The sequence below is a fragment of the Brachyhypopomus gauderio genome, chromosome 12, assembly GCF_052324685.1.
Source record: "Brachyhypopomus gauderio isolate BG-103 chromosome 12, BGAUD_0.2, whole genome shotgun sequence".
Taxonomy (NCBI): Eukaryota; Metazoa; Chordata; class Actinopteri; order Gymnotiformes; family Hypopomidae; genus Brachyhypopomus; species Brachyhypopomus gauderio.
The window spans coordinates 12,217,839-12,321,248 of record NC_135222.1 but is presented as its reverse complement, the minus strand read 5'-3'; the positions used below and the strand labels follow the sequence as shown (position 1 = coordinate 12,321,248).

General features: G+C 42.1%; 2 protein-coding genes across 4 annotated transcripts; both read left to right on the top strand.

The window, feature by feature from the left end:
* The first annotated feature begins 13,501 nt into the window (after positions 1–13,501).
* Positions 13,502–28,194, top strand: LOC143527839 (interferon-induced protein 44-like). 2 transcript variants are annotated; one of them, XM_077023172.1, is made up of 7 exons: positions 13,508–13,702; positions 14,584–14,617; positions 14,977–15,175; positions 19,199–19,348; positions 22,259–22,427; positions 22,552–22,652; positions 27,125–28,194. In XM_077023172.1, exons 1-7 carry the CDS (start codon positions 13,681–13,683, stop codon positions 27,299–27,301), a joined length of 852 nt encoding a protein of 283 aa, XP_076879287.1. In that variant the 5' UTR covers positions 13,508–13,680; the 3' UTR covers positions 27,302–28,194. The 2 variants fall into 2 exon arrangements, with proteins under 2 accessions (XP_076879288.1, XP_076879287.1); XM_077023173.1 differs by lacking the exon at positions 19,199–19,348 and having other exon boundaries at positions 13,502–13,702.
* Positions 28,195–54,957: 26,763 nt separating this feature from the next.
* rcn1 (reticulocalbin 1, EF-hand calcium binding domain) lies at positions 54,958–83,759 on the top strand. 2 transcript variants are annotated; one of them, XM_077023170.1, is made up of 6 exons: positions 54,959–55,435; positions 56,200–56,393; positions 56,873–57,051; positions 64,420–64,480; positions 79,150–79,349; positions 80,210–83,759. In XM_077023170.1, exons 1-6 carry the CDS (start codon positions 55,215–55,217, stop codon positions 80,315–80,317), a joined length of 963 nt encoding a protein of 320 aa, XP_076879285.1. In that variant the 5' UTR covers positions 54,959–55,214; the 3' UTR covers positions 80,318–83,759. The 2 variants fall into 2 exon arrangements, with proteins under 2 accessions (XP_076879286.1, XP_076879285.1); XM_077023171.1 differs by lacking the exons at positions 79,150–79,349; positions 80,210–83,759 and adding an exon at positions 65,260–66,495 and having other exon boundaries at positions 54,958–55,435.
* The last annotated feature ends 19,651 nt before the right edge of the window (positions 83,760–103,410 follow it).

Genomic DNA, 103,410 nt, shown 5'->3' with positions numbered 1-103,410 from the left:
CAAAGCACGTGGACAACGTATACACACGCCCAAAAGGGAGGGGCCGGGGTCCTCAACGTGACAGCTTTGAGAATTTTGTATTAAACGTATCCATTCATCTGTTTTTGTTATAAAATACAAGAATCACACGTTTTCATTTAATTCAGTCAAAAGTAAGTCCAATACTTACTTGGTCCGAGCTTCAAATTGTAGTGCAGAGAATTGAGGTCGTCAGGTCAAAGGACAATCCAAGCAAGTTAAGCTGAATCTTGCAGAAGTCATATATTTTTACATATCTTGACTTCACAACTTGAGTTCAGATTCAGATTACACTGCTGAGAATTGAGGAAATCAAGTTAGAAATTCGAACACATGTTTACAAACTGAACATTACCATGTGGCCCAGTTGAGGGTGAGGTCTCCTTGTATGGTTCCTCTTTTCAGATGAAGGTTTCTTCATTATGGCATCTCATAGAACTGGTCCTTTCCACTCTTACTATTGACTTTCATACTAAACATGTAGACCCTGATTTATTAAAAAAAAAACTGCTTAAAAATCCACATGTGCTTGAATGCAATTGTCATTCTTAATCCTTTACAATATTTCATAATTTTGTTCATATTATATGAAGCATACATTATGTAAGAAAAAAAGGAACTTGATAAAAATTGATACATATAATAAACGAGTAGCGAAGTTCAAGAATGTGCCACTGGACTGAACCCCTGGTAATAAAGTAATAAAAAAAGAAAAAGATTTACTTTTTCATATGCCAGATGGTTTGGGGGAGACCCCTTGATCTGGATATTTTATGATAGTGTTTCCACTGAGAACAGATGAGTCAGCCAGTCACCCTATTGTTGCTTCATGTTGAAAAGTTCTTATATAAGGGTGTGAGCGCCTGTGAGTGATATGTGACTGCTGATTTATTTGCAGTGTGAGACCTCCCTCTGGTGGTGACAGTGGCAAATACAATAATTAATAATTCATCTTATCTTCTACAGTTCAATAAAAACTTTTTTTCCTATATCATTTTAGCAATATAAAGATGAGGATATTCATCTGTCATGCCTCTGGCAGTAAAATAAGAAGAAGAAGAAGAATACATATATTTACATTTTGTGACGCGGTGTTGGAGGCAGCAGGAGGCAGAGACTCGAAGGCTTTATTTTCCATAAGGAAACACAAGAACTCAGGCCACTTGGCAGTAGAAACACAACAGACTACTCAAAGTAAAAGAAGTCAAGTAAAACTATACTGAAGCGTAGAGCAGGGCCAGTGAAGCGACAGACGACTCCCACGTAGCGAGGCGAGGGGTGCAGGTAGTACGGGCAGCACTGGACGGCGCGACCTGTAAGAATATAAAGAGCCCGAGTCTGATTAGTAGCAGGTGTCAGTACTCGGGCGATTGGGAGTGAGGGAGTGAACGGGAGTGAGAGGTCGTGCGCAGCGCTAGTGTGGGCGTGTGTGTGGAGGAGGGAGCGTCTGAGTGCGCCCTCTGGCGGCTTCTGGGCTGACCCACCGCCAGAGGTGTCAATTCCAGGTTCAGAAAGTAAAAGTCCTCACCAGGATTTTGCTCAAGCTTGCTAGATTTTCTAATTAGTGCAATCCAGGTAAAATTAGTGGAGTCAACACAATCCAGGAACTAGATACACATATAGCTATCACAACCTAAAGTTTTGTTATTGTTGTTGTTTATGATGTAATGTATTATTATATCATGAAGTAGACAAAGTAATAGGGGTATGGTTCTAAAAACATCCACAAGCAATCCGCAATCCACATAGTTTGATATCTCAATGTTAGCCATAAGTGGTGTTTAGTAGTTTAGAGACTCACCTCTTTTGTGAAGCTTAGGCCACATGATGTGGCACCACAGAAATTCCGATTTAAAGCTTGACTTTCCTGCTCCAATTTGACCCCACAACAGAATTCTGAGAACCTCAGAGCTAGGCTTGAAATCATGCAATTCCATTACAAGCTTATCTGGATTGTCTAATATAAATAATATGCAACAGCAATATACAGGGAGCAGTTAACTCCATAGTCTGTTATGACTTTCCTCCAGTTTGGTTATCTGTAGTGACCTACTTTTTATCAAATTAAATACATATGCATAATAACATTAACTTTTAATTAAATGTTTGAATGTACTAAGAATGTATTAATCATTCATTAAAAACATAGTTTGGTATGCATGCTTGAATTTAATTTTAGATGAAGGTACATAAGCTGAAGAAGCAAACGTGAACATTTCCCTTTTGAATTCATTGACATCATGGGGCTTGAAAAATGCAGAGGGGGAAAACTCACTGATGACATTGTGCAAGTATTGGAGGGACACATTTTAGAAGGCTATGCTGTGAATACACAGACTCGTGTGACTTGTTACTTTATGTAGTGCTTTGTGTGTTTTTAGCATATGAAATTTGCTTACTGTCACGGTGAGGGGGCCGGGTCACCACAGGAGAGCGCGCATCCTGGCCAGCAGCCGATCCCAGCACACACCCCCGAGCACGCAACCAATCCCACAGTCACAATCACCAGAGTATTGAAACACCTGTTACTCATTACTTTGCTCTTTTTAAGCCCGCAGGTCGTCAGGTCCAGTACTGCACATTGCCGCTACTATGGAGCTATTATAGTGTCACCAGAACCTGAACCTGAAATCATTATTACTTGAAAAAACAGTCTGTAAAATCCTCGCAGGTATGCAAAAATTCGAGTTAAAATTCAGGTTCGGGTCGCAATTCAGGTTCGGGTCGCAATTCAGGTTCGGGTCGCAATTCAGGTTCGGGTCGAAATTCAGGTTCAGGTCGAAATTCAGGTTCAGGTTGAAATGCGGTTCATCCGGGATACGTAGGATGAGCAAACAAACTCGGAGCTAATCGAACTGCATCTGGCCAATCACAAAACATATCAGAGGTCATTGGGAGGCGCGTCTTTCTGCTAAATTTCCTGTAAGAGTGCGGTCCCTGTTTGGCGTGTAAGTAGCATGTAAGCAGCACGAAAGTGACCACTGTGCCACCCAGAAATGGCACCTTGTGGCATCTGCCACATAATCGTGGCACTTATTGTGGCCAGTGCTGCGTGACTGTGGTCTCCGTTGTCCAGAAACGCCGCCTGCCTCTGCTGACAGACATCTAAAGACTCTTGGGTGACTGCGTATCACCGACGAGCTCCGAATCGCCATTTGTTGAAATGAAGATGGTTCATAACTTTTGTTTAAAAATTATGTTGAGTGAAATACTAGCCGACATCCAGCGAGACAGCTCTATATTACTAGTTCAGAATACTGTTTAGCGATAACGTCGAATTAAGATTATAGGAGGGTACGTGAATCTACAGTGGTAGACTGTTAACGACAGCACTAAATTTAAAGGGTTTATTATTATAGATGTATGGTTATCAGTGAATGTTCCTACACGCCATCAGTGTCATTTAAACCTCTGCGAGCGAATGGCATCGCATTTAGTATTTGTGCAATTTGTAGTATATTTCGCTTTGTATTGGTTTCTATTGTTAGTCTGTTACGACCCCACGATGTCATGTGTCTAGGTTTGGGGTGTGGGGTAGTAGCATATGCAAAGTGGACAAGATGAAATTAAAGAAGAACGCGAAAACCAGACGGATACGTAAGAAAACTCTTTACTGCAGAGTGGTAATGGGTAGAAGAGCCTTTTCTACGCAGCAAAACACTGAACAGACACGTACGTACAAAAATACACGATTAACCATAAACCAACCAAGGAAAGGAGCAGTAGACGGCACCAAAGAAAAGAAACAAACAAAATGTACTACACTAAGTTAACAAAGCAAGACTCACACCTTACTAACATAAATAAAGAAAATATATCTACGACGATAATCTCAAACAAATATACATACACGGTGCTCGCCTCTATACTGGTGTTTCTTATAAAACATCCCTGCATGGGTGTCTATATAAGTGTGCACATGTTTCTACGTTCTTACTCCATGGTGGCGATTTTCACAACGCTATTCATGACAATTCATGACAAAAGCTATCGCACAAACCCTCACCTCTCACATGAGAATCATGAGATACAGTTTCTCAAAAGTCACACACACAACCGTAAAGGCAGTAAATGCTCGCGTCGCCTCCCGGCAACTTCCAGCAACTCCGTCATGCAGATTATGAAGCCGAATATCCTCCCCCTCATCCAAATCACGATCTTCGATTGGCCGACAGAATCCACCCGTACCGAGGCAATCCACCTGTTAAACCAAAATTAACTGAAAGAGAAAACAACCTCCCCAAAATCCACAGTTCACGTAACACCGCAGCATCAGCCATCAACCACCGAGTGGCTACTGCCACTCATTGTCTACCACTAATCTAAATTCGACATTATCGTTAAAGAGTATGTGTTCTGTATGAGAGTATGTGGTGTGTGCATGGGCAGTGGCGTGCACAGACATTTTGGGGGGCAAGTGCTGGGGGGAAGGGGGGGGGGTCACTTTTTTAGCGCACGTGGAACAATTCATTATAAAAAAAAACTACAAGCGCATGTTGAATGAAATTTGACTTTTATTAGTAACATTCTCTAAACGTGAGTTTTCAATGGAAAAAGTCACACCGCCGCCAACTGATAAAATCCATATGCAATATTAACTATAGTCATTGTCCTTCAGTTAACTTCTGTTTACCCTCCACTGTCTGCAGGCATTGTCGCATATATTTTGCAATTGGTAAATCAATATAGGCCTACAATTAAGACAGTAAAAAGACCAAAAAGTACGAGAAGGAGTTATAGGCTACTGACTGTTGTCATTACACGAATGCAGATGGACATTTTTCACAGGTAATAGGGAACTTCCCGTTTCTTCTTTCACAAACGAATGTGTTAATTTATGTTGCCTAACAAAACCTATACAGCAGAAAACGTTCAGCTTAACACATAGATTTGCAAACTCTACCTTAATTATTTGTATGTGGTCATCCTCACGTTATCTATCATTGATTTGGGCTAGTGCGACTAGTTTATCAGGTGACCATCGGCTAAAAATGCTTAGTAGTTTGGTGCTGTATGAGACATTTTACTGCACAACAAAATGATTTCACGTTGGGCTTAGAGGGCAAACGGTACGATTTGACTTGATGTGTATGTGACCTGGCTGGTGGGGCACGGGAGAAGAAGTCTATCTGTGACCGTGTGTGCTGTGCTGAAGACGCTTCCTTCCACTCGCTGAACTGAACTGCTGCTGCAGCGCATCTGGTGTTAAAGGAAGAGAGAGGTCGGGTGTGTGCGAGGTGGGGTCTCATTTCAGGGCATTGTTTTTAATCGCTGAGGTTTTCAAAAGATCATTTCAAACCGACCTCAGTAAAATGATAATAATAATAATAATAAATAAAAAACGAAGTTTCAAAAGGGCACTGTTACGACCACTGGTGGTCGTTGTGGTGTTCGTGTCTGACGTTACAGGTCCAGATGTGTGTCTCCTCCCACCGTGTATGTCGTTCGCTTCCTGGTTGTTGTGGATTGGCTGTCCACCGCCCAAGACCCACAGTCCCGCCTTTAAAAGACCATCAAATCAGCAAGACGAGGAGATTATTCTCCAGATTGGCGTGTGGTGTGTTATAGCGTTCGTTCGATTGTTTGGTTGATTTTCTGGTATTTGACTTTGAATTATTTCGTCCCTGTACTTGAGTCTGGATTTGCCCCTTTTGATCTTGGTAGCTGGTGTATATATTGTATGTGTTTATGTATATAATTTATGTGTATATATATATGTAAATAGTGTGTAAGTATAAATATCCTGTTTGTTAATTCGGCCCAGACGGGAAGAAAGGACACGACGCTCTTTTGGTTATACCGTTCTCTTTGTTTTGTCATAGGTAGTTAGGGTAGGTTATTGTTATTTACTTTCGTTTCTTTAAATCGCATCAGGTTAGGTAGTTGATATTATTTTGGTTAGAAACGTTTTTGTTTGTTATTTTGAGCATTGTGTCGTGTCCTGGAGTTACATCCCTTGGCCATACTTTGAATAAATTCGTCATTTCATTCATATCTATCTCACTCCCTCTTTTCCATATCATACTCATTCTCTGTTAGGGCTATAGCCTAGAGTAGTCGTAACAGAATTGGGGGCTCGTCTCTTTTTTTTGGTGGGGTGTATTCGTGTGTTGGTATTGTTGGTGCACTTCCTGGTAATAATGTCTGGGCGGTTTGACTTTGAGCACTTTACGCTCTTTCCTACACTGGAACAGTTCAATTTGTGTCGCAAAGATGACTTATTGTTAATCGCGGATTTCTTTGATATTTCTGTGCCTCGTTCTGCTGTTAAGGCAGTTCTTAAAGCTGAACTGTATGCAGAGCTGGTAAGGCAGCAGATACTACCTGAGGAGGACGAGACGACGGGTGTTGCCCAACCCACCGAGCTTTCAAATTTCACGGAGGCGGGAGTTGAAGCTCGGGAGGCGGGCATGGATCCTTGTCTAGGTTCGCCTCTGGTGGATCCTATGTTGGCCCTTCGGTTGAAGGAGTTAGATTTGGAGCTGTCTCGGCAAAGGACACGTGCGCTCGAGCTGGAGACGCATAGGGACATACGGGTACGCGAGTTGGAATTGGAGCTCGAGTTGAAGCGCAGTACCCCTGCTGTCCCTGTTTTCCATGGACTCTTCACCTGTTGTAGTCTCGCAACAACCCCGTTCCGCAGGTAACGTGTATGGCGGTTTTGATGTGAGCAAAAATCTGTCTGTTGTTCCGTCATTTAGAGAAGGTGAGGTAGACACGTACTTCTCTGTTTTCGAAAGGGTTGCCACCACTTTACAGTGGCCTAAGGATGTTTGGCCTTTGCTTCTGCAGTGCAAATTGGTAGGCAGAGCTCAAGAAGTGTGTTCTGCTCTGACTTTAGAGCAGAGTTTGGATTATGACGCTATGAAATCTGCTGTTTTACGGGCTTATGAATTAGTACCCGAAGCGTATCGCCAGAGATTTCGCGGACATGTGAAGTCTAGTAGTCAAACGTATGTGGAGTTTGCCTGAGAAAAGGCTGCGTTATTGGAGAAATGGTGCTCAGCTTGTAAAGTCACTACCCTTGAACAGTTCAAGGAGTTGATTTTATTAGAGGAGTTTAAATCCTGTGCTCCGGAAAGGTTGGTGGTTCACATAAATGAACAAAAAGTAGCGTCACTATTGGATGCGGCGGTTTTGTCCGATGAATTTGTGCTTACGCACAAAACTGTTTTCCCTACGCCCCGTAGGGACCGTCAGGATTCGCGGAAAGATATTTCCCCCCAGAACACCAGGAAAGCCCCGGTTTCTTCTGAGACCCGTGAGTGTTTCTACTGTCATGAGGTAGGGCATGTTATATCGGCTTGCCCTAAGCTGAGGTCTAAGACCCAGCGGAAGGTCGGTACGGTACCTAAACCAGTTGGATTGGTAGGTTCTCCTCCCCCAAGCCCTTCAAGTTTACTGTCTGTTTTGGACGCAACAGGACGCGTCGTTTGCCCCTTTTGTTCTGGACGGAACGGTAGCATTATCAATGACAGACACCGTTCAGCAGCCGATACGTATCCTGAGGGACACGGGTGCTGCCCAGTCATTTCTGATAGATTCTGTCCTCCCGTTAGACGAAATGAATAGCTGTGGGACCGATGTCTTAGTCCAAGGCCTCGACATGAGAGTTTTGAAAGTGCCATTGTACATGGTTTATTTGCGCTGTGATTTGGTGACGGGATTAGTGAAAGTGGCTGTCCGCTCGCAGCTGACTGTGCCCGGTGTTACGTTTATTCTGGGTAATGATCTCGCTGGCCCGTTAGGTTGGTCGCTGCCAGAGGTGACACCTATACCGAACGTTTGTACTCAGTCTGTTGCAGATGAATATCCCACGGTGTTCAGAGCCTGTGTCCTGACTCGCTCTCAGAGCAGGAAGTTTGCTGATGTGGAGGACCTCTCCGATTCATTTATGTGTGATACAGTTAAGCAGACGGAAGGTAAGAACGATGATTCTTCTACCTGTCCGAAAGACTCTAAGTCATCATCGGACAACGATGTTAACACAGTACACTCACTGCCTTTTAGTCGTCTGGAGTTAATTGCAGCTCAGCAACAGGACGGTACCCTTTCTCAGTGCGCTGAGTCAGCGGTGGATAAAGCCAACATCTCTACTCACTCTGTGGCTTATTTTTATGATGATAAGGTGTTGATGCGCAAGTGGACACCGCGTAACGCTGACTCTGACTCTGATTGTGGTACGGTATTCCAGGTGGTCGTTCCGAAACCGTATAGACCGCAGGTGCTGAGTATAGCTCATGATCAAGTCATGTCTGGACATTTGGGTGTGAGAAAAACCTACCAGCGACTATTGCAGTATTTCTTTTGGCTGGCAATGAAAACTGACGTAAGTCGGTATTGTCGTTCGTGTCATGTGTGTCACGTAGTTGGGAAACCTAACCAGGTTATTCCCCCTGCGCCATTACGGCCTATCCCTGTAATTAACGGCCCATTTGAATCCGTTGTTATTGATTGTGTGGGGCCACTACCCAAAACAAAATCCGGTTACAGTTATGTTTTAACGGTTATGTGTGCTGCCACCCGTTACCCGGAGGCCTTTCCTCTCCGTTCCCCTCCGACTAGAACCAAGATTTTGCTAATTTGCTGGTGTGTTTAGGGTCATTGTCTTGTTGAAACACCCATTTCAAGGGCACTTCCTCTTCAGCATAAGGCAACATGACCTGTTGAAGTATTCTAATATATATGCAAACTGGTCCATGATCCCTGGTATGCAGTAAATAGGCCCAGCACTCTGAAACATGCCAATATTGTAACAATGAGGGCTGAGCAGGTGGGACACAATTGCAGATTTTGAAGTGTTTTAATAAAATGACTAACACAAAAACGACAGAACTCATACAAAGAACAGAGGTGACATAAAAGTGAACATTAAAGACATAGAAGGAGCAAGGATTACAAACATCATAAACAAAACCAGTACTTACAATAACCAACAACACGAGACCAAACACAGGACTTAAATACACTAACCAAACAAGGAACCCAACAAGACACACCAGAAAGCAATAACGAGGGGTGGAGAACAAGGCAGGGGTGTGAAGACAGAGACAACTAGGTATTTCAAAATAAAAGATACTCAAACACACAGAGAACTAAACAAAAGACATGACTGACGAGGGGAGGGAGGAGGGAGGAGGGGGGGCGGACCACGTGACACATATCATGATGCTTGTACCACCATGCTTCACTGTCTTTAGAGTGTATTGGGGGTAGGGGTGCACGATATGGACTAGAATTGCGATGTGCGATAACGTTGTTGGATATCCCGATATCGATGTGAACCACGATAAATTAAGATTAAAATACAGAAATGTAGTGTCTCTCTGAACAGCAGCACGTTAATTTGTTTTGTTTTTTACTGTGTAATGAATCCAGAATAATTCCAAATATTTTGCAGGTTTATTCAACAATAGATTCAATCTAGGTTTATACTTTCACGAATGAGCGACTCCGCACACCTCGTTAACCTCCGCGAACGGCGGAAGCGTTTAATCTTGCCGTGTCACATTCTTTGCAGTGTTGTCCGAAACGATATGTAGGCCTAGTAGTATAAAAAAAACACCCCTCAAATACAGGGGAATGAACTTTTACCTGACCAATTTTAATGTTGCTTTGTGTTTCAGGTTTGAAAAGTGCTGGAATTTAGGCTAAAGTATTTGAAAAGGCTTGAAATTGTAACTACTTCGTTTCACAACAAATATCTGTCTGACTGAACAATTCTCTTGTATTACGTTAACAAATACGAGCCTCTTGTAATTCCAGGACGAAACATGAGAGAACGTGAAGACGTTAAGATTGGGCGTTTTGAAAATAAATATCCATTAAATAATGTGATAAAAAAGCGAATTATTTCGAATCATTTAGAGTATATGTATAAATATTTAATTCAATAACGTGCTGGGAATTATTGAAATGGACCTTGAAAGTGACGTACAAGTGCTTGAATTCCACCTTGTATAGGTGTATGAACCCTGCAAACATGACTGTTCTCATTGCGCCGAGAAGCGGCGCGCGCGAACTTTAAATAAATAATAACATTAAATAATGTGATAAAAAAGCGAATTATTTCGAATCATTTAGAGTATATGTATAAATATTTAATTCAATAACGTGCTGGGAATTATTGAAATGGACCTTGAAAGTGACATACAAGTGCTTGAATTCCACCTTGTATAGGTGTATGAACCCTGCAAACATGACTGTTCTCATTGCGCCGAGACGCGGCGCGCGCGAACTTTAAATAAATAATAACATTAAATAATGTGATAAAAAAGCGAATTATTTCGAATCATTTAGAGTATATGTATAAATATTTAATTCAATAACGTGCTGGGAATTATTGAAATGGACCTTGAAAGTGACGTACAAGTGCTTGAATTCCACCTTGTATAGGTGTATGAACCCTGCAAACATGACTGTTCTCATTGCGCCGAGACGCGGCGCGCGCGAACTTACAAAATTCGAGAGGTGCACGACCTCGTGAATCGACAGCGCGCGAGGCAATTGCACACGGGCGAAGCCACCGCGATTACGTTATTTTCGCCTCCCGGACCCTCGCGCCGCATCAAGTGTAAACCAGGCTTAAACCAAATCGCGTGTCTGATGAGCGTGTTCACCCCACTCCAGGGTTGCCAGGTCCTACAAAAGCTTTCCGCACAAAATCTGCGAGTGTAAGTTGTCGGCGGGGGGGGGGTGTTGCGAGTGTGAACTGGAGACAAATTAAGTATTATATCGCGATTGATTCTTAGTGTTGACTTGTAACTTCCGCAGTAGCCCAACTCAAAAGTAGCCCAAAAAACCGCACCCCGCGGCCCCAGAATTTTTACCCGCGGCTGGATTTTCAAACAAGCCCAATTTGGCGTGAAAACCGAGAACCTGGCAACTCTGCCTCACTCTGCCTCTTGCCTACTTACGTCACGTGATCATAGTCTGCAGCGCGAATAGCTCCCTCTATTGCTGGACGAGGATAACGCATTTTGAGTTTGCTGTTATTCAAGGAGTTATCGTGGCTCTTTCGATGTGTTTATCGTGAAACTTCACATCGCGATAACGATAAAAATACGATTAATCGTGCAGCCCTAATTGGGGGTCGTCTGACAAACTGTCTACGGATCTTGGACCCAAAAAGAACAATTTTACTTTCATCAGTCCACAATATGTTTCTCCATTTCTCTTTGGGCCAGTGTTGTTTAGCAAATTGTATCCGTTTCAGTACGTGCCTTTTTTTTTCTTTTTACAGTGAGACTTTGCAGGGACTTCTTGCTAGTTGATTAGCTTCACACAGGCATCTTCTTACTGTCACAGTATTCACAGGTAACTTGAGACTGTCTTTGATCATCTTGGAGCTGATCATTGGCTGAGCCTTTGCCATTCTGGCTATTCTTCGATCTATTCAAATGGTAGTGCTGCATTTTCTTCTACGTCTCTCTGGTTTTGCTCTCAGTTGCATTGGAGATCATTTTGACTGAAAAGCCTATTATTGTCTGCACTTCTTTATAAGTTTTACCCTGTCCAATCAACTTTTTAATCAAAGTCTGGAGCCGGGACCGCCGGGGCGACGTCCTCGGGAGCCGGGGCCGCCGGGGCGACGTCCTCGGGAGGCGGGACCACCGGGCTGACGTCCTCGGGAGGCGGGACCACCGGGCTGACATCCTTGGAGGGCGGGACCACCGGGCTGATGTCCTCGGGGGGCGGGACCACCGAGTTGACATCCTCGGGGGGCGGGACCACCGGGCTGATGTCCTCGGGAGGTGTGACCGCCACAACGACGTCTTCGGGGGGCGTGACCGCCACACCGACGTCATCGGGGGACGGGGCCTCCCGGCTGACGTGGCCATTACTCCCCCCCAAAAAATTCTTGGGGACCCTTCGGGGAGTGGGTTCCGGGAGTAGCGGAGGGAGGTCCTCTCCCACGGGGTCCTGGCCAAGCCTGGAAGAACACACAGACACACAAGCTCCTCTGTTGCTCTCTCTGCGACGGCTCCGCCTCCCTCGAGGCATCAGGAGCTCGCAGTGGTCATAGAGAGCCAACCGAGGGTTAAGCAAACGCTCGTCTGTGCACTCAATCCGTCTGCCCGTGACTTGCACTATAGGCTGCTCCTCCCTGTAGTGTTCACCAAGCCGGGCAGACACACAGCATTCGATAGGAGTCTCGTCGCAAAAGCCAGTCGAAACTGAAAGTGTCTGCGCTTTCTTTGGTCTGTGACGAGACTTCCTTGTTCCCACAGCGCCAGGGGTATTCCTGTCTCTGGTTTGTTCGTGCTGTAATACCGGAGAGTTGAACCGAATTAAACAAGCCAACATCTCATTACAGCGATCGAACTTACCAGAGTCTCGCTCTCTCGCTGTGCCCTTGCAAGGTCAGATATTCTGTAACGCAGCATGTGCTGCGGAGCGAGCGAGCGGACGGACACAAATGCTGAGAAGAGCGAGATTTATTAAAGGACATTCCATCATCGTCGTCGCTAAAGCAATCCGGGGTCATAACAGGAGGGCAGTCCGAATAACAAAGATAGACGGGCATAACGAACACAGGGAAACACTAACAAGGCAGGGATACACAGATAACAAGAATCAGCGGGTGATAAGCAAACAAAACTTGAACATACCACGAATATCCGACGAAGGACATGGGAGACTCAGAGACTATAAGTACACCAAACTTTAAACAAGGAACAGGTGATAACAATGACACAGGGGCGTGGAAGATAATAGGGAATAGAGAGATAAACGAGCGGGGCGGGACGAACGGGCAAGGAACACAGACACGAGGGAACCCGGAGTGACAGCTAGGAGAGGGGGGCGTAGCCCTACGTGACACAGGCATTGGGAAACACGCATGACATTAGAACTAACACAGAGTACAACAATGACGGGAAACAGAAGAACCGAAATATGACACGGACAATAACTAAAGTACATTTTAGATGCGGGAAACTAGGAAGATCCACCACATACCACAGCGTGACTTCTCACAGAGAACAATGACCGACAACGGGGTAAAGGAACTAAAGGGACAAAATACTCTGAATTAATAGGGAACTAACAAGACACAGGTGGGATCAATAACAATGGGGCAGGGATAAGAGGAAGGTGGGACAAACAGGCATGGAAAAACACTGACACACAGAACTGAACGACAGGCAGTGACAGCTAATAGAGGGGGTGGAGCCAGACATAACAGGGAGAATGAGGCTGATGATGTCTGCCCATCCATACTGCTTGTGATCTGCCTGTCAGGAGGTTGGAGATCCACTGACAACGAGATGAGTTTAGTAAAGAGCTCACACGACATGTAAAAAGTTAAAAAAAAATTTAAATTTAATAAAACTTGTTAAAGAGTGGGTCTTTAACATGAAATGTAATCAGGTTCTCACAATACTAACTGTAGAATATCTCGGTAGTATAAACCTGTTTGTATTAGTTTCATTTTCTATTTATGTGAATGTAGGTGTGCAAGAGGGCGTGAGAATGTAGACAAAAAAACAGGCAGAGCACTACCCATATAATCCTGGAAAACAAGCTGCTGAAACAGACTTACCTGACCACAAACTGTGTGTACATAAAGAATTTTGTCTTCTGACCAAATGGATTATTAATCAACAAACTTGACGCTGACAATCAAACCAATGCTCTCTCTATCATCTATAAAAGAGAGAAATGCAACCTCAACCATATAAAGGTGAGTTCTGAGGCACAAGTGATTGCAATGTTATTCTATCTATATTGTATTCTGATACAGTTTAACCACATGAATTTGAATTTTGTAATCAAAGTGTATGACATTAGGCAGGTTAAAATCTGATTCAATTTGGAGACTTGTTGCTTATTCATAGAGGTTTTATTTGGATTTGTACTGATTTCTCAGTGATAAGAACAGGCATATGTCAAAACACGAGCAGGGCTGACAACTGTAACTGCCTAAACTGGTTTGAACAATCTGATTTAAAGTTGTTTAAATTCACATTGGGTGCTTTACCAATATATCAGTTATGTTTTTACTATTTGAACAAATGACTAGGTGTGAACAAAGACTAAAGATATAAGGATTAGATACTAGTAAGATTGTAAAGATTTTAATTATTCATGTAATAATTATTTGTTTCCAGGAATTTAAGGTTACATTGTTAAAATAATTTATCATTATAACTTTAGATTAATTTAATGTTGAAAAAAATCTCAAGCCAATCTCAAGTTCTTTAAACAGTCATGTAAACAGTACAACAGATCAATAAAAAAGGCATACGAGTCTATACTGTAAACAGGACCCCCATCAAGGAAAACCACAAATTATCTACTCAGTCCACATTATAAATAGGGAAGATAATGGACAACATGGGATTGGGGAGGTTAGTGATCAGTAGGACTGTGAAGCAGAACAGTATAGCAGAGGCAGGAAGAGTGACGGAGGCAATTGTTCAGCTGAGACTATGAAATCCCCTGGACTCAAGCCAATGGAACATTTTGAATGCTTTTATTGATGTTGTGTGTAAACTGCACCAGAGTTGTATTTGTAGTGTCTGACCTGGATAGTGTAATTACTGGTGAATGGTTTTGTTTCAGAATTTGATAAACCATGGAGGAAAATACATTGGGGGTAAGTCAGTTTAGGTTTTCTACAGACAAATAACCAACTTAACACCTATTTCCAATTCTATTTCTTGGGTCATGTCACTCCTGTCTTGTCTCTGCTGATATGTGCTCTGTTCTCCATTTTCAGCTTTAATTACATAGTATAGCAATTACAGGACACAGTCATGAAAGAGTTATGAACTTTGCTTCTGGTCACATGTCCACGGCCTTAATGTCAAATCTACAGTTAGGGTTAGGGCTTCTTATGAGATGCCACCAAAGATTCTTTTAAATACTTTATGCTTTGCTTGTGCATTGCTATGGGGACATTTTGTTAATGTTTTAAACCACTTTAACCTTTTTTGTAATTTTTTTTCATGATAGAGAAAAAAAAAACTTAGAAATGAAACTGAGGAGATTCCGTGTCAGCAGTCAAAATGTCAGACACATCAGGATTCTGGTTGTTGGTGAGATTGCAGGAGGAAAGTCCAGCTTCATAAACTCAGTCAATAATGCTTTCCAAGGACGAATCACGTGTAATGCTCTTGTTGCTGCTGCATCTGGCACAAGTTTCACAAAAAAAGTAAGTACATATTTTGTAAGTATATTATACTTAAGGTTACCCTAGTCTTCATACAAGTGTTCAAACTTAATTACTTTCAAATAATACATTTTAAACCTAACATGGGAAGAAAATATATACATATATTAGGCATTAAAATTAATTGATTTAATGGATTAAATTTAGGATTCTTTAACTCCGGTCTTACAGCGCTCCCTGTTTGGCATGTAAGCAACACGAAGTGGCCACTGTGCCACCCAGAAATGGCAGAGTGTGGCAGGTGCCACATAATCGTGACACTTAGTGTGGCCAGTGCTACTTGACTGTGGCATCTGCTGTCCAGAAATGCTGCCTGCCTCTGATGATGGGCATCTAACGATTATTTTGGATGACTCTATGTATCGGGCACTTGCTTATACCATCCTGATGACCCCCAAATTGCCATTTGTTGAAATGAAGATAATTTACAAACAAAAGTTATGAACTATGTTGTGTGAAACATACTAGCTGACAACCAGCTAGCCAGCTCTAAATTACTAGTTCAGAATACTGTTTTGTGATAATGTCGAATTTAGATTATAGGAGGGTACGTGAATCTACAGTGGTAGACAGTTAAAGACAGCACTGTAAATTTAAAGGATTTATTATTATAGATTATATTTATCAGTGAATGCTCACATTCATGCCATCAGCACAATTTAAACAACTGAGAGTGAGTGGCATCCCATTTGTAGGATTTGTGCAAATGTAGATTATGTGGCACCTGCTACAAGGTGCCATTTCTGGGTGGCACAGAGGCCACTTAATGCTGCTGATACCTGACTGAATGTCACACGCTTTTCCCCCCCTAGAAAAATGGTTTCAGGTTAGATTCTGGTGACAATAAAAAACTCCATAAAAATCCCTCAGCATTGGTATTTTGGTCAAAAAGTTTACCAGGAAACTGTGCTCATAAATGTAGCAAACAAAGAGAGCAAAGCATGCAGTTTTTTTATTTATTTACTGTAATGTGTTCACCACTAACACTTTGTGCTCAGTTTTATCAAGAGCATTTGCGTGGATGTCCGAGCAGCACAGCCCAATGCTCATGCTCATTTTTTAGCTGATGTTCCCTCAGGCCATACCTTTACATCCTGATCCTGCTGACAATAGGTCTGTAAACTGGGAAAAGGGGAGTGATGGGATTGGTCCAGACATGGGAGGAGTGATATCTTTTAACCATTGACAAACATAGTCAGGTGTGTTTTTTGCTCTTTTGGAGCACTGAACATGTCTTTAGATTTGTCTGATTGAAGCTCCCTGTGAAAAGTCCATCAGAATGGGCACTCTGTTTGCTACAGGTAGCAATTGTTAAGTATTCCAAATCTGCACAGCAGTCAGTTACCTTTATATTTGAACAATAGTTATCTTGTGTGATTATATACTTCCTCATTTGCAATTATTGTAGTTGTAGAGGTGGGCTGAGTAGATTGCGCTTCTAATATCCTCAGCTGGAGTTGTTGGGTGGAGCCATGTTTCCGTAATAACAGTTGAACATGCATGTCTGCACCGCCTTTGTACTACGGAGCCCCTGGAGATCTCAAACACTGTCAGAATGTTTTGTTAGTGATCTTTGTTAGAAACCCAAACACTGTACATTGAACCAATGGTTAGTTCATGTCTTCACAATAAAACAAGAGAACAGAAGAAGAAAAAAGGACTTATGTAGGCCAGAAGGCTTTTCCTTAGGACCTTCCAGAAAAGACTCTGGACTAGTCATGACCTGCTCCAGCACTCCATGCTGATGAACAAAGTAACTTTAAGACACATGTATAGAAGCCACAATAAGAAACAGTTTTTTCATGTAGGACCACCCATGGCCTGCATGCCCACCCCCTGCGTCATACGACATTAATATGGCCCGCAACACTGTATGGTTTAAACAATCTGGTTATACCCCTCTGACCTCTGGTGTCAACACAGCTGGCAAAAAAAAATGGGTTGGCCCCAACTTAGTGAACTTATTGAATACTATAACCCTATAGTTTCCATAACAAGGTGCTGACTTGCTAACCAATTCCTGAATTAGAAAAATCACAGCAGGCTGTGGAGCATGCTCACACCATGTCCCCAATTTTGAAATAATATCCTGAAAGGTGTCAGTGCAGGTTTCAGACACAGTGTGAATCTTTTTTCTTTGAAAAAACATTTGGTTAATGTATTATTGTATTGTATTGCTCAAATTACCTGTTGATGGTTTATTTTTTATATCAAATTAAATCAAATATATTTGTATAGCGCTTTTCACAACACATATTGTCACAAAGCGCTTTACAGAATTTAAAAGGTTAACAATACTATGGGTCCAAATCCCTAATGAGCAAGCCATGGCAAGGAAAAACTCCTGGGGAATAGGAAGAAACCTTGGGAGGACCAAGACTCAAAAGGGAACCCATCCTCCATTGGGCGGCCTGTTAACACACAAATTACACAAAAACAAATTATATAGATGAATACACAAGTCACAAACAAATCACACAATCAGGCTAAGTATAAGGTAACTAGAATGAAAGTTCTGGGTGTTGATATTGTCAATGTAAATGTCTTGTGATGAACGCCAGGTTTTCATTCCGTGTCGGAGTGATGATACTGGTGTTGTAGGCTCCGACTGCAGTGTTACTCCCCAGGTGAACCTCGGAGAAGAAAGATATGTGATGTGGTAAATATGTAACAGATTATTCAAAGGCCAAACTAAACAGATAAGTCTTTAGTCGAGTTTTAAACATTGAGACTGTGTCTGAGTCCCAAATAAAGGCAGGAAGATTATTCCACATATTCGTCTACTCTAGCCCATGTCTCTGTTAAACAGAGTGCATTTAGTCTGTTATCTGAGATTATTTCGTTTACTATCACTTTGATGCAAGCGATCTAATGTTTAGAAGTCCTAGCCTTAGGGCGCACTCACACTAGGCACGGTTTGCTGGTTCCGTGCTGGGGCCCGGTTATCCCCCCTCCCCACTCCCCCTCTGGCCTGCACTCACACTGCCTTTATCAAGCCGGCCCGAGCACGCTTACGTCATCACAACGGCGCTTTATTTGGAAAAAAAGCGCGCTCGCACAAAACTATGGAGTTCACGATTCTCTTTTTATTGTATTTTTGGAGTCGTTTTGGGAGTGCAGAAACACGGTGCAAGCACAGATTTATCGATAATTTAACACAACGATTGTCTGCTAATCACTTTGCCACTATGACTGTTTAACGTGAGCGTCGCATCACTGATGTCATGTTTGAGTTCCAGCGAAATGAACCAATCACACGAGGCACCAAGCGGGCCCGGGCACGGATAGCGCTCACACTAGAAGCGAACCGTGCCCGAGTCCACATGAATCGTGCCCTGGCCCACCTCTTCAAGCGGGCCCGAGCACGGTTAACTGATCCAGGCCCGGGCACGGTTGGAGCGCTCACACTAGCCAAACGAACCGTGCTTCGGCAGGGAACCGTGCCCGGGCCCGGATCACAGAGCCTAGTGTGAGTACGTCCTTAGTTTAATATTGCTGCTCACTTCATGTTTATTATTTAATTTTAATTAGATTTGTAAAACATATCGCCCTGTTATTCCTATATCTGCCACGGTTAACAGACACAGTCTCAATGGTTTGGTAGGTAGGGAAGTAAGTTCTACTTAGCTGGGTAGGGAAGTAAGTTCTACTTAGTGAATGGCCGTTGGAAACCGTTTTTTCCATTTTTGGGTGATGTCCTTATCCGTCTGTCTGTCTGTTGTCAGTTGTATGTATCAGCACCGTTATTTTGTTGTTTTGTTGTGTTAGCGCTTGTTAACAACTGTCCGGTCGCTGCTACTTATATGCATTGCTAGGTTACCACACTGATTCTATGCTCATTTACTGCACTCATTCTAATGTTTACTCTCTTCTCATCAAATTCTTGGTTTCTTTTTCTTCTCTCAACTTTCTTGTTTAATTGTCTGTTACTCCTCCTAACTTTAGATATATCCAAATTTAGTTATAAATGACATATTCTAATTCTGTGTGCATGTGTTTTTTTAGTATAAAACCCACTACATTGATAGAGGTGATGGTTTTCCTCTACCTTTTGTCTTTAACGACATCATGGGACTTGAAGGAGCAAAGGATTGCGGTGCACGTGTGGAGGACATCACCAAAGCCCTAGAAGGGTTGGTCAAGGAAGGATATAAAGTGAGATCATTCTACATTGAGTGAGACAGAATACAAATATTTAACCTTTACTCAGAATGTAAAAAACTACAGAGCTTGTTTCAATATGCTAATTCCAGAAAATCTTTGAAGTGAAAAACATGAAATGATTAATAGTCTACATATGTTCTTCAGTTTTTAATAAACACTTAAGTAAAACATTAGAAATGTAGAAATGTCCTTTAATAAAATGCATATCAGTTGATAAAGAATATATCTGCTAAAATCCATAACCTAGAGTAGGGATGGGCAACTTCCATGATAAAGAGGGCCAAAGTTTTTTCAGCACTATTATTGGAGGGCCACATGACCACGCACTAATTGGATATGAAAGACACTACAAATTATTCTCAATAAGAACACATTTGAAATGAATTCAGATCTGTATGTTTATTGCACCAACATACATCTATTTTCTGCATATAAATGCATTAACATGTCCTTAATAAGCAACAAAGACAAAACATTTGCTTTATAAAAAAGTGCAAAAAGGAATTTGAACTCCTTCATATCAAAGAACTGTAACGCGTAGCGCGCTGCGGAGCGAGGAGGCGGACACAAATGCTGAGAAGAGCGAGATTTAATAAGGAGAATTCCATAGGCGAAGTCGTTTGTACAGGCACGGGTCAAAACGGGAGAGCTGTCCAAGTGGTCAACAGGACAGGCATGAGTCGTAACAGGAGAGCCATTCACAACGGAGAAACACAACGGAGACGGAAAATACCAGAACAGCGATGACAGATAACACTATGTAACAAGTTTTGTTCCCAGCTTTTTAATGTTATATTCCAATTGCTTATGTCTAAAACAAATTAAAAATTGCTTACATTTATCATAAACTTTGCTTTTGTGACCACGGCAACGAAAATTATGAATTTTTATTATAGAAACAGACAATTTTGCATCTTCTCATTTATACAGACAGACTAAGAACACTATAGGCATTGCAAATTTACACAGATTACCAAAAACTGTTCAGAAGTGTGTGGTTTTCCGAGATTTATGACTATACTGCAAATCAGTTTCAAGAATCAGTCCCCAAGTAGAGTCGCCCATCATGTTCTCGTTATATTGTCCTTGGTAACCGCGTTCGAAGTTCATTATGTCTTGGTGGAAGCGCTCGCCTTGCTCCTCTGAATAAACTCCCATGTTCTCTTTGAACTTATCAAGATGAGCATCAAGGATGTGGATTTTGAGTGACATCCTGCAGCCCATTGCAGCATAGTTCTTTATCAGAGTCTGAACCAGTACATAGTTTTCATCTTTATGATTGCCTAGGAAGCCGCGAACCACTGTGACAAAACTGTTCCAAGCTGCTCTCTCCTTCCTATTCAGCTTCTTGGGAAATTCACTGCACTCTATGATCTTCTTGATTTGTGGTCCAACGAAGACACCAGCTTTGATCTTTGCTTCAGACAGCTTAGGGAAAAGATCTTGGAGGTAATTGAAAGCTCTCGACTCCTTATCTAGAGCCCTGACAAATTGTTTTATGAGCCCCAACTTGATGTGTAGTCTTGGCATCAGCACCTTGTGTGGGTCCACCAGTGGCTCCCACTTTACATTGTTCTTCCTCACAGTGAACTCTGTCCACTGAGGCCAGTCCCGCCTGTGATAGTGCGCTTTAGTATCCCGGCTGTCCCAAAGGCAAATAAAGCAAAGATACTTAGTAAAACCACCTTAGAAGCCCATCAGGAATGACACCATTTGACACCAGCAGAGTACTTTTTCACTCTTGTCTTTATAAAATGGCCACATAGGCCTACATAGCAAAATGCGTCTGCTGGATGTATGCAACCTCTTGATGTCATCTAAATTGACTAAGTTGCTGTGTACTGTAAGGGAAAAGGATGTCCCTCCAAACTCGATAAAAATTGTCAATCTTTATTCCATGCAGTATCAAAGTACAAGAGTGTACTGAGGATTCAGCAGAGCACGATTGATCACCCAATGTAGCAGAGTAACACATAATATATACATTTGAAAGTAGTGGTCCTTCCTAAGCTCCTCCTGTAATGGGTTTGGGGTGAAGTGTGAATACTGTCGTTATCAGAATCTGAATAGATATTGAATTCACACCTGTCTATCTAGGTCAATTCCCCTTTGTCTGTGATGGCTGTTGCCCACTTACTATGCAATCCCAATCAATTAGATCATGTCTCTCCATCTCTCAGGAAGGGCTATAGTGGCCCTATATAACTGTAGTTATACAGCTACCTACAATTCTGTACAGTCCCAGAAAGTTCTAGATAATTCTGGAGAGTTCTAGAAACTTCTTGATAGTTCTCACAATTCCAGAAGCTTCTTAAGTATCTTGAAATATGGCGAATATCCTTAAAAATAGATTAATTTCAAAATATCATTGTGCTGACCACAAAAGCAAAGTTTACAGGAAATAATAATGTTTTTCTATTTATTTAGGGTACAAACAATCAGGAAAACACACTTAACAACTGGGAACAAAATATTTTTTGAAAATTGTTACATGGTGTAATCCACAAAACCGAACAAACCACAAATAACCGACAACGGGCGAAACACAGAAATACAAGTACACAGGACTAAACTAGACACAATTTAACACAATGACGACACGTGCGTGGCAGACAGAGGGAAACCAGGGCAACAGACACGCAGGGCGGGATAACCGGGCAAGGAACAACACCGACACGGGAGAGGGGGACATAGCCCTACGTAACAAGAACAAAAAAGTCCTGCTCTATCGTTTTTTTTTTCTTTTAATTATTAAATTATTATTGATCTATTTGTGGGCCGCACTGAGTGAGGACACGGCCCGCGGGCCGCCAGTTGCCCATCCCTGACCTAGAGCCACTCTTTGAATATTAATCCTACAATGTGACTAATATTTGGTGTTTCTTCCCCTCACATGTTCAGTTTAATCCTGCAAACCCCTCAACCTCAAAGGACCATGACAGACATGTCCCCAGTCTTGGTGATCAGACGTACTGCCTGGTAAACATCATAGGGGCAGACAAAATATCACGTATGGACAATAAGGTCATTGAAAAGATTAGATACATTCGTGAGAAGGCAACTGAATTGGGTAAGGAAGATATATTGATATTATTGATTAGAATCTTTCATGTGTTTAAGAAAAAGTTATTACTGGGAAAAAGTATTGAGTGGATTCAACATCATGTTCAGATGTTACTTATCATGTTGCTCAGAAATGCCTCAAGTAATCATCATGACGCGAGTGGATGAAGCTTGTCCACTAGTTAAAGAGGATTTACGGAAGGTCTACACCAGCAAGAAGATAAAAGAGAAGGTAATAATGTCTATTGCATTTCTACTAAGAGATTCCATCTTAAAACGGTATCATGAGCCCATTGCGAGGCTTAGTGTCTCACCAGATTTCGCTCCTTAGTAGTCATTATATGATGGGCAAGGGAGTGCAAAAGAAGAAGGAAGCAATCACAGCAGTCTCAGGGAAAATGGAGGACTTAATGGATAAAGTGCACAAACTCAAAACCCGTGAACTAATGCAAATTAAGGAAGCAATAACCAGCAGTCAACTGGTACAAAGACAAGACATATACTACCGTTCAAAAGTTTGGGGTCACTTAGAAATGTTCTTATTTTTGAAAGAAAAGCAGTTTTTTTTTCAATTTAGCTAACATTAAATGCATCAAAAATACACTCTATATCAGGGGTCACCAAATGGGGACCCAATCACATTCCTGATTAACTGGATACGGACCCAAATGCCAAAAATATTTTTTTATTTTTACGGGAGACTAAATTTTAAACCGGAGCATTTATTTCAGGGCTACTGAAAAAACACTCCGTGACGAGTGTTACGTTCTCCGCCCCCCCAAGCTCAACAACTTACGTTCGCCCCCACACCCAACCCCCCCCCCCCCCCCCCCCCCCCCCCCCCCACCGCCCCGGACCTCAGGTCAGAGCTATCTGCCAAAATTGGACCGCGGAAAAATATAAGTGCCCCTGCTCTATATATTATTAATGTGGTAAATGACTATTCTAGCTGTAAACGTCTGGTTTTTAATGCAATATCTACCAGAGGTGGGTAGAGTATTCAACAATTTTACTCAAGTAAAAGTACAGTTACTTGAACCAAATACTTTGATTAAAAGCTACTCAAGTAGTGAGTAAATGCATGAGTACTGTCTTGTGTCAGTAAATTACATCATGGGAAATTGAATTATGGGAAACAATGACTTTTAATGATAAAAATAATGTATTATAAATAAATATTATATATATAAATTTTTTATTATAAATATGTATTTTTGTTTGTTCCTAATTATTAGGCCTGTGTAACTTTAATGTGTTCCACAAAGGCACTAACTGATGAGACTGTCAGCCAATACGTGTAGCTACAACTTGACACCAACTGAATCAATTTGTAGCAGACTTAATCATCCTATATTGCTAGTGTGTACAATCAGTTTGAGAACTGGTTTTTAGTATTGCACTGCGTTACATTTAATAATTACATCATACAAACGTTATCGCATCGTGTTTCCTCATATTTGATGTTGAGTTCTTGTAGGCTGAAATGTCCACACGTTTGCAGACACAATTGGCAGCGCCAAGGTTGCAAACTCTCACGCATTGAGCGTGAGACACACGCATTTGTCTGTCTTCACACACTTACACGCCACACATCCGATTTCTCACGCCGAAAAAAATCTAGTTTATTTACCTCTGATCCACATCTATGATTCAATGAGTTACTAGTTCGCTCTGGCGCCAACCACCGGCGATCGATCGATCGCGATATAATACTTAATTTGTGTCCATTTTACACCCCCCCCCCCCCGTCAACAATTTACATTCACCACCCAAACCCCAACCCCCACCCGGTTTAAATCTCACTTAAGTGATCTTGAAAACTTGGCAACCCTGCAGCGCATAATATAGCTGTCCTCTTACACGTTTGTAATGTAAACATTGGCTGTATGAGGTCAGGGATGCTCGGTAAGTTTTTCTGTCACTTTCTTGCTACCGGTGGAGAAAGTTTGCGTATGTGATCACGTGATTGACCGGCTTCATTTGATTGGTCACTCATACTCGGGTGACGAGACGTTGGTCAGTCTTCTCACTGAAAACACGAATTATTTACAAAACGAAAGTAACGGTAGCGCGCGGTGCAAATCCGATTGTAACGGAGTAAAAGTCGCGTTTTTCTCACCACATATTTACTCAAGTAAAAGTAGAAGTCTTTCATATTAAAACTACTCCTACAAGTACATTTTTGTCCAAAAAGCTACTTGAGTAAATGTAACGGACTAAATGTAACGCGTTCCTACCCACCTCTGATATCTACATAGATGTATGGGGACCCATTTCCAACAACCATCACTCCAGGGTTCTAATGTGTTTGCTAACTGTGTAAGGAGGCTATTGGATATTTAGAAAACCCTTGAAAACCCTTGTGCAAGTAGGTTAGCACAGCTGAAAACAGTTTTACTGATTAGAGAAGCTATAAAACTGACCTTCCTTTAAGCTAGTTGAGAATCTGGAGCATTACAATTGTTGGTTCTATTAAACTCACAAAATAGCCAGAAAAAGACAACTTTCAATTGAAACTCGACAGTCTATTCTTGTTCTGAGAAATGAAGGCTATTCCATGCGAGACATTGCCAAGAAACTGAAGAAGATTTCCTACAATGGTGTGTACTACTCCCTTCAGAGGAGAGCACAGACAGGCTCTAACCAGAGTAGAAGGAGAAGTGGAAGGCCCCGCTGCACAACTGAGCAAGAAGGCAAGTACATTAGAGTCTCAGGTTTGAGAAATCGATGCCTCACAGGTCCTAAACTGGCAGCATCATTAAATAGTACCCGCAAAATGCCAGTGTCAACATCTACAGTGAAGAGGCGACTCCGGGATGCTGGCCTTCTGGGCAGAGTGGCAAAGAAAAAGCCATATCTGAGACTGGCTAATAAAAGAAAAAGATTAATATGGGCAAAATAACACAGACATTGGACAGAGGAAGATTGGAAAAAAGTGTTATGGACAGACAAATCAAAGTTTGAGGTGTTTGGATCACACAGATGGACATTTGTGAGACGCAGAACAACTGAAAAGATGCTGGATGAGTGCCTGACACCATCTGTCAAACATGGTGGAGGTAATGTGATGGACTGGGGTTGCTTTGGTGCTGGTAAAGTGGGAGATTTGTACAAGGTAAAAGGGATTTTGAATAAGGAAGGCTATCATTCCATTTTGCAACACCATGCCATACCCTGTGGACAGTGCTTGATTGGAGCCAATTTCATCCTGCAACAGGACAATGACCCAAAGCACACCTCCAAAGGTGTGCAGGCAAAGCAGGCAGCTGGTGTTTTATCGGTAATGGAGTGGCCAGCGCAGTCACCAGATCTCAACCCCATTGAGCTGTTGTGGGAGCATCTTGACCGTATGGTACGAAAAAAGTGCCCATCAACCCAACCAAACTTGTGGGAGCGGCTTCTGGAAGCATGGGGTGAAATTTCTCCAGATTACCTCAGCAAATTAACAGCTAGAATGCCAAAGGTCTGCAATGCTGTAATTGCTGCTAAGGGAGCATTCTTTGACGAAAGCAAAGTTTAAAGTAGAAAATTATTTCAAATAAAAAAAAACATTATTTCTACCTTGTCAATGTCTGGACTATATTTCTATTCATTTTGCAACTCATTTGATAAATAAAAGTATGAGATTTCAGGGCAAAACACAAAATTGTCTAGGTGACCCCAAACTTTTGAACGGTAGTGTATATAGACAGACAAAGACTCTCAGGCTGAACAACCTGTCCTCCAGTCTCTACCTGAACACTGGATTGGCAAAAGGAAGTGCCCTGAGACTCCTGCCTTTCTTCCTGTTTACCCTTAACTGTGTGCCACTCTTCAGATCCAACAGTATCAAGTTTGACACCACAGTATTCGGCCACATCAGGGATGAAGCAGTCTACAGGGAGGAGATTCAGGAACTAGCAGAATGGTGTTCTGACAACGACGACTACCTCAACACAAAAAACCAAAGGCGAACGTAATTTGTTGACGCGGGGGTGGTGAACGTAATTTTTGACGGGGGGCTGGTACAAATTCATTAAAGGGCCGAATCTAGCCCTGGTTCACACTGTTCCGCAGAAATTTTAAACATCCGGTGTTTATGCAAAATGAACAGGCATTAAAACGACAGGCTTAAAAAGGTTCATTTCTTCCAATTGCTTGCGCCCCACCTGCAATACCCATGCGCACCATTAGTGGGGCGAGCCCCACACTTTGAGAAACACTGGGCTAATCCAATGAAAAAATGCATGCAAAAACCAGGTCAAACCATCAAACAATGTGTCAAACAATGTGTTGGCAATACTTCACAACAACTGAGAGGTAGCATCTTGTTTATAAAGAATTGATAATGCTGGGGCAGGTGTGTTTCAATAATCGGGAGAGTTGGATCTGAGTAGGTGTTGCTGGGAATTCTGGGTATTGTGGTTCCTTGGGCTGTGCTGTGTGACTCACCTGGAATTAGTGATTGTCACTTATTGTTTATACCCTTGCTGTTTTTATGTTTAAGTGCAGCAAGAGTAGTGGTTAGCACTACTGCTTTATATCTCCAGTGATGCAGGGTTTTTTCCAGTCTGACTACTGTCTGTGTAAAAGTGCATGTTCTCCCTGCATAATTTCTTCTGAGCATTTTTCGTACATATTCATCCTGAATTAGATTAAGTGTGTTTAGGAAATTATTTATAATCAAAAGTGATTTTTCTGATGATGCATGATCTTTTATTCCAGATGCAAGAGTGTAGTAACTGCCTTGGTGTCCCTATGAACCATATTTTCCCTGTGAAGAACTACCATGAGGAGATTGACACAGATGATGACATGGACATCCTGATTCTCAAGGCACTTGACCAGATTGTGAACATAGCCAATGATGCACTGAGGAGAAGCACCTCTTCCTTTGATTAGTAATTGGTTGCTTCATCATCCTGGGTTTCTGTAACCTTTAAAATTGTATTTTAAACTTGTTCACATTATAGCAAAATGTAATAAAACCACTAAAAGACACCCTTAACATTTTTTTGGAGTAAACCTAAAAGCATATGTCTTCACTGACCATGTCATATACCCAACAATTTAGTGAAAATGAAATTCAGTTTCCTTGTATTGCCTTAAACTTATGCAAACCTAATGTGGTTGACTTATATGGTGTGCCACATTAATATACAATGTTCTGTAAAATACATAATACACTGTAAAACATATTTGACATTTCTACAATGCTTGTAATGGTTCTGCAGTGATTCTGTTGTAATGTGATAAACCTTTGCTAATAAAATTTGTACAAATGTATGTGCAAACATTATATAAGTAGTATTTCAGTTTAAAAAACTATACTATATCACAGTACTACCATCACAAACACAACCATCCCCCTTCCCAAAGCCCCACCTCTCCACCCCTCCAAGCATAAGTGTCCAGTTACACCACCTGTTGGAGGGGCAGTAATAGGGGTCTGGTACAATGTGGATCGACCATGTCATTCTAATCCTCAGTTACTATAACTGCCTCTTGAAACATGCAACGTGACCTCTCTGATTGTAAATGAGCCTGAGCTGGTGCCTAAGTCTGAGATATACCAACTAGATATAGTTGGGCTCACCTACAGTGCCTTGCAAAAGTATTCACCCCCCTTGGATTTTTCCCTATTTTACTACATTACAACCTGTATGTATTGTTTTTTTTTATCTGAATTGAATGTGATGCATCTGCACAAAATAGTCTACGTTTTAGAAGTGAAATGAGGAAAAAATATATGTATATAAAGAATATGAAAATAAAAAACTGAAAATTGGCAAGTGCATATGTATTCACCCCCTTTGTTATGAAGCCCCTAAAAAGTTCTGGTGCAACCAATTACCTTCAGAAGTCACATACTTAGTGAAATGAAGGCCACCTGTGTGCAATCTAAGTGTCACATGATCTGTCAGTATATACACACCTTTTCTGAAAGGCCCCAGAGGCTGCAACACCATTAAGCTAACCAAACAACACCATGAAGACCAAGGAGCTCTCCAAGCAAGTCAGGGATAAAGTTGTAGAGAAGTATAAGTCAGGGTTGGGTTATAAAAAAATATCCAAATCTCTGATGATCCCCCGGAGCACCATCAAATCCATCATCATCAAATGGAAAGAACATGGTACCACAACTCTCAGCCCGGTCAAGGAGGGCATTAATCAGAGAGGCAGCACAGAGACCAAAGGTAACCCTGAAGGAGCTGCAGAGTTCCCAAGCAGAGACTGGAGTATCTGTCCATATGACCACAATAAGCCGTACACTCCATAGAGCTGGGCTTTATGGAAGAGTGGCCAGAAAAAAACCTTTACTTACAGGCAAAAATAGGAAGGCTCGTTTCGAGTTTGCAAAAAGGCATGTGGGAGACTCCCAAACTGTATGGAGGAAGGTACTGTGGTCAGATGAAACCAAAACTGAACTTTTTGGCCACCAAGGAAAACGCTATGTCTGGCGCAAACCCAACACATCTCATCACCCCAAGAACACCATCCCCACAGTGAAACATGGTGGTGGAAGCATCATGCTGTGGGGATGTTTTTCAGCAGCAGGGACTGGAAAACTGGTCCGAGTCGAGGGGAAGATGGATGGTGCTAAATACAGGAATATTCTTGAGCAAAACCTGTTTACGTCTGTCAGTGATTTGAGACTAGGGCGGAGATTTACCTTCCAACAGGACAATGACCCAAAGCATACTGCTAAAGCAACACTTGAGTGGTTTAAGAGGAAACATGTAAACATATTGGAATGGCCTAGTCAAAGCCCAGACCTTAATCCAATTGAGAATCTGTGGTCAGACTTGAAGATTGCTGTTCACCAACGAAAACCATCTAACTTGAAGGAGCTGGAGCAGTTTTGCCATGAGGAATGGGCAAAAATTCCAGTGGCAAGATGTGGCAAACTCATAGAGACTTATTCAAAGCGACTTGCAGCTGTAATTGCTGTAAAAGGTGGCTCTACAAAGTACTGACTTACGGGGGTGAATAGTTATGCACACTGATGTTTTCAGTTATTTTGTCCTATTAGTTGTTTGCTTCACAATAAAAAAAAATGTTAAATGTTGAAAATTGTAGGCATGGTCTATAAATTAAATGATGCAGACCCTCAAATATTCCCTTTGAATTCCAGGTTGTGAGGTAACAAAATGTGAAAAATGTAAAGGGGGGTGAATACTTTCGCAAGGCACTGTAGACACATAGTGTGCTCTGAAACCCTCTCAAGACAGGCTGGACTTCATTCCATTCTGGAGTTGCCTGTGGTGAGTCATGCAGGAGTGGCCTTACATAAAACTCCCTGGTGTGGTGTCATTGAAATTTTGAACCTTAATGGTGAGCAAGAACACTCAAAAGCATTTGGGTAAGGTATCAAAGTAAATACAAAGTTTATTAAAAACAAAAGACAGAAAGATGAATTGATCCAGAGATCTCTGTTACATACACTCAAGAGCGTTTGCAAGAGAGAGCTACCCCCTTCACAGACTATGGTTCTTATACTATTTTGCTATGTGATTACACAATAATAATAATAATAATAATAATAATAATAATACATTTTATTTCATAGGCGCCTTTCTGACACTCAAGGACACCTTAGACAACACAGCAATAAAACAATTTAAAACAGTTTAAACTATAATACAACAGAAGCAAATTCACACTTACATTTGGCAATGTAAGGTAATGTAAGCTTTAAGTGAGGATTTGAACTGATTGAGAGAGCTTGTGTTCCGTAGATCAGAGAATTCCAAAGTCACGGAGCAGAGCGACTAAAAGCTCTGCTCCCTATGGTGGCAAGACGGGAACAGGGTATTGCAAGGTGTATAGATGAGGAAGATCTAAGAGAGCGAGAGGGAGTAGCAACAGTGAGAAGATTAGAAAGATAGATTGGAGCAAGATTATGGATGGCCTTGAAAGTGAGAAGAAGGATTTTGTAATCTATGCGAAACTTGACCGGGAGCCAGTGAAGCTGTGACAGAACAGGAGTGATATGGTGGAAAAAAGGACTTCTAGTGATGATACGGGCAGCAGAGTTTTGAACCAGTTGAAGCTTATTGAGAGATTTATGTGGAAGACCAAAAAGAAGAGAGTTACAATAATCTAAACGGGAAGTGACGAGACTATGAACAAGAATGGCAGTGGCGTGTGGAGTAAGAGATGAGCAGAGACAACTGATATTTCGTAGGTGAAAGTAGGCAGACCAAGTAATGTTATTGATATGGGATTGGAATGATAGGGTAGTGTCGAGGATGACACCCAAACTCTTTACCAGAGTTGAGGGGGCAACAGAAGAATTGTCAATATTAATAGACAGACTGTTGGTTTTGGATAATGCTGTTTTAGTGCCAACGAGCAGAACCTCGGTTTTATCACTGTTTAATTTTAGGAGATTCGCAGAAAACCAGGATTTTATGTCTGTTAAACAATCAGTAAGGGAGGTGAGTGAGATGTTGAGAGTGGGTTTGCAGGAGAAATAGAGCTGGGTGTCATCCGTCATCCGTGGAAACTAATGTGGTGTCTACGAAAGATTTGGCCAAGGGGAAGAAGGTAAATGATAAAAAGAAGGGGCCCCAAGACGGAGCCCTGAGGCACACCTGAAGCAACAGTAGAGGGCTGAGATGTAAATGATTTAAGTTGAATAAACTGTGTGCGACAGGAAAGATATGATTTGAACCAACTTAGGGGAGTCTGAGTGATACCAATGGAAGAAATTCTATTGAGGAGGGTGGTGTGACAGATGGTGTGAATGCTGCACTTAGGTCTAGTAGGATAAGGATGGAGAGTGAGCCGGAGTCAGCTGCTATAAGGAGGTCATTGGTGACTTTTATCATAACAGTTTCTGTGCTATGGAAAGGCCGGAAAGCAGATTGGAACTGTTCATACAGGTTGTTATTGTCACGTTGAGGACCCCGGCCCCTCCCTTTTGGGCGTGTGTATACGTTGTCCACGTGCTTTGTCTGCGTTAGTGGGACTTCGTGGTGAGGGTTATGTCGTGTGAATAATGTGTCTCACCTGTGAATTGTCTTGTAATTACGTGGGGCTAATGTGGTCTGTCTATTTAATGTGCGCTCGCGCAGTGTCCTGTGCTCGTCGTTGTCTAAGTCTACACGTACAGTCTGTGTTTATCGTTCTCTGTGCGCTGTTGCGCAATACCTGTTAAAATTAAAAGTGACTTTCGCTGCTATCGAGGGATTCTGTGTCTCGTCCTTCTCGCCGCACCCATCGTCACAGAACGACGAGCCAGCTACGAGACACTATGCCAGGCTACAGAATGAAGCCCAAGAAGGGGAAGAAGCCCGGTAAGCGGCTTCACCGCTCTTCGTCCTCTCTCCCACGCCGCGAAGTTCCGCCGGCTCAGGCGCAGCTCGAGGAGGATCCATGCAACACCACCATGCCGACTCCCGAGCAGCTGCAGCAAGAGCCGCTGTGCGTGTATATGCTGTGCGCGGCGCGGGAAACCGCGTATCCCGAGTTGGCGGAGGACTACCGCCAGGCTGCTGTGCGGATTTGGCGTGAGCGGCAGCAACGCCCCCCGCCAGCACGCGCCCTCTCGCCTCCGGAGGTGGGTCCCAGTGTGTTCTGCGTCACGGAGTCCACCCCGGAGAACGAGTTTGGGGAAGGGGACTCCGAGGAGGAGCAGGACGAGGAGGAGGGGGCATACCTTCCGTCACTGTGCAATGCCTCCACCGTTGACTACGGTGGGGAAGGGGTGGAAACCGACCCCCCGTCGCTGGACGACGCGTCCACAGTGGACTACGGGGAAGAAGAGGAGGAGGAGTCCGAAGAGGAGGAATACCTCCCTCCACCCGTAAACCCCTCTTCCGTCGTAGAGGAGGAGGAAGGGGACGAGGAGGAGGACTACCCGCCCTCTGAGTGCTCCGCCGACCCCGCTGACTACGGGGAGGAAGAAGGACCTGAGGAAGACGATCGTCCTCTGTCCGTGCGCTCGGGCGTTTCTGAGTGCACGGACAGTGAACTATACTCGAAGGAAGAGGGCAGTCCGCCCCCCTCTGAGTGTTCTGGTGGAACGGTGAAAGGGAGATGGACCCCGTCCTCCGATCGCTCCGGAGGAGAACGGATGGACTGCTCCCAGGGTGGCAGCCCGGAACAGCCCATGAGCTGGAGCCAGGGCAGTGAGGCGATGGAGACGGAGGAAGAAGACCACACTGCCGGCTCCAGGGGGCGATCGAGAGGAGAAGGGGGAATGCCCTACGGCCCACCGAGGGGGAGGACTGACTGCGCGGCACCAGGCATGTCCGCCAGCCGCGCTGCGCCAGCACCCCGGGACGGGTAGTGCCCTTGGAGGGGGCGTCTGTCACGTTGAGGACCCCGGCCCCTCCCTTTTGGGCGTGTGTATACGTTGTCCACGTGCTTTGTCTGCGTCAGTGGGACTTCGTGGTGAGGGTTATGTCGTGTGAATAATGTGTCTCACCTGTGAATCGTCTCGTAATTACGTGCGGCTAATGTGGTCTGTCTATTTAATGTGCGCTCGCGCAGTGTCCTGTGCTCGTCGTTGTCTACGTCAACACGTACTTTCGCGTACTTTTGTGACTTTCGCTGCTATCGAGGGATTCTGTGTCTCGTCCTTCTCGCCGCACCCATCGTCACAGTTATATGATAAGCAAGTATGTAGTTGAGATGCTACTATTTTTTCTAAAATTTTGGAAATGAAGGGTAGATTAGAAATCGTAGATTATTAAAATTAGTTGGATCTGCACCAGGTTTTTTTTAGAATTGGAGTGTTTTTAAAGAAGCAGGAACAGTTCCAGTGGAAAGAGGAGTGGATAATGGAAGAAATGATAGGAACCAGTGGGGGAAGACAGGTTTTTACTAGTACTGAGGGGATGGGGTCTAATTGACAGGTAGATGGCTTAAGCTTCAGGATGATGTCTGAGATTTCAGAGATGGAAGGAAGATGAAAGAGAGAGAAAGAAAGAGCAGGAGGAGAGAAATCTGAGGTAAACCTGGAAGTTGATTGTGAACTAAGATTATGGTGAATTTTACTGATTTTTTCATTGAAATATGACATTAGTGAGTTACAAAAATCAACTGATTGCAGATGAGATGGAAGAGAGTCCGGGGCTTGAGTAATTCTTTTGTACAGTGAGAATTGTGACTTAGAATTACCTTCATTTGAATGGATTATGTCAGTGTAATAACTAGATTTACTTTGTGAAATATAGTCCTTATAATGTAGCATATGATCTTTATACATGTCTTTATGAACAGAAAGTCCAGTTTTCTTTTGGAGCCGCTCAAGTTGCCGTCCTTTGGCCTTCATGAGCCGAAGTTCGGGTGTAAACCAGGGGGCTGAACGGGAAAATGAGATGGATTTAGTTTTGAGTGGAGCCAGGGAATCGAGTACAGAATGGAGCCCAGTATTGTAGTGTGATACCAGGTCATCAAGAGTGGTTAGATTATGATTGTCCATTATGGAGTGCCATTAATACTGGATGTCCCTAATATTGTGGAAAGAGATGAGACGAGGAGATCTATTAATAGGCAGAGTGAGACAAACATTAAATGAGAGGAGAAAATGGTCAGATATGGGGAGTTCATCAGCAGTACTGTCTAAGGGATTTAATCCTGAGCAGCAGATTAGATCCAGGATGTGACCCTTAGGGGAGACCGGGGTAAGTTGAGCCACGGGGTAAGTTGAGCCACCCACTGTTTCTAAGAAACAGTACACAAATGTGACCATGTGACCCCATTCAAAGGTGGGTGGGGCCATTTCCTTACACATGTGAAGAGAAGAACCACATGTCAAACAAGGAGAGGAAGATATTTATAAAAATGTGTTTTAAGCTCTTTTTGTAAATTCCATGTGTGCCCATAATGAAGATGATTTAGAGAAGAAAAAAATAGAATAACATGTAGACACATTAGGTTTCAATTCTTGGCTTTCTAAGCTATGATATGAATGCTAATCAAAATATTTTTTCTAAGCTATGATATGAATGCTAATCAATTTGATGCTAATCAAAATAATCAAAATATTATTATTATTACAAAATATTTTTGATTAGCATAATCCACTTTATTAGCACTTTTCTACACAATGGTGGCCACGGGGTAAGTTGAGCCACCTACGAGGTACCCCATATCTAATGGCCCATACCCCGTATGGAGGACACTGTACATTTTGAAAACGTTTCACATTTATGTATATTGTAAGTGAAAACAATAGCCTATTATTATTATTATTATTATTATTATTATTATTATTATTGTAGTAGTTGTTATTGTTATTAAGTTTAAATAAAGGTAAATACATGAATGTTTTTAATAAATGAAATTATGCCCTACTTTGTTATTAGCTATTGTTTCAGTAATTTCTGTAATATTGTAGGGTCTATATCTAGCTGTCTACCTATCCCCCTCTCTATCCATCTATCTATCCCATCCAACACCCCATGATATATTGAATGGTTAATGGATATAATAGGCCTACTGATTTTTAGCCAGGTAAATTAATGAATTGTAGTTCTTGTTGTAGGCCTACTGTTTTTAAGTCCCCTATCACATCTAACACCCCATGATATATTGAATAGTTAATGGATATGTAATAGGCCAACTGATTTTTAGCCAAGTAAATTAATGAATAAGTTGTTCTTGTTGTAGGCTTACTGTTTTTAAGTCCCCTATCCCATCCAAGACCCCATGACCATGATATTGGATGGCTAATGTATATAATAGGCCTACTGATTTTTAGCCAGGTAAATTAATGAATAAGTTGTTCTTGTTGTAGGCCTAGGCCTACTGTTGTTATATCTAACATGAAAATTTTTTTTTAAGAGGCAATATCTCTCTAACCATTAAAGCTTATCAATTGGTTTTTGCTCAGATAGTAGCAGTACACTTTGAACTTTGGTATGGTGTGTTAACTGGATGCAAAAATGGCTTCAACATGTAGCTATGATGAAAAATTGAATGAAAAAGTGGCTCAACTTACCCCGGTCAGTAGGAAAATTTATGTACTGCTGAAGTCCAAAACCCTCAATACAATTTGTAAAGTCTTTGGTAAGAGGGTTATTAATATTGTCCATATGAATATTAAAATCACCCAGCACAATGTTATTTGGTGAAAGAGCAGACAGATGTGTGAGCAGAGTGGCAAAGTCATTTAAAAATTCTCTGTTTGGATTTGGTAATGATGATGGGGATAGATCCAGACAGCATACACACGGTGGATTCAAAGGAGGAGAAGGTAGAGACAGACACCGGCGAGACTTTCCACTTCTCGTGGAGAATTATCGTGAGACTTCTTCCCCGGCTGGAGTTTTCGCCTTTAGCCGGGGTGTTTGCCGACTGGTCTAGGCAGGCTAGCACTCTGTGGTCAGCGACCCGACCAGTGTTGCGCTGAGGAGAAGTGGACCAGAATGATTTTTACATGCTCTTCTTTAACATTAGTAGCATCGAACCAATATGAGATTTTTCTGTGTAGCGAAGTGTTTTGGTTGTTTAAAACCTTCGAGACTTAACCACGCTATGCTAGCGGACTCCGCCATTGAAATCACTCACTAGACATAAATGTTTTTATTGCCAGAGAGAGGGTACGAAAGCCACATCTAAGTGATGTTACTACTGATTGTGTGCAGGTATGTTGTACAGTATCTGTATTTTGTTTCACCATTATTCTTTGAAATATTATCCATTCCGGGCTAGTCAATGGAGCTATGTAAAAATAATGGGACGTTGTCTAGGGTGATCATATTTTTGTTTGGGAAAACCAGGACACGGGGGGCGAACGTAAGTTGTCGAGCGGGGGGGTGGGGGGGGTGGCGAACGTAAGTTGTCAAGCGGGGGGGGGGGCGAACGCAAGTTGTTGGTTCTCCGCCAGTTGAGTATGATGAGGCTCAACTGATGAGGCTCAGGGATTCCGTGTCATACAGCGCCGTGCTCAGGGTCCTAGTGCCTGTAGAATTAATGGCCAGATTAACGTAATTTAAAAACCAGGACATTTCCACAGTTTTAAAAAATATCCCGGGACGCCCGGGACAGGACGTGAAATATGGACATGTCCCGGGAAATACGGACGTTTGGTCACCCTAACGTTCTCTTAAATCACTATACGATCACGTAGCATTGTATTTTCTTTTCATGTCTGAGTAATAATGTCTATCGTCGCTTAGGTGGCGTAGTGTTCATACACAGATTGGGGGCTCGTCTACTTTTTTTTCTCCTCTCTTTGGTTTGGTTTTTTGAGGCGTTTTTTAGGTATGGCTGGCTACTACCGTTGCTTTTGCAAGAATTTTTCTGATGTGGTTTTACCATTGACCAATTTGTTGCGTTCGTCCATAACCTTTAAATGGTCCCATGGGTCCCAAGAGGCATTCGATGCGGCCAAGTCACTCTTGTGTAGCTCACCGGTGTTGCGCGCCCCTGATTTTTCGAGGCCTTTTAAATTGGAAGTGGACGCTAGCGGTTCAGGAGCAGGTGCTGTGTTGTTACAGGCAGACGTTATGGGAATAGATCATCCAGTTAGTTACTTTTCTAAGAAATTTGTGAAACACCAGGTAAATTACAGTACTATAGAAAAAGAGACTCTTGCACTTCTTTTAGCCCTACAACACTTTGAGGTTTACCTAGACAGTTCAACTGAACCAATCACGGTTTATACTGATCACAATCCATTGGTGTTCTTAAACCAAATGTCCAATTCCAACCAACGCCTGATGCGCTGGTCATTGATTGTACAAGGATTTCACCTAAAGATTGTGCACAAAAAGGGATCTGACAATGTAATGGCTGATGCTTTGTCTCGGTGCTGATAACCAGTGGTGTGTAGTGGATGATTGTGTGTCCCCCAGGTCTCCGTTTTTAAGGGGGAGGGTGTTACATCCTGTGCTGCCGGATCCATCTCCTGATCCTCCGGGCCGGGACTTGGCTACCACCTCGCTCTGGCTCCGCCCCTCCACTTAGGCCTTGTGGATAAAGAGGACGAAGATCCCAAGATGGAGGGAGAGAGATTGAGAGGAGATAGAGAGGCTTTGTGTGTGATACTGCTGTTTGGATATTTTGTGATATTGTGTGCTAGCTCTTGTGTAGTTGTATAACTTTGTGTCTTGGTGTATGTTGTCCTTGATAAGTATTCTGTCTCGTGTGAGCCCTGTGGGAGAATATTTGTGCTTAGATACTGGTTGTAGGGAGTGGTGCTTTTTTTTTGTGGGTTTGTGATTGTTTGTTGTCAGTGTAGGTAAGCATTGTACTTTTGTTTTAGGGGTAGTTATATTATTTTTCAAAAGGGGGGGGGGATTGTTTGTTATTTTGGCCTTGCCACTCCTGACGATTGCCAGTGCCAGTAAAACTTCTTGTTTCTGACATCAGATAACTTTGTCCTGGATTTACATTTCTTCCATCACCCATATCAGTACAGATTAAACACATACATACCGTTGCGGCCTTTACCTAGACAAGGGACGTAACAGTGTGTATGTGGACATGAGTACATATCGAGGGTATGTATATTCTGGCAGACTTTTAGAACATCGCCAGAGAGAGAGGGTACGAAAGCCGCATCTAAGTGATGTCACTACTGATTGTGTGCAGGAATAAAGACCGACTGCCCGGGAAGAGAGTTGTCTCTGTGTCCTTCATCTAAGACGCACACTTCGTCACGCTGGTACCGCGCGTCCATTATGCTGGCATAATACGTCCGTCACACTTGGTCTTACATAGGTTCACTACATATTAATAAAGTGATTTCCATTCTACTCATTACTAAGTGTGCTAAATACATATATGTATACTAATGAATATGACTACAGGGAGACAAAATAAAAGTTTATTTGGAAGACAATGGTTGTAACGCTTGGCGCGTTGAGGAGCTAGGAGGCGGACACAAATGATGAGGAGAGCGAGATGTAATAAGGGGAATTCCATAATCAGAGTCATAGTCACGGGTCATAATGGGAGAGCCATCCAGGTTAAACAAGTAAACAGGCATAATCACAACACAAGGAGAACTCACAAACCAGGCAGGAACAAATGGAGATTGCACAGGGAACAAAGAACACCAAAATCACAGAATGAGCAAATGAACAAAGCACAAAACTGACTGATAGAACAAAACAACTGATACCAGACTACGGGAACACAGGGACTATAAATACACAGAACTAACAAGACACAGGTGAAGACAATGACGACACGGGCGTGGCAGACAGGGGAAACCATAGAAACAGACAACAAGGTGGGTTCAATGAGCAGGAAACAACACAGACACGAGGAACAGGGAAACCGGAGTGACAGCTAGGAGAGGGGGGCATAGCCCTACGTGACACTGGTATGCATGTTGTCCACATGCAGTGTAGCATGCACGGGCTCATACTTGATGCCCATGGAGTTAGCAAGACTTTGCGCAAGAGTAATCAGTTCTGCCTTAGTCTCTCCTGTGGGACACGTGCTCAGCTGCCACTCATATGCATAAAAGAGTGGGTCTAATGAAAGCTGTACAGCTTGTATCGAATTAGGTCTTTCAGACCGTGTGTTCTGCTTTTTATCTGAATACCCAAATCTCTTCCAAGCAGATTTATTGGACATACACTTGATATCAGAAACAAAAATGTAAATTTAGTCCCCGTGTCCTGCAAGGAGCAGGTGAGGGGTACAGAAAAGCACACTGCGACTTTTCTTCCTGAAGAACTGTAATGTATACAGAGGTTTAAGTACATGCACCAACAGACTGGAGATACCTGCAGCTCATACGTGGCGGTTCATTAAATTCAGATGCTCTAATAACAGTGGCCTGCGCCAGAATCCACTAAAAATGCCATCTCAACCTCCCCTACCATTACAGTAAGTATTGGTAAATCAACAGCATTGGTTTCGTACACATCATATGTACCTTCACATTGCAACTCATATTTAGTTTGTAAATATTCAATGGCATTTCCAATAACTTCAAAATTTTACAGAATTAATAGGTGTTGGCATAAGCATTTCTTCATTGGTAAGCATAGGAAATTGTTTTGACTCACCCAATACTTCCAGATCATCACCAGCTGACCCCTTCATCCTGGTCTCGCTGGATTCTTTGATTCACTCAGTGGTTGATGCCTGATGCTGCGGCTTTTAATTTAATGTTAACCACAGTGTGCTTTCAATGGCTTCCAGATATTTACAACCATCCTTACCTTTTAGCGGACATTACATCATGTTCCGGCATGCACTTAGGCCATTAGTTTGCTCGTTACACCTGTGGAGCTGTAGATTTCTCGACTTGGCGTCAAAGTAGTGTTATTGTTCTTCGGTTAAGAGAGAAGGTCTTTTTATTAATATTCATGTGTGAATTTCAGTTTGTACATCATTTTATGTATGAAGAATCCGCTGCTTCATATATGTGGGTATGTATACATAGAGGTGTATCTATTTATATGTATATGTGTGTGTGTATTTATGTATATGCTTAACTGTTTAATTCATTTTTTTTTTCTGGCTGTGTGTCTATGGTTATTTGTTTTTTTGGGGTTAAAACTGGGGAAAATTTAGAAGTCATTTGCTCTTTGTTGTTTAATTGTATTTTGTATTGTGACTGACTTCTCAATAAAAAAAAAAAAAGAGAGAAGGTAAGATTTCCTGTATCTTAAGTCATCATGCGATTCAAGCATATTTATATCTTTTGCCTTCACAGAGCATTTCTAAAGGGTACTGAATTGTAATATTTGATACGTTTTTAGCATAAACAGCAGTCATGAGAGTTAGGCAAAAAACGATTCACAGTTGACGACCAGCGACAGTGTTCTTTGCTGTCGTAATTTTTAAGTTCTCTACTGGTTTTAGTCAAATTCAACTGCTGTATTAAATGAGGTAATATTTATTGGAACTATCAAGTGCAGTGTTTTCTGACTGTTTTCTGTTTTTATGTAACAATTGTAATAACGATTGTTTTGGTATTGTCACGCTACAGCCCCGGACCCCTCCCTTCGGGCATGTGTTAATGTAGTCCATGTCTTTATATGCACGTCCGTGGGAGTGGCTGGATGTGTGTTTGTGTTCACTTGTCTCATTAGTCTGTGTTTCACGTGGTGCTTGTTAGGCTATGTGTATATAGTGTGTGTGTTTGTATTGTTTGGTGCTCGTCTTTAATGTGAAAACTGTTGAGTGTTAACTGTTGTTTCGACACACCGTGAGTGTGTCATGCGTAAAGCTCAATAAACGTAGCCTTGTGAATGCACCTCGTCTTCGCATCCTCGACTCCCTCTCACCCGTTACAGGGATGTTTACTAGTGATGGCAAAAGTGGGGCTTTTGGGAGATCAAATCAAATGAACCAATTGATTCGGAAAATGATTCGATCTCGTGAAACGTTTGAATCATCACACTCCACAGTGACATCTAGTGGGCAACCAGAGCCTAAATCCACAACTTTTTCTTAACAGAAAGTTAAGATTACATGAATTATTCCCCCATAGCATATTGTCCCTAAATACATTTTAGTCATGAAAACATATCATTTGCAGAGAACAGGGTTGTTTTAATGATAATGTATTTTTCATTATGATACACTGTTAGTCAGTGGATTGATATAGCTGACGTTATTAATTTTACATTGCAAGGTAGGGAAATGCTTGTGTAATCCTTTATTTTTTAAACATTACAAGTAATCAGTGAACATTCTGATCTCAGACCAGCTGCTTGAACTTAAGTTCGGGCTAAAACGCGCGAAAAGATTTTAAACATATCGAAACTGCGTGATGTAACAAACCCCATTTTTGGAACAGTCACATGGCTTTCCCCTTTTGATACAGACTTCGAAACAGTGTTCCTTGATTCAAAATAATTGATTCAGTTCGATTCCACGTTTTGAGTTTGACATCACTAATGTTTACTAAATTCATTTTGGTATTTGAGATACTGGCTATGTTATCTGAACGAATCAAAGTATTAATGGCCGAACTCGCATTAAAAGTTATTTATTAAATATATATACAGGGCCAGAGGTGGAAAGAGTACTGAAAAATTGTAATTGAGTAAAAGTATCTTTACTTTGCCTAAATTCTACTCAGAGTAAAAGTAAAATTACCCATCTCAAAATTTACTTGAGTAAAAGTACAAAATTTCTTCATTTAAAATGTAATTTAAGTAAAAGTTACTTAGTTACCTTCAGTTATTTAATGCAAAAAAGCATGAGTCATGAATCAAATTTAGCACAAGTTGTTTTAATCGTTAATTTCAAAGCGTATTTAAGTGCACATCCACACTTGCAAAAGATCAGCTGGGCTCAGGAGCATACTTCCTCACAGCACAAGGACAATCACAACCTGTATCAAACTAAAATGCAAAAGGATTCCACTACTCACAATAAAACAATATAAAATGCCCACAGGATCTCACCTCAAAAAAAAAATGCTCATAGGATCCCACAATTTAAAAGTATGTGCCCACAGGATCCCACTATTTATAATAAAATGCCCACAGGATACCACATCTCAAAATAAAACAAAATGCGCACAGGATTCCACTATTTTAAATGCTCACAGGATCCAACTATTCAAAATACAGTGCCCACAGGATTCCACTTTTCACAATAAAATGTCCACAGGATCCCACAGATCCTGATAGATAGAAGATTTAAAGATAGAACAATCTTTACCGGATTACGACCTGAATATGAAACAATGGAAAGGGCGTGCGCAAGGCAAGGCCACGCATGCAACATCAGGTGTACCAACAAGTACACACCGCATCAAAACCAAGAGAGTAGTAGACCCAAGTGCCGACAAAACGCAAAGAGCAAAATGTGTGCGTGCGTCCACACACACACACACACACATAAGCATCAAATCCAATCACACGAGACGTGGAATAATCTCAACACATAGAAAATAAACTCGACCGCAAAACATATGGGAGAAAAATGCAACAGAAAAGACAAGGGGAAAACTCTACGCGAGAATAAGAAACTTAGGAACGCCAGGGGAAGTAACTGGCAGCAGGCAGAATTCTGCGACAAAAAAAAACCCTTCCCAAAATAAACGAAGAATGGATAGGAAGAGATAAAGCAGGGGTAAAACTTAAGGTAGGCTAGTAAGCAGCGCAGGAGATAGTTACTCGATTAAGTAGTAGAAAAGCAAGAGAGATAAGAGAGAGCATAAGGTGGCGAGACACCTAAACACAAGAATCACAACCAGAAATCACAGAAAAAGGGCTGAGGACGTGAAGGCGCCAAAACAATTCAGCAGTGATCCGTTTCACTAAGCTTCGTTAAGAAGCCATAGAGACAGCTAAAGTCTAGGACTGACTCAGGTGCCTCTAGTGTTGTTAGGAGGAGCGGCAGCCGAGCTAGCCCTGACAACGCAATTGACTTTCAGTTCCGGGACTCAGAAGTTTAAATTTCTGCCCGCATTTGATTTTTCACCATCAATATTTTTAACTCAGTAACATGAGTAGGTTCAAATGTAACGAAGTAAAACTATTTAGGTCAAAATTTACTCGAGTAAAAGTAAAAATTACATATTTCAAAAACTACTCAGAAAATTACAAATTACTCATAAAAAGTACTCAATTACAGTAACGTGAGTAAATGTAATTGATTACTTTCCACCCCTGGAGCAGTATAAGCAACACATAAAATTTTCAAAAATGTGGAACACAGGAACTGCATAAAGAAACTGAGAAAAGAGAAATGAGATGGACCAGACAAAATGTCAAGAGATTAAGTCAGGGGTCGGCAACTATCCACTATCAACAAATAAAATTGGGGGGATTGCATGTTCCGTACTGACAGTCGCAACTTGGGGGGGGGGGGGGGTTGCATGTTGCGTACTGATGTTGCGTACTGACAGTCACGCTGTCTACATTCTGATTAAGAACAGGGCTGCCCTCACTTTAGCCTAAATTCCAGCACTTTTCAAACCTGGAGCACAATGCAACATTAATTTTCATCAGGTAAAAGTTCCTTCCCCTGTTTTTGAAGGGTGTTTCTTTATACTACCACATATCGTTTCAGAGAACACTGCAAAGAATGTGACGCAGCAAGTATAAACGCCACTGCCGCAGGTTCGCGTGAGGTGTGCGGAGTCGCGCGCTACGGTCACTCGCGAAAGTATAATCCATAATAAATAATCCAGCCTTGACGCGGCTCAGGGATTATGTCACACGCAGCGCCGCGTGGCCTTAGTGCCTGTAAATTAAAATTTTAAATGGTCCAATGAAGGTAATTTAAAAACCAGGACGTTTCCTCCTGCAAGGTTTTCAAGCAAACTGCATTTCTGTTTGATCACCCAAGCCAAGTTTTCACTCAAACTGTAGCTAACCCGACTACGCAGTGAGCAGTAGTCATATATGTGGACTAATTTATAGCTCTCATTGCATTCAAATTCATTCATTTGTAATGCCATTGTGTTAATACATAAACTGTTAACTGTGAATGCGCATGTGCGCTGCTGGGGGTAGTCGGGTATTTGGGAGTAGATAAGTTTTTTGGAGGGAGCACTAGTGCAACTGTAGTGATTGTTTGCAAGGTGCATTTGACGAAGTAAAGTTTGAAGTTCATTTAAAACGTGTGTCGTCTTCTAAACCAACATTGGTAGCAGAGGATGGCTGCACACAGCTACAAAGTGCCGCCTCCGTTTGATGAAAACAAGTCGGATTATGAAAGTTGGAAGAATGAAATTAAGATCTGGAAGCTAGTTACCGAGTTGGACCAGAGGAAACAGGCGCTAGTGGTAGCCCTGTCTCTAACTGGAAGAGCGAGGACTACAGCACTGGAAATATCCGCGGATGATTTGAAGAAAGATAATGGATTAACAACGCTTTTGCAGAAATTGGACACTGTGTATTCGAAAGAGGAAAAAGACAGTCAGTACGATGCTTACACGGAGTTCGACAACATCAAAAGGGAGAGCAATGTTACCATGATGGATTACATTGTTGAATTCGAACGGGTGTACAACAAAATGAGTAAGTTGATTACTTGATACTGCTGGACTTGCAGTTAAAGACAAACAATTGGCGCTTACCGCTTGCTCCAGCGTAACATTCAGTAGCATGAAATCAGCCTTGAAAAGGATATTTGGCAATAATTCACCGCCAAATGATGCTAGGGCATCAAGTGATGCCGACTGTGTGTACTTCACAAGATTTAATGAAAAAAGGGGCAAGTCAAGTTCTCTAAGTCAATTTCCTGTGTCACCTGGGTCAAACCCATTAGACAAATATAGAAGAAGATCGCGTTGTGCTATCTGTCAGAGTACCACTGGGCAAAGCACTGTCCTCACAAAAACGAACAGGCAAAATTAACAGAAAATGTTGAGAGCCACACAGAAGATACTGATGAGTGTCACATAACTTTGCTGTCAAAGGAAACATTGTCTGAAATAGAGATATTCATGGTGGAGGCTTTAGGATCAGCTGTCATTGACACTGCCTGCACCAAAACAGTTTGTGGAGAAAAATGGCTTGACAACTATGTTAATGGACTGAAGCAGAGCGAGCTCGAGACCCAAACCAGTGCCAAAGCATTCAAATTTGGAGATGGTAGACTTGTTAATTCCACAAAACGTGTGACAATTCCAGCTGTGATAGGTCAGACTAAATGCCATATAGAAACAGAAGTTGTGCCAGTCGACATTCCCTTGCTTTTGAGCAAAACATCACTGAAAAGAGCAGATGCAGTCCAGGACATTGAGAATGATAAAGCCATAATGTTCAAGCAGCCAGTGAAACTTGAGCTGACCTCCTCAGTTCACTACTGTGTTAACATAAAAGCAAATGATAATTCAGCAGAGAATGTCATCCAAAATGATGAAGTTCTCACTGTAACTGAAAATATGACAGAACAAGAAAAACAGAAGGTTCTGTTAAAACTACACAAACAATTTGGGCATGCCTCTGTGGAAAAACTAAATAAATTGCCGGACTGCGCAGGCAACCATGATGATGACTGTCTTGCGATTCTCAACGACATTGTAAGCAAATGTGAAACATGCATACGATGCGGCAGGCCAAAGCCAAAGCCTGCTGTGGGCTTACCCTTGGCCTCAACCTATAATGAGACAGTGGCTATGGACTTGCATGAGTTGGAACCAGGGGTATGGTATCTCCATGTCATTGATCACTTCACCCGTTTCAGTGCAGGGAGTATTGTGACAACCAAGAAGCCCAAAGATATCATGAAGCATCTCATCCACTGCTGGATAAGTGTGCACGGACCCCCACATAGACTGTTTAGTGACAACGGTGGGAAATTTAACAATGATGAAATGAGGGATATGGCTGAGAAATTCAACATTGAACTAAAAAACACAGCAGCTTATAGCCCATGGAGCAATGGCCTTTTGGAAAGGCATAACCTCACCCTGACCGACATCCTGTTAAAAGTAAAAAAAGAAAATGAATGCAGCTGGTCAGTGGCTCTCGATTGGGCCTTGATGGCAAAGAACTCATTGCACAATGTGCATGGCTACAGTCCATACCAATTGGTGTTTGGACAAAATCCCAACATGCCGTCAGTTCTAACTGATAAGCCACCCACACTTGAAAGCATTACGATGAATATCTGGATGGCTCAGCATATTACAACTTTGCATGCAGCACGCCGAGCATTTACAGAAGCAGAATGCTCTGAAAGGATCAAAAGAGCCCTTCGCAAACAACTGCGAGCCAGTGATGATCGATACGAAACTGGGGACAAAGTATACTACAAACGAGCTGACTGCCCACAGTGGAAAGGTCCAGGGGTGGTTATCGGACAAGATGGTGTAGTAGTCTTTGTAAGGCACGGCTGCACCTATGTTCGTATGCATCACAGCAGACTGTGAAAGATTGATGCCCAACAAACAGTGGTAGAAGATATGGACATTCAGCAAGAGGTGACTGACAAACAAACATTGCTGGATTCTGGACTTGATTATGACGATGATGATACTGACAGTGAGGAAGAAACAAATACACATGACTCGCATGATTCAGAAAATCATGCTGTAGCCACTCCACTTGAACACGGATCGAATGCTGACACAATACAAACTGAAACACTCACAAAACATGGAGATTTGCGACTAAAAGCTGGACAAACAGTGACATACACAGATAGAGAAAGTGGACAAACATTAACAGGAACGATTCTAGGTCGTGCAGGGAAGGCCACTGGTAAAAACAGAAACTGGTACAATCTACAGTTCAGCGGATCTGGGGACCTTGCTGGTTCCACAGGCTCAGTAAATCTGGGTGAAATGGACAATGTTCAAACAGTACCAGCAGAGCACACTGTCTTATGTGAGGAAAGCAGGACAGAGGACACTCTGATGGTCGATGACAATATCTTTGATGCTGCAAAACAAGCAGAGTTATGCAACTGGAAGAAGAATGATGTCTTTGAGGAAGTGGAAGACGAAGGACAGAAATGCATCTCCACAAGGTGGGTGTGTACATTGAAGGAAACCACTGATGGTGTTGCACCTAAAGCTAGACTAGTCGCCAGAGGTTTTGAGGAAACACATATTCAAGAACTCCCGAAAGATTCTCCAACATGTGCCTCAGAGTCACTAAGAATGATCATGGCTGTCATATGTCAAAAGAAATGGCAATTAAATTATATGGATATTAAAGTAGCTTTTTTGCAAGGCAAAGAATTGACTCGAAACATCTACATTCGCCCACCACAAGAGGCTCGGGCCCAATGCGTTCTGTGGAGACTGAGGAAGTGTGTCTATGGACTAGCAGATGCCTCTCTTTATTTGTATAATAAAGTGAAGGACACAATGCATCAGTTGGGAGCAGTCATCTCACAAGTTGATCCAGCAGTCTTCTACTGGCTAGATGACTCCTCCAATGTCATGGGAGTACTCAGCTGTCATGTGGATGATTTTATCTGGGGAGGTTCTGAAAGGTTTGCCACAAAAATCATACCACAGTTAAAGGCAGCTTTCCAAGTTGGACGGGAAGAGCACAACACCTTCAGCTAAATTGGAATGGAGTTCTCTTCTCTGAATGACACAGTACAGGTAAAGCAGAGCATGTACATCAAGAACCTCCAGCCCATTCCAATAAACCCGGCTAGAGCTACTGAGCGAGATGCTCCTTTAACGAATTAAGAAATTGACATGCTTAGATCAAAAATTGGCCAAATATTGAGGGTAGCAAGACAAACAAGGCCAGATGCAATGTGTGATGTATCCATCTTAGCATCTAGTATGAAAGCTGCTACTGTTCAAACTCTGCACTCTGTAAACAAACTGGTCAAGAAACTTAAATCTGATGAAGTGACCTTGAAATTCCAGCACCTAGGCAAAGACAGTTCCTTACAGCTTGTCATGTTCAGTGATTCGTCAATGGGCAACCTTCCTGATGGTGGCACTCAGGGTGGTCATCTAATCATGCTCATGGGAGAGAATGTGAACTTGCAGATCATTTGTCTGAGATCGCCTGTCTCCTCCTCATCCTGCAGCCGCTGTTCAACAACTCCACCCCCAAAGGGTGCCTCAGTCTCTTGAAGCATCCTGGACTCCACTGGCTGCTCTGCCCATGGCTTTTTTGGCGCCATGCTGCCTCAACCCCCCAACCTACTGTGCCTCCATCCTGGACACATCCCACTGCTGCCACCAAATTGTCAGGGTGTGACCGAAGGCAAAGGAGCACAGCAAGGAGAGTCAATTTAAATGTTTATTACTCCTTACCGAGACACATACATTCTGGCCAGACAAGAAACAAACAGACCCTCTGACACATGGCAACATGGCCACTTTTAACAGCATGGGTGAGACCATACACAATTCACCAGATACATTCCCCCTCAACAAAGACTAACACTTATGGCTCAATAAAGCCATTTCCCATCTCACATCCCATTCCAAACACCCAACATAATACTTCCATGTTAGGCATAAAGACAAGAAAGTTACGTATATTTCACACAACTCGCTGAATACTTCTGGTTTACCCCCTAGAAAGGTTCCAGATAGTCTAGCCCACATTTCCCAGAATTCCAAGCGGGTTTATAAAGACATGCTCAGTAAACCCGCACTCCTTCTTAGGCACCCCCACTGACCCACGCTGTAGACATGGCCCCCGGGGAACAAACACAGAAGGCAGGAAAACAGATCCGGGCAAGCTCAACAAAATGCCACCACTGTCCCTACCTATGGTCTGACTCTTCTTGCTGGTGTGCCCTCCTAGCATAGAAAAGTACATGTTTTAAAATTGCTAAACCATTGGCACAAGGTATGAACAGTGTTACACATTATAAAGAGAGCTACAAAAGAGCTACCTACATCTTACAAGTGTATGGTTTCATTTCACTGGTGTCTTTATACCTATAAGCTCATTGAGCTACATTTAAACATTTAAAACCCCATAAACTCCCCAAGACTACCAACCCACACACACAACCCATATGCTGTTACTCGTGTGGGCCTTAGTGGGCCATCACAGAATGGAAGATTCTCACCTATATGTTGGCAGTCAAAAAGAATACGAAGAGTGGTGAGAAGTACTCTTGCAGGGGAGACACTGGCTCTTGCAGATGCCATTGATAATGCAATATTTCTGGCTACACTCTACTCAGAACTTACTGTAGGTGACTGCAAGAACAGAGGCCTACCTATAATATGTATACCTGACAATCACTCACTTCTGGATGCTGTAAAGTCAACTAAACCAGTCACAGAGTAGAGACTATGGCTCGAAATTAGCAATGTCAAGGAGCTCATCCAGTCTGGAGTCATTTGACACATCATGTGGTCAGCTACCAAAGACCAGCTTGCTGACTGCTTGACAAAGAAAGGAACGTCAGCTCTCCTCCTCCTAAAGGCCTTCAGCGAAGGTATATGGCACCTCAAGGAATAAGAGTACAAGACAACAATTTAATGGACTCAAAACATGAAGGCAGTATTTTTTGTTTGTTGAACAGTATTATACTTGAGTTTTTTTTTTTTTTTTTAAGAAAAAGGGGAGTTTGTTAACTGTGAATGCGCATGTGTGCCACTGGGGGTAGTCGAGTATATAGGGGAGAGTGGGGTGATTTGTGCCAGGGGGGAAGTTGTGCCACCCCCTGTTTCTAGGGAACCAGAGAAGAAATTGGTTATGTGACCATTAATTTTTGAAAAAACATTCATTTTACTCATCCTGCAAAGAAGAGAGCCTCATTGCATGAGAGGAAAGCACTTTTAAGCTCAAAAAACAGTTTTTTGCCTTTCAAAGTAAAATTCCTATGATCAAGGATTTTTGATTGTTGTGTCCAAACAGTTATAGAGAAGTATGAAAACATTTTACACATGTTTTAGTACTTTGGTAAGCTACACTATGAGTCTATGCAGCTAGCATGATGTTAGCCCAAAACTACTGGATGATGCATTTTTCCCCAAATGGTGGGGTTGGGGTGATTTGTGCCATAGGGCCTGGGGTAAGTTGTGCCAGTGGCACAACTCACACCCACTTATAAATATTTTAAACATATTGTTTTTTTTGTAGTTGTACATTGTATTCTTATATTTAATCACTTAAACTATGTGACATTCTTAATTTTAGACCCAAAATAGAAATAGACCATCATGCCACGGAGTTATAAGAGGAAGACATGCAGGGCTTCCACTCCTCTAGAGGACATGGACAGAGTAGTGAAGAGGTGGAGAAGGGAAGTCTATTGGTCAGGTGGCGAGGGAGATGAGCATATGCAGGATGTCATTAAAGTAAAACATGGAGAAGAAAAAGATAGATGGAAAAGAAATAGGATATAAAAGAACTGGACTTATTTAAAGCGTATAGCTTCAACTTATGCAAATGTAAACTGCAATGGATCAATAAGGGAAAAATTAAGATATATGCTAATTATGCTAAAAAAAACGTAATATTTGCTACTGTTTTTGTTTCATTTTGAACTGAACTTTGTTCTGAAGTGTTAGGCCTTGTTTAAGAAAATTTATCTTTTGTGTGCTCATGTGGCACAATAGGCTTGTAGAAAATTAGCCTTTGATGTTGTAAAGTAACTTTAAATAAAACTTAAATTAGTAATTTTGTATTGAATTTGTCTAGCTTTTATATAGTATTCCAGTTCTTGAGATCAAAATATATTATTTTACTTCAGTAATCAATGGCACAATTTACCCCAATGTATTCTCTCCAATGGCACAACTTACCCCGCACTGGGGGCAAGTTGTGCCACGAGACCACTTTTTTTCAAAAAGCTGTATTTTGTAAATACTATATTTCACATCCAAAGTGACTGATTCCAGGGATGCCCCACATCCTGAAATATATGTACATATTTTAGTTAGAAGCATTACTGTCATAGTCTCACTTTAAAGTCACTTTAAGTAAAAACTGGCACAACTCACCCCACTCTCCCCTACGTTTTTTGGAGGGAACACTAGTGCAATTGTAGTGATTGTTTGCAAGGTGCATTTGAAGTTTGAAGTTCATTTAAAACGTGTGTCGTCTTTTAAACCAACATAAACATCCATACATAATGTAATGCATTTACATAATAAGTGTTAGCTAACAGCTAGCCCTGGTAAAGACGGATCATACCCGTAAGATATTTCCTTTGAGATATTGACATATGTAGGTTACCATAAAGTATATATTTTAAGACTTTGGAAAGTGAAACGCTTCGGGGGCAAATTCAGTTTTTTTCTTAATACACAGTTTAAACTTTGATTAATTTTGTTTTGAAAACTATTGATCTTTATTTAATTATACAAAATATTAAATGACATACAAATCTTTGCAACACCCGCTGGCAGAAAAGAGAATCAGTCTTGAAATGTAGGCAATGACAGCAATATTAGAGATACGAGTGAAATTGATTTAAACTAGCCTGTACAGGGTTTCGTTTAACAATGAAATAATGCTAGTTTATTAATGACCACATGAATATCCACAAAACCCACCACACCAAGGTAACCCCCCAGTGTAGAACCAAAGGCCCCAGAATCTCGAGCAAGGCCAGGGAGGGGCAGGTGGAGGGGGTGCTGTGATGGCCATCAATCCTCCCACCCCTCCGAATGGCACCGCCCGGCACCACCTGCAGCGTTGTTCCAGTTACCAGCTTTTTCAGTGCGTGGAGGGGCACTGTGACGTGCTTCCCCACCAGCAGGTTGTGGAAGGTCCACAGTGTGGCCTTCACGCTGTTGAGGGTGAGCCAGAGCAATTCAAAGTCTTTAGCTGGTAACTGATCCATGCCCTGGCTCACCCCGAGTACCTCTTGCCAGTATTCTAGCGGGTGGACCTCCCCTGGCAGGCTCGGGCACTCCCAAAGCAAGGGCTTACATAAAGGGCTTACATAAAGCCTCCTCTTGTATGAAAATGGAACCCCCCCTCCCACCTTCTATGATTTCACATAGATTGTATAAACTTGGCATAATTGGCATAATTCACACATGATTGGACCAGAGGTGTCAATTCCAGGTTCAGAAAGTAAAAGTCCTCACCAGGATTTTGCTCAAGCTTGCTAGAAATTCTAATTAGTGCAATCCAGGTAAAATTAGTGGAATCACAATCCAGGAAGCCTGAGCAAATTCCCGGTGAGGACTTTTACTTTTTGAACCTGGAATTGACACCTCTGGATTGGACAAATGTATATTGGCCTCTCCCCTCTCACGCCCCATCCACGCTTGGCGGTCTCACAATGGTCTGAGAGCCGACGTGGCCACTTTCACGTTAAAAACTAAGAGACCATCTGGCGCCTCCAGTATGGATAAGAGTGAGGTCAGTCTAGGAACATCAAGTCCCGGGAATGGGCCGATGATGTCCAGAGGAAAGACAGTACAATTCTAAAGCCTACTGAGCCATACCAGACACTGAATGGCTTCAATGCCCTACTTACATGATTACCATACATAAAGAGCACTAGCGCATACATTTAGTATGTGACCAGGGCTCTCAAGTTTTGGATTCATGTCAGAGTGTGAGAGTTGTTGACGGGAGGTGGCGAATGTTAATTGTTGAGCGGGGGGGTGGGGGGGGTGGGGGATGTTGGCGAACGTGAGTTGTTGAGCGGGGGTGGGGGGGGGGGGTGGCGAACGTAAGTTGTTGAGCGGGGTGGGGGTTTGTATATCGTGATCGATCGCCAGTGGAGGGCGACATAGATATGGATCGGAGGTAAATAAACTAGATTTTTTTTTCTCGCCGTGTGAAATCGGAAGTGTGGCGTGTGAGCGTGTGAAGACGGTCAAATGCATGTGTCACACGCTCAATGCGTGAGACTTGAGAGCCCTGTGTGACTATTGTGATTAACATATACTAAAGAAAGCATAGCATCAAGGAAAATGTTATATTTTCCACCATATTTCTCCTTTTTGTCCTTTATGGACGAATTACATCAACTACTGATCATTCCCTTGCGGCCTTTTGATCATAGTATCACTTACAGGAAGTCTATGAATGGTCATCCACATTACATCATTGTTTGAAGGATTAGTTAACTGAAACAACATCAGAGAATTTAAATGAATCAATATCAGAAAACTTTGGCAGATTGGCATCCTTGACATCTGTCATCATCGTGAGGTCCTTAGGTTTAAGCGCTGCACCTACAACCTGCAAGACACAATTCTTCAGAAGAGACAGGAGACATGGTACACAGAATAATATCAGTTATATCACTATAAGTACAGGGGTGCACACAGTCATCAGCCAGGTCCTCCAGTTTGCGACTATGTTTTCCCAAAATTTACACAGCCCTCCTACTATCGGTGGGGTAGAAACTGTTTGTTTCATGTGTTCTGTAATGTCAGAGATGTTATCATGTGAATCGTTAATGGCATTGTGCTCCATCTCCAAGAAAGAGCTTGACAAATCCAACATGGTCCCTCAATCTCCAAGATCTGCTTTTGGAGTATGGCAAGGGCACAGGCCACATTACCTTCACAGTGTAGCCGTTTCAAAACATTTGTGAAAATCATGCATAACTCCTCCAAATTTTCGCTTAGGAACATGCACCTTGAGTTTTGATTCCTTGTAGTATACCTGACAACTTTGCAATTACAAGTCCTTTTAAAAAATGCATAGTTTTGTCACATTCATCAATTGTTTGAAAATAGCACTTTTCGAACTAGTCCTAGGAATGTGGTCCAATGATGGCAGATCCTATGCATTCCTTGGCTAAATTCAATAGGACAATTAATATACAACCATTAAGCTCCGCCCACTTAGTTTTTGCTAATTTGCATAATAACATTTTTAATTTCACTAAAATGTCTTTTTGTCACTATAATATCAGTATGGTAGTACTTGGGCTCTATCTACTGGCCAAATACTGGAACTGAATGAAAAGTATTGCTTATATGAAACACCACACAAACACACACTAAACTAATCTCAGCATGTGATTTAGTTCTATGATGTGAATCATTTTTCCAATACAATTTATTTTGATCCTTTTGGGCCTTTAGTGCCTCAGTTGAATTGAATGTCTTTTTGCACATTGATTTATTTATGCATTTTTTTTTCCACTGAAACTGCTTATTTTCACATTTTTGTCTAAAGCACCTTTTGGGCTTCTTCTTGCCTTTTGAGGCCAAAATGCTTATTCGTGTGTGAATCCGCCAATTGCCACATGCGGCTATATTTATTAGTATTAGCTTTTTAATTTCCTTAATCTGTATATATCCATTCTGTTTTCTCCTACTGTAATGATGCTGCTGGAATCTTAATTTCCCTGAGGGAAACCTCCCAAAGGGATCAATAAAGATCTATCTATCTATCTATCTATCTATCTATCTATCTATCTATCTATCTATCTATCTATCTATCTATCTATCTATCTATAATAATAATAATAAATTTAATTTATATAGCGTCTTTCAAAAAAACTCAAGGACGCTTTACAAGCAGTACACAATCAACAACACAAGTCACAGCAATCAGAAAGTACGCACAGATCAAAATCACGCAGAGACCGAAAGTGATCCCCACCCTTTACAGATATACTACTGCTTTTAAAATAATGCCCTTATGTCAGTGATTTATATGAATCGAAGCGGTATGCACACACCAGTGCATAGTTTTGACAGATTACTTTCTCTGCATACATGTTCACTTTGTGGTCAACAGTCTGATAATTTGCTGAAGGCTGTACTTCCACTGAACTTAAATTTTAATGCAGTAACTGGACCCTTGGCACTTCTCATTACATTCCACTTCTGATTTCTGAAACACAAATTTACACTGACAATCATTAAAAGTACTGTGGTTCAGTACAATAGCGATGGAATATTACTCCAGTTGCATTGGCAATTCTTCAGAGTCTAAGCACTGCGGATGGCTTTTCTTGCTGCCTGGTCAGACATAAGCTACACTGGCAGGTCTTTCTTGCTGGAGCTGCACCACCACTGTTTCCACAGTGACTTCTTCCTCGCTGTCACTTGTGTCCATGTTGCTATGATCGTCATAATTGGATCCTTTATGCTCCTTCTGTTCTCGATACAGTGCCTTTTATCTTTTCTGACCCAAACGATATTTATTGCGTATCATTTTGCAACGTGGCGGCCACGGTCCTGTGAAATTACGAACAGTTCACTGGCCAATAGCAGAGACCCTAACAACACTTCAAGTGACGTATCCTGTGTTTCCTCTGACATGAATGGCTATGTCTGAAACAGTAAGAGTTGGGTTAGGTTGCACTACGTAGCAGTCAACCGGGCATGTTTGAAATAAGCTCTCGGTTGTATATAGAGGAGCTTGTGCTCACATGCGTTTACTTAATTTGCTTTGTTAAGAATCAGACCTCTGAAGACACTGTCTACGCAGTTTTACAACGTTTTAGATATTATACTAGAAAGTTTTAGATATTATATATTTTAAACAAGCTACAGTAACAACCTAATAGTTGCTGCTTAGCTGATACAGCGTTTAACTACATCTTGTTCAAAGGAATGGACGTGTTGTGTATGTTGTGGTTTTTATCCATGTCTTCTTGGTTGGCGTATGGGAAACCTACACTAAGGAAAGAGAGAATCCATCATGATTCTGAATTGAGCAGACAAAATCACGAAGACAACAAAAGTTATCAGTACGATCACGAGGCCTTTTTGGGAAAAGAGGAAGCCAAAACATTTGACCAGCTGAGTCCAGAGGAAAGTAAAGACAGATTAGGGTACGGTATTGCGAAACTTTAACTCCCCTATCTTTAACTGAGTCGAACGTCAATTTAGTGTTCTCGTTTAAGGGAGTCAGCGATATTTCTTGTTAAATGTGACTGCCTATACATAATTGACGATGTTTCTACTGCAGTGTTGAAATGAAAATGAAAGCTGGCATAATGTTTGATTTTCAGGAACAAAATTCGAACATTACCAATATAGCATCACCTGTGGTTTTGTGATGGTATAAAAACACATTATATGATGTATGTTTATGTATTCTTATTTCCTAATTTCAGGTTTAACTATACATAGGCTTAGTGCTGAGGAGGTAATTATTCGCTCAGTATCTTGAACGTCGGCATTATCTGAATTTTGGTTTACTGAATTTTGGATGAAGTGGGCGTATGCTATGAGCCTGGCGCTTTCCCCAAAGAATTCATGTTCCTGATGATTTAAAGGGAGGTCTCCCAAACATTACAACGTGGCATCGGGGATAAAAATAACTTATCTAAATGAAAATTGTAATCCTCTACGTGTAATCTAAGTTAACAAAATAATACAATGACTAAGATCAAAGCACTTAAAATATATATATTTATGGTTAGGTTTTAATATTTTCTCCACCACAGTAAGCGACCACAGTAATATTTTTAATATTTTCTCCACCACAGTAAGCGATACAAAGTTAATTTCTCAGATCTGTTTTTTTCTCAATTTTGTATCTAGCAAATTGAAGCCTAATTTATATATTTGTGTGGTGTATCTTTTTGTGTAGGAAAATAGTTGGTCGCATTGACAGTGACAGTGATGGATACATTACTACTAATGAGCTCAAGACTTGGATCAAGAGGGTCCAGAAGCGCTACGTCTATGAGAATATGGCAAAGGTCTGGTCTGACTATGATCTCAACAAAGACAACAAAATCTCATGGGAAGAATACAAGAAAGCAACCTATGGATACTATCTTGGTTAGTTTTACTCACAAAGCATTGTGCTTAAGCAGATGTGTTACTGGGAATCATTTGCATAGTCTCACGCCTGTGAAAAGGAACCAGATATAAAGCTGCAGGTGTGTGTCAACCTTGCAGGCTGCTACATAGTAACTTGTAAATGTATTCATATAATAGTAATAATGTTAAATTGTAATTCTGCTGCAGCTCACTATGTTGACTAGCTTACGTGGTGTAGTCTGATGTTGGTGTGGATTCTTGTAACATAACTACTGGTAACATAATAGTAGAGAAACATAATTTAACTTTATGAAATAATAGATTTGTATATATTTTTCAGGATGAGGATACTTTTTTATTATAACTTCAGCCTTGTAGAGTTGAGTTGTGAGTTTTTACTTACTGAGTGTGGCCAGTAAATAAGAAATTTCTACATTTTTAAAAATGATTTGTCGTCTGCTGGTTGCCCATGGTAATGGTGTTCAGTGGTTTTGCAGCTAATCCAGAGGAGTTTGAGGATGCTACAGACCAGTTCAGCTTTAAGAAGATGCTTCCACGGGATGAGCGTAGATTCAAGGCAGCAGATCTAGATGGAGACTTGGCAGCTGATCGGGAGGAGTTCACTGCTTTCCTCCACCCAGAGGAATTTGATCACATGAAAGAAATTGTTGTCCTGGTAAGTTTGCAGCTTCTAACCCTCTATGGCATGAATTTTTTATTTTAGGAGGAACATTTTTTTCATCCTAGTATTTGCTAGATTAGGGGTCCCTTATAATATCATAAAATTTGCCCCCCACCCTCCTACCATCAGATTTTGGTTTGTTGCCTCATGGCAGCAAGATTCTGTGAGGGTACTAAAACGCCAAGGTTTTCTGTAATTTTCATAGTGCAAAGTGCAATGAGGTACAAACAAGCATTAATCACATTAGAAGTTTTATTTCACAAATTCCACAAATGGTTTATCAATCAATGGGTTAGAAATTAGCTGCAATGTGTGTTTGTGTTCCTGTGGGGTACAGATTGAATCAATGTTTCTATTTTTTTGCAATGCACAAAGCACTGCTGTACCCATGAACTGCTCCAGTTCTTTAGTAGTGAGGTTAAGGGCTTGTTGGTATCACACTAATGGCATATACAGGGGTTGTACAATTCACCTGAAACACCTTTCATTTTAACATTTTGCTCAAAATATTGCAATGCATGTGCATCCAGTGGTTCAAACATTGTATCCTGAAGGCGGTGCCATGTATCAGGATGACAATGCACCAATACACACAGCAAGACTGGTGAAAGGTTGGTTTGATGAACTAGAAAGTGAAGTTGAACATCTCCCATGGCCTGCACAGTCACCAGATCTAAATATTATTGAGCCACTTTGGGGTGTTTTAGAGGAGCGAGTGAGGAAACATTTTCCCCCAGCAGCATCATGTAGTGACCTGTCACCACTAGAAGAATTAGAAGAAGCAGCGAGTTTAAATTGTTGAGCGGGAAGGGGGGGGGGGTGTAAATGGACACAAATTAAGTATTATATCGCGATCGATCGCCAAGTATAAACGCCTCCGCTGAGCAGAGCGTTGAGGAGCGATTTCGATTGGAGGATCGTGTTCTCTGTCTGAGATTTTTTTATGCTGATGAAAAAACTCTTTTATACTTGACGCGGCGCGAGGGTCTGCGCGGCGAAAATGACGTAATGGCTGTGGCTCTGCCCGTGCGCGAGGGCCTCACGCGCTGTTGGTTCGCGAGGTTGTGTACCTCTCGAATTTTGTAACTTCGCGCGCGCCGCGCCTCAGCGCAATGAAAGTCGTGTTTGCAGGGTTCATACACCTTTATAAGGTGGAATTAAAGCACTTGTAGGTTACTTTCAAGGTCCAGTTCAATATTTCCCAGCATGTTAAACTTAAGTTAAATATTTATACATATACTCGTAATGATTAGAAATAATTCGCTTTTTATTCACATTATTTAATGGTGGTTTATTTTCAAAACACTCAATCTTAACGTCTTCACGTTCTCTCATGTTTCGTCCTGGAATTACAAGAGGCTCGTATTTGTTAACGTAATACAAGAGAACTGTTCAGTCAGATAGATATTTGTTGTGAAACGAATTTTCAACTTTTTCAAATTTCAACATTTTAATGTATTTTAGCCAACACTTTTCAAACCTGAAACACAAAGCAACATTAAAATTCGGCTTCATTCCCCTTTTTTTGAGTGGTGTTTCTTTATATTACCATATATCGTTTCGGACAAAACTACAAAGAATGTGACGCGGCTAGTATAAACGCCTCCATCATTCGCGCAGGTTCATAGATGTATATTTCTATCTATATAGATATATAATATATTGTAGCGTCGGGTGAACAGAGAGGCCAGTAGAGAGACTCATGTTTGGAAAACAACCCTTTTTATTTCTTTTGCTCACTACTTTCTGACCTGCTCTCTCGTCATTTTCGCTGCCAGGTCAATAACTGGATTAAGTTTCACCCTTCTGGTAACTCCCTTGGCTAACAACAAACCATCTAGAACATCTCTACTGCTTCTCTCAAATATGTCTTAAACTAAGAACCGAACTTCAGATCTTTTAATTACTTTAAACAGGGTGTCATTTACAGAACATCGCGGAAAGAGGTTTCCCAGTGTCCCTTGCTTCGCGGGAGGCGGGGCTTCTCTATATACAGCTCCTCCGCCGTCACACAGCCCCCCCCCCCCCCCCCAGAGTCAACCGTCCCGGTGACAGTGCATGTCGTGGTCGAGTTCAAAGTCGACGAAGTGACGGGGAGGTCTCCGCGACCTCCGGGGTCGCAATGGGGGAGCCAGGCCAGTCGTGGTGGGGGTGGGCACAGCGAGGGGACAAGGGGGCGGGATCGCTTCGGTGTTCCTTTGTCCATCATTCATCAGTCCGTCCCCGCAGGCCGCGCCCGGTGCAGTGCCCTCCGTCCATGGCCAGCCATCGACACCCGGAGGTGATCCTGAAAGCCGGGGGGAGGAGTCAGTCACGCCGACTGTATTTGTCCCAGGTGACTTGGGTCTGTAGGGGGCCAGGCGGTCACGGTGTACCACTACAGTCTTTCTACCGCTAATCTTAACCCTGTACACTACCTCGCTCAGTCTTCCCAAAACCGCGTACGGTCCTACCCAGTTCGATTGTAGCTTCGGGCAGAGGCCCCTTGAGCGTTTGGGGTTAAACAGCCAGACTCTCTGGCCTTCCCGCAACGCATCCCCCGAACAGCCTGAGTCGTACGCCCGTTTCTGTTTAACGCTCGCCGCAGACTGTGAGACTCTAGCCGCGTGGTGCACGTCGCGTAGCCTCCGGAGCAAGACGCTCACGAACTGGGGGCCCGGCTCGATTTCCGGATTCAAGTTCATGGAGTGGGGCTGCTATTTCCGCGAAGCCCTCGACGAACCGCCTATAGTAGGAGGCCAATCCCAAAAAACTTAGCAGTTGTTTCGTGTTAGCGGGTCGTGGCCAATCCCAAACAGCCTCAGTCTTGGCCGGGTCAGTGCCAACACCCTCGCCGCTAACGACGTGACCCAAAAATTTCAAGCGGCGTTGTAATAAATTACACTTTTCAGGGTTCAGTCTCAGGTTTGCATGTCTAATAGCGCCCAGCACCAGACTCAGGTTAGCTAAAGCCGCGTCAAAGGTGTTCGCATGAACCAGCACATCATCCAAGTACACCACGCACATGGACACAGGAACATCACTCAACACCTTTTCCATGAGTCTTTCGAAGGTCGCCGGCGCATTGCACAGCCCGAACGGCAGAACTGTAAACTGCCACAGTTCTTTTCCCACCGTAAAAGCGGAGCGTTCCTTCGCCGCCTCCGACAACGGCACCTGCCAATAACCACAGCGTAGGTCCAGAGAGCTGAACCAACTCGAGCCAGCCAGTTGGTCCAACGACTCGTCGATCCTAGGCAAGGGGTAGGCGTCGAGTTTCGTTACTGCGTTAAGACGTCTATAGTCTACGCAGAAACGCCAATCTCCGTTTTTCTTCCTTGCCAGGACCACTGGGGATGACCATGGGGTGCTTGACCGTTCTATGATACCTGCCCGAGCCATGTTCCTAATCTGTTCATCCGCAATGGCTCTCTTCGCAAAGGGGAGGCGGTGAGGGCGAGAGCGAATCGGCGATGCACTACCAGTATCGATCTCGTGTGACGCCAGCTGTGTCCTCGAGCAATCCTGCTCCGACACAGCAAAAATGTCTATAAAACTCTCCAGCAGTCGCCAGACCCGGTCGCGCTGGGTCTCGTCCAGGCTACCCGTGCAACGCTCCCACAACTGGCGAACGCAGCTAGCGACGGCCGAACCTCCCTCGTCCGTGTTCCCACTAGGCAATTGCGTAAGCGGGGTCCCGAATGTAATTTCCCCGCCCCTGCAGTCAATGACTGCTGCTGTGCACTTCAAGAAATCTAGGCCTAGAATACACTCATCGCTAATGCTGCCGAGCCAGAATTTGTGTACAAATGGGCCCCGCCCGAAATTCACGCTAAGTATAACGTAGTCAACTAGAGTAGTCCTTTGTCCCGTAACAGAGTACAGATTAAGTCGGTCGTCACGCTGAATTCTAACTTTTATCTTAAACTTCTTAAGGGCAGCGAAGTCAATTACCGAGACCGCCGACCCCGTATCGACTAGACCCCTTAGCACAGTCCCGCAACAGGAAAACGTCACAAACTGACCTTCCTCTCCTAGACGGCGTGAGAACGTCGAGGGCGTCCCTCGGCGCGGGGGGGTCTGTCTGTACCCCTGGAGCCCGGACCCATCCCTGCGCCCCTGCGCCGTGCAATCCGCTGCTTTGTGTTCTGGCGAGTCGCAGCGCCAGCAAGCAAACGGTCGTAGACGAGTTGAAGACCTTTGAACTGCAGTAGGCAACGTTCGGTTAACCGGGGTGTTCCTTGTCAGCACCTGCTCGATCCTCTCCGCCGCCATGACCGCCAGGTCCAAGGAGGTGGGCTTGCGCAGGAGCACCTGCGTCTGTAGGTCGAAAGGCTCCAGAGCGCTGACGAATTTATCCAGCATGAGCTGCCGCTGTATCACTTCCGGAAAAGTCGGATACGCTTGGCGGACGAGAAGAGAGACATCCGACGCCAGGAGTGATAGTTTCTCACCCCGCCTGCGTCGTCGTGTGTCTAGCCTCTGTTTCGCCGTGGTGCTCGACGGCTGCACGCCAAAGTGGGCATTCAACGCTCCACGTAGGGCGCCCAGGTCGCTGTGGTCGTCCGCCGGCGTCTCCACCAGAATCCTTCTGGCGGGCCCTCGAAGTGACAGGCATAGGTGAGCCGCCGTTTCGTCATCCGTCCATCCCATGTATCCGGCTACGACCCTCAACTGCGCATCAAATTCGGTCCAGTCTGACATCCCGTCATACTCCGGTAGCCTAAGCGGTGTGACCAGTGTGTGCCGTTGTGGCGTTGCAGTAGCCGGTTTCCTGGTCAGCGGCGTGACCAGCGTCTGCGAGCCGTCATCGCCGAGGGTAGCCGGTGGGCGTCGTCTCTCTCGTCCCATTCCGAGCTTCGCCGCGCTGTGCCCCTCTGCACCGAGACGTAGCTCGAGGGACCTCTCCACCCGTTTTGCGTGTTGGATCTCCTCCTCGATCTGTTCCCGCAGACACTCCAGATCGTCCAGAGGCCCACATTCTGACACCAGTTGTAGCGTCGGGTGAACAGAGAGGCCAGTAGAGAGACTCATGTTTGGAAAACAACCCTTTTTATTTCTTTTGCTCACTACTTTCTGACCTGCTCTCTCGTCATTTTCGCTGCCAGGTCAATAACTGGATTAAGTTTCACCCTTCTGGTAACTCCCTTGGCTAACAACAAACCATCTAGAACATCTCTACTGCTTCTCTCAAATATGTCTTAAACTAAGAACCGAACTTCAGATCTTTTAATTACTTTAAACAGGGTGTCATTTACAGAACATTGCGGAAAGAGGTTTCCCAGTGTCCCTTGCTTCGCGGGAGGCGGGGCTTCTCTATATACAGCTCCTCCGCCATCACAATATATACACTACCGTTCAAAGGTTTGGGGTCACCCAAACAATTTTGTGTTTTCCATGAGATTTCACACTTATTCACCACCATACATTGTGAAATGAATAGAAAATAGTCAAGACATTGACAAGGTTAGAAATAATGATTTGTATTTGAAATAACATTGTTTTTACATCAAACTTTGCTTTCGTCAAATAATCCTCCATTTGCAGCAATTACAGCATTGCACACCTTTGGCATTCTAGCTGTTAATTTGTTGAGGTAAGCTGGAGAAATTGCACCCCACGCTTCTAGATGCAGCTCCCACAAGTTGGATTGGTTGGATGGGCACTTCTGGCATACCATACGGTCAAGCTGCTCCCACAACAGCTCAATGGGGTTCAGATCTGGTGACTGCGCTGGCCACTCCATTACCGATAGAATACCAGCTGCCTGCTTCTGCTGTAAATAGTTCTTGCACAATTTGGAGGTGTGTTTAGGGTCATTGTCCTGTTGTAGGATGAAATTTGCTCCAATCAAGCGCTGTCCACTGGGTATGTCATGGCGTTGCAAAATGGAGTGATAGCCTTCCTTATTCAGAATCCCTTTTACCCTGTACAAATCTCCCACCTTACCAGCACCAAAGCAACCCCAGACCATCACATTACCTCCACCATGCTTAACAGATGGCGTCAGGCATTGTTCCAGCATCTTTTCATTTGTTCTACATCTCACAAACGTTCTTCTTTGTGATGCAAACACCTCAAACTTGGATTCATCCGTCCACAACACTTTTTTTTCCAGTCTCAGATATGGCTTTTTCTTTGCCACTCTGCCCTGAAGCCCAAAGTCCCGCAGCCGCCTCTTCACTGTAGATGTTGACACTGGTGTTTTGCGGGTACTATTTAATGAAGATGCCAGTTGGGGACCTGTGAGGCATCTGTTTCTCAAACAGAAAAGCTCTTATTTATGCATAGAAACAAATTGACAATATAATCTGTAGCGTCTTCATGTGCGGATAAACGAGGGGAGTTGGAATTCGACACAACACTGGCTGAAAGCCAAAACTGTCGCACATGAAATGCTACAGGCACCGTTCAGAAACTGATCGGTTCAGTTAAATGTACAGTGAGTCTCCGCTTAACAATGGGGATAGACTGAAAAGTCCGTCGTAAAGCAGTTTTCATCGTTAAGCGTGACCCTAGATTTAGATATGCTTTGATTGTAAATACAGTATAGAAAAAACTAACAATGTTCTTGTGCATGCATACAGCGTGAGAAAGAGTGATCGCGTTGGCGAGATGGGCTGCAGTGGAGGCTGCACTGCCTCAGCTTATCGTACACAACACTCCACTGTGCTGCCACTGCTAACATTTTTTTAAAGTCGGTCGTAACTCCGGTCCGTCGTTAACAAGACAGAGTTAAGCAGGGACTCACTATATTCAGTTCAGTAGATATATGTGGCTTATAGCCCGGTGCGGCTTATACAACATTTTCCATAAATAAAAAAAAACTTGGTAGGTGCGGCTTATATTGAGGTGCGCTCTGTGGTCCAGAAAATACGGTAATTCCATTTCTAAATAATACATATTTATAAGACACTTTCAGGGCAATTTTTTTTCTTTACATACTCTTTAAAAGTTTGATTCATTTTGTTAAAAAAAAAATATTATTATTTATTTACTTAAATATTTATGGACAAGTGAACCTATGAACACCTGCTGGTAGAAAAGAGAATCACAGTCTTGAAATGCAGGCAATGACTGCAATATTACCAGTGCAAGAAATTATTATTTGTTGGGGGATCCCACATAGACCAGGGACTTGGTAGCACAATGGACTTTTTTGCGATGAACATGGGTCAGTTCATCACAGATCCAAAAAAAAGGGGATGGAGTGGTCATTTGTTTGGACAATTTAACATACTAGCTATAGTTTCTTTGACAATTATTGTGTAACAGTATTTACAGAATAACCCAAACTTCAGAGGTCCTCACTTTCAGTTTATTGCCTGACAAAAATACTTTCACTTAATGTTGACCCATTTGTTAATTTGATATCCACTCCAGGAAACACTGGAGGACATTGATAAGAATGGTGATGGGTTTGTGGATGAGGACGAATACATTGGTAAGTAAACAGAATGGCCTGATTTTTTTTTTCTTGTTTATGTTGAGTGACAATTAAGCAGTTCTGTTTTATTTCTTTTCTAAATAATAAATTAATTAGTGGCACTGAAATTCTGTATTTCTAGTGTGCGCAGTCATACAGTAGAATTCATTGTTTTAGAAAAAGTGATATTAGTCTATTGATGACTATGGATGCACCGAATGACTAGGGATGCATTGAACATTTGGCCGAAAATGGCAAAAGGTTCCATGAGGTGCCATGTTGGAACTTTCAGTCACCAGTATGAGAGAGTGAGAGAGCTGTACTACAAAATTTAACACACCTGTTCCCTATGCACACCTGAGATCTAGTGACACTGAGTCACATGACATTTTGTAGGGGAAAAATGATGAGCAGTGCTCAATAGTAGTAGTCTGTTAGATGTGTATTCACTTTTGTTGCCAGTGGTTTAGTGGTCAATATTAATGGCTGTATATTGAGTTATTTTGAGGGAAGAATAAATTTACACTGTTATGTATGCTGCACACAGACTACTTTTCATTGTCTGTCATTTTGTCAGTATTGTCCCATGAAAAGATGTACTTGAATACCTGCAGAAATGTGAGGGGTGTACTCACTTTTGTGATGCACTGTATTTTGTACTGACTGCTTAACAACATATATTTTGAGTTATTGGGTTTCAGACGGTTTCTCAGGTATTACATCTATAGATGTTTTTCAAGTAAGTATTGTACCCCCCCCCCCCCCCCCCCCCCCCCCTCCTGCCTGAATGACTATAGGCCCGTAGCGCTCACTCCAATCATTATGAAGTGCTTGGAGAGAGTGGTGCTGTCCTACATTCAGAACAACATACCAGACACTACAGACCCCCTACAATACGCATACAGGGCCAACAGGTCTACCTCGGATGCCATCGCCGCAGCCCTTCATGTCTCCCTCAAACACCAGGAACATAAAGACTCCTACATCAGGATCCTCTTTATTGACTACAGCTCCGCTTTTAACATGGTCATACCTCATAAACTTACAGATAAACTGTCATCTCTTGGACTACATCCCACCCTCTAACTGGCTTTTAAACTTCCTGACTGGCAGGCCTCAGTCTGTTAGGACTGGAAACAGAACATCAGCCAGCATATCAACTAACATTGGTACACCTCAGGGCTGTGTCCTCAGCCCTATACTCTACACCCTTTTTACCCACGACTGTGTCGCCTCCAACCCTGACAACATCATCCTTAAGTTTGCCGACGACACTGCTGTGGTCGTATCACTGGCAGAGAGGAGGCAGCCTACAGGAGTGAAGTGAACAGTCTGGTTACCTGGTGTGTGGACAACAACCTCACACTCAACATCGACAAGACAAAGGAGATGATAGTGGACATGAGAAGGGAGAGGACACCTCATCAGCCACTGTTTATCTGGGACCTTGAGGTGGAGAGAGTGAACAGTTTTAAATACCTAGGGGTCCACATCAGTGATGACCTACCTCACTTGGACATTAAACACCACGCAGGTGTTAAAGAGGGCTCAGCAGCGGTTGCATTTCTTGAGAAGGCTGAGGAAATTTGGCATGTCACCCAAAATACTCAGCAACTTCTACCGCTGCATCATCGAGTCCATTCTGACAAACTGCATCACCGTGTGATACGGCAGTTCGACTGCGAAGGACCGTAAACACCTGGAGAGAGTGATAACTGCTACAAAAATCACCAGGACGGCACAGCCCTCTCTCCAGAGCATCTACCATCAAAGAGTTCACAGGAGAGCTGCCTCCATCATAAAAGACCCCACCCATCCCCAACATGGACTATTCACACTTCTACCCTCAGGTCGGCGATACAGAAGTGTGAAATGCAGGACAACTAGATTAAAGACTTCTTTCTTTCCAACAGCTATCAGACTCTTAAACAGCTGATCTGATTAATCATAGACTCCTGCACACAATATTTGCACTAAATTGCACATGACTGTTTACAGGTAAACATACAACTGCACATTGTAAATAATGTTTATTTCAGGGTGTTTTATATATATATATATATATATATATATATATATATATATATATATATATATATAATATAATATATTTTGGTAGTATTTTTTGTAACTTTGTACTTTGTTACATCCTGTGTAGACAGCAAAAAAGAATTTCATTGTACAGAGAAACTTGTTTTCTACTGTACATATGACAATAAAGCTTTGAATCTTGAATCCTTTCTGTATTGTCTTTAACAATTATTTTATTTTTATTTAAGATCTAGCACAAAATATTCACCATACATTCAAGATATGCTTGATAAAGTGTGGACACTTCTGGTGGTGGACATCCACCTTCCAGACTTCCATGTCATCTGTTGCTTCTGGATGTATTCCCTGGAGATCATTATTTAATTAATCACAATTAGTGCTGGGCTGTATATCAGTTCGCACCGAACATTGGTGTTTATTTTTGTTATCATAAGAATTTTTCATATACCGGCCACACCGGTTTAAATAGGCTTCACTTGTCCGGAACGCAGCACGGTCATTAATGGTTTCTCAAGGGACGCTTTTTATTGCTGCGCCACTAAGCACACATGCAACAGAGCGCAAATCTAGCTTGCTGAAAACGAGGGATGTTCTGAACCACAAATTCTCCCAAACATTGAAGTAAAAGATGATACCCCAAAGGAACTTGTGCCAAAAAAAGGAGCAGTGTACATAGTGTTTTAAAGTGCGGACGTGGACCAAACAGTCATTTACTTCAAATGCTGTTGAACAATGCTGTTGTGGCGGCTGGTGGTAACAAGAGCTACCTGCTGCTTATACTGGCGCGAGGGTCCGCGCGGCAAAAATGACGCAATCGCGGTGGCTTCGCTCTTCAGCGCTATGTTTTGCACTAAGTTATGCTTGCAGGGTTCATACACCTTTACAAGGTGGAATTCAAGCACTTGTACGGCACTTTCAAGGTCCATTTTCAATATTTTCCAGCACCTTTAGCTGAATTAAGTTACATATTTATACAAATACACACATAGCCGAAATGATTCAAAATAATTCGCTTATCATCACACTGTCTCCCCAGTATTCGACCACTGTTATTATTTATTTGTTTAAATATTATGTAATTAAAGGTAAGACATTTGGGACTTTTCTGTATAATACAACCATTGACAAACAGCCCTGTCAACTTTGTCTAAATACCTCTTATTTGTTATTAATAGGGGTGTGATGAGACACTCAACTCACGAGACGAGACACGATATTGGGTTTACGAGAACGAGACGAGATTTTAAGAACACTAAAATGACGACAAATTGTATGACTGGACAACAGACTTTTATTTAACTGAGTTACACATGCATTTTGAAACTTTTAATAAACTTCTTCCTCTACAAACTGAAATTAAAATAAAATTTCATAAAAGTTAAAATAAATAAAATTAAATATATTTCCTTTTTTCAAGTGCAAACAATATTACAGTGAGTCCCCGCTTAATGATGGTGTTAGAGACTGAAAAGACCATTGTAAAGCAGTTTTCGTCGTTAAGCGTGACCCTAGATTTAGATACACTTTAATCGTAAATACAGTATAGAAAAAAACTAACAATGTTCTCATGCGTACAGCCAGTGGCGCAAAAAGGGGGTATGCAGCGTTTGCGATGCATAGGGGTGCTGCACTAGAGGGGGCGCCAAATCGATGCCAGAAAATTATTTGCCGAGTTGGTGGGGGGTGGAGTGCGGGGGGCGCCAATAGTATGTTTGCATACACCTCAGAAAGTATATAGTTGCAACCCTGCGTACAGCGTGAGAAAGAGCGATCGCATTGCCGAGATGGGCTGCGGTGGAGGCTGCGGTGCCTCGGCTTATCGTACACAACACTCCACTGGGGGGGAGGGGGGGGGTAATTTTGAAAAATACCGTGATATAGAATTTTGGTCACACCGCCCAGCACTAATCACAATGCTATACACCAGGGGTACTCAACTAAATTTGTCCGCGGTCCAATTTGGCAGATACCTGTGACCTGAGGTCCGGTGCGGCGGGGGTGGCGAACGTAAGTTGTTGAGCAGGGGTGGCAAATGTAACACTCGTGATGGAGTGTTCTTTCAATAGCCCTGAAATAAATGCTCCGGTTTTTTTTTTGTGGTCCGTATCCAGTTTATCAGGAATGAGATTGGGTCCGGACAGGACTGCGTTCGGGTCCGGATCCGGACCGCTGTCCGCCAGTTGAGTACCCCTGCTATACACTAATTATGAGTACCAAACATACATTGGTAAAAAAAAAAATTAAATAATGTTATGCATCTTCAGTGTTACCTGAGTACCTGTGCCACATTTGCAGGGTGTGCTGGTGCTACAGGGAGAGCCCATAGAGCTGTAACGGGCACTCTGATAAAGCAGACAAATACTGAATCTCCTAACAAACAGAACTTTAATATGCTGAACAGGATGACAAATTAACAGCAGAAAATTGACAATCCTGCATTTGGCTAGATTTGCTTAAACATGATATAGAGGAATGTTAGCCACCGATAACCTAACAAACTACAAAAAATGTTGTACATAACTAAACTGAATAAAATATATGTATGTGTCTCCCTGTTGATGAACCTTCCTATCTAAAACACCTGTACTGTGTGAGGCTCCTAATATTTACTCATCGATCCATTAATTGGGTCATTGTCATGTAACTAGCTCACATTAACTAACCCATATAATTGAAGAGGTACACCTCATAAAACAGTTTGTAAGCCTTTTCAGCTTTCGATCGTTTTGCAATTGACAACTTATTTATGATCGGGGGTATGTCATCAAAACAAATCTGTGGAAGATTAGGCAAAAACTGAGTATACTCCATCGTGGTGCCTGCTAAACTAAAGCGATCAGCCAATTAATATTCTTGACAGGAAATAATCTTCACAAAGGGGAATGAAGCCCTCAACAGCAAAATCATCTTTTTGAAAATTTGAAAAAGCTTTTCATGTTTGTCCCATGTTTTCAGCATGATGATCTTATGTTTCCACATAACAGTTACATGCAGATTTTCAATATACCATAAAGTGTGAATTTATCCATCGTCCTTTGCAACTCTGTAACAGTGGCAAATTGTGGGCGGGGCTATACATTACACATTACAATTACTGAACGTTTGTGATTATAAAGGATTTCAGTTGATGGATGGAATGATTAAGTGTGGGACTAGTCAAAATGTCCAGTTGTAAAAACTTGGTTCTAAAGGTATTCATACACACGCTCGCTATAGTAATGCACTTGAATGAGTCATCTTTGGTGATTTCCCTCCTAAAATATAGCCAAAAGCATCAATTCCTCATTCAAGCATGTATATAGGCCCAAGAGGCCATACTAGCAAACAAGGCCTACAAGTCAGACCAGCACCTGCCAAATATGACACATACGACACAAAAGGCCCACGAGGCATTTAAATTACATGTTCAGAGTCATAAATATTAATCAAATCAAATATATTTGTATAGCACTTTTCACAACACATGTCACAAAGCGCTTTACAGGATTTACAAGGTTAACAATACTATGGGTCCAAATCCCTAATGAGCAAGCCAAAGGCTACAGTGGCAAGGAAAAACTCCCTAGATGGTGGGGAATAGGAAGAAACCTTGGGAGGACCAAGACTCAAAAGGGAACCCATCCTCCATTGGGTGGCCCGTTAACACACAAATTACACAAAAACAAATTATACAGACGAATACACAAGTTACAAACAAATCACACAACCAGGCTAAGTATAAGGTAACTAGAATGAAAGTTCTGGGTGTTGATAATGTCAATGTAAATGTCTGTCTTGTGATGAACGCCAGGTTTTCATTCCGTGTCCGAGCGGTGACACTGGTATTGTAGGCTCCAACTGCAGTGTTACTCCCCAGGTGAACCTTGGAGAAGAAAGATATGTGATGTGGTAAATATGTAACAGATTATTCAAAGGCCAAACTAAACAGACAAGTCTTTAGTCGAGTTTTAAACATTGAGACTGTGTCTGAGTCCCTAATAAAGGCAGGAAGATTATTCCACAGTTGTGGAGCTTTAAAAGAAAAGGCTCTTCCACCTGCTGTGATCTTTTTGATCCTAGGAATAGTTAACCCTGCGTCCTGTGAACAAAGTGAACGTGCTGGGTTGTAATGTTCAATAAGTTCACTAAGATACTCTGGAGCTAAGCCATGCAGTGTTTTATATGTTAATAAAAGTATTTTATGGTCAATACGTAATCTAACTGGCAGCCAATGTAATGACTATAGTACTTTTTTAGTTTTCGTTAAAACACGTGCTGCTGCGTTCTGAACCAGCTGGAGTTTATCAATTTACCAGAACATACAGCTAGAAGACTATTGCAATAATCTAGGCGAGAGGATATGAATGCATGGATTAGTTTTTCCGCATCACTAATATTTAATATGTTTCTAATTTTAGCAATGTTGCGTAAGTGAAAGAACGCTACCCTAGTTATATTATTAATGTGTGAATCGAACGAGAGATCTGGGTCTATTGTGACACCTAAGTTCTTTACCTCTGCGCTGGGGGTTATAGTAAAGGAATGTAGATTCAATGCTACATTACGTATCTTGTCTCTCGCTGCCCTAGACCCAACTATTATTAGCTCTGTTTTATCTGGATTTAGTGCTAGAAAGTTACACGCCATCCAATGTTTTATTCCTTCTACACACTTCTCGATTTTACTGTTTACACCTAAATCATCGGGTTTAGCCGATAAATATAGTTGGGTGTCGTCTGTGTAGGAGTGGAAACTGATGTCGTGCTTATGCATAATCTCGCCTAAGGGTAACATGTAAAGTGTAAATAGAAGTGGTCCTAGGACTGTCCCTTGTGGGACACCATATTTAACCTGCACAGATTTAGATGTTTTATTATTAACACTTACACATTTGAAGCGGTCGGTCAGATATGATCTAAACCAGGAGAGTGCAACTTCTTTAATACCTACCGTGTTTTCTAGTCGATCCAGCAAAATGTTGTGGTCTACAGTATCAAAAGCTGCGCTAAGATCTAACAGTATAAGGAACGAGATGAGCCCATTATCTGACGATATTAGTAAATCATTCACTACCCTGAGTAAAGCTGTTTCAGTGCTGTGGTTCGGTCTAAATCCTAATTGGAACTTTTCATGGATACTATTTGATTGGAGATAATGGTTTAACTGATTGCAAACTGCTTTTTCTAGAATTTTTGAGTTAAATGGGAGATTAGAAATGGGTCTATAGTTGGCTAGAATCTGCGGATTGAGATTCTGTTTTTTAATCAAGGGTCTAATTACGATGCATTTTAGTTGTTTGGGCACATATTCTAGGTTAAGGGAACAGTTAATCATATTAAGTAAGGGCCCTGCAATAGCTGGGAGTCGAATATACATGATGTAGGCTTAGACAAATTAATTAGTGTTGTGAGCTCTTTTTTGCAATATAGGATCGAAGCCAGTAATATTTTCGGATGCATAGTTACTAATACCTATACTACTGGGGTTGGATTGGAGGTTAGGCTGTGATGTATTATGACTCTGTAGTCAGATAATATCTATTTTATTACTAAAAAAGTTTTTAAAAAATCATCACTAGTGTGTGTAAATGCCGTATTAGAACTAGTGTCATTGATATTTCTTGTTAGTTTTGATAGTCGCGAAGAGAAATCTAGGGTTATTTTTGTTGTTTTCTATTAGTGTCAAATAATATGAGGCTCTAGCTTTTACTTAGGGCATGTTTATATTTGACTACGGCGTCTTTCCATGGGATTCTAAACACTACTAGTGAGGTGGATCTCCATTTGCGCTCCACTGCTCGAACTGCCTGTTTTAAAAGACGAGTGTGGTCGTCATACCATGGTGCAAGCTTTTAAAATAAACTTTTTAAATAACTTTTTAAATATTAAAAAGGGAGTTGGATATTTGGATGATTAAAACATAAATGTTAAGGTGATACAATTAAATGCTTCAATAATTATTTTTTTTACTTTTCTTTTTTCTTTTCAAAAAGACCGGCCCACAGTTTAGAGGGGGTGGCCCATTGGTCCATCTTCAAGATAGACATTGGACTGAATTAATCAGGATATAGTATGAAACCCCTTCCCTTTGCTGTCCCCTGTAAATCCTAGTAGTTTCACAGTGTTGAACGTGCACGTTAAAGGAGTGGCAAAATGGAGAAACCAAAACATAAGAAATGGGGGGAGGAGAGGATGCATGCAAAGAGATGGAAGAATATCACTGTAGAAGCTGCCAAAATGTGCTAAAATTGCAGACATCTTTGCTAGAGGGTCTGCTGCACCCTGCTTGTACTCTGTGACAGCAATGATTCAGCAACAGCAGGTCAAAGGTGAAGACAGCAGCAGCGGGCAGGGAGAGAAGCAGCCAGAGATGGGACAGAGTGAGTGGGAAAGAATCAGAATCAGCTTTATTCTGTATGTTTGCAGACACAGGTTATTGGTTTCTGGCTGTTGTTGGTGCTTACTTTACAAACACAATGTACTATTTAAACTAGGATTGCTGACAGTGTACAATGTACAAGCTTGGCAGAATTTACATACATATAAATTAGAATATGTACAATGTGAAGGCAGTAATGTACAGCAGGAATAAAAGGCAATGTGGAATGGAACAATGTAAACAACAATTTTGTTTCAGTTATTAATGAGTATAGTGACGCACTGGTGCATCAATGTGTCCAGATGTTTATATTAATTTTCAACAGCACGACATTGCAGACACATTTTCTTTCTGAAACTGCGAACTTGCACTTTAATGGCTTTTGGAAAGAAATTGCTACCATGTCTGTTTATTTTTATGTGCAGGCAGAGATGGGGACTCGAGTTTGGGACTCTGACTCGAGTCGCACTTAAGCATATACAGTGACTTCAGACTCGACTTAGACTTGCATTCAAAAGACTTGCAACTCGACTTGGACTCCTGATTTGAGACTCGTGAACAATCTTATTATTTGTATTGTTGTTTTGTGTTTCATTTGACAATCTCTTGTGTGTATGCTTTTCACTTCCCGCTGATGTAACATTTTCGGCGCGCGAACCCTCGCGCCGTTCGCAACGCGTCAAGTATAAAGGCTGGATTATACTTTCGCGAGTGACCATAGTGCGCGACTCTGCACACCTCGTGCAAACCTGCGCGAACTGCGGAGGGGTTTATACTTGGCGCGTCAAACCTAGCTTAACGTGACACAAATGCGTGCGCCGCAAAACATTGCAATCATGACGGCGCTGGTGAGGACCAGAGTTGTATAGTAACGAAGTAGAACTACTTCACTACTGTACTTAAGTACTAAAATGCTGTATCTGTACTTTACTGGAGTATTATTTTTTTCTCCTACTTCCACTTTTACTTCACTACATATTTTCCATCAGTTTAACACTTTTACTCCGATAAAAGGCTGCTGCCTTCACTGAACACTTGCTTTGTAATCTAGGATCACATGACACGTCGTGACTGCTGCAAGGGTCCGAGTGGCAAAAATGACGCAATGTCCACGCGCGCGGTCGCGTTGAGAGGTCGTGCACCTCTCGATTTTTGTGCGTGTGAAGTTACAAGGTGGAATTCATGCACTTGTACGGCACTTTGAAGGTCCATTTTCAGTATTTTCCCGCACCTTCAGCTTAATTTACATATTTATACAAATACACATATACTCGAAATTATTCCAAATAATTCGCTTTTTATCTCATTAAAAGAGATGGTACTGTGTTTGGTAACAGCAGAAGAGCAGCATAAGTGCTGCATAATAAGCTTGTTGGCGTTTTAATGTACATATATTGGCACCTTCCACACCTTCAACATCGAGTGATGGTGGCGGTGAGGGTGAGGAAGGAGACCACCCTGGCCCTACCTAGAGAGTGTTTGTGTTTGCTGGAGTGAAAGTAAATTCCTATAGGATGAAGTGCCATCTCTGCCTCCCTAAAGAGGGTGAAATATTGGCCGTCAAAAATTCACCTTCGAACTTGAAGAAACACATCAATGTAAGTTATAAATATAACGCACAGAAGACACACCAGCTTTAGCTATCAGTAAGCTATAGTTAGGTATATCTTAGCTAACTAACCTAATTATGTTCATGACGTGCTGCAGTATTCACTTAACATTAGCTGGCGATCATAAAGGTGATTTCACGAGTTGTGTGTTCAGCAACAGTAAGCCATGTCTCTTCATGCTGACAAATTTTTATAGTGTAGTGTTTTTATAGGGTAAGGGCATTTAATGAGGGTAAATGCAGGGCAGTAAGCTCACCCTTAGAATGCGATGGACGGATTTTACGTCCGAAATACACCTCGTTTTCTCAGCTAAATTAAGGCAAACTTGTACTTATGCATCAAACCTACGACGTAACAGGACATAACAGGTTATCTGTTTTTTGTGTACGAAGTGTTAAGTCCAGTTTTTTAAGTTGCTACTTGTTTGTACATACAGAACACTTGTATTTGTGGTCTTTGACATCTTTGATTTGTAAGTGATATATATAAACAATTGATAATCAAACTTTGACAGCCTTTTAAAATTAATTCAAAACAATACTTGTACTTTTTACTTTCAGTACTTGAGTAATACATTTTAGAATAAACTACTTGTAATACTTAAGTACAAAAATGCTGAATACTTCTGTACTTCTACTTAAGTAGTTTTTAAAGAACACTTCAACTTCTACTCAAGTCAATTTTTTGATAGAGTACTTGTACTTTTACTCAAGTACGGGTCTCTAATACTTTATACAACACTGGTGAGGACGCTCGCTTCTGTTCCACCATTCATAAGTTTTGGGTACAAAAACAAGTAGCAAATAGAAGAGCAGCAAATTGCAGCGTGTGTGGCATAAAAATACAGGACACTGGTTCTAATTTTATTCGCCACCTGAAAACCCACCTGGAAAGGTTAGTCACTGCCTAAAAGGTTATTAGCAGTATTGCAATACTGGTATTGACACTGCTCAAAAAAATAAAGGGAACACTTAAACAACACAGTATAACTCCAAGTCAACCACACTTCTGTGAAACCAACCTGTTCAGTTAGGAAGCAACACTGATTGTGAATCAATTTCACCTGCTGTTGTGCAAATGGAATAGACAACAGGTAGAAATGAGAGGCAATTAGCAAGACCCCCCTATAAAGGAGTGGTTCTGCAGGTGGGGACCACATACCACTTCTCAGTACCTATGCTTTCTGGCTGATGTTTTGGTCACTTTTGAATGTTGGTGGTCCTTTCACACTCGTGGTAGCATGAGACGGACTCTACAACCCACACAAGTGGCTCAGGTAGTGCAGCTCATCCAGGATGGCACATCAATGCGAGCTGTGGCAAGAAGGTTTGCTGTGTCTGTCAGCGTAGTGTCCAGAGGCTGGAGGCGCTACCAGGAGACATGCCAGTACACCAGGAGACGTGGAGGAGGCCGTAGGAGGGCAACAACCCAGCAGCAGGACCGCTACCTCCGCCTTTGTGCAAGAAGGAACAGGAGGAGCACTGCCAGAGCCCTGCAAAATGACCTCCAGCAGGCCACAAATGTGCATGTGTCTGCACAAACGGTTAGAAACCGACTCCATGAGGATGGTATGAGGGCCCGACATCCACAGATGGGGGTTGTGCTCACAGCCCAACACCGTGCGGGACACTTGGCATTTGCCAGAGAACACCAGGATTGGCAAATTCGCCACTGACGCCTTGTGCTCTTCACAGATGAAAGCAGGTTCACACTGAGCACATGTGACAGACGTGACAGAGTCTGGAGACGCCGTGGAGAGCGATCTGCTGCCTGCAACATCCTTCAGCATGACCGGTTTGGCAGTGGGTCAGTAATGGTGTGGGGTGGCATTTCTTTGGAGGGCCGCACAGCCCTCCATGTGCTCACCAGAGGTAGCCTGACTGCCATTAGGTACCGAGATGAGATCCTCAGACCCCTTGTGAGACCATATGCTGGTGCGGTTGGCCCTGGGTTCCTCCTAATGCAGGACAATGCTAGACCTCATGTGGCTGGAGTGTGTCAACAGTTCCTGCAAGATGAAGGCATTGAAGCTATGGACTGGCCCGCCCGTTCCCCAGACCTGAATACGATTGAGCACATCTGGGACATCATGTCTCGCTCCATCCACCAACGTCACGTTGCACCACAGACTGTCCAGAAATTGGCGGATGCTTTAGTCCAGGTCTGGGAGGAGATCCCTCAGGAGACCATCTGCCACCTCATCAGGAGCATGCCCAGGCGTTGTAGGGAGGTCATACAGGCACGTGGAGGCCACACACAATACTGAGCCTCATTTTGACTTGTTTTAAGGACATTACATCAAAGTTGGATCAGCCTGTAGTGTTTTTCCACTTTTATTTTGTGTGTGGGTCCAAATCCAGGCCTCCATTGGTTAATACATTTGATTTCCATTGATGATTTTTGTGTGATTTTGTTGTCAGCACATTCAACTTTGTACAGAACAAAGTATTCAATGAGAATATTTCATTCATTCAGATCTAGGATGTGTTATTTGAGTGTTCCCTTTATTTTTTTGAGCAGTGTATATGTGGTGTGTGTATAAAGCAAGATGCTACAAACCCTGTAGTGAAGATATTCACAAAAAAAAAATGGCACAAGTGGGAAGTGGCTGACTCACTGTAATCGTCATGCTTTATTTTGTTTTGTATGCTTGAACTTTAGCAAGCCAACTGAGTCCAGCACATTCATAACTGTGAAGAACTATGAACTGTGTGAACTGGAGACATATCCACCAGAGAGCTGAAGAGATTGAAAAAAGCATAGTGCATGTGTTGAAGCTTATTTTTAAGCTGGGTTTGGGATAATAGTAAAATACATTCCTTTGGGGAACACATAAATAAATTAGTCGGTTGTGCTCCACTAATCATGAGGGGCCAGCCAAAAATGCCAGGGCTGATTTTAGTCCCAGTCCAGCCCTTGTGGGAGCTCATGCTTTTTTTTTTTGTAACTATGGAACTCTCTTCCTCTAGACCAGGGGTCGGCAACCTATGGCATAATCACTGGCACGCGCCACGTTAAAAAAATAAATAAATAAATAATCTCAGACAGAGAGCATGCTCCTCCAATCAAAATTGCTCCTCAACGCTCTGCACTCAGCTCCCGCCACAGACCCATGTTTAAATTTAGCCTAATCAAAATCAGTTAGCCTACCTGATAACGTTACAAGAGATGACGGAGCCTCCGGTTAAAAAAACAAAGCGAGGGCATTTCAGCCCTGGACGGAAGACTATGGTTTGGTGTATGTCAAAGATCATGCTGTGTGTACACTGTGCTATGACAACGAACACATGTCCGTATTTCACGTCCTGTCCAGGGTTTTTTTAAAGTGAGGAAATGTCCTGGTTTTTAAATTACCTTCATTGGACCATTAAAATTTTAATTTACAGGCAATACGGCCACACGGCGCTGCGTGTGACGTTATCCCTGAGCCGTGTCAAGGCTGGATTATTTATTATAGATTATACTTTCGCGACCTGCAGAGTCGTTCATACTTGCTGCGTCACATTCTTTGCAGTGTTCTCTGAAACGATATGTGGTAGTATAACGAAACACCCCTCAAAAACAGGGGAAAGAACATTTACCTGACCAGTTTTAATGTTGCTTTGTGTTTCAGATTTGAAAAGTGCTGGAATTTAAGCTAAAGTGAGGGTAGCCCTGTTCATAAATCAGAATGTAGACAACGTGACTGTCAATATGCAACATGCAACAAACTCTCCCCCCCCCTCCAATTTTATTTGTTGATAGTGGCACACACATTGACTAGAAATGTTGAAGTTGGCACTCCATGTCTCAAACGTTGCTGACCCCTGCTCTAGACCATCTTCATCTTCTAGACTTCTAGACTAGATCTGCAAGTACAAAATACTAAAAACGTATGAGCTCAACTTAATTTATAAAAAAATCTTATTTAACTCCTTTCCACTTTCTTGCCTTTCATTGTACATATATTGGTACATTTCAATATTGTGTATATTTGCTGTATCTCTGTGTGTACTTGAGGTCTTTCAAATTGTAACGCCTTGTCAGTGTAGTGATTTGGAGGCGGACGCAAATACTGAGACAGTGGGATTTAATGTTAAGAGTCTTCATACTTGACATACAGCTCATTATCTAAACAATCACTTGGACAAAGATGTGAAACCTACAAGTATAGAGCGAGGACACATCATTAGCATAAGACATAGAACAAAACCACAAATACAGAGAAAGGCTACAGAGTACAACAGCTGTAGAGTAGAAATAGTACATGAACAAACAGCGAAGAGAAGCTCAAAACGTGGAGACTAAATACAGACCTTAACAAGGAAGTAACTCAGAACACATGGGACTGCTAATGAAGGGGCTCAGTTATAAAACAGCGGGAGAGAGTAGAAATGACAAAAGCACAAGGAAATAAGGAAGTACAGAAACAGATTTTGACAGGAAAGTGAGGGTGGAGCCAGAGCAAGAAAATTAAATCTTCTCATTATTATTAGTATTACTATTATTGAGATTGCAATAATATTGTTATTTTGGCTTTGCTATTAATGTAGTGAAGATCAGATATGATGACAGCCATATTCTAGAGGAAGAATGAGTGCATAAATTTCATCTTAATATTACTAACACCTAAATGAGCAGAGTTTTTGAATGCCTTTATAGAAGTTCACATTAGCTGTTCTTTTGTAGAGGACATGTTTGCACATGAAGAGGGTGGTCCGGAACCAGACTGGGTCAAGACTGAGCGAGACCAGTTTTCAGACTTCCGAGATCTGAATAAAGATGGAAGGATGGATTTGGAAGAGATCCGTCACTGGATCCTGCCACAGGATTATGACCACGCCCAGGCTGAGGCCAGACACTTGGTGTATGAATCAGACATAGACAAGGCAAGAAAATCACTATATCACACGTGACATAATGACAAAATAGAGATATCAACTCTAGGCAGACACCTGTGTTAGAAATTCTGAAACCCTTAAATGGTGAGCACAATAAAAGTCAGAAGCTGTTGGGTTAGATAATAAAGTACAGTGATTTATTTTAACAAAGCATGGATTAATCCAGAGATCTGTTGCACACACACAAGGTGTCTGTTGCAGAGAGATAATTCCCCACTCTGAACTCTCATCTTTTATACTTTTAATCATCAATAAACACTGTCCACGAGGTGAACATGAGGTGATCAACTAAATGTGATTGGACAATACATGACGTAATTAACACTGATTTGACAGATGCATATTAGCCTCTCCCCCCGCATGCCCCCTCCACGCTCAGCATCCACGTGATGGCGTGATAGACTGGGTGTTGCCGTAGTCCCTTCCAAGTGGAGATTAGGCGTCTCCAACGAGGTCAGTTTAGGAACACCAGAGGAATATCAGATTAGGAGTGAGCCGAGGCCTACTGAAGCCACAAGAATGGTTTCAGTGGCATGATTAACACACGTATATATAAAAAGATCTCTAACACCTATATCTAATGTGTTTAATGTATACTAAGAAAGCCTGACACAAATGGAAATCATCAAATTTCCATCACACACCCAAATTCAGATTTGGGTAAAGTTCAGACTGCAATAGTATATGATCTATAAATCCTTTATCTATGTACACAAAATTCTGAAAAGCTCAGATACAAGAACAACTCAGTATCATGCTATTTAGTTTGCAAAACAATAATCATTTCATATTTGAATGTGCTTGATAATATAAAGGTTTTACTCTGAGATCTAACTGTGTTCTTTTAGGATCAAATGTTGACCAAGGAAGAAATTTTGGAGAACTGGAACATGTTTGTGGGCAGTCAAGCTACTAACTACGGCGAGGACCTGACCAGAAACCATGATGAGCTTTGAGCATAGCTGGTTCCCAACAGCATCATGGCCTCCAACACCTCACTTTTGTGATGAGGCTATAACATTGGTCTAATATTTCAGTATATGCCTCCCATCACCTCCAGGGGAATGACTAGATCCATGCCATTGAGCACGTGACAAACGCAGATCTACCTCAGTGCACACGGTGAATATAGCCTGCACCAAGTAGGAAATAGTATGTCTACTTTGTCCATTTATCTTCTGTTCCTGGATGGATAAAGATCCATTACATTATTAGTGGACAGTAGCAGATTTATATTGCTTTTTGAGCAACTAGAGTGTATTTGATTGACCTGAATTGCTCATATGTTCTTTAAAACCTGAGTATGTGTATTTGTTGTAGTTTGGGTGGCAAAACTGAGTAGAGATACAAATGGTATTTATTTGGTCATTCACTTGAATTGTTGAGGCTACAAAATGCTTATTTCTTCATGGTATCGTTATACAAGCAATTTCAAACATATTTACACTAGAATGATGGCCAGTGTGTCTTTTTTCTATTAACATTTGATATGGATATAAAATTGTATACATTCAACTGTATTAAGCCTAATTTTTTTTAACCTTTATTTTATTCTGCAAACCTTTGCTTTGCTTAGAGCTTTTTTAAGCAGCATGTGCCTTTTGCGTAAATGTAAATGTCTGCTGTGTCTGTGGTATTCTGTTTAGAACCTTAAACTGAGGTTTATACCATGCATAAACACTTAAAATGCAGGAAGAATATAGTGATAAACCTGATTAATTAATTTGAGCATCAGTGGCTTTCTATTTGTAGGCAGTGTAACATGGCAGAACTTGTTATTCATAATCGTTGCAGTGATTCTCTCTCTCTCTCTCTCTCTCTCTCTCTCTCTCTCTCTCTCTCTCTCTCTCTCTCTTTTGCACCAAGCCTATTGATTGTTAGCATCATATGCCTGGGAGTTACAGTTTGAAACTAGTTGTTTAATTTTATTCACAAAAGCTATGAAAGCAAGTTCATGTGTCAATTAACTCAGGATGCCAGACATAGAACATAGACATAGCACAATATCTTATACCAACCACTAGTGGAGTTCGGCTGAGATTGTTCCTGTTATTTAACACAAAATTATCCTTTTAACAAACATTTTCAGTGAGTCTTTTAACTTTTGTCTAACTAACATAATCTGCAGTAATATAGATAGTAAACTAACAGGACACCTAATATTTTGGAAATAATTGTTAATAGATTATATTCCCAAATTGGTAGCTAATCTCTATGTAGATGGGTGGGTGGACCTATTCTGAGTTTTGCTAATGCAGATAGAGAGCAGTTTTGGTTTTAAAAATAAAACAATATTAAAATATAGGTAAGTATGGGTATGATTGATCATTGATTGTAAACGTTAATGTTAACATTATCCTGGGATAACGGGACAATGGTCTGAGATTAAAACATGATCACATGCTGGTTGAATCTCTACTAAAAATACACAATGAGGAAAATAAGTATTTGAACACCCTGTGACTTTGCAAGTTCTCCCACTTGGAAAGGAGACATTGTAGCAATTTATTTCCACTTGGAGGGGTCTGAAATTTTCATCTTAGGTGCATGTCCACTGTGAGAGACATAAAAATCACATCTAAAAAAAATCTGGAAATGACAATGTATGATAAAAAAAAAAAAAAGATATATGCAAGTATATATTTGAACACCTGCCAATCAAGAAATTCTGGCCCTCAGAGACCTGATAGTCCGCCTCTGAAAAGTCCACTCCACTTGTTATTCTGAATTAGAAGCACCTGTTTGAGGTCATTAGCTGCCTAAAGACACCTGTCCACTGCTCACAATCACTGAGTCCAACTACTAACATGGCTATGACCAAAGAGTTGTCCAAAGACACCAGAGACAAAATTGTAGACCTCCACAAGGCTGGAAAGGGCTATGGGGCAATTGCCAAGCAGCTTGGTGAGCAAAGATCAACTGTTAGAACAATTATTATAAAATGGAAGAAGCTAAACATGATTGTCAATCTTCCTTGGACTGGGGATCCATGCAAGATCTCACCTCATGGCGTAACAATGATCCTAAAAAAGGTGAGAAATCAGCCCAGAGCTACATTAGAGAATCTGGTCAGTGACTTGAAGATAATTGGCACCACAGGTTCCCTTGCTTAAATCAGCAAGTTTGCCCATGACCATTTTGATGATCCAGGGGAGAAAGTTCTGTGGTCAGATGTTCTTAATTCCACTTGCTGTGTTTGGTGGACAAAGAATGATGAATACCATCCCAAAAACACCATCCCTACTGTGAAGCATGAAAGTGGAAGCATCATGCTTTGGGGTGTTTTTCTGCACATGAGACAGGATGACTTCACTGTATTAAGGAGAGAATGACCAGGGCCATGTATTGCAAGATTTTGGGGAACAACCTCCTTCCCTCAGTTAGAGAATTGAAGATGGGTCATGGCTGGGTATTTCAACATGACAATGACACAAAGCACACAGCCAGGATAACCGAGCAGTGGCTCTGCTAGAAACATATCAAGGTTCTGGAATGGCCTAACCAGTCTCCAGACCTAAATCCTATAGAAAATCTTTGGAGGAAGCTCAAACTCCATGTTTCTCGGTGACAGCCCAGAATCCTGGCTGATCTGGAGAAGATCTGTGTGGAGGAATGGACCAAAATCCCTGCTGCAGTGTGCAAAGCTGGTAAAAAGAAACTACAGGAAATGTTTGACCTCTGTAATTGCAAACAAAGGCTACTGTACCAAATATTAACATTGATTTTCACAGGTGTTCAAATACTTATTTGCAGCAGTAACACACAAATAAAAAATCATGCATTGTGATTTCTGATTTTTTTTTTTATATATTGTGTCACAGTGGACATGCACCTAAAATTTCAGACCCCTCCTAAGTGGGAGAACTTGCAAAGTCACAGGGTGTTCAAATACTTATTTTCCTCACTGTATGTATGTGTATAGTATGACATTCATGTTTCACTTGACAATAAAAGCAGAAAGATTCAAACATTATTTAATTTCATGCCACAGAGTGTATGTACATTTGTTTGAGAGACTATTGATCTCAAATAGTGGGGTGACTTGTTCTTCTTCTAAACATCCTGGAGTCTCTCAACAAGCTGATGCAAGTTGTTCTGTTTTCTATATTGAGGTTTAAAGTGGGCAACTCTGATTTTGTACTTATGTTTGTATTTATTTGTGCATTTTCTACAGTTGAGACTCCACTGCTGTATGATTGTTACGTTAATATTGCCACTGATGTCGAGACAGTGAGAAAATAGTTTTTTGTTTGTTTTAAGGGCTGATGGAGGTCATGTGCTCGATGATTCTCACATGCCTTTTTCCTTGATCCTTCATGATAAAAGAAAAATACAAGGGTACCAAGGTCCAACTTGTCATCTACCTTGTAGCGCCTAGGAAATAAAGTGCCAAAAGTATTTTTTGTGTCTGTATGTCACTCACTTCATTTGTTTTCATTGAAAACATTGCTGACTCTTGATCTGTCAGTCAGAGTTACCTCAAATCAAATCAAATCGGATTTATTGTCACATCACCAGAGTACAGGTACACCAGTGAGTGAAAAACTTGTGTGCAAGTTCCACAATTTGCAGTAACAATATTTACAATAAGATGTATAAATTACAAACAATTAAGCTATTGTATGTACATATAAAACTTACTCTGTAGTCATGAAAATAAAAACAAGTATTCACATTTTTTTATATCTGCAATATATTAAAAATACATGTGATATTGCACAGAGAATGGAGATGAATGTAACAGGTTATGGATATTATAATGCTGTGTAGATGTGCCAGTGGTCACAGTGAGTTATGATGCTGTAGTAATGTCAGAGCAAGGTATGGAGTGAGTATATGGGAGCGCAGGGATAGAGTATTGTCTCGGGTTGGTATGATTAAGTTCAATAGTCCAACTGTGCAGAGGTGCAGTGTGATATAAGAAGTACTGTGGTGCTCATGCATGTAATGGGGGGTGTGGGTTGGTCAGAGCCGAGATTACTGGCAGTTACTGTTCAGTAGCCTGGTTGCATGAGGGAAGAAGCTGTCTCTGAGCCAACTGGTTCTGGCTTTAACACTAGAAGTCCCAGAGAAGGGTCTTGCAACACTTCTACCATTGGAACCCAGAGATGGGTCGAGTGAGTTGAAGGATTTTAGCTAACACCCTATAATCAGCTGTGAACAAGCGTTTTTGTTCTGCTAAAGCTTCTGAGCCTCCTACCACTCGGCAGCTGAGAGAACAGAGAGTGGCTAGGATGGGAGAGATCCTTCATGATCCTTCTGGACTTCCTCAGGCAGAAGGTTAGGGAGCTGAACCCCGGTGATGGACTGTGCTGTTCACACTACTCTCTGCAGAGATTTCCTCTCAAGAGCAGTGCAGTTCTCATACCAGGTGGTAATGCTGCCAGTTAGGATGCTTTCCACAGTGCAGGTGTAGAAGGTCTTGAGGATGCTGGGGTTCAGACCAAACCTCCTCAGCCTTCTGAGGAAGTAGAGGCGCTGGTGGGCCTTCTTCAATATCTGTGTGGTGTGCACTGCCCATGTCAGGTCTCAGCGATGTTAACACTCAGAAACGTAAAGCTGCTGACCCTCTCTACCGCAGTCCCATTGATGTGAATCACTGGGTGTACTCTCTCCCGCCTCCTTAAGTCTACGATGAGCTCCTTGGTCTTACTGACGTTTAGAGAGAGGTTATTCTCCCGGCACCAGTTTTCCAGGATTTTTACCTCCTCTCTGTAGGCCGATTCATCATTATTGGAGATCAGGAGATATGATGGCATTGGAGCTGTGTCTAGCAGTACAGTAGTGGGTGTACAGAGAGTACAGGAGCGGGCTGAGCACACAACCCTGGGGGGCTCCAAAGTTGAGAGTCAAAGAGGAGGATGTGATACTGCCCATCCTTACCACCTGCCGTCGGTCCGTCAGGAAATTCAGGATCCAACTGCACAGTGTGCTGTTCAGACCCAGATCCCGGAGTTTGCTGTCGAGCTTCGAAGGAACAATCGTGTTGAATGCTGAACTGTAGTCTACAAACAGCATTCTCACATACGTGTCCTTCGTGCAGTGTCAGCGCGATTGCATCATCGGTGGATCTATTTCTCCTATATGCAAATTGCAAAGGGTCCAGGGTGGCAGGCAGTGAGGAACAAATGATGTCTTTGACCAGCTTCTCAAAGCATTTGCTCATGATGGAGGTCAGGGCAACAGGTCGCCAGTCATTCAGACAGGTAATGCTGGTTGACTTTGGGACTGGCACAATGGTGGCTAGTTTGAAGCTAACTGGCACGATAGAGAGAGACAGTGAGGTGTTATAGATGTCTGTATAAACACCTGCTAATTCCCTGTAGCAGGCTTTCAGCACTCTACCTAGTATGCTGTCTGGTCCTGCTGCCTTCCGCGGGTTCACCCATCTGAAGGCTCTTCGCACATCAGCTACACAGACGGAAGGGGTGTTGGGATCAACGGTGGGCGGGGCGCTCTCCAGCTGTGCAGTGAGGTTACTACCAAAACAAGCGTAGAAGTGGTTTAGCTAATCTGGCAAATCAGTACTGGTGTTGGGCAGAGTGTGAGAGGCAGATTTATAGTCCGTGATTATGTTTAGTCCCCGCCATAAACTCCGTGTATTGGTGGTGTTAAACTGTGCTTCCACTTTCTCCCTGTACACCCGTTTAGCTGCTCTGACGGATTTACGCAGAGCGTAGTTGGTTTTCTTGTATTCTTGCGTATTTCCAGGTCTGAAAGCAGTGCTGCGTGCGCTCAGGGCGGAGCGGACCTCACTGTTCAGCCAGGGCTTCTGTATGGAGAATATGCGGACTTGTCTGCAGGGCACTACGTCATCCACACACTTGCATATGAAGGCGGTGACTGTGTCTGCGTACTCGTCAATGCTGCTTGATGAATCACGGAACACGGAACTGGAAATTTCCTGAAAATAGATGAGGACTCAGACGTGGTTAAAATAGAGATTTATTACCAAAGTAAAAAAGCATGAGAGTCTCATCTAGAACAAGAACTCTGAGGAGAGAGGGCAGTCCAATCTCCTTTATTCCGTTGTTATCACATGTTTACAGTACGTCAAGAGTCAAGAGAGTTTATTGTCATGTGCACAATAAGGAAACAAGTTTCCAAGTACAATGAAATTCTTTCTTTGCCCCCTTGCCAAGAATGCCAAATACAACATTAGAAGATAAATGAAATAAAAGTATAGTGCAAAAATAAATACAAGAAATACACATCTAAATATTTAAATAGAAGTAAGCTATGTAACAAGCTATTGGATTATAACACAATGGTATATTTACAAGATTTCTGCAGTAGCATTTGTAAGGTGAACTAGGTGAATTGTGCAATAATAGCCTGTAAACAGTAACCAATGGCATGTATTGTGCAGCAGTAACGTGCAAATGGTCATGAGGTGAAAAATGGTTATTTCCAGCCTGAGGGCAGTAGTGTAAACAGTCCATGTTGGGGTGGGTGGGGTCTTTGAGGATGGTGGCAGTTCTCCTGAGGATTCTGTGCTGGAAAATGCTCTGCAGAGAGGTCAGTGAGGTCCTGGTGATCTCCGCAGTCTTCACCACTCTCTGCAGGCATTTACGGTCCATCGCAGTCGTGCTGCCGTACCGCGCAGTGATAGAGCTGGTCAGGAGGCTCTCAATAACACAGCTGTAGAAATGTCTGAGGACTTTACAGGACATCCCAAACTTCCTCAGCCTCCTCAGAAAGTATAGCTGCTGTTGAGCCTTTTTTTTTACCAGCTGCGAGGTGTTTAATGTCCAGGAGAGGTCTTCACTGATGTGGATGCCCAAGTACTTAAAGCTGTGTACCCTCTCCACTTGAAGCTCTCGGATGAACAATGGCTGGTGAGGTCTCTTCTCCTTCCTCATGTCCACTATCAGCTCCTTGGTATTGTCTGTGTTGAGGGCAAGGTTATTGTCCTCACACCATGACACCAGCCTGGTCACCTCCCTCCTATCTTCTTCGTCTTTCGGCAATTCCCGTTTAGGGGTCGCCACAGCGGATCAAACTCCTCCATCTGGCCCTGTCCTGAGTGTCCACTTCTGACACACCAGCCACTCTCATATCCTCTACCACTGCATCCATAAACCTCCTCATAGGTCTACCTCTCCTTCTTTTGCCTGGAAGTTCCATCCTCAAGACCCTCCTACCAATATACCTCTCCTCCCTCCTCTGTACATGTCTTATCTCCAAAACATGCTACATGTGCTGATCCTCTAATAAACTAATTTCTGATCCTATCCTTCCTTGTCACTCCAAATGAGAATCTCAACATCTTCATCTCAGACACCTCCATCTCCCTCACCTGTCTCTTTGTCAGTGCCACTGTCTCCAGTCCATACAGCATAGCAGGTGTCACCACTGTCCTATAGATCTTTCCTTTCATTCTAGCCGACACCCTTCTATCACAGATCACCCCAGACACTTTATTCCATCCACACCACCCTGCCTGCACTCTCTTCTTTACCTCTCTTTCACTTCCTCCATTACTCTGTACCCTCGACCCTAAGTAGGTAAACTCGTCAACCTTCACCAAATCAACTCCTTGTAACTGGACCTGTCCACCGTCTGCCCTCTCATTCACACACATGTACTCTGTTTTACTCCTGCTCACTTTCATTCATCTCCTCTCCAAAGCATATCTCCATATTTCCAAGTTCACCTCCACCTGCTCCCTACTCTCACTACAGATCACAATGTCATCAGCAAACATCCTGCCTAACCTTGTCCGTCAGTCTGTCCATGATAATTGCGAACAGGAAGGGACTCAGGGCTGATCCCTGATGTAGATCCCTGATATTTCTACCGCATATCTCACTGCTGTCACACTGTTCGCATACATATCCTGAACTACCCTCACATACTTTTCTGCTACTCCTGACTTCCTCATACAATACCACAGCTCCTGTCTCGGTACTCTATCATAAGCTTTCTCTAAGTCAACAAACACACAATGTAACTTCTTCTGTCCTTCCCTATACTTCTCCATTAATATAGCATCTGTGGTGCACTTAGCTGGCATGAAACCATACTGCTGCTCAAAGATCTCTACCTCTGCTCTAAGCCTAGCTTTCAATACTTTTTCCCAGATTTTCAGGCTGTGGCTGATCAACTTTATTCCCCTGTAATTACTACAGCTCTGAACGTCACCCTTATTCTTGAAAATTGGCACCATGCTTCGTCTCCACTCCTCAGGCATCTTCTGACCTTCCAAGATTCTGTTAAATAACCCAGTCAAAAACTCCACTGCTGTCTCTCCCAAACATTTCCATGCCTCCACTGGAATATCATCTGGTTCATCCTGTCCTTACCACACTTCATTCTCCGAATTGCAGCCCTTACTTCCTCCTTGCTCACCTGAGGCACTTCCTGATTCACAACCTCTACATCTTCTAACCTTCTTTCCCTTTCATTCTCTTAATTCATCAGTTCTTCAAAATACTCCTTCCACCTTCCCAAGACACTCTCCTCACCAGACAGCACATTTCCATCTTTATTCTTTATCATCCTAACCTGCTGCACATCCTGCCCATCACGTTTTCTCTGTCTGGCCAATCTGTACAGTTCCTTTTCCCCTTCCTTAGTGTCCAACTTCTCATACAGCTTGCTATATGCCTTCTCTTTAGATTCTGCCACTGCTCTTTTTGCCTTGTGACACATCTCCTTGAACCTCTGTCTACTTTCTTCATCTCGCTGAAACTCCCAATTCTTTTTAGCCAACCGCTTTCCTCTCAAACTTTCCTGAACTTCCTCATTCCACCACCACAACTCCTTGTCTATCTTCCTCTGTCCTGAGGTCACACCAAGTACCTTCCTAGCCACATCTCTCACTGCATTTGAAGTCTCATCCCAGGTATCCAGAACACCACCTCCATTACTCAGTACCTGCCTCACCTCATCCCTGAATTTTACACCACAGCCCTCATCCGTTAACTTCCACCACCTGATCTTAGGTTCCGCTCTCACTCTCTTCCTTTTCTTCGCCTCCAAAACCATTCTACATATCACCATTCTAATGCTGTTTTAACACTCTCCCCTGGTAACACCAGGGGGTCACCTCCCTCCTATAAGCTGCTTTATTTCCACCACTGATGCGTCCTATCACTGCAGTGTCATCGGCGAACTTCACGATGGTGTTGACCTTGTGGGAGGCTACACAGTCATGGGTGCACAGGGTGTAGAGAATGGAGCTGAGGACACATGCTTGGGGGGTGCCGGTAAAGGTGGTGATGCTGGCTGAGGTCCTGTTGCCTATCTTGACAGACTGGGGTCTGCCCGTCAGAAAGTCCAGAAGCCAGTCGCAGAGGATGGGGTGTAGGCCGAGTGTGGACAGTTTGTGGGGAATGACTGTATTAAAAGCAGAACTGTAGTCTACAAAGAGAATCCTAATGTACCTTGTTTTCCAGGTGGGAGAACTGGTTATGTGTGTGCCTCTCAGTGCTGGTGCTGGAGGTTTCAAAGTGAGTAGGTGTTCAGGTCATCCAGTAAACTGTCTGTACAGTTGATTGTTCTTGTAGTGGTCCTGTAGTCTGTGCCGTTCTGTAGGCCTTGCCACATGCGCCTGGAGTCAGCAGTGGAGTAGAAGCTGTCCAGTTTCTCCTTGTACTGCCTCTTGGCTGCTGTGATGGCTTTCCTCAATCCGTACTTAGCAGTTTTGTACTCATTCTCATCACCTGACCTGAAAGCCTGAGAACGAGCATGCAGCATGCATCTTACTTGGTTGTTGATCCAGGGCTTCTGGTTGGGGAACCTTTTTAACTTGTATGGTGGGGATGATGTTATCCGCACAAGTGCTGATGTAGCCAGACACATGATCAGCATAGTCCTGTACACTGACAGTTAAGTCTGCCATAGTGGCTGCAGCTTTAAACACATCCCAGTCTGTCGTAGGAAAACAATCCAAAGTCCAAAGTGAATGAATGTCCAAAGTGTGGCTGTGTACTCCGCACATTGTTGTATACATGCATCCAGTGTGTTCTTGTTTCGGGTGTGAATGTTCACATGTTGATAGTAATTGTTGAATACAGTCGGTAAGTTACTATGGTTAAAATCACCGGCGGTGATAAAGACGGCATCAGGATGAGCCGTCTCCAGCACACTGATGACGTCATGGAGTTTGCTGAGAGCTGCCGTAGTGTAAGCCCGAAGTGGAATATAATCAGCAGACAGAAAATCAGCTGAAAACTCCTGGGGTAGACAATATGGCCGACATTTTTGCAATAATAACTCCACATCTGGTGAACAGTACTTATGAACAGTCTGTATGTCTCCACACCATGCATTGTTCACAAACACACACACACACCTCCCCCTTTAGCTGTTATGTTACCTGATGCAGACCGATGGTAAGTGGAACAGAAACAGACTACACACCAAGTAGGTTGACTCCGAACCTTTTACTTCCCGTGCCGGGCCACTTACAAGTGAACATCCTCCTGCTCGCCTTCTCTAACCTCCAGAGGGCAGTAACAACTCCTCTTGGTTACTTCCAGAGGTGGGGACTCGAGTCACATGACTTGGACTCGAGTCAGACTCGAGTCATTAATATTAAGACTTTTGACTTGACTTGAAAAAATATTCAGAGACTTAGACTTGACTTGGACTTTTACACCAATAACTTGGGACTTGAATTGGACTTGAACCTGTTTACTTGCAAAGACTTGATTTTTTTTTACCCCAAATCTAAATTTTAAAACGCATATTAATATTTATAAAGTGCGCCCCATTAATTTCATTTCCGTCCTTCTGACGCAGACCAGTCCTCTGCTTTTCCACACTCTGTACGTGTGTGTGCATGAGCTGCAGCACAACCAATCAAATGGGGGGTTGGCGAACGTAAGTTTTTACCGGGCGGGGTGTAAAATGGACACAAATTAAGTATTATATCGCGATCGATCGATCGCCAGGGGTTGGTGCCAGAGCGAACTAGTAACTCATTGAATCATAGATGTGGATCAGAGGTAAATAAACTAGATTTTTTTCCGGCGTGAGAAATCGGACGTGTGGCGTCAAATGCGTGTGTCTCACGCTCAATGCGTGTGTCTCACGCTCAATGCGTGAGAGTTGGCAACCCTGGGTTCTGTATCTGATCTCGGGGAAGAGAGCCTCTCTCTGTCACCATCATAATATCCAGTTCTATCTCAGCATGGATTGTGTATTTGAAGACATCTACGTCGAGAAAAAAATATATTGACAAAAGTGGAGCGAGTTTTCAGCTATGGGGACATCATTCATCGTGCACAAATGACATACAGACTTTTGGCCAGGAAATGCAATACAGAATAGTTTACTGAAATGTCTAAAGTTGCAGGTTCCTGTTAATTGTTCAGTTCTTATATTTGTTTGTCTTGTGTCACTCACACATGTTCTCCAAGAAACCAGATAAGAGAAGAGAGGGAAAATGCTGTTATGGTTCTTTGTATTGTACTGTGAAAATATCAGCACTTTTTATTTGAACATGGAGTTCTACTTATGACTTTTTCACAGAATATTTATTTCTGGAAAATTGTAGTTTAAAGTATGAATATTTTTGCAACTAAGTTTAACAAATTGAACTGTGCAATAAAGAGGTGTAATTTTAATTTTTTTAAATACTTTGTGTTTTCAGTTGCACATGTTTTATCAAGATTTGAGGAGAATACAGATTTTAAAAAGAACGCATGTCTATTATTTACATTTAAAATATACCTGCAACATTGGTAAAAAAAAAAAAAAAAAGACTCGAAAGGACTTGAAATTCCAAGTTTCAGACTTGGGACTTGACTTGACTGATGCCTGTCTTGACTCGAGACTTGACTTGACTTGAGTGTCTTTGCTTGAGACTTGACTCGGGACTTGAGGTATAAAGACTTGGACTTACTTGAGACTTGCAAAACACTGACTTGGTCCCACCTCTGGTTACTTCCTAACACAACATCCCCCCTTTTAAGTTCTGAAATTAACATGTCTCTTTGTATTGTAAAGTTGTCTTTATGAACTGTCCCTTAGCTAATTTTAACTACTATAACTGTTCAAAAGATGAGATACAATCATGCTGTTTCTAATAAAATCATCCCTGTCTATGTTTACGGGTAACTCAGGCTTCACAGTGACAATAACACATAGAAGTTGTTTAACACTACAACATGAATTGACAATCACATCACATTTCCTTTTTTTTTTTTTTTAAATAAGAAGGTGGGGTAGACTGCCCAATCCTTCAGCCGAGTGAGGGGGTATTCTGCCCCTTGTGCCACTCAGACGCCGAGGAGTACCTGCTAACTAGTAACAAAGTCCTTCAGTTACTCTGGTGCTGTTCTCTCTCTCGCTGGGTATCTTCTTGGCTCAGGACTGCTAGGCTGTCCAGCGATAGGTCCAGTGGACCTGGGAACTGCTATCAGTGGCTCTGCTGCGGTGGGGCCACCAAGTAGGGCCTCGGTTGAGTTTCCCAATGCATCTGGAGCCACAGGTGTATTTGTGAGATGGTATCGGCTTCGACGGAGCACCCCACTAGGGGTTTCAATCAGGTAAGCAGGCTCGCTGCTAACAGTTCGTTGTCCCGACAGCAGATAACCTCCTTAACGTTTACAGGGGCCAGGGTTGCACCACCTGGTGTTGATGAAGAGTGTGAGCCCCCCTCCTTTGCGCTTCCCGCTGAGCTTTGGGTCCCTGTCTGCGTACACTGTAGAGAATCCAGGCAGCTCCACGAGCCAGGTCTCTGTGAAACAGCACACTGCACTCCCTATAGAGCTTCTGATTCTTCACCAGACTAGCTAACTCATCGGTTTTGTTAGTCAGCGAGTTGACATTCCCCATAATCACCGACAGAACTGAGGGTTTGTACCTCCACCGCTTATCCCTCTTCTTAGCCTTTAGCTTAGCCTTAAGCTTAGCACTGGCTCTGCAGCCCCGATACTTCCGCCTCAGCTCCCCCTGGATTGTTTGGACAATGCCCCCGCGTCCCATGGGACGGAGGCTCAGCAGTTGTTCCCGGGAATAGACTCAATATTCCTCGCTGCACTTCATACTACTATAAAATACATTCTAATATCCTTAGGGTATAAATAAGATGCACACTGGTTGTGGGTAAAAGCCTAGAGACAATAAATAAAGTTTAGAGAAACTCAAGAAAAAACACACAAAGACAGAGCTATTGCAAAAGGCAGCCACTCGCGTCACCACCGGAAGCTAATGAAACCATAAAGCGATCAGTAACATGTAGCTGGCTTTCTAAAACACATTTAACATAAGTATTGTTAAAACCAGAATAAACTCCAAATTACCTGTCTACGATGAGAAAAACTCCAAAAGTAGGATGATTTTTCGGGGGAATGTTGCCAAGTTCCAGAGTGGTGATGTAAATGTGAGCTGTGCATGCGCAGTACACACTGGTAGGACGGTTTGACGGATAGGATAGATTTTCAGAACACTGCTCCTCACCTGGCTGACCAGCTCCCCAGCTTTGGAAAATATCATTTCACAAGAAACAGATGATGCTGGGATGCACAGATACTTGCATGCAAGTTTCCACAGTGTAGAATAAAGAGTATTTCATGTCACGGTACTTCAGGGGATTGTCTGCTCTTGGCAGAATTTATTCTGTTAAATATCTGTGACACAGACAGTAAGTCAATGAATGACTGAATAAAACAACTGATCTTTCAACATTAACATGCATACCTCTGCAACTCCACTGCTGCGCTGGCAGTTGCACTGCTGGTACGGTGCTGAGACTCTACATAGTTGTCCAGTAAAGCCCACAGGTTGTAATTTCCTTCAGTAGCCCTGGCAGATGTTGTTGCAGCCTCCAGTGACACAGTTTCTGCCGACCCATCAATAAGACTGGCACACTCATGTCAGCCTTTCTACAGCAGCCTGAACATTGCATTGATTAGTAAAGCCAGCCTGTTTAAACCGTGGATCCAAGATGGTGGCCACAGACAGGGAGTTCCCCTTTTCCAAGCCACTGAATTTTTCATTCAAATTAATTCTTAAATTGTGGGCAAGTGTGGCACCAATACATAGCATTTTGGCTATAGGAATTTCCTTTGACCCTGACACTCTCCTTTCCTCAGAAAGCTCAACAGTTGCCTGATAGAATAGTCTTAAATCTGTCAGGCACTGGTTGATTGCTGCATACTCATAAGCAGTGAAAGGCACTATGTCAGTGATGCCAGGGCTGCCCCTAAAGGTTCTCTCTGCTCATAAAGCCTATTGAGCATGGCATAAGTGCTGTTTCATCTGGTTTTGACCTCTTCAACCAGCTTTTTTTTACCCATATTAGCTTGAATTGAACACAACTTTTCCTTTGTTTTCAAACTGGACTTGAAGTGTCTCACTATTTTCCGGGCCCCAGTGTGCATGTTTTCCAGCTCAGAAGTCTGATAATGATTTTTGACAAACAGATTGAACATGTGGAGAAAGCAATACATATGTCTAATGTTTAACTGAGGAGCCACAATATTGTGAGCTCCATCAGTAACCATCCCACAGACATTTACAGTGATTCCCCACTCCGTCATCAAATTTGCAATTGCGTCTGAAATATTAGTTGCTGTGTGGGTCACAGGAAAATATCCAGATCTAGGCTGTCTTGACACATAATGGCAAGTGACACCAATGTATTGTATGCATCCATTTTGACTGAAGTCCACATGTCGGCAGTCAAACTCACAGCTGATATTTGCTTAATTTCTGTAAAGGCTTTCTGTTTGGTTTCAGTATACCTTGCTTCCACCATTGACTTTACAGTTTTGCAGCTTGGAATGGTGTATGATGGGTCCAGGATTTTAATGAAACATTGAACCCTTCATCCTCAACGATAGAAAAAGGCTGTTAATCTTTAACTATCATGTCCACTAAGGCCTCATCCAACTTCTGTTTTCTGGACACTGTGTAGGAGAAAGGTTGCTATCTGAATATAGTACACAACATCTAAAATAAATAGACACACACATACATATTTTTGCAGTATATATACATATATATTTAGCTTACTCTCAGGATTCCCAATGCTGACAGGATCACTGGTTTGCTGGGCATGATTGCCATCATGCCTAGCATGCAAGTGTCTCAGCATAGATGATGCGTTGTTGCTGTAAGACAACGCTTGTGTGCACAGCAAACACCGCACCTACAAGCAATTGTAATTTTGATACCCATTTAAAAATTAAATATACATGTATGCGAAAATGAAAAAAGTATGCAATAAAGGTCCGTGTACAAAGCATTTTTGTTTTTTAATAAAATATTTGGAGAGCGCGAGTTGACTGGATTTAATTTTTTCCTTCACTTTTTTATTTGCAAAACGACATATTATTGTCACGGTACGGCGGGCCCCCTACTGGTCGACACCATATACAGCAGCAGTTGTCTTGTTGTGTTGTGTTCGTCTCTCAGGTGGGCGGGGCCTATGATCCTTGTCACCTGAGGGTCGTTTGTTTGTCTATATATGTCTTGTCTTTGTTTGTACCAGTTAACTACTTGGGGGTTTTCCAAGAAGCGGGTTCAACAAACTCCAAACCTAACCCTGAACTCCGAGTTGACTTACCTCACCACGTCATACTGGAATATATGGTGGTGAGGAATATATGGAATATAAGTGAATACAAAATAGCCAAAGTATACGTGGTACCAGAGCCGGAGTGGCTAATCGGGAGATTCGGGAGGATTCCCGATGGGCCGGCTCATGTCAATCTTTAGTTTGGGCCAATTGGGAGGGAAAAATAATTTTGGGCCGGATTTGGGCATGAAACTCTCGGGCCCACTCCGGCCCTGCGTGGTACAAACTCTCCAGTGCACTGGTGCTAGTTGCCTAGAACTCTACCTAACCCAAGTGGATCTCAGCAGCGTCCGAGCAAAAAGTCTCCCGTGCTGGGCGATGTTCTCCCTTTCATGCTTTTTCTCCCTAAGTTTTGATAACTCCCCCACCTTTGCTGCTCTCCATCGAAACACCCCCTGCTCCTCTCTAGTTGTCTGCCTGCTTATCTCAAAACTGCTTACCTTGCATTTTGCACTGAATGGGCTCATTCTGTTCTTCTCAAGGCCACTGGCCTCTTCCCTTCTGCTCTCTCACAGTCTTCCAAGGAAACATTAAGTTTCGTTTCGCCTTGAAGTTTCTTTTTTCCTACAGGTTCCACCCATGCATCCAATGACTCTTAGGAATCCTAATATATTTAATTTTGCAGAGCTATTTATCTTTCACTTCCCATTTGTCTGATAATTTTTGTAATATTTGTTAATAAAGACAAACCTGCAATTCTGGAATTCCTCTTTAATGTGCATTAAAGTCTTATTCCCAGGGAACACCACAAAACTGTGCAACAACCGTTTTAAAGCTAGGAATACTTTGCGAACTGACCAACATACCTTGCCTATTTGTTCAACGTCTCCTACATTGTACAAAAAAGACCCATTGGCAAAGAAACGGAGAGCAAAGCATAAAGTCTGCAAAGACGTGAGGGCTGATCCACGATGTGTGACATTTGAAATGTGTGGCTTTAAAATATTGTTTAGGTATAAAATTGACTGCGAGGAAAACCGGTAACGTTCGAGGAGAAACTCATCGGGAAATGAAAGCACGTCTAATCTGGGACTAATTACTAGTGATGTAAAATTTGAAGCGATGCCTCGGAGCCTGTATCGAGCAAAAAGGGGCGTGCCAAATGAAGCCCCGGTTCGAGGCGTGTGTCATTACCGTAAAAATCACGTGACTGATGAAAAACGAGGCCTCGGATTCAGTGGGTTACGTCATCGTTTCATTTTGAGTGTCACAACCACATAAAGCGGGTTTGAGCCAGAGACCTGCTGCACCCACCTATATTCGCAGAGTACAGCACCCACCCACCCGCGAACCCGTGGCTATTCCAAAGTTAAATCCGTACCCGGCCGGACCCGTTAATATTCTACCCGTTACCCACCCGTGCCCGTAAAAAATCACACAAATCGAAAGTATTCCTATAGAGCACTTTATTTTTCAATGCGCCTCTGAAAAAACGTCAGTACAATACAAAATAAAATATAAGGTTGCTGTGCAGGAACAGTATTCCTATCTAAAATTAGCAACTAAAACGCAATACAATTTATGTAGCCAACCGGTGCCATAACACAATGCAAAACGGGAACAAATGCCAGTATAACAATTAAATAAAATCGCATAGGTTCACAAATCTATACTAGGTTACTGTGCAGGAACAGTATATGGTCCACAGTCCCACGTTTGAGCTGCGTTCTGCGCTCTTGGATCACAAAACCAGCGGAGGAAAAATCTCTCACTCGCAGCGCTGGATGCGGGGATTGAGGACACTTCGGGCAGTTGTTGCCAGGTTGGGGAAATCGTCTTGGTGTTCTTTCCACAACAAAAGAACATCGAACGATTCGTCCTTAGGTGACCCGTATTTAACTTACCCGCCCGCATACCCACCCGTTAAATTGCGGTATGTGTAAAACCCACCCGTTTCAGCATCTATTTGCTTGTACCCGTACCCGACCCGGTGCAGGACTCTAGTTTGAGCCTTGTGGCCCTTTGTGGGTTTTAAGTTGGTGTTGTGAGAGGTGTGCATTGGTTAATTAGTTAGAGTTAGTGGTTAAAGTTCTGTTATAAAATAGATAAGATCAGCTATTATTTATTATTCGTATTATTATAGACTTTAAGCTAGTTGTAAGCTAGGTAGACTTCTAAGGCGTCTAAGAAAAGGAATCGACTCAACCCCAACACTGTTAAAAACCTTCTTAAAAAAAATAAAAATCAGTAATTTATATTTGTTCCATCTGTTGCAGTTTCCTGTCTTTCAGTTCCATAAGCACTCTTTGTACTCCCAGTTCCACAAGCATTTATTTTAAGTATTTATTTTACTTGTTCAACATCACATCACTCAAATAATAATATTTCCATGTAAAAACACACGTTTATATTCACTGGGACGTGGCAAAAATATGTTATTTTATACACAGACATTCCAGTTTTCTCTGACTCAGAATTAATTGAGTCTGTCATATATCCTTTTGCACAGCAGGTGTCACTAGTGAGAACGAGTCAACGAGGCTTCGGGTAATGAACCTTTTGGTGAACCTTTTAGATGGAAAGCCCCATTGGTTCATGAAGCCTCGATTTGCCATCACTACTAATTACTCGTTCACGACGAAGAGCTCTGCGAATAATTTGCGCTTCAATAACGACTGGATCGTGGAGAAAAGGACACTCCATGCTTGCATGAGAAAAGTGGGTGTAACCCTTAGTTTGGATTAACCAGCGAGCAGGTTAGCTTCAGAGCTTAAGTTGCTATAGTAACTGACTCAGATTCTCTCTAAGCTCGGATTCTGGAACGGAAAACCTCGAGTTTCCGTGAATTCTGAGTGAACTTATCCGGTTTATCACTTAACCCTCTTGGAATACCCCCAGGTCATTGTATCCTTCATTTGGATCTTGTCACAGATTTTTGGTTTGTGCACTTTATTCATTAAAACCTCCCTTTTCCCTGAAACGACGTGAGCCAATGACACGTACTGATAGACTATGAGGCAACGAAAGGCTTTGAAACATTTTGAAGCAATGAAGCGCAAAGTGAAACAACAATGACGTTCGAAGCCTCGAACGTCGTCGGTCACGTGACACTGGTGTTTTGATACAAGCTCCGGGCCGGCACAGCGTTTCAAATCACTCCGCTTCAGGAAGCTACATCATCCAATTGCACACCCGGAGAGCCAACCGCAGTTTTAGACCTGCAGTTCTAGACCTGCAGTTCTAGACGTGCCGTAGTTTTAGATGTATGTAACGTAATATCCAGATAGTGTTTTAGTATGTCGCGGGAGCAGATGGAAGAATGATATTTATAAGCAGCAATAATATATGATAGATATATGATAATGTCTGAAGGTCATTTTTGGGTTATCGTAATGTTTATGTCATGAATGTTTATGTGATGAATCTGCCTAGCGTTAGTGTGTCTTAGTTCATTAGTTCTGGCTACCTTTATGGCTATTTAGTAGCTTTGATTAAATTTGAAACAACTTAAAGGAAGGAAATTAGCACGTACTACGCTACTATTAATACTAAAAGTAGTAAGCAAGCTAAAGTAGCATTTTCCCATCATTATTAACCCATAAGAACCCAGACTATGTTCTGAATATTGATACAATTGAGCATATTAATATATGATAGACATATATTTAGTCTGCTAAATGCCATAAATGTAAATGTAAATATGATCGGTCTGAAGGTCATTTTTGTGTTATCGCAATGTTTATGTCACGAAGGATGAATCTGGCTAGCGTTAGTGTGTCTCTGGCTACCTTTATGGCTACTTTATAGCTACTTCGACTTTGAGAGAAATGCTAGTCCTGCGAACGTAAGTTGTTGCGGGGGGGGGGGGGGGGGGGGGGCGAACGTAAAATGGACAAAAATTAAGTATTATATAGCGATCGATCGCCAGTGTTTGCGCCAGAGCGAACTGGTAACTCATTGAATCATATATATATATATATATGTATATATATGTATATATATATATATATATATATATATATATATATATATATATATATATATATATATAGAGAGAGAGAGAGAGAGAGAGAGGTAAATAAACTAGATTTTTTTTCGGCGTGAGAAATCGGATGTGTGGCGTGTGAGCGAAAAACCCCAAGTATCACATAATATTTGCTAGTTGCATGCCAATGAAGGTATACAAGTAAAATAAATCACTCCTAACATTCTGGAAACATATGCTTACTCACTGAAAGCATCCGGACATTATGCAATTTTTGCTGATTTAATATAAAATAGCCTATGCCAGTAATCCAGTAGTTTAATTAAAAATAAAATATCTTCAGGAGACAAGCTGTGTGTGTAAATGACAAAATTAATCCAAACTCCCTAAAAGAACAGGGAAAATGAGGCGTACTACTTCTATTTAAATACAAAATGTGGTGTACATTATCGTTTAAAACTTGTCAAATGTTAGAGATTTGGCTAAAACAATTGAGAATCAATGGGCATATTTAACAAATAAACTCTTTATACAATGGATTATTACAATATACAAGCCCCTGAGCCTACGGCATGCATTGGAACTGCTGGTCTAGAACTGCATTTGGCTGTCGTTAGCTACATTCCGAGCCGCTAGGTGGCGCATGTCTAAAACTACAGCACGTCTAGAACTGCAGGTCTAAAACTGCAGGTCTAGAACTGCAGTTGGCTCTCCGGCTGTGCAATTGGATGCATCTCTCAGGAAGAGTGACACACGGTCCAAAGCCTCTGTGTCATTTGCCCATCACTAGATAGGATGCCGCTTGTGTAACAAATCTAGTCGTGAAATTTCCTTGCTCCTAAATATTATATATATTAAAGAAAATGGAAGTGTTTGATTACGGCTTGGCTGAACTGTTAGCTCGCTTTGCATGTTGATAAACTCGATAATCAAATTATCTACATTGCTAGCTTACTGAAATAGCTACTTACGTAGATAACATTAGTGCCCAATTACGTGGAAGATCGGTATTCAATTGCATTACACTAGTGAAAATACATACACAAATATATACACACACAAACAGAAAGATATCGTATAGCGCTTTTAGTGTGATGTCATATGTCAAATCATATGATCTAGGTAAAATGGCGGACAAGTACGTCCGAGGTTGTATGTAAACTGCCCTTTTATGGAAGACCGTTTTAACATAAAATGGGCTTCACCCCACTTACATTACAGACATCTGTAACTACATTACAGATATCTGTATATTTAATTTAAGATATCTCTAATTATATTTTAACTAGGCAAAATGTCAATTTGAGATATCTCCAATTACATTCTGACTAGTATAAATTATGCAATATTCACCGTTGATTTGTATGGAGCAGGGATGTCAAAAGTCAAATACACCGAGGACCAAAAAACCAAATTTGCTACAAGCCGAGGGCCGGATGGTTCAATGTTTATTAAAACATATTAAAATGATTGCACACAGCCTATTGAACCAAGACCTAACACAGTGTATATTATTTAATGCTTAAATGAATAAAGCAATATTTTCTTATGGATCTGTCAGTAATTTCAAGTGAAAATATTTTTCAACAAGAAAACATGAATAAAGTAATAAAGGTTTAAATGGGGTCGAATTTAAGCTAAAGTACTTGAAAATGGTTGAAATTGTAATTACTTCATTTCACAACAAATAGCCTAATAAAAGAGAACTGTTCAGTCAGATAGCTACGTTAACAAATACGAGCCTCTTGTAATTCCAGGACGAAACATGAGAGAACGTGAAGGCATTAATATTGGGCGTTTTGAAAATAAACAACCATTAAATAATGTGAATAAAAAGCAAATTATTTCGAATCATTCCGAGTATATGTATACATATTTAACTTAATTAAGTTTAACGTGCTGGGAAATATTGAAATGGACCTTGAAAGTGACGTACAAGTGCTTGAATTCCACCTTATAAAGGTGTATGAACCCTGCAAACATGACTTTGTTCATTGCGCTGAGGCGCGGCGTGCGCAAAGTACAAAATTCGAGAGATGCACGACCTCGCGAATCGACAGCGCGCGAGACGCTCGCGCACGAGCTGAGCCACTGCGATTACGTAATTTTTGCCACGCTGACCCTCGCCGCTTGTGCGCGCTGCAGTGACTTCGCGGGCTACCGTTGCATTGTGGGGAATGTAGTGTGTGCGTGCAAAACACCAGCGGGCGGCTGTGGCCTGCGGGCCGGTTCTAACAGTAATTAAATATCATCCAGGGGGCCATAGATAATCAATTCACGGGCCGGATCTGGCCCGCGGGCCTTGACTTTGACATATGTGGTATTGAGGCTCAAGTTCAAGATATCTGCAATTAATTACTGACTATCTGAAATGTACATTTCAGATATCTACAAGTAAATTATTACTAGTCAAAAAGTCAATTACACATATCTAGTTTTTTGTTCTGACTAGTCATTATTCTAATTAAAGATATCTTAAACATACTCATTATTTAAGATATCTTAAACATATTTTTAGATATCTGAAACTAAGATTTGACTAGTGCAAATTAAATATCAAATATCTTGAAAGTAAGTAATGATTAGGCAAAACAAAGTTAGGGATATCCAGAACTGTAATTTTTGACTAGTCAAAAGTCATTTAAAGATATCTACAAATAAATTACAGATATCTTGAACATTTTTTATCTAGACGTTTTTTTTCCTGTTATCTTGAATAATTATTCTGACTAGTCGGAACGTGTTTGTAGATATCTTCAATAATCATTCTGTCTAGTCAATACGTCCTAGATTTATGTAGCATTTTGGCGCCAAGCTTGGCACTCTTTGTATTTGCTAATCAGTGGTCTGTATGAGATGTCAGGACAGTCGAACTCACATTCTCGTATTTTTAACATGATGTTTAGTGCAGCATAATCCATACTGTTGAGCTCTTTCAAGATTGTGGCATTTTCTGACTATTTTTTCAAGAACAGCATTTTAGCCACCCAAAATTCTGCATAATGCACGCACTTCTATAATTCAGATATCTAAAAATGTCATTTTGACTAGTCATAATTACGTTAGAAATATCTTGAATAAGAATTACAGATGTGTGACTCTTAAAATGACGAATCCAGTGACGTCATTTTAGATATCTTAAAAGCCATTTTGATCCGTCAAATGAAACTGAAGATATCTTGAATTGTTCTTCTTACTAGGTAGAATGTAAATGTAGATATCTTGAATTGTCATTCCAGATCGTCAAATTGTAATTGTTACTAGTCAAAACTAATATTTAGATATCCAGAATGTAATTACAGTTAATCAGACACAGCCCATTTTATGTTAAAACGGCCTTCCATAGCCCTTTCGCATTCTGAAAGAATGTATCGGTTGAGCAGAACATGCTGCATTGCTGTCCACAATGAAAACAATGTCCCAGCATAACAAAAAACAAAGACATGAGGGTGCAAGGGCCTTAACACATACATAAAAGAAAATACAAAAGACTAACTTCTCTAAAGTTATATTTACCCATGTGTGCTCACTGCTGATGATCATTGATGATCATTGGCCCTTTTCATGTGCAAGATTGAAAATGAACTCAG

Coding starts and splice junctions, on each gene's coding strand:
- LOC143527839 (XM_077023172.1), top strand. CDS start 13,681: ATGCAACCTCAACCATATAAAG. Junction 13,703..14,583: donor GCAACCTCAACCATATAAAG/GTGAGTTCTGAG, acceptor GTTTTGTTTCAG/AATTTGATAAACCATGGAGG. Junction 22,428..22,551: donor TGAGAAGGCAACTGAATTGG/GTAAGGAAGATA, acceptor CATGTTGCTCAG/AAATGCCTCAAGTAATCATC.
- rcn1 (XM_077023170.1), top strand. CDS start 55,215: ATGGACGTGTTGTGTATGTTGTGGTTTTTATCCATGTCTTCTTGGTTG. Junction 55,436..56,199: donor GAAAGTAAAGACAGATTAGG/GTACGGTATTGC, acceptor CTTTTTGTGTAG/GAAAATAGTTGGTCGCATTG. Junction 64,481..79,149: donor GGATGAGGACGAATACATTG/GTAAGTAAACAG, acceptor GTTCTTTTGTAG/AGGACATGTTTGCACATGAA.